At 48.1% G+C, this 138,257-nt stretch overlaps 9 protein-coding genes and 2 long non-coding RNA genes across 15 annotated transcripts in view; 7 read left to right on the forward strand and 4 right to left on the reverse strand.

Moving 5' to 3' along the window:
- Positions 1 to 3,119: 3,119 nt before the first annotated feature.
- MATN4 (matrilin 4) lies at positions 3,120 to 15,822 on the reverse strand. 2 transcript variants are annotated; one of them, XM_039864430.1, is made up of 10 exons: positions 15,473 to 15,822; positions 13,102 to 13,215; positions 11,603 to 12,172; positions 10,768 to 10,890; positions 8,657 to 8,779; positions 8,442 to 8,564; positions 6,502 to 6,915; positions 6,250 to 6,402; positions 3,506 to 3,613; positions 3,120 to 3,424 (listed from the first exon to the last, which is right to left on the reverse strand). In XM_039864430.1, exons 2-10 carry the CDS (start codon positions 13,178 to 13,180, stop codon positions 3,366 to 3,368), a joined length of 1,752 nt encoding a protein of 583 aa, XP_039720364.1. In that variant the 5' UTR covers positions 13,181 to 13,215; positions 15,473 to 15,822; the 3' UTR covers positions 3,120 to 3,365. The 2 variants fall into 2 exon arrangements, with proteins under 2 accessions (XP_039720364.1, XP_039720365.1); XM_039864431.1 differs by lacking the exon at positions 10,768 to 10,890.
- RBPJL (recombination signal binding protein for immunoglobulin kappa J region like) lies at positions 14,202 to 23,081 on the forward strand. The gene is made up of 12 exons (XM_039864433.1): positions 14,202 to 14,223; positions 15,441 to 15,549; positions 16,780 to 16,905; positions 18,044 to 18,114; positions 18,298 to 18,401; positions 18,668 to 18,842; positions 20,666 to 20,803; positions 21,216 to 21,325; positions 21,580 to 21,732; positions 22,480 to 22,635; positions 22,743 to 22,859; positions 22,959 to 23,081. The coding sequence occupies exons 1-12, from the start codon at positions 14,202 to 14,204 to the stop codon at positions 23,079 to 23,081; spliced, it is 1,404 nt and encodes a 467-aa protein (XP_039720367.1).
- A 5,823-nt stretch (positions 23,082 to 28,904) lies between these two features.
- On the reverse strand, positions 28,905 to 47,935 carry SDC4 (syndecan 4). Its single transcript, XM_039864432.1, has 5 exons — positions 47,779 to 47,935; positions 35,974 to 36,112; positions 34,834 to 34,880; positions 33,808 to 34,009; positions 28,905 to 30,959 (listed from the first exon to the last, which is right to left on the reverse strand). The coding sequence occupies exons 1-5, from the start codon at positions 47,845 to 47,847 to the stop codon at positions 30,808 to 30,810; spliced, it is 609 nt and encodes a 202-aa protein (XP_039720366.1). The 5' UTR covers positions 47,848 to 47,935; the 3' UTR covers positions 28,905 to 30,807.
- A 10,504-nt stretch (positions 47,936 to 58,439) lies between these two features.
- SYS1 (SYS1 golgi trafficking protein) lies at positions 58,440 to 64,487 on the forward strand. The gene is made up of 4 exons (XM_039864440.1): positions 58,440 to 58,618; positions 58,832 to 59,070; positions 60,538 to 60,605; positions 61,800 to 64,487. Exons 2-4 carry the CDS (start codon positions 58,909 to 58,911, stop codon positions 62,038 to 62,040), a joined length of 471 nt encoding a protein of 156 aa, XP_039720374.1. The 5' UTR covers positions 58,440 to 58,618; positions 58,832 to 58,908; the 3' UTR covers positions 62,041 to 64,487.
- Positions 64,488 to 68,621: 4,134 nt separating this feature from the next.
- On the reverse strand, positions 68,622 to 85,502 carry TP53TG5 (TP53 target 5). Its single transcript, XM_039863722.1, has 6 exons — positions 85,422 to 85,502; positions 84,751 to 85,164; positions 83,234 to 83,314; positions 71,184 to 71,258; positions 70,868 to 70,998; positions 68,622 to 69,263 (listed from the first exon to the last, which is right to left on the reverse strand). The coding sequence occupies exons 1-6, from the start codon at positions 85,500 to 85,502 to the stop codon at positions 68,753 to 68,755; spliced, it is 1,293 nt and encodes a 430-aa protein (XP_039719656.1). The 3' UTR covers positions 68,622 to 68,752.
- On the forward strand, positions 84,584 to 89,162 carry DBNDD2 (dysbindin domain containing 2). 2 transcript variants are annotated; one of them, XM_039864439.1, is made up of 4 exons: positions 84,584 to 84,721; positions 87,067 to 87,213; positions 87,404 to 87,541; positions 88,500 to 89,162. In XM_039864439.1, exons 2-4 carry the CDS (start codon positions 87,075 to 87,077, stop codon positions 88,703 to 88,705), a joined length of 483 nt encoding a protein of 160 aa, XP_039720373.1. In that variant the 5' UTR covers positions 84,584 to 84,721; positions 87,067 to 87,074; the 3' UTR covers positions 88,706 to 89,162. The 2 variants fall into 2 exon arrangements, with proteins under 2 accessions (XP_039720373.1, XP_039720372.1); XM_039864438.1 differs by lacking the exon at positions 84,584 to 84,721 and adding an exon at positions 85,153 to 85,369 and having other exon boundaries at positions 88,500 to 89,161.
- A 5,751-nt stretch (positions 89,163 to 94,913) lies between these two features.
- PIGT (phosphatidylinositol glycan anchor biosynthesis class T) lies at positions 94,914 to 103,699 on the forward strand. Of its 3 annotated transcripts, none has more exons than XM_039864434.1 (12): positions 94,914 to 95,140; positions 95,658 to 95,835; positions 97,577 to 97,704; positions 98,025 to 98,125; positions 98,245 to 98,331; positions 98,849 to 98,936; positions 99,045 to 99,142; positions 99,234 to 99,399; positions 100,052 to 100,252; positions 102,004 to 102,169; positions 102,285 to 102,368; positions 103,024 to 103,699. In XM_039864434.1, the coding sequence occupies exons 1-12, from the start codon at positions 94,954 to 94,956 to the stop codon at positions 103,274 to 103,276; spliced, it is 1,737 nt and encodes a 578-aa protein (XP_039720368.1). In that variant the 5' UTR covers positions 94,914 to 94,953; the 3' UTR covers positions 103,277 to 103,699. The 3 variants fall into 3 exon arrangements, with proteins under 3 accessions (XP_039720368.1, XP_039720369.1, XP_039720370.1); XM_039864435.1 differs by lacking the exon at positions 94,914 to 95,140 and adding an exon at positions 97,194 to 97,367 and having other exon boundaries at positions 97,517 to 97,704; positions 103,024 to 103,698; XM_039864436.1 differs by lacking the exon at positions 94,914 to 95,140 and adding an exon at positions 97,194 to 97,367 and having other exon boundaries at positions 103,024 to 103,698.
- A 4,421-nt stretch (positions 103,700 to 108,120) lies between these two features.
- LOC120603720 (amyloid-beta A4 protein-like) lies at positions 108,121 to 121,000 on the forward strand. The gene is made up of 4 exons (XM_039864437.1): positions 108,121 to 109,883; positions 116,645 to 116,788; positions 119,595 to 120,074; positions 120,159 to 121,000. Exons 1-3 carry the CDS (start codon positions 109,808 to 109,810, stop codon positions 120,047 to 120,049), a joined length of 675 nt encoding a protein of 224 aa, XP_039720371.1. The 5' UTR covers positions 108,121 to 109,807; the 3' UTR covers positions 120,050 to 120,074; positions 120,159 to 121,000.
- Positions 121,001 to 130,440: 9,440 nt separating this feature from the next.
- Positions 130,441 to 131,884, reverse strand: LOC120603725 (uncharacterized). The gene is made up of 2 exons (XR_005653103.1): positions 131,225 to 131,884; positions 130,441 to 130,736 (listed from the first exon to the last, which is right to left on the reverse strand). It is a non-coding gene; the product is annotated as an uncharacterized LOC120603725 (long non-coding RNA).
- Positions 131,885 to 133,354: 1,470 nt separating this feature from the next.
- WFDC2 (WAP four-disulfide core domain 2) overlaps positions 133,355 to 138,257 on the forward strand; it is a 6,047-nt gene continuing 1,144 nt past the window's right edge. The window contains exons 1-3 of the mRNA XM_039864441.1: positions 133,355 to 133,488; positions 134,051 to 134,194; positions 136,915 to 137,067. Coding sequence (XP_039720375.1) covers positions 133,404 to 133,488; positions 134,051 to 134,194; positions 136,915 to 137,066 — 381 coding nt within the window. The 5' untranslated portion in view covers positions 133,355 to 133,403 and the 3' untranslated portion in view covers position 137,067. The remainder of the gene's footprint in view (positions 133,489 to 134,050; positions 134,195 to 136,914; positions 137,068 to 138,257) is intronic.
- LOC120603726 (uncharacterized) lies at positions 134,204 to 135,172 on the forward strand. Its single transcript, XR_005653104.1, has 2 exons — positions 134,204 to 134,477; positions 134,676 to 135,172. It is a non-coding gene; the product is annotated as an uncharacterized LOC120603726 (long non-coding RNA).

Consider the following 138,257-nt stretch of genomic DNA (forward strand, 5'->3'; position numbering starts at 1 on the left):
CTTGGAGACGGCCGCTGTACCAGCTGGAGAAACTGAGAAGGGCTGTCAGCTAGAACAGAAGGATAGAAAGGCCAAAAATCATGGAGAAACAAAAACCCAGAGAACAGAGAGAGAGCTGAAATGCAGAAAGGGAGTCAGGGTGCCGTGAGGTTGCAGGCCCTTCCTGCCCTTCATTTAACTATCCGGAGTCTAGCACACCTTACCAAGTAGAAGAAACAGCTCCGTGAGTGACATCTCTGCCAACCACTGTGGAAAATACTGGCCTTTCAAATATTCATATCTCTAGGGAACCAGGAGTGCTGAGAGCCCTGCATTTCTTCCAGGAGATCTGGGGTCAAGAGTCCTCCAAAATGTAAGTGCTCTCTGCCCTATCTTATCTGTAACATCCTTGCTTGTCTGGACTCCGGGAATCCCAGGCCCAGGGTCTGTCAGGCTCACTGCCTTCTCACCGCCTAAGCTTTCTTGGTGATGTCACTCTTCGCTTACTGTTACTTGGATTCTTTCTGTTCTTGGGTTAATGGATGTTTGTTTTTCTGAACTGATGAGTCGTTTGTCTTCTATCCTTTGAAGTAGGAGGAGGTATAAACTAAGAAGCGAGGGCTAGCTACCCTTATGTGGGACATTCTTTCCTATCCAAAAGGGAAAAGGGGGTAAGAGGAAAGGGAAATGAGACAGAGGGGAGTGGGAGATGGCCAAGGGAACCAGCACCTGTCAACATGACACACAGCTGGTAAGCAGCAGGGCTGGTCTGCAAATCCAGGAGTCTGTGCTCAATACCTTAGGAACAGAAGTAGCTTCCAGCTTGGGGTGGTGGGGTCTGCCAGAGTGGGTGTAAAGGGGAGGAGGGCCTTATAGGGAATATCAGGCCTGGCTCATCCTTCCAAGTGCCAAAGGCCAAGTGCCTGAAAGGGCTGGGACTCAACCCCAAACCAGAGCTTCAGGCGCCATCTAGTGGCCAGTGGGGAGATTGCAGGAGAAAAGAGCAAATGAGAACAGAAACCCCAGAAAAGGCAGTCCTGCCTAGAGCCAGGGAAGAAAGAGGGAGGGTGCCTCACCTTTGCCCTCAGTGCCCCTACATCAGTTGAGAACCCTGGTCCAATCAGACCACCCAGGGTTCTGCCTGATCCAGCTGGAGTTCTCTCATTGTGTGATCTTGAGCAGGCAACTCTTCCCTTCAGGCCTGGTTCTCCAAATGAAAAACAAGGGGTTGGGCAAATGAGGCCATAAACCAGGCACTGTGCTTAGCACTTTAGCTCAGCTGATCCTCAAGTCCAGGTAAAATCTCAATCGTCCCGTCCCCCCATACTCCTGACCACACATGTTCATGCTTCATTCTCTTGAGAAATCCCCCATGGCCACCAGCAGCCATAGGTTAAGGCTTGGCTGGGAGGTCAACTCCTCCCAAATCCTCCCTCCTTACCTACCCTTAGCTCCATCCCCTCACCTGAAGGGCTTTCTTTCTGCTTACCTTTACAGTCAGGTGCACTCACTGCCTCTAGCCCTGAGCTCCCCTAGCTCAGGGGCTTTTCTCAATCACGTTTCTCCATGTTCATCATCTTCACCACGTCTAGCGAGGTGCCAGGCATAGAAGAGCTTAAGGGTGCCTGCTCTGTAGTCCATCTGCCTAGCTTCAAGCCCTGCGTGGTAGGCAGAATAATGGCCCCCCAAAGACATCTACCTCTGAATCTCCGCAACCCCTGATTACACTACCTTACATGGCAAAGGGATTTGGCAGATGTGATAAAGAGTCTGAGATGGGGAGATTATCGTGGATTATCTGGGTCAGCCCGATATAATCACAAGGGTCCTTGTAAGATGGAGACAGGAGGGACAGAGTCAGAGAAGATGTGACGCCAGAAGCAGAGGTCCAGGTGTTGAGAATACATGAACTAAGAAATTTAGGTAGCCTTTAGAAGCTGGAAAAGGCAGGAAACAGAAGCCTCCAGAAAGAATGCAGCCCTGCCAGCCCATTTTAGACTTCTGACTTCCAGGACTATAAAGTAACAAATTTGTGTTTTTTAAGCCACTGAATTTGTAGTAATTTGTTACAACTGCCATAGGAAACAAATACACTGTGTGTGGTTCAGCTCCTCATTAGTATGTGATTTTTCAGAAACATACTTAACCTCTCTATGCCTGTTTCCTCCTCTGTAAAATGGAGATTTTTAAGACAAAAAATTCCTATCTCACCAAGTAGTTGTGAGGATAAAATGAAAATACTTTCAAATCACTTAGTGGAATGCCCAAGACTAAATATGTTAGCTATTATTTTAAGAATAGGTAATAGTTACCATTAATCGAGGGCCTAAGATATACCAGGCACGATGTCAGATGCCTTAGAATAATTCCTTCGATTCTCACCATCATTCTTGGGTGTAACTATTTCAATCCCCATTTTACAAACATGGAAACAAACTCAGAGTAAGTTGCCCACAGTCATTCTAGGACTGGAAGCATTTTAATTTTTGTATTTGCTTACATGCATTTGGGGCATGGTACCGTGCCATAGCGGTTTTTTTTGTTTTCAGTTTTGTTTTGGGGAGCCTGGGTAGAGAGTGGGACACAGGCTGGGCAGGCAGAGGCCTGCTCTGTGCCAGAGGTCCTGGCTGATACCTTTTATTCGTACCTAGTGCAGGAGGGAAATAAAATCCAGGCGACACTCACCTGTCCGCTCCCACTCTGTCCATTTAGGGGTTCAATTACTGGCTCAAGCTTCCTCGCCAACACCCCCGCCCAGTTCTAGCAGTTTGGGGGGCACCTCGAGATAGGCATAGCCGGAGAGCAAAGCATTCGATCTGCTGGGGGATGGAAGGGCACAGACTTGCGTAGACCCTAGGGTTCCCGTGGAGCCCCCACCCTTCCTGCAGCCTGCAGAAGGAGCCGTCTGTTCTCGCTGAATAAACAAGAAGAGGGAAGCAGTGCCCGGTCCCCTGCCCCCCAGCCCGACCCCCACACAATGAGCCTTTCTCCAAGGAGACGCCTCCCGGGCGCCGCAGCGCGCTCCGTCTGGCCTCCCCTCCTCCTGGCCGCACAGCTAGACCCACAAACCGAGCCCGTGGAAACCAGAATTTTTTTTTTTTTTTTAAGAAAAAGAAAGCAAAGGAAGAATCCAACAAAGATCTGAGCGCAGCACGCAGCGAAGGCGTGCGGACCGATCACACGCCCTTCTGTCCCCTGCAGTCCGGCTTGTGGTCCGTCCTGGCGAAGCCAGCTCGAGTGCAGCGCTGGGAGCCCGCCAGCGCCTGGTCCCCGACAGCCCCAGCGGGAGGGGCCCAAGCTCAGCCCGCCCCCGGCGCCCCGACGGCGCACCAGAGGGCACAGTCCGCGGGGCTGCGTCCCTGCCTGGGTCCCGGCCACCGTGCTCTTCACTTATGGGTGCCCAGCCGATTCTCCAAATCCTCCAGGCGCGCAGTCAGCTGGGCGAGTTACCGGTTAAGAAAGCCATTGGGGGTCGCGGGGGTCCCTTCCCCTCCCTCCAGCCCGCGCCCCCAGCCCCAAAGGATATGGTTCTGAGTCAGACTCTCGAGCGCCCCCAGCGTGCGGCCCTGGAACTCCACAAGGCTTTCACATTCGCAGGGGCTCCGAAGCTCTGTGCCTGCGCTGATGCCCTCCTCTGCCAGCCGGGCACAGAGAATCAAGGAAATGAGAATCTGTAGGAGGACCAGCCAGCCCTGGCCGAGGCCCTGTGATATACCTCCACCCTCCCTGCATGTGGTCGAGTGTATGAGCTTTAGGTGCAGACGGACCTGGGATGAGTACCAGCTATTTAGCTGTGAGATCCTGAAACCTCACTCAACCTTTCTAAGCCTTAGTTTCCCCATCTGTAAAAATGCATACAATGAGAAAACTTATTCATTGAGTGGTGCTGAGGATTCGATGATGCGTGTGTACACATCTTAGTATTTCTCAAACCTTGATACTCATTGGAATCACCAAGAGATCTTGTTAAAATATAGATTCTTATTCACAATGGGGAAGGACCCGAAACAGTACATCGCTAATAAGCTCCCAAGTGCTGCCGATGCTGCTATTCCGTGGACCACACTTTGAGCAGCATGGAGAGTTCACAGCATTTCTCTCCAAATGAGACTTTATGCAGTGATGAAAATGTGTATCTCTCCTGTCTGGTGTGGTAGCCACAAGCCTCATGTGGCTATTTGACATTTGAAACGTGGCTAGTGCATTTGAAGAAATAAAAAAATCTTATCTTCGTTAATTTTAATTAATTTAAATTAAATGAGCACATGTAGCTACTGGCTACCTTATTGAAGAGCAGTGCCCGAGAGTGTATTTCAGCTAGACCAGTGATTCTCAAAGTATGGTTCCTGGACCAGAAGCATCAGTCAGCATCATCTGGAAACTTACTAAAATGTACTTTATCAGACACCCATGCCACACCCCGTGAATCAGAGACTCTGGGATTGGGGCTCAGCAATTTGTGTTTCAACCAGCCCTCCAGACGAGTCTGATGCACACTAATGTTTGAGAACCACTGATCCAAGTCTATCTCCCTATGTAGTTCTACATCTGTGAAATCAAAATAAGTGCCTCACAATTAAATTTAGCGCCTGTTTTTTTCTTAGCAGTATAGAAAATAATGGTGAATCTTTCACATCAGGTAGTAGCTTAGATTCACGGACATTCTGTAAACATGTGTCGTTTTTAATATGACAGCACAATGCCTGGCACTTGACCTTCAATAAAAAATTGCTGTTATGATTTAAAAGTTATTTCTTTGTCTTGTATGTACTCTTAGCCCTTAGCAAACAGTTGTATGTCATGTCATTCATTAGTGGTATTGATAACAGTTCTGCAAAGACTCCTAACTTTGCAGATGAGGTGACCAAGGTCCACAGAGGGAGTGGGATCTACCCAAGGAGAAGAGCCTCAACAACAGAGCCCAGATTTCTCTTAGAATTCTAAAGCTGGAGGCAACCTTTGGAAGCCAGAACCCTCCCCTGTTAAAAAAAAGTGGGAAGTTAAGGTAGAGTAGAGGTTAAGCGACTTGTCCAAAGTCACACTGCAGGGAGATAAGAGTCAAAACAGGAAGAGCCCTGAAGAAGCAATTAATCCAGCGCCTCCGCAATACCCTAGCTAATTATTAGAATTAGCCCGGAGAGAGGTATGTGTGTGTGTGTACACATATGTATATGCATATACATACGCACATGTATATACGTAGACACCATATGTACATATATGTGTTGCTTGTTTGTTTGTTTAAGTATAGATTCTCCACTTGCTTATTATTAAGTACAGATTTCCCAGGCCCGGCCCAGCCCTACTGAACCTAGCTCTGGAGGTAGAGCCTCGTAATCTGAAAGGAGAGTCGCATCTTAGTCCTGGGTTAGAGTCTAAAGGTTCTATAGTATAAGTTACCCCTAAGAAATTCCTCATACACAAGGTTCAACAGCTCACTTCTCCATGGATAGCATTGGTCCTCTTTTCTCATCTGAGAAAATATGAAGTAGATGGATTGAATTTATGGGCCACATTATTTAAAAACAAAAAACAAAAAACCTAGCTTCATGTACTTGAAACACGCTCAGTCCTGCCACTTTGCCAGGTCTATAAAGTTGAATTCCAACAAGTTAATGGAATATATGATGTGACTCCACTTAGAAAATGCTGAGTTCAGCATTCTTTTGAAAAAGTTTCCCCAAATTATTCCGAACACCCACTATTCCGGGGGACGAGTTGCTTAGTCTAGTGCTTCTTAAACTTTAATGTACATACGAATCCCCTGAAGGTCTCATTAAAGTGCAAAATCTGGGACGTGGTTCCATAGTGTAGCGGTTAGCACATCTGCTTTACACGCAGAAGTTCCTGGGTTCGCGTCCCAGTGGAGCCCTGGTCCATGGTCTACTGCCATGCCACCCTGAACAATCCCGATGTCTGATCTCGGAAGCTACGCAGGATTGGGCCTGGTTAGTATTTGGATGGGAGCCCACCTAGGAAGACCAGGTGCTGTAGGCGTAAATAATAATAATAAATAATAAAAAAATAATAAAGTGCAAAATCCGATTCATGAGGTCTGGGGACAGCTGGACGTACTGCAGCTCTAACAAACCACCAGGCGAGAGCTCAGCCGCTGGTCCGGCGGCCCATACTTCGAGCAACAAATCTCTGTCTAGTGAGTCCATTCCCTCCTGCGTATAACATCTACAAAGGGCGCGGGAGAATACGAAGTTGAGATATCAGAGGATGAGCAGTGAGAGAAAGGTAGGGTCCTGAGACAGATGTGCTCACCTGGGCAGATGCTGCCTTTGAGGTTTTCCAGCAGGTGCGTCATGGTGCTGAAGTCGGGGGAGTAGGACACGTGCAGCTCCGCGGGCTCCGAGGCGATCTCTCTCAGCTCCTCCTCCACCGCCTTGCCCACGCCCACAGCGTACATGACGATGCCTATGGGGCCAAGGGACAGAGGGGGCGCCCTATACCTCAGGAAAGCCACCTCCCTGCGTCCAACCCAACCGCAGGTCAGTGCTCCTGTACCAAGCCCACCTTCCTCCTTGGCTCGTGTAGCCCACACTGAGATGTCATCCTGGGAGCGGCCGTCGGTGAAGACCAAGCCCACGCGAGGCACGTTGAGGACACGGGGCCGCGCGCCCTGCGCCTCGGAGAAGCTGTGCTCCACCATGTGGCGCAGCGCCAGCCCCGTCATTGTACCGCGCTCCATGTACTCCACCTCCAGGACCGCCTGCTTCACCTCCGCTGCAGTGCCATAGCGTCCCAGAGGGAACTCGGTGCGCACGCGGCTGGAGAACTGCACCAGCCCCACGCGCGTGCCTTCGGGGGACACGTCCAGGAAATCCACGATCTGGTTCACGAAGCGCTTCACCAGCTCGAAGTTCTGCGGGCGCACACTCTTGGAGCCATCGACGAGCAGAACCAAGTCCACGTGGCCTTCCCGGCACCCTACACAGCAAAGAGGAATCGGATGGACGGACCAGAACCTTGGCTGGCACCAGCCAACTACCTATCTGGTCATTCATTCACAAACATTATACAACAGACACTGTGTGTGAAGTCCTTCCTGTGCCAGGGCACTGCGCTAATGGAATGATGTATTATTATTATTATCACTATCAGCAGCATCATTATAAATGTTGCCATTTATTGAGTCCTTAGCACAAGCCAGGCAATCAGCTAAAATCATCTTTTTAATGTTGATAATAATATTAACAACAACCACAATAACCACCATTTATTGATGAATCTATTATGTACCAGACACAATTCTAAACTCTTTACCAGTATTAATACAAAATAAAAACATTATTATTTGATAGCTTATAATGTGCCAGGCACTGGGCTAGGTACTTTATATATATATATTGGCAATCTTCCCAATAATCTTGAGGATTATCCCCATTTTTTATAATATGAGGTTCTGAAAGATAAAGTGATTTGCTCTAGATTCCATAGCGGGTAGTGGCTGAGCCAAGATTTGAAACTAGGTCTGTCTGACCCCCAAACCCATGCTCCTAATCACTCTGCAATGTTATCTCCCCTGTTCTGAGCCAGAGACTTTGCTAGGCCCTGAAGGGGCTTCAACAATAAATGAAGCATAATCCTGATCCAAAAGGAAATCAGGATAGAGCAGAGCAGTCAGGTATGCCATATGCTACAGTCAAGGAAAGTGCCAGAATAGATGGGCATGCAGGGAACCCAAGGTAAGAACAATTCATCCTTCCTGGAAGGCTGCATGGAGGTGGTGACATTTGACTTGGTCTTCAAGGATCAGTAATTCTCCAAGGCAGGTGGGGACATTCTAGATGGTGGAAGCAGCGTGTGCAGTGGCATGGAAGCTGGGCGCTCTCACCACATTCGGGAATGGGCAGGCCCGTATGGCTAAAATGTTCAAGTGTGGCAGGAGACAGGCTAATGGGGTTGGCTGAAGCTCGACTGTGATGAGCTAAGACAGTAGTTTCAAAATTTTGACCACAATCCACAGCGAAAAAAATAATAACAATGATAGTACATCATGATGTACTTTATATACTCACATATATTTAAAATTGAGTTTCATGAAACAATACTTACTCTTTCTACATGCAGTAAACTCTGTTTTTTCTCTCTCTCTCCTTTTTGATACTGGATGTAACCCCCTAATTTGATTTCATTATCCACTGACGTGGTTGTACCCACCATTTGCAAAACTCAGGGGTAAGGCATTTGATCTTTATTCTGCAGGCACTGGTGAGCCACAGAAGGCATTCGAGCAAATGAGGGCTGTGATTGAATGTGCATTTTAAAATAATTAATCTTGACAGCAGAGCAGAGGATCGAGGGGAAAGAGATGGCGGCAGGACATACTGCACCCTTCAACCCCACCACTGCCACCCACGCCCACACATTCACACCACACCCTTGGGCCACAGCAAGGGCAAAGTCAAGGAGGCTCAGAATGTGGGCAGAAACCCCTCTCACCCATAACTCACGGTTGCAGCTCTTGCCATCTGCCTGGAGTTGCCGCCCCTCAGGGCACAGGCAGCGGTAGGTAAGACCTTCACTCACACACTGAAACTCGCATCCATGGTCTACACCATTGCAGAGGTCCCGGGCTTAAAGGAGAGACAGGTCAAGATGAGTTAGGGTGGATTCCACCAGCTAAGACCCCTCACCCCTCTGCACAATGCAGGAGACAACTCCTCACCCTGACAGCTCCTCCCATCAGGCAGCAAGTCATGGCCGTCTTTGCAGCGGCACCGTGGCCCACCAAGGGTGCTAACACACTCATGCTGGCAGCTGTGGTTCCCAAAGCTGCAGTGGTCAATGGCTGGTGGGAAGGAAGAGGCAGCAAGATGTCATTTCTGATTGGTCCCATCAGAGACCTCAGTCCAGGGTGCTAGTGTGGGCGCTTGCTCACTCCTGAAACTCTTCTGGTCCTGCTGGAGTACAAAGCCGGCTCAGCAGTGGCAGAAAAAGGAGCCTGGGGAGCTGACACATTGGTGCTCACAGCCATGGGTACCTTCAGTGCACAGATCGATAGCTGAGGAAGAGGCGAGGTCAGCATGTGCCCTGGGGCTGCGCTTCTCAGCCCCGACAGTGTGGCTTTTAAAAAATACCTATTTTTGAACCCCAACTCTCGAAGATCCTGACTTAATTAGTCTGGAGTGGTACCCAGGCATCTGTAAATTCCTATATGCATAGGTCTCCACCCTGCAGGGCCAGATGGCTCCCCCAACTCAAGCCCAGATGCATCCTAGCATGCTCCTTACTAAACTAGGCATAAGACTAAGAATCCATAGTTTGAGAAGACAGGGCCCCTGCCCTGAAGATCTTCACAGACTTACGGGGAGGAACAGACTCTTCCACTTGACCTGTCTGAGTCTCCATTTCCCCATCTGCAGAACGGGGATATAATGGAAGAAAGTAATTGCTATTTACAACTTCCTTCTGAGGAGGGGTGAACTGTTACCCTGTTGAGTATCTTGATTTAAATGTGTAAAGATGGCCTAGAGCTGCACTGGGAAATAAGGACTGGAGAGAGGTGAATTGTCCTGCATAAAATAGTAAGAATTTAGGGTTCTTAGAAAAGAGATGGGAGTGGAGAGAGGAAAAACAACAATAGAGATGATGTAAAGATGAATAACTGTGTGGGTTGAGCCTGCCAGTGAAAAATTCCCTATCGTAGGGTGACCGAGGGCTTTCAGGGTCAAAGGTGTCAATATTTAATGATAATAAATGGATGTTTCCTGTTCTGTGTGTATGTTTGACTTTACTTAGATATAGTTCACACCTCTGTCCATGCCCATCTTTAGCAAAATGGACACATGCACTGACATATACACGCACATGTCTTGGTGTGCACAAGTGTAAATCAAGGAAGAGGCTAATTTACATGCATGGAACAAGAGCAGCATGTGTAGGATTGAGAAATTGAGAGAAGACCTATAAATTCAACGAATTCAGCAGAAGCTCAGAGTGAAAGGGGACCACAGAATTAAGCACTTGGGGAATTCCCAGAGATCTTGGGGAGGGATTGGAATGTTCGTGGGTCATCACGTGTGGCTTTAAGCCAGCCTTTTCTCAGTTCTAGAATCAAAAGACCCCAGCTGACATGGTTTAGGGGATCACATGACCTGATTTTCCAGGTTGTTGTGAAGTTGAGAGATAATGTATGCAACACTCCCAGCACAATGTCCAGTACTAACTTGGCACTCGGCAAATGGTAGCTGCTCTCATGATCAAAAAAATCAACGCACATATATACAAAAAAGAAAATCCCAATTGTATAAGCAAGGCATTGTGTGCCATAGCTTTTCAGAAGGCAAAAATGAAGAACCAGGCCATGAACGATTTGCAGGTACAGAGAGGAGAGGCGAGAGCTCAGGCGAGCAGCCCACCTTGAGCTGAGATGCTGAAGCAAGAATGACAGCATATACAGGGCAGGGGTGGTGCTGTATAGAGACCCTGACTGAAGACCCCAACAGTGTCTAAGTAACAGAAACTGTAAAGATGTGCCTGTGAGATGACACGAATAAGTTTGGGGTGTGTATTGGAGCCACGTAGGAGATCAACCTGAAAGAAGAAAGAGAAGGATGCAGAAAGCACACTGAACTGTGGAGTCAAGATTTCCAGCTCTGGTCCCACCAAGAACTGGTGTGACCCCAGGCGTACCTTCCCTTTCTTACACCTGAAAAGTGAGGGAGCTGGATGTTTATTTCCTAAGGCCCTTCCAGACCCATTAGGCTGATGCTGGGGCAATGGGGAGACACAGAAGGCTCAGGAGCAGTGGGATTGCAGGGCGGGGAGAGCTCTCACCCAAACAGCTCTTGTTATCTGGTGCTAGCTGGTAGCCAGGATTGCAGGCACAGTGGAATGTGCCTGGGGAGCTGACACATTGGTGCTGGCAGCCGTGTCGCCCCTGAGCACACAGGTCCTTTCCTGAGGACACACAAGAATAGAATCAGCGGGGGACAGAAGAGCAGAACCCTCCAACATGAGAGCTGGATAGGGTCACAGGCAGGCATCATGCTCAAATATGGCCCCTCATTTGAGAGGGGCCGTTCCAGGTGGGAAGACTTAGGGAAAGAACAGGGCTTGAACAACCCCTGTAAATAGGCTCAAAAGAGGGGAACACCAAGCTAGATGTGCCAGTGGGATAAGGCAGAACTACGCAGGGGTAAGGTAGAGGAGGTGGACAGATGCTAAATCGAGGTGGGCGGAGTGACTCAAGGTGTGACTAGAACAGATCCTGCAGCCCTATGGGAGGAGCTAAAATCAGAGTGGGCGGAGTCATGTCCATGTGGGCGGGACATAACTCTGGAGTGGGTGGTTGCGCTCAGCGTTGAGGGGCGGTGCTTCTTGCGTTCAGAGGCGGTGTTGGAATTTGACTTTAAGACTGTAAACCACAACAGCTCAACTTGGTGGGTGGGCACGCCAAATGTTGCTGCAGGTGGGCGAAGCCTAAGCAAAAATGAGCAGAGCGAGCATCCGACACAACCTGCGGTAAGCCTGAGCCATTCGGGTACCTGGTGGGCGTGGCTAAAGTTGGAATGGGCGGGCGCACCGGGATGAGGTGGGATTTACTGAGGTGGGACCTGGAATCTAAGCGATTGGAGACTTCGAGCCTCGCTCCAGCGTTCTCCTAACTCACCACACAGCCGGCCCTGGAACTGCAGGCCAAACTCCTGGATGAGGTCAAAGGACTCAACCAGGAAGACATGTTCGTCCAGCGGTGGAGACGCCATGGCACGCAGGGAGCCCACGTCTGCGCGCTGCACCCCTACCGCATAGATCTCGATGCCGCGGGCGCGCGCCTGCGCCGCCACCTCTGCTACGCGATCCTGGGGTCGCCCGTCTGTCACGATGACTGCGACCCGAGGCACTCGCGCCTCCGGGGGGCGCGCGCCCTCAGCCACGCTGAAGGCCACGTTCATGGCATACTGAATCGCCAGCCCGGTCATGGTGCCCTGCGCCAGGGGCACCAGGGCGCGGATGGCACGCTCCATATCGTCGCGGCGCAAGAAGGCCCCTAGCCGGAAGACGCTCTGCACTTGACTGGAATACTGGATCACGCCCACCCGCGTGGCGTTAGGGCCCAAGTCCAGGCCGCGGAGGAGGCCCACCAGGAACTGCCGCATTGTCTCAAACTCGAAGGGGCGCACGCTGCGCGAGCTGTCGATCACAAACACCAAATCCAGGGGCCCAGTACGGCATCTGGGACCTGCGAGATCAGGAAGGAAATTTCCTAGGTCAGCAAAGCCTCATCTCCGAAGAGACCCCCAAGGAAACCTAAGGCAGAATGGTACTAACCCCGCATAACAGCGCCCATACAGAATTAGCCTAGCAAATACAAGTTAGATACACTCACCCAGCATTTGCTGAGGGTCTGGGCTAGAAGAGTTCACCAGTTCTCTATCCTACAGTTCTGAGGGCTATTCTGAGGAGGTATTATCCATTCGGGAGTGGGCGAGGGGCTGCCACAAACTCAAATGCCTATAGGGGCCAGGCAGGCAACATAAATGAATGAACTGGTGGGGTAGGACAGTGGACACCCAGAGAGCCCAGACCTCTCCCAAAATGGGCAGGCCCAGCCAAATGTTGCCATGCAGCCATGCAGATCTCATGTTAGCAGATCCTTGGATTTTTCAAGAGGCATTTCAAATCAGAGTTTTTATGTGAAATCTCCTGATTTTTCACTTAACTTAAAATAATTAACACCAAATAGATAGTCTACACGAGTCCAATTTTGTTACCTCTAAGCCAGGGGTCCCCAATCCCCTGGGCCATGGACAGGTACCAGTCCGTGACCTGTTAAGGACAGGGCCACAGAGCAGGAGGTGATCAATGGGTGAGTGAGCAAAGCTTCATCTGTATTTGCAGCCGCTCTCCAGTGCTAGCACCACCACCTCAGCTCTACCTCACATCATCAGGCATTAGATTCTCATAGGAGCACCGATTGTCCCTGGTGCCAAAAAGGTTGGGGACCGCTGCTCTAAGCCACTCTAAGCCACTGAGGCCCAGAAGAACGAAGTAGTGAACTCAAACTCAGGACCTGTGGATCCAAAGTTCTTGCTTTTCTCTCCCCAGCAGGCTTAGCTGGCTGCAGATGGTTCCCCTCCCCTTGCTGGTGAGGGCTAAGCCCTGGCTCACCTGCAAACTGGAGCTGGGTTTCCCAGGGCTGGAGAAGGAACAGCAACATGGGCAGTGATGAGCAAGGAAGGACCCTCATGGTGCTTGGGGAACAGAGGATGGAGGTGTCAGAGCCTGGAGGGAGGAAGGGAAACAGCAAAGCAATAATATTTGCAGAAGTCTCATTTGGGGTGAGGGGCACTTGGAGAGGGAGGAGGGTCATGGGTTTATTTTACCAATCTCTCTACTTTTATGTACGTTTGGAATTTTTCATAATAATTAAATTTCATTACGGTGGGCTTGTTGGGAAACACAAGGAATTCTGCTCCATAAAATTGCAGAATAGTAAATAAATAGTGGATAAAAGTATACAAATGCCAGGCAGAGTGTTAAACGCTTCACATGCATTGTGGCATCTAATCCTCTCGACAATTCTATGAGACTAAGGCTGTTATTGTTCCCATTGTACAGATAAGGAACTGCCTCAGAAAAGTTAAGCGCGGGTACCCAAGGTCGCGCGACGAGAAAGTGGCTGCGCCAAGATACAGTCCTATGCCTAGGGCAGAATGGTACTAACCCCGCATACCAGCCGAAGTATTCCACGCCCTCTTCTCTCAGAAGGAGAACCGCTGCAGGCGGAAGCCATTCTCCATCTGGGGAAGGGGACTACACTCCGCGTATGAGGAGCCTCTGTATCGTTGTCCTTACAACACACCCAAGCGCGCGCGCGTATTGAGACACGCACCGCCCAACCGCAGGCGGCTGGGGAGGGCCGTGCGCCCTTTCGGTGAGTCGGGAGGATAGGGGGCGAACAGTGAGATGGCCAAAATGCACTTGAACTTGCGACTTGACGCCTCCACTTCCCGCCAGCTGTCAGGACAAGCCGCCAGGGGGCACCTTCTCGGGTCTGGGAGCGTTGGCTAGGTGGCCGTGGGAAGCCAACATCTGCCCAGCAGGTGCCCCTACCCAGAGCAAACAGAGGACCTGGAGCCCCGGGGCCTTGAAGATAAGGCCGGGCAGGATATATCTGGCGCGAGGAGGGCCCAGGAGCAGGAGTGCACAGGGTTCTGGGGACAGAGGCACTGGACGCGCCCAGAGGGCAGGGGCCTCGGAGCGCGGCTATGGACCTTGTGGGGGCAGCAGGTGAGCGCTCACCCTCCTGAGGCCCTGATGACACCCCTCGAGAATCAAGAAAGACTCCCATTGTACAGATGGGAAAAGTGAGGCTCAAGAAGGCGGCTCGCTGAGCTACAAAAGAACCTGCGAGTCCTGACTCCCCTTCTCCCTCCGAGCTGCCTGGCAACCGGGCGCATAGGAACCACTGAGCCTCTTGTCCTTCCATTCACTCCCTCTGCTCCCTGCCTTCCCACCCCCACCCCTCCGCTCCATGCTAAAGCTGCCTTAGCCATTTCTCTGTTGCTGTCTCATGGCAGAGGGGGCCAGCCGCCCCTAACCCAACCGCAGCCCCTCCCCTCCCCCCAATTCCGTGAATGAGCCTATTCTGAGTAAGGTCGGGTGCCTGCCGCTCACTCTAGGCGGCCTTCCGGTCCCGGATCCTCTCCGCCTTCGCCTTTCGGGCCTGGTAGAGGAACAAAAATCCCTCTGGCAGAGTCCATCGTGGGAGGGTGACTAAGCCAGATGTGCCAGCTGCTGGAGGTGGGAGGGTGCAGAATGCTTTCTCTAGCTTGGGCCATAGCCGAGGCCAGGACCCTTCGGGAGTATGTGGGTAAAGACACAGGGGGCCTTTGCCATCTCCCACCCTTTCCCACCTGCAGAAGCCTCTGGGCCCCCAAATCTTGATTAAGGTCCATCTTATCCCGCTCTTTGCCTGAGCCAACATCTCCTCTGGCACCTCAGCTCTACCCCAGAAACTCTAGAAAATGAAAATAGCAGCTGCCTCAAAGTCCATCACCTTTCCAACCCCTTCATTCTACAGAGGAAGAAACCAGGTCCAGAGAGGGTAGTGTCTCACTCAAGGACACACAGCAACGTGGTGACAAGTTAGATGCTAGAACCCAGAGCTCCTCTGAGGGGCTAACTAACCCCTGCGTTTAAATGAAAGATCTGTAAATGCCCATAGGGTGGCGAAAGTGGTTCGGAAGGGGGGAAATTCTGTGAATAATTCCTCAAGGCTTGGCTGAAGAGTCAATACCTTGAGGACGTTCCTGGGGCTTCTTGGAGGGAGGCAATTAGGGAAAATATTCCCTCCCCATTTGAGTGGCTTTGCTGCTGGGGGCTCAATTTGGAAAGGACACCACAGAAGTAGAGAAGGGCACTGCAGGTCAGAAGCGGCCCCCCTAGGCGGTGCAGCGCGGTTAAGTACCGGCGCCTGGTCTGGCTGGCCGTCTGCTCCCCCACAGACCCCTCAGCGCCCCCAGGCCCTTTGACTCACCTGAGCCTGCTGGACAACTCAGAGGCGCGGCCGCTGAGCGGAGCCGACGGGCGGAGCCTCCCGGGCAGTTGGAGCAGGTAACGGCGCGGGCAGCGTGCCCGAAGTGGGGACTGCCAGGCAGCTGGAGCGAGCGGAGGCGGCGGCCGCATTTAACCCAGCCCGGCGGGTGGGGAGGGGGAGCTCCGGCTGCGACCCCTCCCACTGGCAGGGCGATCCCCCTTCCTCTGTGTCCCGGGGCGGGGCCAGAGCGGCGCCCCCTGCTCCCGCTACCCTGGGGAGCCGCAGAGGCGGGCTGCGGGGCCGGAATTTGGTAGAGCGGGTGGCTGGGCGGCTACCCTCTCCGCAGCCGGAATGCGTTGGAGGCCTCCGAGCCACTTTCCCGAGGAGAGCCCCAAGGGGCGGAGCGGACCTGGCTGGGCCCCGGCTGCCGGGCCCCGCTGCCCAGGGCGCAGCCCGCCTCTTGCGCTCCGATGCCCCCTCCAGGAGTGAGGAGAGACCCTGGACACTGGTCCTGCCAAGAGGGTGGAGGATTCAGGACGGACAGGGTTCATGGCTCTCCCCGTCCCCACCTGGTGGTCCCTTAAATCTCTGTCATCGCGGACTCCTTTACATGTTCCCCGCAGTTGCTTAAGTCTTAGGCCCATTTGCCTTCATCCACCAAAACCTCAAGGCTGAGAAGCCACCAGGCCCCAAGGCTCTGACTGGCCCACTCCCCAGAGCCGATGGAGGCCTTGTGATCAAGAGGAGCAAAGCTGAGGCGGTAACAGGCCCCTTCTCTTGGGAGAAAGTGAAGAAGGAATATTGCTTTGATCCCAGAAAAATTCAAATGTTTTCCCCAAGATCCTTGGGATGCGGTTCGGGGGCCCTTCCATGTTTGCAGGTAACTACAGGCAGGCAAGAGAGCACGCTGGTCCGGGGTTCTAGCAAAGGCTCTTCGCCCTTGACATCAAGACTTCACTGGGGTGGGTCCCCTTAGGGTTCAGGGAAGCCAGCGCCGTCACATACTCTGCCTCTTTTACAAGGCCAGCACAAGTGCAGTCTTTGTGCCACTGAGGCCTCTCCCCAATCTTCCAGGCTGCCATGGGCATGGAGCCAGCCTTGCGGAGTGGTGCTTGGGTGGTCCCGATGGGCTTGGTGCAGGCCTCATTGAGCACGGCGCAGCCCAAATATTTAGCCCACGACTTGCACGCCTCCTTTCCCTTGCCTGACACTTCCCCGCCTTGACTGGGAGTGGGCAGCACTAGAACTTCATTTCATTCAACCTGCGCGTTCTGGGACCCTGAAGCTCCCGGCTCCGTGCATCCCAGGTCATCCCCTGAGCGCGCCACAGTCCTAAGGGAAGACGTACGCCGGTGCCTGCAGCAGCAGTGCGGGCAGACCGTGCGGATCCTTCACGCCAAGGTGGCCCAGAAATCATACGGAAATGAGAAGCGGTAGGTGCCTCAGTAGCCCCTCCCAGGCCCTCGAGGCCTTCAGCCTTATGTCCCTCCCCCCTCACCGCCATTTAGTGTCTTTTGGAACCTGGGGAGGGCTGGGGGCTCAGCTATTGGCCGATCAGGGGCCTTTTCCTTCCGTCACTACTAGTCCCCACTTTGATCTTAGCAGAACCTTCCCGGGAATCTACAGTCCCCGTTCATTTACTCACTCACCTATTCATTCATACTTTCCTTCAACCAGTACTAACTGAGTACTTATCATGTGCCGGGCTCTCTGGGCATCTCTGGGCACTAGGCATACAGCTGAATAACACAGACACAGTCCCTGTTCTCATGTCATCTCCACTCTAGTGTGAAAAGAGACAGACAATAAAGTCCTCACATATCAGTGAACGAGATACTTCCAGATTGTGATGAGAGTGGTGCAATGTGACAGAAACCGAAGGAGAGGGTACTTTAGCTAGAAAGGTCAAAGTGACATCTGAACTGAGACCTGAGTGTGAAAATGGAGCGAGGCAGGAGGAAATCTGGGGAAAGGGTCTCCCAATTAGGAGGAACAGAAAATGCACAGGTGTTGAGGCTGTACCAACTCCGCCTGCGTGAGGTAGGAAAGAAGTTAGAGTGGCTGGAATTAGAGAAGGGAAAGGGGTTCTAGGAAATAAAGTCTGAGAGGTAGGCAGGGGCCAGATCATGCGAGGACTTTGACTTTAAACCATTGGAGAATTTTAAGAGGATGAGTAACATGATTGACTCATGCCTTTAAAAATAAAAAAAGGCAATCTGGCTGCTGGGTGGGGAAACAAGTTGAAGGTGGAGGAGTGGAAGCAGGAGTTGGAAAGCTGATGCGGTGTTTCTGATAGAGTGAAGGCAGGTGGGACGAAGGTGGAAGGTGTAAGAAGCCAGGGGGTTTTGGATATGTTTTGAAGGTATATGGATAGGACTTACTGATGGGTTGAATGACGGAGTAATAAAATAAGTTTCAGATGTTAATGGAATTCACAGTCATGGAGAAACCTGGGGAAGGTGGTGAGAGGCGGGAATCAAGGATTTTTTCCGGTTTCTGCTACCTTTGAGTTGCCTGCAAGACAGCCGAGTGGAGATGATACACGAGTCCAGCACTTATATGTCTCCACAGGTTCTTCTGCCCCCCGCCCTGTGTCTACCTCACAGGTCCCGGCTGGAGGGTGAAGCCAGTGCAGGGCCAAGGTGAGGGAGGACTCCAGGGCTGTGGTCGCCTCCTTTGGTAGGGATACGATGCAGTAGGACCTGGGAGCGGGGCGGTCGCAGGCTCGGTCTCGCCGCGCCCTCTGGCGGCGAAAACAAGGCTTGCCTGGCACCGGAGTCCGCCCCGAAGTCCTTCCAGCGCGCCCTCGCGTCCCTTTCCATCAGGGGAGACGGGGTCCACGGTCTGCGGTTACATGGGACTGGACGGCGCATCTGGCAGCGCCGCCGAGACGCAGAAGTTAAACTTCGAGGAGCAGCCGGACTCCAGGGTGAGAGTGCATGGGAGGAAGTCCTATTCCTGCTCCCATCCTTGCCTCTCCTCTCGGGAGGAGGGCTTATTTACTCCCGTGCAGAAGCCAAGAGATAGGTATGGAGGCTGGGAGACCGAGATTCTGCATGGAGGGTGCGATCGAGAGCTCGGATCGTGCCGCTCACGTCACGTCCGATGGGGCGAACCTCACATAACGAGGGGAGGTCGGTTCATCCCGTGGAGGAGGGCTGAGACGAGCCGGCCTTATCCCCGCGAACTCCGTAGGAATTCGGTTGCGCCAAGACCCTATACATCTCAGATGCAGACAAAAGGAAGCATTTCCGGCTGGTGCTGCGCCTAGTGCTACGAGGAGGCCGGGAGCTGGGCACCTTCCACAGCCGCCTTATCAAGGTCATCTCGAAGCCCTCTCAGAAGAAGCAGTCGCTGAAAAACACCGACCGTGAGCAGAGCAGGGCCTGAGTTCAGGGCAGGGTGGGGAGGTGTAGTCGAGTTTGGAACCCCTGGGTTTGGAAGGGAGATAGGCCTGGATTATAGGAGTGGGGTCGGAGTGGGTGAGGTGGAGCCTGAGCTGAAAGGGGCGGGGTCTGGATGAGCGGGTGCGCAGTAGGTCTAGGAATGAAAAGTTAAAGAAGCAAGGGCGGAGGAAAGGAGACAGAAAGCAGACTTGGGAGCCCCTCAAACGGCCGGCAGGTGCTGAACTAAAGACAGGTTCAAAGTGACAATTAAAAGGCAGAGGAAATTCAGGGCCTGCTCTGTGCCTGGCTCTGGGCTGCGTGCTGGATCGCTCTGAAGCAAGCGCAAGTGTCCGCTCTGGAGGAACGCACGGTCTAGGGGAGGGGGACACGCACAGCAGATCAAAGAGACAGTTTGAGATAAGTGTCCCGGGTGCCAAGTGACAAATCCCAGGGCTGGGGGCTTTGAGAATATGAGAGAGAAAACAATGCCTGAATAACAATGACACCACCACGACTTCTCACGCTGGGAGGTTTGAGGTAGGGTTCGGAGAAGGGAGAGGTGGCTTTCCAGGCGCACACTTACATGCGTCACACTATTTGATGCTCACTGTGTCCCTGTGAGGCAGGTACTATCATTGTTCCTATGTCATAGATGAGAAAAATGAGGTTTGGAACATTCATCCATTCATTTGAGAAATATTTGGGCCTATCATATTCCAGGTGACTTGCCTAAGATTGCCCAACTAGGAAATGGCCCAGCCAGGATTTGGACTGGCGTCACTGTAACCCTGGAGCCCAGCTCCTATCCCTACACCATACTTAGTTTCTGTCTGTTAAAAATCTGAGAATGTCTCAGATCCGGGCAGTGCTGTGGCTGGCCCTTGGTATCGGGAAGGGACCAGGGAGGAGTAAGTGGTATAGTGTGGTGGGTGCCATGCGGATTTTGGAGCCAGGCAGCCTGGCTTTGAATCTGGCTCTGCCCTTCGCTAGTCATGTGATTTTCAGCAAGTTGACCTTTTAAATAGAGATATTATTTACTTCAGAGGGTTGTTGAGAGACTCAAATGAACTAATACTTATAAAGCATTTAAAACAGTACCTGACACATGAGAAAGGTTAGTCATTATTCAATGGAACTTGGGCTAAGTATAACTTGAACACAGTATGCCTAGCACTGTGAGGGGAGAGAGGGAGATGACCCAGAGCTCTCTCCCCAGGGGGTCAAAGTCCAATCAGAAAACAAAACTGTGGCTCTGTGTATGTGATAGGCTGGAAGAGATCAGTGTCATGCCCTAGAGACATTGTACTGCTGTTTCACACCATATGGCCTCTGCTTATGCAGCCTCCTGTGCAACTCCTACCTACTTCATGCTCCCCAGCTGAGTGTATAACCTCCTCCAGGAAGCCCTCCTTAGTCCAGCCCACACCACATCATCCTGAACTTTTATTTTTATGTTCCTATCTCTGCTCTAAGACTGTAATTTCCTCCAGAGCAAAACTGGGTCTAATTCACCCTTTGGTGCCCAGTACCCAGCATGGTGCCTGCCACAAAGTAGTCACTTAGTGAATACTTGATAAAATTCTGTTTATTGAACTACAGGATGCCCAGGCAGTCAAAGGGAACAGGCAAACATGCAGGAGTAGGACCAGGGCAGGTTTGAGATAAATAACTGTGAAATATGAATAGCAAGTGTATCTGGGCCAGTGGCCAATGAGCCAGACTGGCACAGGGGACAGCGCTTCAGATATCTCTGGCAAATCCCAGGGACCAAGATGGGCCAGGGCACTGATTCCACCTCCCCTCACAGTGTGCATATCCTCGGGCTCCAAGGTCTCCCTCTTCAACCGCCTGCGCTCCCAGACGGTCTCCACGCGCTACCTCTCTGTGGAGGACGGGGCCTTCGTGGCCAGCGCACGCCAGTGGGCTGCCTTCACTCTCCACCTGGGTAATTGAGGCAGCGGATCAGGGCTGGGCACTTCACATGCATTAGCTTATTTAATCTTCACTGCAACTGCTTAAGGAAGGTAGATTCTGCCCTTGGAACTGAGGCTTTGAAACACAAAAAGACTTGCCAAAGTTCCTAGTGCGTGGGTGGGTGACTGATCCAAGCTCTTCTGACTCACATCCAGCCCATTTCCTCACCTCAGCCCCCACACCAGGGGACAGACATTTTCAAGGATGACCCCTCCAGGATAAGAACTTTCAGGCTTAACTGCCTCCCTATGTGCCAACGCCACCCACAAGATTCATGTGTGATGTGGGGTGGAGCCAGAGGCAAGAAAGGCAGGGTTTGGGGCAGAAACTTGGGGCCTCCTGAAACTCTCCTTTCTTCTTTCCTCCCTTCCTTTCATCCCCAGCTGATGACCACTGTTCTCAGGGAGACTTCCCACCTCGAGAGGGCTACATCCGCTATGGCTCCCTGGTGCAGCTCGTCTGCACCGTCACGGGCATCACACTACCTCCTATGGTATGAGAAGGGAGCCCTACCCCCCTCCCAGATCCATGCAGAAGGTATGACCCACATGGGCAGGGCTGGAGGGTGAGGGCGCAAAGCATGACGACACCTATTCAATTCTCAGCCAAGACATTCAGTGCTTTGTGGGGCTGGATGGAGGTAAAGGGCTGGCATGGCTATTGGAGTAGCAAAAAGCTGACTGGGAAGGTGGCCTCTGAGCAGCCAGGCGCCTTGCTGCCCCACTTCCTGCCACCCTTCTGTTGTAGATCATCCGCAAAGTAACCAAACAGTGTGCTCTCCTCGACGTAGACGAGCCCATCTCCCAACTGCACAAGTGTGCCTTTCAGTTTCCAGGTGGTCCTTCCGGAGGCGGTGGCACCTACTTATGTCTCGCCACAGAGAAGGTGGTGCAGTTCCAGGTGAGAAGCAGGGCATATCAACACCAAGCATCCTAGAAAGTCAGAACCCAGAGAACCATAGTCTCTGTAAGACCATCATCATCATAATGGCTGCTCCTTACTGAGCCATACTGCCTCCCATGGAATGGTAGAATCATAGATAATTAGGACAGAATCAGAGAATGGAGGGAAAATAGCAATAATATTATTGAGCAATACTCCTTCCCAAAGAATATTAGAGTCATAGAATATTAGGATGTGAAATGGTAGAATGTAAATACCTAATGAGTAATAGTACTGAGTATTATTGAGCAAAGACTATTAAAATCATAAAATGTTGAGACAGAACTGTAGAATGTGAGAGATTATTATTATTATTATTATTATTATTATTATTATTATTAAGCAATACTACTCCCCAAAGAAAATTATCATAGAATGTTGACAGAGAATCTCAAAATATGTAGAAAGTAACATTATTGAGCAATAGTCTTCCCAAAGAATTTTAAAATTGTAGAATGTTAAGGCATAGAATTGCACAGTGTCAACAAACAGAATTCTAGAATCCTAAGAAATAGAAACCAGCTCGTCCCGCGAACTTATTTAACTCCGAGGGAACTGAAGGGTCTTGTCCAAGCTGACAGGGCAGGTAAACCGCAGAGCCGGGGACTGGAACCCTGGAGGCGTAAGCCCAGGCACCATGCGGGGTCCCCCACGCTGGTGGCCACCCTCAGAAGCTTCTGCCCGTCCCCTCCGGTCTCCTCTCAGGCCTCCCCCTGCCCTAAGGAGGCGAACAGGGCGCTGCTCAACGACAGCTCTTGCTGGACCATTATCGGGACGGAGTCGGTGGAATTCTCCTTCAGCACCAGCCTGGCGTGTACCCGGGAGCCGGTCACTCCGGTGCCCCTCATCCGCACCCTCGAGGTGAATCCGGGCGCTGGGGGGCGCTGGCGGGCTGGGCTGGCGAAGGAGGGCGGCAGGGCCTTGGCCACTCCTTTCCCCCCACACGACCTGGTCTCACCCTCCGCCAGCTGAGTGGCGGGGGCGACGTGGCCACGCTGGAGCTTCACGGAGAGAACTTCCACGCGGAGCTTAAGGTGTGGTTCGGGGACGTGGAGGCCGAAACCATGTACAGGTACGGGGGTGGGGCCTCCTTTAGGCCCCGGGGCAGTGGACGAGGGGCGCGCCTGTCATTAGCTCTAAGTGATGTCACTGCAGCCCTCACCCCCGTACCCCACCCCTAGGAGCCCGCGGTCCCTGGTGTGCGTGGTGCCCGACGTGGCCACCTTCAGCAGCGACTGGCGCTGGCTGCGCACACCCATCACGGTGGCGGTGAGCCTGGTGCGCGCCGACGGCCTCTTCTACCCTAGCGCGTTCTCCTTCACCTACACCCCGGAATACAGCGCGCGTCCGGGCCCCTCGGGCGTCCTGGAGCCCGCCACCGACCCCGACGCCGACGCCGACACGCTCCTCGAAAGCATCCACCACGAGTTCACGCGCACCAACTTCCACCTCTTCATCCAGACTTAGGCGCGCCCAGGCCTGTCCCCATGCTGGTTTTCTGGGGTCCTAGGCTCTGTCCTCTGCATCCTTTGCTGCGGAAGAGAAGGCCAACGTTTTAGCAGCAGAAGGCTCTCGCCATAGAAACTCGGCCCTGCTGTTCTTACATAGGTCACTCGCTCCTCCTTTGACATCTAGGAAGACACCACCTGAGTGGTGCTTTCTTTGCGTCCAGGCACGAGGGTGGCTCTCCCTGCCTTTGTCTCTGTTCAATCTCTAAATCAATCTCTGTCTCTCTCCCTCAGGAACTTTGTAGATCTCTAGTTGTGTGTCCCTATTCCTCCATCTTTGTCTCTTTTTCTGTGTGTGTCTCACATACGGTTTCACACTCTGAGGAGCCAAACCAGGCAGCTGTTTTCTCTTCTTTCCTCTTGAAAAGAAAACACATAGTTTCACACACCCAGACATGGCCTGCAAGCCCAGGATCTGCAGATCCTGACCGGAGTACTGAGTCTTAACCTCAAGCACAAGTCTGGCCTGGAGCACCGAGTTCCGCCTGGAGCACCGAGTTCCGCCTGGAGCACCGAGTTCCGCCTGGAGCACCACGTCTCTCCTAGAGCACTAGGTCTCACCTGAAGCATGGGGCTCACTAGAACACCAAGTCCTACCTGGAGCACCAGGTCCTGCGTGGAGCACTGGGTTCCACCTTGAAACACAAAGACCTGCCCCTCTTGGTACTCCCTATGGCTGGAGCCAGGCATAGTACCATGGCCTATGTTTGCTCTCTGGCTCACAGCTTTGGTGGCTGGGCAGGTGCCTGGGTCAGTGGGTAAGTCCTGCCATCTTAACTGTCCACTCAGGTACTTTATTTGCATATCCAGTAGGATGCAGTTCTGAGGATCAGGGATCCCTCTGCTGTGCTAGCAGCACCCCAATCTAAGGCAGAGTCTGATCTGTATGACCCACCTGCCCAAGAGGGAGGGGCCCAGTACTTCCCCACCTTCACTCACAGAGAGAGGAGGGAACCACAGTTTGATGGAACAGAGAGCCTACCCTTTTGATCTTTTATAGAGAAGGAATGGGGTTCAGAAGCAGCTGGCATCTCTGACCCCTGTCCCTGACCCCTGCCTCTACCCTGGGCTCTTGTGATAAGTTACCTTACTAGCTATCCCCTTACCCCAAGCAAAGATGCACCCCGGGCCGAGAAGCAAACACAGGACACAGAACGAAACTTTCCCGAGACAACTCCAGACAGAACTCTTGGGATCAACTGAGCAATAACCCAGTTGAGAGAGGACCTTCTCTGCATGGGGCCTGGGGACCAAGTCACAGGCCACCCCTACCCAGCCTTTCCACCTTCTGCCTGGTCTGGGTTCTACAGAGAAGCAGAAGAACCAAGCAGGATCCTAGCTCAGGCCGCTGGAACCAGGGACAGAGATATCACGGGTGACAGCTACCTGTCCCAGCCACTGGTGGTGCCAAATGGGGAGAACTGGTCTGAAATGTGGGTTCAGGGCTCTCACTCCTCACCCCCCAGGCCCTTCCTTCAACTCTAAGAAGTTCATTTCATGCAAAACTCCTCCCCCAGAACATGGAAAGCCCCGTGAGAAAAAAAGATGCTGAAGTTTCCCAAGGGGTTTGCCCTCCAGACTCCCTAAAGTCTCCATCAGCAGTCTGACCCCACCATGATGGGGAAGAAGCAGCTTGTTCAAAGCCTCTCATGGTCTCTGAGAGTGAATCCTGGTGGAGGAATGCAGGGCACAAGTTGCATGGGATATGTCCTCCATGTGAGCAAACGCCTCAGGAGAGCTCAAGGTCATTGCCTGTGATGATGTTGAAGCAGGAAACCACCCATAAGAAGATTAAGTGGAGTTTCACAGTGCATTACCCAGGAAGTTGGGGCTCAAGGGCCCTTCCTGCCCTGCCCTCAAGGACTTCCTTTGCCACTCCACAAGGCAGGAGTGTTGGAAGCCAAGAACCTAGGTTGACCTGAAAACCCAGGTTCAGCCGTGTAGCTCTGTCCTCTGCACTTTTGCCCGCCTTGGATCAAAGGACTTTATGTACGTATCAAATGTGACCTCTAGACAGTGAACTTCAGGTGGAAAAGAGCTCACTGCTGCGTGCCCTGGAGGGTGCAAAACACTGCCTCGAACTTTGAGTTGAGGCTCAATAAATACCAAATTGCCTTGGCAGACACTTGGAAATTGCAAGTGCAAAGTGAAACCAGCAGATGGCACAGTTTCCTTCCCAAGAATCGAGTTTTGTTTATCTTGAAACTGTTAGCGTCCAGAAAAGACAAGTTTAACTTTCAAGCTCTCGGGATCGGAATCTCCCAGGGTTGAGAATCATCGCCTTCGTCCATATTTCCTCCTCATTTTACAGATAGGGAAACTGAGACTCTGAGAGAGAAGACCCACGAAGCTCTGAGAGCAAGTCGATTGCAGAGCCTGATTTGAATCCTATACTCAGGATACTAAGTGTGTGGCTCTGAGGTTCTTTTAATTCTCTACCTAGTAGCCTTTAATACTCTTTAATTTGCTTTTAGGTGTAGGTAGAGTGTGTGTGTTACAGGGGTGGGGAGTGGGGGATAGGGCACATTGTAAAATCTAACAAAATCTCTGTTCCAAAGTCTCCCAGTTTACCAGTTCTCATGCTGCTTGACGTTCCAGTACGAGCAATCTAATCTTCTGGTTTAAGCATGGGCCTCTGAGTTTATCTCCCTCTCTATCTGTCTCTGTGTCTGTCTCTGTCTCTGTCTCTCTCTCTCTCTCCCTCTCTGTCTCTCCCCCGCCCCCTGTTTCTTTTAAATTGGGTTTTCTCAAAGAGAAACTCATAACCACAGTGTGGGTAAAATTCTCAGACACCTTCCTCCCTTGGGAGGATAAGGGCTGCTCAGGGCCTAGACTGTGAAGATGGTGAGAGAAAGAGGAAGTGGCTTTGAGAGGAGCAGAACCAATAACACATTATCTAATAAGTTTTGCAAGGGTCAGTCCTGACCATACTCACCAATAAAGTCCCCCCAGTCAGGTTTGGTTTCGTTCCAGACCTCAAGGGACAAAGGCAGGCGGAGCAGCTGTGGTGAAGTGGTAAACACCTGTTGTAGCTGGCTGCTGGCCACTTGGAAGGGAGTGGAGGTGGGAGTGGGGATGGGAGAGGGAGGCAAAGCCTCCTGACCAAGTTCTTTATGAACTCACTTTGGTGTTGAAGCATTGAAGTGTGGCCCACTCTGCCAAACTCATTCCCAAGTTACTATCTGATTCAGTATATCCTCCCCCCCCGCCCCCGCCAGCTGGGGTCTATAAGTGCACCATTAGCACCCCACCCTGGGGAGAAGTGTCCTGGGCGTGGCTGGTTTTGTCCTAGCATATACATATACTTCTGCTCATACTAATTCCTCATATGTATTTTCAGAGGAGTCACCTTAAAATGAAGAAATGTAGATCTCATGGTGACTTTTCAGACAACAGCCATCTCAGAGTCAAAGCAGTATACCCTAATAGGTGAGATTGACAAGTTCAAAATCACTTAACCTCTCCGTGCCTCAGTTTCCTCTTCTATAAATGGGGATAATTGTATTTGTTTCATAGGATGTCATGAGGAATAAAATAATTAATATATGTAAAGCACTTTCAACACGGCCTGGCCCGTGGTAACCACTTTATATGGGCTAACTGCTGTCATTGCTACTCCAGAAGCACTTTTAGAGATAATCTAAATACTCCAGTCTCTCTCCACGTAACAGATGGGGAAATCGATGGTCCAGGGGGATGGTAATGACCTTCCTATGTTAGTTTTCTCTGTTGTGTAACAAGTTACCACAAATGTAGTGGGTTAAATCAACATGCGTTTATTGTCCCACAGTCTCCTGTGCTGGGTCAGGCGTCCCAGCACACTTTAGCTGGGTCCTCTGCTCAGGGTCTCCCAAGACTGTAATCAAGCCAGGGCTTCAGTCTCTTTGAGGCACAGGGTCCTCTTCCAAGCTCACAGGGTGGTGAGTAAAATTCATTTCTTTGTAGCTGTAAAACTCAAGGTCAACAAGAGAGCATCATTCCTATCGGGACAGTACCAGACCCTCTTCCAAGGGCTTCCAACTGATTCAGTCTGGCCCACCCCGGATAATCTCCCTTTTCGCTAACTCAAAAATCGATTCATTTGGGACCTTAAGTACATCTGCAAAATACCTTCACCTTTGCTATCTGATGGAACCTAATTGTAGACACCAGGGGGCAGAAATCTTGGGGGCCATCTTAGAATTCTGCCTATCTCCAAAACTCTGAACAGGGGTTCATTTATCTGGAGAGCTAGCTCTGGGTAGAACTTGGAGTAAAATCATTTCTGAGAATTGAGCAGGGATGCAAAGTGGATTTTGGACAACACTGGGCCATTTTTGTTTATGATCCTGCCAATCTTCTGAGGCAGCAGAACTGCCCACTGCACAGGACAATTCCTTCACGGGGTGTGGGAGAACCAAATAGATGTTCCCTTGCCAATAATTTGCTATGCAGTCTTGCGCCCTGCCCTTCTGTAGTCCCCTCTTGCAGGGCTGATCTGTGGGACCAATAGGATATTGCAGAAATGACAGCGTGTGACTTCCACTGTCTCCATTGGATCACTCTATGGGAAAAGCCAGATGCTATCCTGAGGACACTCAAACAGCCCCATGGGGTCTACATAGTGCGGAACTGAGGTCTCCTGCCAACAGCCAGCACCAGCTTGCCAGACGTGCAAGTGAGCCCCCCAGTGAAGGGGGCTTTGGGTGACATAAACCCTCTGATTGGCAGTTTGGTTACGAGCAGACTCTAGAACTCGCCTGCCTGGGTTCAAATCCTGCCTCTGTCCTTGGTAGCTGTATCAATTTGGGCAAGTTATTTAACGTCTTAGCTGCAGTTTCCCCATCTGTAAAATAGGGATGCTAACAGCACCCACTCTGCGATTATCGTAACAATTAAACGGGTCCATGTGTAAAACAGAATGGGTTCCTGGCACACGCGTGTGACATGGGGGTTTGCTTCCACTACCAGTTCCTCTTCTCATCTTCTCCCCAACCCCAAGGAAGCACTAAGCCAACATGGCACCAAGGAAAGACCACGAAAATCCAGAGCCCTGGGATTAAGGTTTTAATTTGCACAGACAAGCTAAGGGCAGAGGGTCCCTTGATCTAAAGGATCTTACCCACTTTGCAGGGTTACAAAGATTGACACGTTTAGAGTCTGCCAACTACAGTGCCTGCTGAGGCCAAACAGGTGACATGAGAGAAGCTAGTGGAAGGAGACTGGCGAGGCCGAGGACCACGTCCAGATGGGCTCCAGCTGTCAGCAACTGCCAACTGCTGCCCTGCACCCTGAGAGTGGTCAAACCTTATTTTCCCCAAGACAAGCGGGGAATCTGGATTTTTATGGGAGATGATCTCATTTTTATAGGTGGTGACTAATCCAAGGACTTTTGTGTTTGTTTTGTAAACACATATGACTGGCCTAGGTAGGTGAGACACAACTCACAGGCCACACGTGCCTGCTCTAACTTTCTTCCCCTCCAGGTCCTTTCCTGGCTCCTTATATTTCTGTCCCTGAGTGTCTGGCACCCCAAAGGGCATTCAGTCAGGGCAGTTATCCCAGGCTCCATCGATATCAAGGGAGGGACAAGAGCCCAGAAAAGGTGACTTCTTATGAACTTAAAAATCACAGAGGCAGGTGATCTAGAAAGTACCAAGTTTTATTACCTTTTTATCAAAAATCAGTAACAGACAACAATGTGAGTGCTCACTCCCAACACAGCCAGAGGAAAGGACACGGGGGTGGGGTTTGGTAGAGAAAAGGACCCAGCCAGCTGGGAATCCTGGGGTATGGGGGTGAAGGGTGTGGGAAGCAAGACTGATTCCCCTGAACCCCAGACAGTGGGGTCAGAAGATGCAGCCTGCACAGGGCTAAGCCACCAGGCCTCTCCTCTCTGGAGACGGAAGGTCAGATAACAGGCTCTAGAGCTTGGGCCTCATCATCTCTCCCCAACCCCACCCCACTTCGCCCAGGGTGACAAAGGTCATCCCAGCAAAGCTGGGGCTGTGACTCGCTAAGCCAGTTTAGTTCTCTAGCAGTGTTGTCCGATAGATGGAAATGGTCTCTCCCTGCCTGCTCGCTACAGCAGCCACTAGCCACACGTGGCAACTGAGCACTTGAAATGTGGTTAGTGTAACTGAGAAGTGGATTTGTAATTTTATATCGTTTTAATTGATTTAAATAGCCACATGTGGCCAGTGGTTACCGTATTGGCTAGTGCAGCGCTTCAATTTTCTCTTAAATTTGGAGAAATGAAGGAATACCAGCTGGACTCAAAGCAGAAGCTAGAAAGAAGGTAGAACTGGTCTTACTCCGAACTATTGTAGCCTAATGAGAAGAAGGCACCAGGAATGGGGCAAGAGAAAGAGGCAAAAACCCCACTCAGCCACATAAAAATTCACTCACTCAACCAACCAGCCAAGTTTAAATTGGAAATATCACACTTATCTCCTGAAAAAATATATTTATCTATTTTTCTAGAACCTTGAAAGAATAATAATATATTACAAGAAAGGAGACACAAATATCCCACCATCCCTTACATTGCATTTTGGGATCTGCTAGAAAACTATGTCTCGGCAAAAGCTGCTGCTTAGAGGAAACAGCTTCAGAAAGGGTTGAAGTCACAAAGAGGAGTGTAAAATATACTTTTAAAAATGGGGAGGGGATTTAAAGAAAAGGAAAGAGAGACCCTGTCTGAAGCTATAAATAGTAAAATAAAAAAAAATAATAATAAAAATCATATCTCTGGTTCTTTTCTCACTTTTGAGAAACAGAAACAAAAAACAGCTCATAAAATACAAACTTAGCAGGTTCTGTGGAAACGTGCAAGAGAGTGGAGGACGCCTCAGCACCTGTGTGCTCTGGCCCAGGCAGAGCCTCTGCACAAAGGAATGAACTGTCAAAAAAGACACCCCGCTCTTCTACGAATCCATTTCGGCGTTAACTTTCAGCTTCTCTCCCCGCCTCCTTGCTTCCCCTCCCTCCCCACATAAAAAAGGTTGATCTCCAAAAAAAGTCACTTGAAAGAGCCTAGAATGGCCCAAGATATATACCCACAGAGACTGCTGTAGTGTGGACAGGAGCGCCCCTTGACAGACACATCTTAAGGTGTGGGTGGTTCTAGTTCCTTCTCCCAGTTCCTGGCAGAGGGACCAGCTGTGAAGGGGAGCAGGAGGGAGCGGGGCGCTGGGGACGGATCCCCAGCAGGATTCATAGGACAGCTTCAGAGGGGCTCTGAATGAGGCATGGTCAGTATAGGCTCTAAGCTGGGCCTAGATTCTAAACTGGAAAATGAAGAAATGATCCAATCCTAGACTCTGCCTTCGGAAAGGCCAAGTGTAGCCTCATTTTTCTGCTGGAACGATCAAGAAGCGGCAGGCAGGAACACTAGAAGATGACGTCTCTCCTGACACTTAAGTCGTAGTCAGAGTTGGAGATGCCGACAGTATTAGGTTGCCCTCCCCCTACCTTACTGTTCACCCTCCAAAATCCTTCGGCTTCCCACCCCCCTCACGTCCAAGCCAGTGCCCCTGAGGAAGCTTCAGGCATAGAACTCGTTGGTGGGGGCTTTTTTGTAGATGGGTTTCTTGCCCAGGTCGTAGCTGCCTTCGTCCTTCTTCTTCATGCGGTACACCAGCAGCAGGACCAAAAAAACAGCAAAGAGGATGCCCACGACGCCGCCCACAATCAGAGCTGAAGGGAAGAGAGGGGACAGTGAGGTGAGAGCTGCTCCTCGGGACCTTGGGTGCCCTCCCTCAGCCACCTGGTCAATTCTCTTACGGCCTCACCACTGCTGCCGCCTGTGCCCAGCATGCTGATGGCTTATTTGATCCTCAAGACCTCACTCTTGAGAAGGGGGCCATCACCAGAAGTCACTAAAGACCACAGGGCCAGAGCGGCAAAGCCACCATTCTAACCCACATCTGCCTGAGTCCAAAGCCAGGCTCTTCCCCAGGAGCAGGCCAACTCCCCAGCAGCAGCCTGGCCCTAACTGAGCCGGAAGCCAGAAATATCCCATGGTCCTCTAGCTGTCCCTGTGTGCACACGAACCCACGCCAGCCTACACGTCTACAGACAGGTATACAGATCTATCTGCACACAAGTATACCCTGCCATACACAGGTGTAACACACTATCATGTCATACTACTATGTTATAGACTATTACAGGTGGTGGTTTATGACCCTACATATGTAGCTCAGTGGTTAAGGCCTAGCACTCACTCCCATCTCTCCCGCTTAACTGGCTGGGTGACCCTAGGCAAGTTCCTTCATCTAACTCATTGCAAAATGGAAATAATGAGTACCTTTTTCATACGTTTGTCCTAAGGATCAAATACATTAATCCACTTAACGTGCTTAGAAGTGCACGGCATATGCTCAATACTCATTAATTGTACACATCTGTGGTTTCTATCCGTGCCCCCAGCACCCTGAATCAGGCCGGCATGACAGCAAGTACTTAAAAAATGACACTCACGGTTTGACTCAGAGAGAAGCACAGCCCAAGGGCACCTGGCCAGTGTCGGGCAGATGTGGGCTTCTAACCCCGATGAGTGTATGTTCTCTGCACTACGCCAGGCGGCCTGAATGGCTCATTCCTGTTTGTTGTGGGGGCAGGGATGTCTCACAGAATCCTTTCTGTGGCAGATTGAGTCCCCTAATTCGGCCTTACTCAGCCTAAGAAGATTAATTTCCCTACACAGAATCGGGGCACAAGAGCCAAGTAAGGTTCTTTCTTGGCTAAAACTCTATGAAAAAGCTGTAACAAAGGCCCCCAGGTGATGCCAGGAAAAGCACAGGGGATATCAGGTATCAACCCCATTCTCGTCACCAATCACCTTTCCCTCTGATGACCCCAGCTCCTCTGGTAGGTCTGTGCCGGGACTGCCCACAAGGTCATGGTTCAAGTACAGTCTCAGAAATGGCTGTGGTCCTAAATTCAAATGCCAGGTTTACCATTTCCTGATTTTGTGACTTCGGGTAAGTTATTTGGCTTCTCGGGGCCTCAATTTCCTTATCTGTAAAAGTATCAATAACCATACCTGTCTGATAGAATTGTTGTGGGGACTCAAATGAGGGGAGCAATGTGAATCATAAGACAAATAGAAAGGACTAGATAAACCAAATTCTCAGGTGCTGCGTAAAAGGTGGGAATGGAGGGTCCCACCTCAGCTAGCTCAGTTAACCTCCATGAAGGTGTTAGACTTGTGTAATTCTAAACTAGAAGATTCAAATATTAATTTTTAATAATTAACTCCCCAAGTACCAAACCCAGGTGGTGAAAATGCTTGAAAATAAGAGAGAAAGACTTAAGGCGAGTGAATGACTCAGTTCTGTCTCTTGATACCTGACCCAAAGCAAGTGGTTTGCTTTCTCTGGACCATAGTGTCCCCATGTATAACAGTTGTTTTGACTAGATCAGTGGTTTTTTAAAACCACTTTTAAGGTTTTAAGGGGGAAAAATTGTCTTTAAAAATAGAACACTTAGTCAAGCAAAACCTTAATATAAATCCCACATCTGCCAGTTGGAAGTGAAACTGTGGTTGAAGATGGGGGAGGCTTTACCTCTAAAATACTTCTAAATAGTTTGAAACTTATAGAATTAAATGGTCTCTAACGGCCCCTCAGTTTCAACAGCACCCAACGCCACCTCATCATTCAGGAAGTAGTGCAGGAAAAGTAAAAACAATGTTGGCTTGTGGGGAGGGGGTATGAGGAGGCCAGGGTAAGGGCTGAGCTGGACCCAAAGTCACCTGGGGTTATACTCCCAGGGAGCCTCACCTGCAAGATGCAGACAAGATCTTTTATCTGTCCTGATGGAGGCAGGACACACAGGGCTCCTTCTCTGTACCTGGAGCCTCCTGGGAGCTACTGGCCCGGCTGGTTACTAGGAGACAGGAGTTACCCAGTTTGGGCCCAGGGCGCCCACTCACTAGGCTGGTCCATCCTTATATCTTTGAGGTTAACACATCAAACTAACAAATCAGAACAGCCTTTTACAGTTTGCCAAGTTATTTCAGATTCTATTTTTCAGGGAGTCGTTATACCAACCCAAGGAGGTATTACTATACCCGTTTACAGAGGTGGAAACTGAGGCTCATTTCTGCTGAGGTTCAAAAGCTTCTCAGCCAAAGTCAGAAGGCTGTTAAGCAGGGGGAAGGGGAAGCCAACCCAATACAAAGGAACTTCTGGGCTTTCAAGGGAGATTTTCAAAGAATGTTAACTTTTAATAATTAACTCCCCAGGTACCAAACCCACGTAGTAAAAATGCTTTGAAAGTAAAGAGGAGGACTTAAAGTGAGTGAATGACTCAGCTTGTCTATTCTTTAGAAGCCTTTGATGTACAGTTCTTCCTTTCTCTCCACCAGGCTGCACACAGTCAGAGCCCCACCCCCCAGGTGTAGTCCTTCAAGGCTGGGACACTCTGAGTGTGGCTGTAAGGAAGGGGCCCCAAGGAGCCGCATGGGCTAAGGTGTCCTTGCCTGTAGCACTGAACACTTCCCCTCTTCGGGGTACCCTGTGAGGAGCAGGGACCTTACCTGCCAGGACCTCTGTTCTCTCAAAGATGTTGCCGGCCTGGGCAGTGCTGGACATGGACACTCTGTTGGACACATCCTCGTTCCCTTCGAGGGATGGCGGAAGCCTCTTGGGGATGACCTCATTCTCCTCTAGTTCCTTGGGTTCGGTGGGGACCCGGCTCCCAGGTTCCGCCCTCTCAGGGATGTGGTTATGCAGGGGCACCTGAATGAGGGAGGACGAGAGGGGACAAAGACTCAGCATGGTTTGGGGAGCAACCCAGGGCAGGGGACAGGGACATTCAGCCAGGCAGGGAATCTGGTTCTGCCATCTTCAGAGGGGGATGGGTGAAGGTGGTCCTGGGGCAAAAATCAGCAACCTCAACAATTACACGGTCAAACCCTTCCCTGCAACCTTTCCAGCAGATCTGTCCCCAAATGAGTACAAATTATGTGACCAAGGGGGACAGGGGAGCAGGTGACCCCACTCACTGCTGCTTGGCGGCTATTCTTAGAGTAACCACTCTGGAGGGAAGTTTGGTAAAGCTGCAGAAGCTGCTTGCCATTTAAGGCAGCAATGTGCCTCTGAGACTCTGTCGGAAGGAGCTAATCAGAGATTTGTATATAAGATTTGTATGTAAGATGCTTGCCATGCCGCTATAATTTCAGAATTTTCCATTAATCAGGGAAATCAGGTGATCTATAATTATGCAGCTTAAAAAATAGGAAAAACACTTAATTATGTGGAGAAATATGACCATTTTAAGTGAAAGATGGCATACATATAACCGTGTATATAATTGATATTTATGTTGGAAAATACCTATAAAAGGACAGAAAAGGGGCTGGAAACATATCTAAGTGTTGACAGTGATTTATCCTTGCAGTGGGGATAGTGTACCAATGACCACGGTGGTGCCTGCCCAGGAAGAGGCCAGGGCCACAATTAAAAGCCTTCTTGCAGAGGAAGGTGAGACCCTCATTTATTCTGCCCCCTCTCAACAGGTGTTACAGAGGGGCAGGGGAGAGGCAAAGCATGGAGCTACTTACCAAGGGTTGGATTACTTTGGGGAAAACCTCGGGGTCCTCTGAGTCATCTGTAAATTCAAAAAGGATGTATGAGTGTGAGGTCAGTTTCCCCTTGTAGCCACAGCTGGCGGGAGTCCTAACTTATCAGCAGCTTCCAAATGCTCAACGTCCAGCAAGTCATCCCTACCCCAGGCTCAGTCACCTCATCTGTAAAACAGGGCTCCTAACCCCTGGCCCCCAGGCTCTTTCCCAGGAATGGGAAGCTGGCAGCTGGGCAGGTGCTTTGTCAGCTCCAAACCCTTGCTTAGTAAAGGGTGGATTCAGCAACCGACAGCACTACCGGTGAGCTGGTTAGAACTGCAGAATGCCGGGTCCCACTGAACCGGAATCTGCATTTTAACAAGATCTCCAGAGGACTCATTTACGAAAGCGGGATTCTAGATTGCAATATTAAATATTAAATATTAGAAATTACAATATCAAAACGTTTACTGAGTGCTTGGGTGTGCACAGAGCTTCAACTTGGTCCAATCGCGACACTGATTTACTGTCCTGTTTCCATTTTACAGACTCGGAAACCAAGTCTCTGAGGCCAGAGGTTAGCGGTGTGAACTCAGGACTATGTGACTCCAAAGCTCGAACTTTGAATTATTTCACCACTCTACATGTAGGAGGGATGTTTCCTAGTAGCTCTGTCTGGCCCAGAAGCCGGGGCCAGAAAGTCGCAGAAAACCAGGTAAAGCACCAGCCCCAGGTCCAGCCCCAAGAGGCCTGGGCACCTTCACCCATCCCCCTCTGAAGCACGGGCTTGTTCTTGGTTGGGCACCCACATCTCTGCCGCTGCAGGCCCCCATGTCTTTTTCCTTCTCAAAGGAAAAAAAACCCTCTATCGGTTCTCCTCCCCACCCCACCCTACCCTCACTATGCCTTTAGCAAGGTGCTCAGAAAACCTCGTTACAACTAGCCCAGGAACGGTCTCAGGGATGGAAAGGGCTGATCCATTACTTTTGTTTCCTCTTATCTGAGGGGGATGGGGCACGCTAGAAAAATCTCCACAAAAATCCAAGGCACGGTCACCCTCCTAGGAGAGGCCACAATTTCCTCCAGCCCCACGCCCCAGGCCTGTCCATCATACGCCCCCCACCATCACACCCTCCGTACCCAGATCTCCAGAGCCAGACAGCTCAAAGTCATCGGGTTCCTGATCGGGCCCCGTGACATCCTCGTCGTCTGGTAGGGCTCCGGAAAAGTATCGGCCTTCTAAGAGGTTTTGAGGGTCGATGACCTCGGTCTCTCGGATCTAGGGTGAAAAGAGCAGCCGCATCAACCAATAGCCCCCTTAATGGTCTGCAACAGCCCCTGAGCCCCGAAAGGCAGTGAAATGGTATTCGAGAAGGTAAACTAGGGTGCTAGATAGAGACCAGGCCAGAGCTTGGAGTCCCGGACCCTTCCTGGCCCCTAATTTGCTGTGTGACCTTAGGCAAATCTCTTTTCCATTCTGGGATAATAAAAATAATAAAGGCAGTAAAAATCAGAACATAAATATAGTACTAGGTACCATTTACTAAGCACTTGCTATGTGCCAGGCCCTGTTCTCAGTAATTCTAAAGGCACGTCATCACCCCGACTTTATAAGTGAGGAAAGTGGGCATTAAAGATATGAAATCGTTTTCTTTTGATGGCACGAATAGCAGATGGAGGAGTGAGAATTCCATGTAGGGCTGCCTGACTTCAGAGCCAGCGTCCCCACCCACATAGGCCGGCCAGAGGATACGCCGTGCCAGGGTTCTGGGATGCCGTTGCTGCTGATTCACTCACAGCAGAGAGGGCTGCTGGTTCTGGTCTTGTCCCCAATGGGACACCTTTCCCAGCTGAGTCAGGCAAAGCTGGGACAGGCAGGGCTGGCTCACCCACACCAAAGGACAGCCTCAGGTCAGGGCGCTGCCCAGCCTGGTGACTCAGAGTGCACGCATAAGCACACTCTTGCATTCAGCTTTTTAAACATCTCCCACAGATCTAGTCTGCCCCAACACCATGCAGGACACAGAGAGGCACAGTTCCTGCTGGTCACAGCAGAATCTTAGGTCCACCCCACTGAGAAGCTTTCAAAAGGAAAATACCAAAGGTCCAGGGAAGCAAAGAACCTCCCCAAGGTCCTATAGTACCTCAGCTACTCTGCCCTGTGCCCTAGAACTCAGGAGGGTAGGAAGCATTTGGAATGTCTACCATCCTTTCTCTTAGCTCCTGGGCTGGGGTTCTGTCTGCCTCCTGAATAGCAGCCCTGGGCCAAGCTCATTATTTCACTAATTAATTCAAAATTTTAAGTGTCTACTATTGTCAGAAGTCAGGGTTTCAATTAAGTTCAATACACATCCCTCCCCAACACACTCTCAGAGCCTCTAACTGCAGGAGGTCGGGGCTCTGCTCAGGACTACAGAACACCACTACCTGGAGAGGTCTTGTGTCATAGGATTTGAGCCCCAAATAGGACAGTGACTTGCCCAAGTTCACACAGTGAATTAGCTACATAAGTCACAGAGGAAAGAGGCCAGATCTCTGTTTCTGACTGCCCTAGGCTGTCTTTTACCCAGATGAAATAGCCAGTGACACAGAGGGGAGCCCGAGATGGAATATCCGTTCCTAAGACAAGGTCACCATCTCAGGAGAGGCCCAGGCGCCTCCTGTACTGCCTCCACTGGCTGCTGGGGAGAGGCGGGTGGAACCTGACTATCAAGCCCTCTTCAACCCCCACGAGGGCATAGGCTGCATTCCCGGAAGGCAGCAGGGTCAGGAGGGGAGGAAGGCAGTGGGCAGACACCTCCCGGCACAGGCACACACATTCACCGCAGGGGAGGAGACTCTATGCCGACAGCCTGGCACACATGGGGGTGGGAGCCAGAAGGGGTTAAGCCCCGGGTAGGGATGACTTCATGACTCCGGAATCGGGAGCTGTTGAGCTGCTGGCGCTGGAATACCAGCCCCCGCACACAGTCCCGTGCCTGTGGCTTTGGTTTGGCAGCTCAAGAATAAGGTTCCTCCATGGTTGCAAAAGCTGCTTATACCTAGGGCAGGGTCCCTGTGCTCCTACCTGTTCTCCTGATGAAAATTTCTCTGGGGCCCGGAACCTGACAGCAGGACTGCCGTGGCTTACCTAGCTAAACTAAGCACTTAGCATGAAGTAGGTCCTCATAGTAGGTCTTTTTTTTGCAGAAGTGGAAAGAGGAGGTGGAGGCTCAGAAAGGTCAAATCACTTGCCCAAGTTCACACGGGCAGAAACATGGCCGCACTGGACCAGAACCCAAGCTTGGGTCACCTGAATCTTTAACCACATACATATAATATACACATGCACATAGAGTGCCCTGCCTAGCCAGGTAGAAGGAGCCCTGTTCAGTGGAGGTCAAATCAGCCCAAAAAGGAAAGACACCAGACTGGCTGTGGCGAGTCAGAGTTCAAAGTCCTCAAGATAGGGGCTGGGGTCAGATGCATGGGACTGTTTCAGGCTAAGACCCTCCATCCTCCTTCTTGCCCCAGGAGCCATGGAATGTTGCTTCTTCGTTTGCTTTTCTTTCAGTGTGTGAAAGTGCTAAGGGGTGTTTCAAAACAACCCATGGAATCAGCACACTGATTGGTCGATGGTAACTACCTCCGTTTACACTGGTGAAATAAAGACTAAGAGGAGGCGGGTATGAAGCCAGCAGCAAAACTGTGGCTGAACTAGATTTGTTCACAAGCAGCGCCCTTTGTGGTCACCTGGTCATCCTTAACCCTTCACATTTATACCAGGTTCCTGGAGAGGATAGGCAGCAAAGGTCACACCAGGGATTAGCAGCATGGCCAAGATCAGACCTCGTGAGATGCGTATTTGGGACGTAAAAGGATGGGGGTCCCTAAAGGCCGCATTAGATGAGACTTGGTGCCCTCGTACAGCAAGTCAGGGGAACTGGGAGAAGCTCTGGGAGGTGGGCTGATGGAAGATGCAGGAAATTAAATTCTTCAGCTCCAGAAGCTCCCTCTCTGCCTCGCTCTGGCCTGACCCCTGAGGACAGGTGAATTCCCAAATAAGCAGGAGCCCTTTAAGACAGGACCACAGTGCAGGAGGTTGTGGGTCTTCATTCCTGAGTGTGTCTGTGTGTGAGGGGGGGCGGTGGTGGTTGCCAACAGCCCCCTCTTCCCTCACACTCTTCAGCAAGACCCATTCAGTCTGGGGTGGCTTTGAAGAACCAGGCCACCCAGCAGCCAGGCTCATCCCTGACCAGAGAGGGACCCCACCCTGCTCCTGGCTAAGCATGTGGTCTGTTCTCCTCAGCTCACCCCACCCCTGCCCAGGGAACGTGTATGCACATGCGTGTGCATGCACAGGCACCCTCTCTGTGCCCTCGGGTCTCCCTGTGTCTTTGTCCTTCTCGCAGATGCACAACAGAAACCACCAGGTGAATAAGGCAGAGGTTCCGGGTCCCACAGACACCGCTGGCGCCATGAAGGTGGGCACCTGGAGTTGGTGCCTGCAGGCTTAGAGATGCTATCCGTGGAATAGGGGTAGGTGCTCTTTTGCTCTAAAGGGACTAACACGTGCCAACAGAAGATATCTGAAGCCAGAGTCCAGCAGTCTCATTTTATAACCCAGCAAACAGATTAAAAGATGAGGGGCTTTGCCAAGGTCACCCAAGCAGCTGGCAGCAGAGCTGGACTTAGAACCTAGGTCTTGTGGCTCTCAGGCTGGAGTTGTCCTCCCTCCCCCTCAAAGGTTTTGGCTGCCCCAAAGGGTCTCAGCAAATCCGCAGGCAGCAGCTGTCACTCTACCCAGTCCTTAGGCTATAGGCATGAAGCTAGGAAAAGGTCACCAACCCTATCCCAAAGTCCTACAGCTTTAGTCACCCAGGACAAGCATGGGAGCTGGGGCGGCTAGCACAAGAACCCGCTATGTGCCGGGCACCAAGCTGGGTTCTCTACTTGAGCTCATTTTACGGGCACAACAGCTTCATAAGGTGCTCTACCCATTTCGCAGGAAAGTTCAGTTGAGTCACTCATCCAGTCACACAGCTAGAAATTGACAGAGCTGTGATTCAATTCGAGGTCTTTCTCGGGACCATGACCTTAGCCACAACGATATGTCTCACTGCCACCCACGCTTCACCTCTCCACCCCAACCCCACAGCCCACACTGCCAGGCCAGGGCTCCAGGGCACCCCTTCCCTTGGAGAAGTCAACAAAGGTGAAAGCGATATGGCTTAAACAAAAGAATAGAAACTTGGCTGGGGCGCCAGGGAGAAGAAGTTCAGGGTCAGGGCCTGGTTAACTATGAACTGCAAGGAAAAGAGGGAAGAGAGCCTGCCCCCACCTGGCTCTTCCCCAGGGGAGGTAGGGTCGGGGACTCTCTTTTCTTAGGAGGACGACTGGACAAGCCAGATTTGGGGAGGAGGTGGGATGGGAAGCGCCCTGGGCTCCGTGACTAAACCCATCAGAGTGATCCAACCTGGCAGATCTCCAGAGCGGGCCATTGAAACAGTCACTGTTCCCCCTCACCCGCCTCTGAAGGGTCAGCTATCCCCCAGAATGAGCAAAATCTGGGGCCCACGATCAGAACTGTGCACCTTGGCAGCAAGGAAGGGTCCACTAGAGCGGTTACTTTAAAAGGCAGATCCACAAGCAAACCACCTCCGGACTCTATGAGCCTGGGGGCTTAGTTCCCATCTTGAATCTGTTTCTTCTTTTTGTAACCAGAGCTAGTGGCACCTTGCAGGAAGAGGAGGACTAAGTGAAAAATGCATCAGGTGTGTGCAAGGGACTCAGCATGTGGCCTGGTACACAGCAGGTGCTCAATGAGTAGCAGCTATTATTAAGCCCTACCTGCCTTCCTTCTGAAGGGATTAGTGCTCCAAGGGTCAGAGGGACCTGGGAAAAGACATAGAAGCAGTTCCACTGCTAGAAAGAAGGTGGTCGGTGGGTGGGGAGGTGCTTGGCAAACCTGGAAGGGACGTACCCTATAATGGGTTATCATTTTGCTTCTGAGACCAGATGCTTTTCAACAACCAATCAGGTCCCTTCAGACTCTGCAAGAGAAAAAGACCCTGAGATGGGCAGAGGGCCCCCCTAAAGCCACACAGCTTGGAGCACCTGTGCTGAGCACATAGCAGCCGAGGAAAGAACAGTAGGTGTACTTTTCCAAAAGGATCAAACAGCAATGACCAGAGATGCCTGAAATTCTACCTGGGACCTGTATTCCCAGAGTATTTCCTGCTCTGCTTTGGGGACGAAAAAAATAGGTGGAAGGTAAAAAGAAACCACATTCCAATCCATGACCTGGTGATCTGGTGCCCAAAGGGTTAAGCCAGGTCTGGGGTTGAGGAAGGGGGTTGAGTGTTGGCTCTGCCCACTCTGAGGTCAGGTTACTCTGAACACAATCACTCAGTAGAGAAGCCAGGCCTGGCACTGCCAGCAGCCAGCTTTTCACCAACCCTCCCCCGCCCCAGAGCAGCCCATTCCCACAGCAAGGCCTCCAGGATCCTGGGGTGCCAGCTAGGAATGGGGGCAGAGGGTGGGAGCATCTGGAGCCTCTGTAAGTCTCCCCTGCCAAAAGCCGATGTCGCACCCCTGTCACTAACTCCCCGGGCGATCTTGATAGATTCCCTCTCTGGGCCTTGATTTCCCCTCCTGTGAAAGACAGTTCTCAAAAAGACAAGCCTCCCTCTGTCTCAGGCTTGGTAACCAAGCTGGGCACTGCTCCGATTACCGGTGGAGACAGTGGGGAGGGGCCAGCTCCCTCAGGGCCAGGAGACAGAGGTGCATTGAAGCTGGGGTTTGTAATCTAGGCAGCGGATTCGTGGTCCTGGCTGGATCCAAGGGCGGGACGTAAACAAGCCTCCCCATTCTGCTGATAGCCTTGTCTCCACTGATTAGATCAGCTCTGGGTGCTGGCTTCCTGCCCCTTCAAAGCCTCCCCTGCCCTGTGTGGGGAATCCACCGCTCCGGAAGTCCGTCTGTCCCACACACATCTCTCAGCCCGGCTTCCCCCAGGACAAGGAGTGTCCTTACTCCTAGGGACCTGCCCAGCCAGGGGTCACCCCTGGCCCCATGCCCTGAGGTTCCAGTGGTACAGCTAGTCCCTGCAGGCCTGGCTATGACCGGGAGGCTCCACCAAGTCACTGTTTCCACACACACCAGCCTCTCCCCGCCTCCCCTTTCCATTACCCCAGGTGTCACCTGACTAGCAGCCTCTTCTACTGTGCCAGGGAAAACTAGGGCAGCTGAGCTCCCGGGCTTGAAGGACAGGGAAGGGGGACATGAAGAATAAAGGGGGGTGGGGGGGCTGAGTAAGGAGGGCCTGGCCAAGGGTGGGGTGGGGAGGTAACAGGGAGGGAGCGCAGAGATGGGTAGAAAGTAGGGGGGACTTCAGAAGGCCAAAGCTGGAAAGAACTGTTCAGAGCAAAGTGATCTTTTGGGAACTCCTGGAGCCCTCTAAAAAGGATAAAAAATTTTGAACCCCGAGAACTGTAACCATCGGTTTACATTTTCAATGTGTGTATAGACGCCACCTCCCCAAAGCCAACCTCTGGCCAGGTTAAGAACCCTTGTGTAGCCGCTAATAATAAACTAAACTTAAGCCAGCACTTTACAAGTTTGCTAAACATCGATTATGACCCTTGAGTGACACAGGTGTTTTATAGAGGACTCTGGGGCTCCCATCAGCAAAGTGACTTATTAACTGCATGTCGCTGGGTGAGTGGCAGAGCTGCGATGGCAACTTAGGTTTTCCTGGCTGTGAAATGTACCACTTTATTGTCACCCAGCCTCCTGCAGACAGGGCCAGGGGACTTAGAGACGTAGGACCACACCAAGGTTGCCAGTGAGTTAACAACAAACCAAACCCAGAAGTCAGGTTTCTTGTACATCTAAGGGTTAAATCAGGCCCCAACTGTTGACAAATGCCTTCTCCTCCTCCCTCTCTAGGCACCAGGCAAGGAAAACATAGGAAAACTGGCTTTCCAGAACACTGTCCCTTTTCTGTCCATTGCCAACCCCCCTCAAAGCCCAGAGGGCTGTTCGCAACTCACTCAGCTTCCCTAGGGCCATAAACACCGCCCCTCCGCCTGGGTGGGATGTGTGTGACCCTGAGTCTTGTTGTGCCCTTTGCAGACCTCCTGCCCCCTCTCCCAACAAGGCTGCAAACTGCTCGGCAAGGGGTTCCTACAGGTCCCGGCAGGAGGGGTGCGGCTGCCTGGAACTGGTTCTTGATTAAATATAAACCCATCTGATAATTAGCAAACAGCCCTCTTCTAAGACAAACAAATAGCAGATTTGGGCTCTATCAGCCCCACCCTAGACTCCTCCCTCCCCACCTCGCAGCTGTGGGTTAGAACTGGGGGAGGGGAGAAGGGGAGAAAGCGTTCCAGGGGCATTGGGAGTGGGTTCCTCAAAGGTACCAGGTAGCATCCAAATGGCCTGGGCAAAGATGGGCACTGTTGCTAAGACTGCCTCCTCCCTACTAGGCACAAAACTGGGAGCTTTACTTGAAGTCTTACTTCAACTCCAGACCTTACAGCCCAGGAAGCTGAGAGATTGTGTGGCTCTTTGGAGGCCAAGTAGCGGGTAAGAGGTAAACTTCACACCTCTGGAGCAAGGTCTGTATAACTCCACACCAGTGTTTCAATGCCTCTAGCCAGTCCCAGGAAGCAAGTAGCGGGTGTCTGAAAGACCAGAGACCGCGGAGGTCACATCCAATGTGGACTACGCCTGCTTCGCTCTACGAACTCAGACCAGTTGCATTGCAGCCTTAGTTTTGCTTTAAGGAAAAAAAAAAAAAGCAAAAAGCATTACCTGCTCAGCAGAGGCCAAAAGGCCAATTTTGAGGACTGGCTGAACTCTACCCTTTCAAAGTCCACGCCCAGGCAAGGCACTGTGAAGGTCTGGACCTGGCGCTAGTATTTCTTGTATGTCCCCTCAAGGCCCTGGACCCCGAGATGCTAACCTTCTTTAACGGTCTCTCAAAGAACAAGGTAGAAAACTCAGGAGCCCATTCCAACACTCCCACTCAGAGCCATTCCATAGCCAAGAGGTAGAAAGGAAATGGGTGACTCAGGCAGGCCAGCTAGCTCTCTCTTCCAGTGACTCACAGAGCCCTGTCCAGCCCCTTCTCCCGATTTTAAATGGTCATTTGTAGATCACACTCAGCAGTCCAGGAGGCTGAGGACAGTTAGGAGTCAATTCCTCCCAGGAGGGAGCTGGGGCTGGGGTGGGGAGCCCTGCCTGGCTCTCCTTGCTCCTCATCCAGGCTGCTCAGAATTCCATCCAAGTCCTTGGAAAAGCCTGGACGGCAGGAGCGGAACGTCCCCCTAACCCTAGCTTCTCTCGTTCAGGCTCTTGACCAAGAAGGCCAAGAAGCTCTCCGGCTCCTATCAGGGGGCTACTGGAACAGGAAGGACCCTGGAAGGACTCATTCTAGAGTTGGGGACACTGAGATCCAGAGATAAGCCTATTGCTCAAGGTCACCTAGCAATTCAGAAGTAAACCCCAAGGTATTTACCTCTAACCCAGCCAATTTCCTGATCTGGAATGTTCTCTGAGGGTACTCAAAACAGACACCTTGTGTTATCAGACAGACCTTCTTCTGACCTTGGCAAGCCACTACATTCCTTTGAGCATCAGTTTCCCCGTAAAAATGGAGATAATATCTGCCTCACGGCATCACCAAGAGGCATTCATATCAGTAATAAATTACCTCCATGCACCTTTTAAAATGAAGTTACATGCCTGAATGTTATTTATTCATTCATACAAATGTTTCCTGACTACTAACTACCAGACAGGAATTTTTCTAAAAACTAGCAGAGCAGAGTTCCTGCCTTGGGTGTTTGTGGGTGGGTGGAACAACTCAGAATTTGGTGGGATCTATTCATTCCCTCATCAACCATAACTTTCTTCAAGGGAGAGAATGCCTTAGATGTCTTTATGATTTCCACAGCCTTTTTCAAAGCATAGGTACTTAATTATTAATAGAATACCTGAGCTGGAAAGAGCTCTTGAGGCCACTCAGTTCAAATCCCATTTTACAGATGGAGGATGTCAACCCAGAGAAAGAAAGAAACCCAACTTCATGGAGTCCCCAAACCGTGACCCAAATATTCTCCTGGGTGCTTGATAGCTCTCGGGGCTTCTAAGAATTTCAAAGAGCTCTCACTGATCACTCAAGGGTCCTAGACCCTTGGGTTTCCGCCCCAACCCTACTTCTATGCAATCAAAGAGAGAACTCTCAGAGACCAAAACATCTCTAAGCTAAAGTACAATGGTAGGTGGGGGATGCTTCCCCAGAACTGGCTGGGCCTGGTGCCACATAGGTGGGCTGTGTCCTGGGCAGCAACACCTCTGGGCGGGGAGCGGGGGTTCTCAGCTCCCAAAACAAGGCTGCCTGTAATTGGCCAGGGAGGGAGTGGCAGGAAAGCAGTTCAGGGAATACTCCCAGCTGGACAGGAAGAACTGGTTTAGGATGGCAAGCCCCGCCAAATGAAGAAGAGGCTGGGTGCTCAGCCTAGATTCTCTTCCCGAAACTTGTAGCACCTAGGGAGTGAGGGGCACCCCCCAAGAGGAGGGCGGGCCTTCGGCTTAAACTTAAAATTTGGGGAGGGACCCCAACAGCATTATTGGAGGGAGACTGGACAGAGATTCTGATGGCCTGGATGCTCTCAGCTACCCCAAGTGGAACCTATTTTACCTCTCATTCCTTCATCTGTAAAACAAGCATAATACAATCCCCACAGGCTTTTCGTGGAGTGTTTTCCAAAGACCCGACCTGGCATAAGGAAGCACGCAATAACTCCTAACTGCTATTAGCAAAAACCTTCTCCTTGGGCCTCATTTTCTCCATCACCTCCATGGTCTAATCCAACTATGATAAGGTCTGATTTTTCCGGCCACAACCCTGGGAGGAAAGGGGGTGGTAGGCTCAAAAGGGGAAGCCCTGTGACCCAATTAGAGGTGGAAGGTTTGTGACATTGGCCAAGAATGGGAGTGCTGAGGTCAGGATTAGAGAGAAGGACATCCCTCTCAGGAAGCAGCTGCTCAGGCCTGACTTCTCCCCCAGCTGATCGGTCACCATACGCAGGACTGACAGCCCTCCTCCAAACCACATCCTTCTGATTGCTCTTGGGACACAGCTGTCTGTTCCTCACTCTGAAGCACTGAGCTGAGAATGGCACATGATTGCCCATGCAGTCACCTCAAAACCTGTGGGGTCTTTCCCCTTCCTCCCACACTGCTGAGGCAAACAGGAACCAACATGACATGCCTTTGGATGACCCCCACAACTGCTGGACTGCAATCCATCCTTCAGGGCCTAGTTTAGAGCACTGCCCCAGGGAGCAGCAGCAGGCTTCAGTTGAGTCTTTGGCTCAGCCACTAACCTCTTGTCAAGGTTGCCCTGAGTTTAGGGAAGTCATCACCTCACTCTGAGTCTGTTTCTTGCCATCTTAGCATTCCTTGAGGCCGGCCAACCCCAAATCTTTAGATTCTAAACTAATCTCAAGTTACTCGAAGATGAGACACAAATGCAGCCACCCACAGGCGCATCAGACGACAAGATGAGAGCAGAACTCGGAAGTCTGGCTGCCTAAATTTGATTCTGACTCAGCCCCTCATTAGCTGTGTAACCTTGGGCAAGTTATTTAGCCTCTCTAGCCTCAGGACCAGTTTAAGAACAGTAAAAAGGGCTTAAGTTAGTGGGTAGAGCCATCAGAACAGCCGTGAGAAACCTATTAGAACATTGCCAGGCACAACATAAGCCCTGTGTTATTTCCCATCACTGCGTGCCTGCATCATGCTGGAGGCGTTATTGCTCAGGGGTCGACTTTCCCTTAAGTAAGCCTAGAGAAATAGGAGCCCCATACAGGAACTGACAACAGGGACTCACTTCCCCCAAAATAGTCCTCACAAAATAAGGGGCTTAAGGGCAGGAAGGCGGCACAAAGCCAAAGCTCCTGGGGCAGGGGGCACAGATCGCCTCTCCCAGCAATTCCTGCACCCCCAACTTCCCAGAGGACACTGCCTCCCTTTTCCCCAGCTGGCTGCTGGGACGAATGGAGCATCTGGGCTTTGTAAACTACGACAGGGACCAGTGGGCTGTGAGTAGGAAAGCCTTCTCACGGCGCACTGAGGCCTTCCCTCCCCAGCCTCCTTCACTTCATTCCAGGTGGGTGCTTCGATTTCCCGTTCTGCATTGAGCAGAAATAAGTACCCTTTTTGCATAGCGCAGGGGCTCAACTCCCGGTGAAATGCTGAACCAGAGCCACCTCTCCCGTTCCCCCTGGAAATAGTAGTCTCAACTTCGTAGGAACCCTAAAGAAGCACTGGTCACCTACCGTCCCACTCGTCCAATACCCTTTGTGCAGACAGAGAAATTGAGACTCAGCAGGGGCAAGGCCTTGCCCTAAGTCACAAGCCAGTGGCAGTGCTGCGGCCAGAGGTGAGGTCAGGGCTCAGTTCTCCAGTCCGCGGGTGTGTGAAACAAGGCCCCGCACACTCCTAGACTCCTCCCCGTTTCGAGTACTTGCAGCCCCTCTCACACCTAGGCATCTCGGATGCTAAAGCTGCCTGCTCTGGGCGCCCAGGGGGCGAGAAGGGGAGTTCGAGGCTCCGAGCCTGTCCCAGGATCACCAGGGAAGGGGCGAGAGCGTGTGTGCTGGGGGGAAAGGTGACACCGGCTTAGTCACGTCCCAGCCTAGAGCCCGCGGCGGGGCTGAGGCCAGGGGAAGGCGGGAAGAGCAACAAATTGCGGGCGCACAGAGTGTGGAGGAGCCACCCCCAGGGCCTCCCCGTGACCTCGGAGCCAAGTTTCCAACAAAGTTTCCCCGGCCTCGACGTCTCCTTGTGGGGCAGCGTAGCGCCCTGATCACCCACCCTCTTCCAGGCTCCCAGGAACAAAGGAGGCGCCGGTCCGCCTCCCCACCACCCCCGCAGAAATCTGCAAGCACCTACCGACTCTGCGGCGGCAGCCGGGGCGCCCACGAGGAGCAGCAGCAGCGCGAGCAGGCGGGCTGGGGCCATAGCAGCGCAGTCCAGGGAAGGCGCGCAGGCGAGTGGCCGCCGCGGGCGCGCGGCCCTCCTTATAGGCGGTGGCCAGCCCCGCTCCGCCCCGCCCCTGCCTCCCGCCTCCCCCCCGGAATTCCCCGGGAAAGCTGGGCCCCCGGGGCGCTGCGCCTGCCCGCGGAGCTGGAAACCCCAAGGGACCCGCCTCCGCTCCGCACCTACCCTAGGTCACCGTCCTCCAGGAGCCCCAACCCGATTTATTTGACTCCCTGCTAAGCAGGTCCCCAAAGATCTCTGCGCCTAACCCCGTTTTATAGTTGGAGAAACTGAGGTCCACGGGCTGAAAGGCCTTGAACAGGGTGGTCTAAACAGACCAGCGCCCTCAAACCGGGTACACTCTCCTCCGAGGGTACCGAAAGCTTTCCAAATGGGACACGAACACGGTAGTTTGAAGAGGCCAGCGAACTTTTTCTGTAAAGAGCTAAATATTTTAGTCTTTGCGGGCCATACGGTCACTTGTCACAATTAACCTCTAGGGTTGTAGTTCAAAGAAAGCAATAAATACTTAAAATAATGAGTGTGGCTGTGTTCTAATAAAATACTATTTGTGGACACTGAAATTTGAATTTTATAAAAACTTCACATGTCGCTAAATATCATTCTTCTTTTTATTTTTTTAAAAACCATTTAGAATTGTAAAAACCATTTTAGCAGTGTTCTGAACAGAGCCAAGCCATGGGCACACTCTTTGGTCTTAGGGTGGCTGATCTCTATTTTAAGGGATTTTTTTCCAGATTTTGAGCATCCTAAAAAGTTTAATCTCTTGGAGAACTGGTCTGCAAGTTTATCTCCATTCTCAGATCTGCTTCCACATTTGTAAAAGAAAATCTCGTGTCCACCTTATCCCTGTATCCTCCTAACAGTGCATGGAAAGTGGGGGATGGTAAATCCTCTGGGGCCCCAAGTACAAGTACTGTTGGAATTATTGGGGAGGGGACCATCCTATGATAAAGTACCAAAGATGCCTAGCCTTATCTCTTCTTCGTTTTATATGGTTTAAAGACATAAAAATATAGTATATGATATAAAGACATATATATATATGTGTGTGTGTGTGTGTGTGTGTGTGTGTGTGTGTGTGTGTCTTTCTAAGGCTGAAGCATGGCTTCAGAGTCAGAATATTTTGGCCTCTGTGGGTATATTATAAATTCATATACTTTATAAGTTGGCAGTGACTTCCTCTCTTCCATCCCATCCCTTAATTACTATCAGGATGAAAATCTTTTGGGATTTTCAAGAGAGCCTTGACAGTAAAGCAAAATTCAAATGCTGACCATGTTCTTCCCCACAGATTTAAAGGTAAGCAATTTTTTTTCAGCTATTCTCAAAACCCTTCCCCAGAATTTGGAAATAAACTGAGAAAAATGAATGAATTTCATGTCAGAATAAGAAATCCTTTTGCAAGTCAGATGGTTTTTGCAATCTTTGCTGCTCACAGAATTGAAGGAAGGCCTGATCTACTTGTCGGCTGATAGACCATTAAAAATAATTTTGGGTGATAGATCACTATGCGATTTCACCTTGCTATAACAAAACTCCTTTCGTTCCTACCAGCTTCTTTAAGAAAGGAGGGTTTCTCAGCACTTAGAGTAGGTGGTGTGCTGATGAATGTTTAACGAGGAGGGGAGGGAGTCGGGAGGTGCTAATGCATACCATTTGCCAATTTCTGTGATGTAAGTACTCGCCTGTAGCTGAATTCAAGCTGCCAACGTGATGTCACTGAACGTGGAGTTGGCTAGAGAGGAGCAGTATTTCTACCATAGAGATACAATAGGTGCAAATAATATCAAGAGTATAGACAACAGTAAAATGTAGGAAAATAATTAGGAAATTTTGAGTTTTGAGTACTTAAGTCCTTTGGTTTTTATATAGTTTATTTAATTGTAAGTTTCTAGAATTTTACTTTTAGTAATAGTTATAGTTAAAATTCCTAAAACTTGAACCAGTACAACCTGGCTTTGGCACATCACTGCTGTACAGCTTTAAAAAATAAAAAATAGCGATAAAATTATGGCTAAAACCTATCTCATTCCTGCACAAGCAATATTCATCCAGGAGTATTGAAATTACCCAGTATCACTTTTTCTGTTTAGTAATTATTTATCCAGGTTTGTAGGACTGATTTCACAAGCGTATATATATATGTCAAATTGTAAATTTTAAATATGTATAGTTTATGTCAGTTGTATCTCAAAGTGTTAAACATTTTTCGTAGGACTTTAAAAAATTGTAATGTATTTACGTTGTTTTGATCAATTGCATTCTCATGATAATTGTAATAATAGAAAATTTAATACTTAGTCTTATGGTCATAGAACATAAAATAATGATCTAATTTGCATATATGTAGGCAGAGAGATAGGATAGAGTTATCGATAAGCCATTGAAGCATACAAAATACATTATGATAAAAGTTTGTTGTGGGACATGGAGTGGAAATTTGAGTTTGAGTAGAAAAAAGAATGACATAAAAATTCTGACTGTTAGAGAAGGGCCTCTGTTCATGAATTTTTTAAATGGATGATTGTATGTATCAAATTACTAGGGTATTTAATTAACTGGATACATTTAAAAGAATGATGTAACCATTTATTTTTAAGTGTATTACAACGTGTCAGAAATTACAACCTTTGTAGCTATATAAACTTTGGATGAAAAAGGTTAGCTGTCAACTAAAAAGTGCCAGGAAGTACACAGTTTTTCAATAATCACTTAAAGAATCAACTAGCAAAAAAAGACTGAACACTGATAGTTGAGACAGTGTGAGCTCTTCTAGAAAACTATCCCAACCCCCTGAAATTAAGAAATTTAACTTCCCCTTCTCCAAGGTCTGAGAATCTCTCTGAAGGTGTGCGATACGTGGATTTGTAGGGTTTTAACCTGTGCCCCTTGGATTGGGGACAGAGGGTACATGGCTGGTCACTACTTTAGTAGGGTATTGTGTCTCTATGTACATTTTTCTGAAGCAAGAAACTTCAGATTCTCTCTTAGATCCACAAAGAAGTCCTTACCTCCCTCCAAAGGGTTTTAAAAACAATTCGACCAGATCCTAAGGCCTTTTAAAAAGTTCTAATGGGTTCTTCTTTGATTCTCAAAAAACAATATGCAGTAGTCAAAGGTTTGTAGAACTGAACAGAAACCCTCAATTCCCTGCCTGAGATCAAAGTAAACAAACAAACTAACAAACAAAACCCACACAAGTTTAGTCAAGAAGTTCTTAACTAAAATCCTGGTTCTAGCACTTGCCAGTTGGAGGAAAGTTTGAGAGTCACTTTGCTCCTTAGTAAAATAGGGAGGGATAAAAGACCTACCTCTTCGGGTGATTAGGAGGATGGAATAAGGTGAAGTGCTAGGTGCGTAGTACATGCTCCCCCCCAATGTTGTTTCCCCCACCCCTTCCTTATTTTCTATCCCTGAGATGGAATGAGTCTGGAGGATAGCCTCCCTCCAGCTTCCTTTCAAGCAGAGAAATGATTCAGAGTCAACAGGCGCTCACCTTGCACACAGCTCAGAGAGGAGCTGAGACTGAGCCTAGACAGGGGTGAAGCTGCTCCGCCCCTTCTCCCCAGGCCTCCTAGTCCAGAGTTAACCCAGGCTGGGTACACAGCTGGAGTATCCAGAGACACCAAGCTCAGGAAGCTACAACCAATCCTGTCAAATGCCTCTCCCTCCTAGAAGCCTTCTCAAATCCCTCACCTCTCCAGATAGCTCTCATCTGTCCCTCCCCTGAGACCTCTAGTCCCTCTCTCCCTGTCCCTCCCCTTGGGCAGACATCTTGTTCTCCCGAATGTTAGAGTTAGAGGTTCAGAGCACAGGCTTCCGGGTCAGAAAGATCTGGGCTGTCTCCTGGCTGTGCGACCAGGGGCAGGACCTTTTACCGCTCTGTGCCTCGGTTTCCTCATTTGTAACTTGGGAGTCATTTTAGTTATATCATGAGTGTGGACAGTATGGCGCTTAGCACATGTAATGTAAATGTTATGTAATGTAAATGTAATGCTAATGTAAATGTTATCTGGTTTTTATCATCACAGAGGTCTCCCTCTGAGTCTCAAGTTATCCCCCCTCCTCAACAGCTCCTCACACAAAACAAATAACAGGTAATCATGTCGCTATTTTCAGAACAGCTGAGAGCTGGGGCGTGGGGCTCTCTCTCCCAGAATGGCACCAACCCTCTCCAGTTTTCTTTGCCATGCAAATCTCTCTCCAGTTCCTGATAATGACAGCCTGGATCTTCCAGAGGCCGTGGAAAGTCCAGCCACTGCCTTGCATAACCGCAGAAACTGGGAACATTGGGTTCAGAAGGACCCTCCCAAACCTCTCAATCTAGCAGATAGGAAAACTCATTGTAAGATAGGCAAACCAAGGCCCACGCAGTGAGTCAGCCACCACTGGAGGTATTTTAAAGAATTCTAAAAACAACACTCTCCCCCTCCAATCACTCTTTCTCCTCGCTTTTCTTTATTTTTGTCATAACGCTTTTCTTACCTGATAACACATATTTATTGTTTTACTTGTGTATCATCCATTTCCCTACCAGACATAAGCTCCATGAAAGCGGGGACCTTGTCTTGTTCACGGAGGTGTCCTTAGTGCTTTGCTCAACATCTGTATAGATAACTGGATGAATGCCATTTGGATGTTTGTCCTGAGGCAAACAGAAATGCATTCATTTGGTCATTTATCCAATAAGCTTTTGATGAACGTCTATGTAAGAGGCCTTTTGAAAAATCCTGGTGAGTGAGATGCCATCCTTTCTCTTAAGCAGCTTCCTGACTAGTGAACACTAAAGGACCTACTATATGCCAAGCTCTGGGCTGCCAACTTTATGTGTATCTTCTCTGTGTTACCGTGGCTCTCGTAATGGCAAGAAACCATGTCTCCTTCAGGACTCCTTAAGAAAAAAGGGCTTGGGGGTTTTAGAAGGCTATGGTAAGGCTAAAGACTGAACTGGAAAGGAAGACACCAAGAACCAAGATGACCCCAGGGTCTGGCAGACTTCTCTCCAAACCTGCGTGGTCTTTATTTGAGGGCATCTCTTCTTCCTGGATGTGGCACACACTCTTTGACTGACTTACCGGCTCTCTCTTCCAGTCTGAATTGGGGGACAGCCAGTGGCCAGTGGCCTTCACTGTCTCCTAGAGAGCTTTCAGATCAGACCATTTCTTGGATTATTAGTTGGCCTAAAGGTGAATATCATCCAGCTTCTAACATACCCTGAGCGGAGGGTATGTTTAGTCAGATGGGAGCGTTGAACATCATCCTCACTCTGACCCTGTGAAGTCAATAGTATTATTTCTATTTTACAGATGAGAAAATAGGCTCCGAGAGGAGAAGTGACAACAAAGCTATAACAATGCTGTTCCAGCTAACCCGCAAACCCATGATTGAGAAATCTGCTGTTCCTGCCATTGAGATTTGGGGGCCATCTGTTATGCAGTAATAGCTGACTAATACAAAATCCAAATCTGGTTTCTTTGATTCACCACTGAGTTTATGGCTCTGATTCCTGTTCTCCCCACAAAATTTTTTTTTTTTGAAATGTTCTGTTCCCAAAGGAGCAGAGAGGAAGATAAGGAGAAAGAGGTCAAGGTGGAGCTAGCGCAACTAACTTCCAGGTGCCATAGAACTCAGAATCTGCTCTCTGCAGACAGCAAACGCTGTCGGTGAAACAGAAAGGTAACAGGACAGGGAAGAAAACAACCTTGGTTGAAGCCTGGCTGGTCATTTGATTTATGACATAGGCAATTTATGTCCCATGTCTCGGGGCTCTGTTTTCTCCTCCAATAAAGGAGGATCATCATGTTATGGCACAAGGCCTGTTACAAACGCTCTGTCTCCTTTGCCAGGCCTGTCCTTGCCCTGGCTAACTTCACTCATCGTTCAGATTTACTACTTTCACGCTAATTCCTCAGCGAGACCTTCCCCTGAGGTCAAATTGTGTTCCTGCCCAAATTCTTTTACATCATTTCCCATAGCCCTGACTACCATTTATATTTATACAATGATTTGTTTTCTTGCTCTATTGTATATCTCCCTTGGTAGATCGGACGCCGCTTGAGGGGAGGAACTATGTCCATTTTGTATACCCAGAGGCTAGCACAGTGCCCTCTACCGAATAAGTACTCAAAAAATATTTGTTGGATGAGCGAATGAATGAAGCTGCCCTCCTCTTCGCATCCCACCTGCCCACTCTGCTTACCTGCTGGAGATGTTGTAAGACAATAATGAGTGTAAGAGGCAAACTCTTGGGAGAGGGTTGATGGCTGGTCTCCACTCCTCCCTCTATCCACTCAGTTCCTGCTGCACTGGCCTCCTTGCTCCCCCTCAGATATGCCAATCTCATTCTGCCTCAGGACTTTGCACTTGAGTTCTCTCTATCTGGAATGTTCTTCCCAGATATTCAGTTGGCTCCATCCTTCATTCCAATCAGATCTCTGCTGAACAATGCCACTTCTTCAGGGAGGTCTTTGCTGACTGCCGTTTCTGAAGTGATTTCTCTCCCTACCGCTATTTCCCTTCATAGCATTCTCTCTACTTGATGCTAAATTTTACATTGTTGGTTGACTTGTTTATTGTCTGTCTCCTCCATATAAACTCTACGAAGTCAGAGTTTTCCTTTTTATTCACTTTATTTGTGTATATCCGTATCATCCAGACTGGTTCCTGATACATAGTAACTGCTCAGTGAATTTTATCAAATGATTGAATGAATGAATGAATGATTATGAAAAAGGTGAAGAAAACAGATTTTTTTCCCTTAAAATAAAGCCCTGAATCCTCCAAGGAATAATTTCTAGGGAGGGGCATGACCAGCCATACCCCAGCTATGTCCTGAGTGAGTCACTTCCTTCTCCGAGCCTCAGTTTCTTCATTTGTTAAGTGGGAATATTGTATCTTCAATTCACAGGTTTGTTTTAGAAATTAAATGAGAATGTAAGCGAGATAATAAAAGTGTTTGGCACACAGTAGGTGCTCAGCAAACATTCCTCTCCAAACATGGAGGCACACACAGCTCTTAAAACAGTCTGGGTAACAAAGGGTTCTCAGTCTGGAGGAGAAAACAGGCAGGCGATGAGCTCTCTTCTGTCTCCAGTTTCCTTTCTAACAGAGGAACTTGCTGGCCAGGGCCCAGGATGGTCACCAATGCAGAGGACAGGCAGCCAAATGCTAGCCTCCCACATGGAGTGTCCAAAAAGCATGAGTACAGAGTTTCATTACCTGTCCCTGAGACACGTGTCTCCCTTGAAGTGTTTCCACTGAACATTCCTCAACACAGGGATCATGTGAGCAGGGAGGTAGGGCAGCCTAGAGAAGAAAGAAGGGAGAATGGGAGAGAGTTGGAGAACTTTGGGGGTGGGGTTAGGAAGAGAGAGTACCACATTTACTGAGCTCCTCCTATGTGCCTGGCACTGGGCCCCCTCTTTATGATATCAACCTATCTTTGCTATAAATCTGAGAGATCAGGTATTGCCACTCCCACATTTCAAGAGAAAAAAATAACAATAATTAATATTGCTAATGTTTATATCAGTCAGTGGATTAAACTCGCATTTGATCTTCAGGACAGCCCATGACTGGACATTATTCTGATCCCCATTTTACAGAGGAGAAAACTGAGACTCAGAGTGATGAAGTGACTCTCCCAAGGTCACCCAGAAAGACAGTAGAGACAAGATCTGAATTCAAGCAGGGACCCAAAGCCCATAGGCCTGTATGAGGACATTTCCCAAGGGATTTATGGGGGTAGATCTGGAAAGTGATGCCAGCAACAGTTGTCCTTACTTGCCCATAGTGGGGGCCCAGTGTGGGAGTGATGTAAGTGACCAAGCAATGAAAAGCACTCCTTTCTTCTGCACCCGGGGGACAGTTTGTCCCAGCTTGTGGCTGTTTGTCATTCTGTTTCATTCATAAGTTTGGAACCACACACTTGGCAGTGGGAGAGAGGTCCTTAGAGATCAGCTCTTCTAGTCCAATCCCCTCGCATTACAGATGGAAAAAAAAAACCCCGAGGCCCAAAAACCCTGGTAAGGTCACAGAGAAATTTTGTCAGAAGGAGGAGTTGGTTTGAAGTAAATTACAGATCATCTTGTTCTGTAATTGTCAAATATGGCTGTGCCTCTGAATCACTTGGGGAGCTCTTTAAATATACAGATTTATGCTTCTAGAGATTCAGCCTTCAGTTTGCAACAAGACCTGGGAACCTGACTGTATAATATGTTCCCCTGGTGATACAGATGGCACAGGGCCATGGACTGCATTTGGAGGTTGAGTCCTTAACCCCTCTTTCAGTTAATAGTTTGGAATACTAAGAACCAGCATGGAACTTGCCCAAGATCACATGACAAGTCAGTGCGGCCCTAGCTCATGCTTTGTGGTTTGAACCTGAAGCTCATTCTTCATCTCCAGGCTGCCTGTGGTCAAATTGTCAAAATGGACCAAGGAGGGCTGGCCAAGGGAGTTACTGTGGTTTTCCTCAGCCCTTGGTTTCCTCGTTGCACCCTAATTAAGACATGGGATGGTGCCCATTTCTGGGGCTTGGAAAGGTGAGAATTTAATAGCCGAAATCCTACAGGAAAAAGGAAACTGCAATAGGCTGTCCTGCTGGCCCGTTGGGGGTTTCCCAGAGGCAAATTCCAAGCTCTAGGAAGACGTCAGACATCAGTACCAGCTATGCAGCCGGCCCCAATGCCTCAGGCTATCGGCTCTTTCCATTTCAGGGGAATGGATAGGGAATGCCTTCCCTCTGTGGGAGGAGGTGGGGTGGAGAAGGTCCAGCTGTGACGTCAGGGGCCTGCCTCAGGAAGAGCCACACATTCCACTACCTGGAAGGAAGACAAAGCTGCTTTCCAGAACTAAGTCAAACCTCTCAAGCACTTTTCCTGAGCCTCTCCTCCTATCACTCTTTAATCCCTCGCCGCATAGCTACTTAAGTGGTGGGATTTGCTCGCTGCTTCTTTTCCACCTCCCAGTACTCCACCACTGGTTTCACCGTCTCCTCCCTTCCTCTCCTTCCTTCCTTCACTCTGTCTCTGTCTCTGTCTCTGTCTCTGTGTCTGTCTCTCTTCTGGAATGGTATTTTGGGGTTTGGAGTCAAAGGTCCTGGGTTTGAATCCTAGCTCAGCTTCCTATGAGCACTCTAACTTAGGTAGTAGAGTTCTCCTACCCCAAGACTCAGTTTCCACTTTTCAAAAGGAGGATTATATCTTCTTGGATTGTGAGAATGAAACAAGATCACCTAGGTACTTAATAAATAGATGTTTTCTCAGAAACACAAGATCATATGAGTGATACGAAACCAGAGGGTTCTGAATATATATTTGTTGAACCGAATTGAGGCACCTCAAAGAATGGTTGAGCTGGAAAACACATCAGAAATCTTTGGGCCTTAACGACTTTCAAACTGGAATCCAAATGAATGTTTACAGTATTTCCAAATGATAAGGGAAATCACATACTTTTGATAAAGTCTTGTTTCTTTACTTTTGTCTGGAATTGTATCAACCCAAGGTGATAATATGGTTATCATATGCTGTTCAGAAGTTCTGATTGGCAGTTACATGGATCTTGGATAAGTTTTTTTTTTTTTAATGGGAAAACAATTAGTGGAGGGTAGATTAAATGTCGAAAACATTAATCTTATTTGATTCCTCATTTCATAAACAGGGAAGCTGAGGTTTAAAGAAGGAAGTGGCTTGCTAGTCACACAGCTAGTAGAGCTGGATTTGAAACCCAGGTTCTTTTCTTGGAACCAGTTACTTCCTTTCTTTCCATTCTGGAAAGGGGGAACCTAGAATCAATGAAATTGAGGGGGTTTGGTCTGACGAGGCAAGAATAAAGTGACTCATCGGGTTGCTGTTGCCCTTTCTCTGTTCTTGACTCATTCAGCAAATATTTACTGACTGTCCATGCTATTTGAAAACAGTGTGAAAGAAAACAGTCATGGAGGTAGGCAGAGTCAGGATCAGCTGTTCCCTCCCCCCCCATTATAAATATATATGGATACATGATAAAACACTCATTGCTCGGCCTTCTAATTAAATTGTCTGGGGACAGGGACTGTCTCATTAGCATCCGGTAGGTACAAAATCAATGCCGTAGTGTTGGCAACACCTTAATTCTAATCCTGACTGCCACTAACTCTATGTCTTTGAGACAGAAAGTATGTTGCTTTCCTTCTCTGACCCTTAATCATCTGAAAAACGCCAACAGTGGCAAGTTTCGAGTTATCCCAGACTTTACGAGAGAGAAAACATTGGAAATCTAGGCTGAAGATAGAGTCAACATTTATCGCCTCGTTTATTCCCAAACATCTTTGCCTCGCCCTTGACTCTGCCCCTCTCTTCTCCCCTAGATGAACTTCTTTTTCTTCAAAACTCCCCTCTAGAGGGCACGCAAACTCTACCGTTCTTGTGCCTCACTTCCGACCGTCGTCATTCTTCATTTTGCGCATGTGCACACTTCGCTACCCGGCGGCCGGTACCCTCGGTTAGGTGGTTTAGCCGAAGCTTGCACCCACTGCGCCTGCGCAACCTCGGCCCCGCCCCTCCGCCGCCGTCTCCGGAAACGCTTCTTTCCTACGCAGCCGCTGCTGCAGCCGCCGTCTCTGGAGCTTTGCCTCTCTAGGCCGGTAGGGCCTCTCCTCCATGGTCCTGTCTGTCAGGACTGTTTCGGGGTCCTGTCGATGAGGCTGGGCCGCGCTCGGACTCTTTGAACCGCAAGTCGGTCACGGGTGAGTGGACCCCAAAGGAGCTTGAGTAGGGCGGGGCCCAAGCAGCTGGAACGGGCAAGATTTCCCCTCACTCTGCGAATGGGTCTGTCCGTCCCGCCCTCTCCCCAACTCCTGTAATGGGCTCTCCCCTTCGGTCCCAGTCCCTCCTCCCAGACTGGGCGGCGTTGCCATGGTTCCGGTCCAGCGGCTGAGGCCCGGCGTGTGTCCTCGCAGGTGCCGGGGCGGGCTGCAGCCCATGGCGCGGCGGCGCTGATCCAGGCCCGGGCAGTGGCCGGGTCCCGCGGGCCGGCATGGCGGGCCAGTTCCGTAGCTACGTGTGGGACCCATTGCTGATCCTGTCGCAGATCGTCCTCATGCAGACCGTCTATTACGGCTCTCTGGGCCTGTGGCTGGCGCTGGTGGACGGGCTGGTGCGCAGCAGCCCCTCGCTGGACCAGATGTTCGAGGCGGAGGTAAGGTCCCCGGTCCGGCGCGGGTGAGATCTCGGCCTCATCGGGTGGACTTTGTGGTCCGACACTACGGGGCTCTAGACCTGGCTGGGTTATTACCTTCCTGAGCTTCTGCTGCCCCATCTGTAAAATGGACTGACTGGTAGCAGAGGCAGATTTAGTACAAAGGAAAGGGACTGGGTGTTATAACAAACAAGCCTGTGTTCCAGACAACCTGATACCTCTTCTGCCACTCTGAGAAAGTGACATCACTTCTCTGAGCCTCAAGATTCTCAGGTACTAAATTGGGGAGGAGGATGGATAAAAAAGTATTCAAGGAGGAATAATGGAGACTTCCTGGATTTGAGAGTCAGACCTCCCTTTAAGTTCCACTTGCTAGCTGTGTGACCTGGGGCAGATAATGTCACCTTTCTGAACCTCTGTTTGTCTTTATGCAAAATCATGAGGCCAAAAGCAGAGATATCATGGACTGTAGTACAAGGAGCCTGTGCTTTTGATTCAGAAGGGCTAGGTATCCAGTCTAGGTTCAAACGTACTAGCTGTGGAACTTTGGGTAAGTTGCTTCATCTTTCTGAGCCTGTTTCCTCTTCTAGAAATGGGACAGAATAATCCTCAGCAAAATGTTATGAGCCCCAGAGGGGCCTGGGAATATGAAAGTACTTTATAAAGTGTTGTGGAGGCCTGAGAGGCATTTGCATCTGAAAGGCAGCTGTGGTGTATGGTAATGAGCACTGTTCTGGGATGGAATCTTTGCTCCAGCTGCTTATTCTCTGTGCAGCCCTTGGGCAAGTTATTATTTAAAAATAGGTAACCGCAGTAACAACAACAATAACAGTAGCTTTGTGAGACTGTAATGAGGTAATTAGATTAGGAATATCAAAGGCCTTTGTAAACTGATAATCAGTATCTAGTAGTATCAAGTCAAAAGTGGTAGAGATTGCACACCAGCAGGTGCCCAGTAGTCCCCTCTTAGGAGCCTCTGTCCTCCCGGGAAGAGCATGTGGGAATTCTGGGCTTTGTTGAAGAGCCAGCTCATGCATTCAACCTGAAGTCTAGACCAGGGGCAGGCAAACCTTTTCTTAAAGGGTGAGATAGTAAAGATTTTCTATCAAAAATAGGTGCTTGGCTCGTGGAGTCAGTTTGTCGAACCTTGTTTTAGACCTTGCTCTTGCTGTTTATTTACTGTCTCACTTTGGCTAAGTTACTTAACTTCTGTGAGGTTTTATTCTTTCTTTGTAAGATGAGGATAACAACCCTTTCCCAGCTGCTGTGAAGGGATCAGACAAGATACCGTAATGGATGATTGTAAAAGCACCTTGTTGGAAATGGGCTACTGTACTGATGAAGGGGCACATTGTCTTCTGTGCTCTGGGAGGAATGCTTGTTCCTTAAGAGGCCTGCTGGAGTCCTGGGTTCTGGACTCTGCCAAGTCACTCCTCTAGCATGTTTCCGTTTGTGATTCCTCCTCAGATCCTGGGCTTTTCCACCCCTCCAGGCCGGCTCTCCATGATGTCCTTCATCCTCAACGCCCTCACCTGGTGAGTACCACCAGTTTTGTTATTCAGCTTCTGGGATCTAAGCACTGGAACTAACGTCCTAAATTTGGACATGAGATAGGCTGGCACTTGTTCCGGGGGAATGGTGGACTGAAGTGGGTAGCAGAGGCTGATTCTGGGACCTGGCTCCATCACAGGGCTTCTTCCATTGCTGTTTGGACTTAGCAGGAAAGCTCTTATGTCACTCTGTGCATGCTGCCTGTGGGACAGCTTCTGTCTCAGATCATTTCTCTGATGTGGAATGAGGTGAGGAAAGGATTAGACCGGGTATCAGGAGAACTGGGTTCTATCTTTGGTCCCTATGCCATTGGCGAAGTTCCCTCTCTCCTCTTTGGGCCTCGGGCTCATAATCTGTACACTGTGGGATTTGACTGGGTAAAGTCTGGACTGAGGTCACTCATGACCATTTTCTGCTTTTGAGAGGCAGGTGAGCATAGTGATTAAGATCTCAGGCTCTGGAGGCAGTCTCACTTGGCTTTGAATCTCAGCTTTACCACTAGTCCAGGGACTATGGACAAATTAATCTGTCTAAGCCCCAGTTTTCTCGTCAGTAAAATGAGGGTAATAATATTCCCCATCTCTTGGTTGTAAGGATTAAATTAGTTAATTCATGAGAGTACTTAGAGCACCGCTTTGCACATTACTACTTTTGACCTTACACTGGAGGTTCAAAACTGGTCGGCTGACTTTGACCTAAATTTGGCTCCTAGCTATGTTCTGTTTGGCTTACAGAGTTGTCAGCTCATGCATGGTGTTTGACACATTTTTTCACTTAATCGAAAGTCAGAATATTTTATATAAAAAAATCCAGATTTTTAGCTTCTCTTGAAAACTGGGAAAATTGATTCTCGGACAAACTTCTAGCATGATGATATGCTCAGCTGCAAGTGGCTCTTATCCCCACTTTAGATGGAACATGTGCTTCAGGGTGCCATAATCCCCTTCAATCCCCAGGATTCCCCTGACAGCTGCCATTTGTCATCAAGCTCATCCTTTTGTCTGTCTATCCAGCCTGACTCAGCCGGGTTGCTCTAGGCATCTAATTATGTAACCCTTTCTTCATTTTTATCTCGCTTGCTTCTGACCCCTATGCTGTCATCCTAATTGTCCCCACTCCCCAAATAACCTAAGGCCAGGACAACCCAGTGACAACTCACTGCTGTCCTCTCCCCACAGTGCCCTGGGCCTGCTGTACTTCATCCGGCGAGGGAAGCAGTGTCTGGATTTCACTGTCACTGTCCATTTCTTTCACCTCCTGGGCTGCTGGTTCTACAGCTCCCGTTTCCCCTCGGCGCTGACCTGGTGGCTGGTCCAAGCTGTGTGCATTGCACTCATGGCTGTCATCGGGGAGTACCTGTGCATGCGGACGGAGCTCAAGGAGATCCCCCTCAACTCAGCCCCTAAATCCAATGTCTAGAATTGGGTCCTTTGGACACTCTGCTGGGCAATTGCCCTCCCCCCCAACACCTTGGGCTGCTCAGACCCTCCAGATGAGGTCCAGCCCAGGTATGAGAGGAACCCTGGAAATGTGAAGTCTCTGTTGGTGTGGGTGAGATAGTGAGGCCCTGTCAAGAAGGCGAGTAGCAGTCAGGATTACAGCTGCAAGAATGGCCTCTGTCTGCCAAAGCCTTAGTATCTGGGAGGTCAGCAAGGGGACCTCTGTCAGGGTAATAACGGAATTGGAACCATGTTACTCTTGAGCCACCATACCTGTCACCAGCCCGTTATTTTAAAAGAGAAAAAAAATCAAGGATATCTGATTGGAGCAAACCACTCTTCTGGGTCATCTGTCTTACCTCCCCGGGACAGCTGTTACCTTTGCCATGTTGCTGAACCACAGCCGTTCTCTTTGGAGAAACACTTGGTGTCTGGATCCATAGCCACAGAAAAAGATGTAGGTGCAAAATTAGGCTGCTATCAGGGAGAGGACGGCATCAAGCACAAGGAAAACGCACAACTTGTGTCCTGTTACATTCATGTGTGCGTGTACACATGAACCCATGATTGATTAACTTCCGGTTTTCTGTGCTGGGTCCCTACCCTGCTGCCAGCCTACAACATAGCAGGCCTTAGGACCCAGAGAAGAATCCTGGCATTGCTCCCAGTCTGACTCTGCTAATAGAGTCACTGCTTGTTCTCTAGGAAAGACCAAGCACCCCAGTTCCCACTGGACCTCCGATCGAGTGATAGTTCTTTTTCCTGACTTATTTGGAAGTGGGAAAGGTATGATTGGTGCCCAGAGATAGGAAGCCCAACCTTTCAGCTTGACCTGCATTGATAGTGCTAAGGGAGATAGGAATTTGCTGCTAAGATTTTTCTTGTGGGTAGAGTGTCCTCTGTGAGGGGCTTGTAGCTGTCTTATGTACATAAATACAGTATTTTCCACGGTTCTGCCTGTACTTACTTTGTAATACCATGGTGAGAGTCTGAGAAATCAGCACAGCCAAGCAAGGGAGCTATATGTGAAGAATTATTAGGTCACCTCCTTTTCTAGACCCCAGATTATTCTTCCGTTTGGTTAAAATACTAAGTGCAGGGAACGCCTATGTCCCACCCCCTTCACCTGCAGCGTCCTCCACTCTACCTAGGTGAACCACCATGACTGTCAAGATTCCTTTCCCACCTGCTGGTGATTTCTGAACATGTCCAGTGCAAAGTCTAGACCCACTTCTGCATTGAAACCACTGGTGTTCCTCTTTGGGTCTTCTGGAGTCTGCCCAAGAGAGCTGTCAGTTTTCACCTTTTAGTGTTAGGGCTACACAGATGAGTTTTTTTGTCTCCCCAGGAAGCCTTTCTGGACTCCAGGCTTTCAGCTTTCCAGGGTAGGGAGGAAGGTTTAAGAGTGAACGTGCCTGGGCGGAGGCTGGGAAAGTGCTAGGGTGAGGCACCTCAGGAACTCAGCGTGCTCTGACTAAGATGGAAGGAAGCAGCCTGGTAATGGGACTCTAATCCCGGCTGCAGGGTCCAGGAGGCAGACCAGCTGAGATGACTTCCCCTAGGTCAGGGTTTCCCCCCCAGACACCACATTCCAAAGGCATGTGACTAACTTTATTTTGAGAAAGGCATCAGAACACTCATGTGGCTGCCGTCTCCCTTGGTCATCTGTGGTGGTCGCTGCAGCTGTGTTGGCACACCACTTTGGGAGTTTCCTTCAAAAGCTCGTGCTGTTCTGCATATTTCCTGTGGTGACATCTTTGCCCCTTGGGTATTCATTTGATTTTTGGAAACTACCAAAAGTCAGAGGAGCCAATTAAAAAATAACAACATAGTGACTAAGTTGGACAATAGTTGGGGGTCAAAAATGTGACCTTAATGAGATTTTTTTGATGTGTAAATTAACAATAAAACCAATATCTAGAGGCTAGTTTCAGAGAGAACCGGGCAATGGCAGTGACATGTCATTTTAGTAATAAATAACATCTAGTTCTTAATAGATGTTCAGCAATGGGCTAAGTGGCTTACATCTCGCTCACTTAATCTTCACAACAACCTTCTGAAGTAGAAAATACCTGTATCTTCCAGGTGAGGGACTGTAAGGAATTTGCTCAAGGTTCCATGTTAGGAGCTGGCAGAGCCAGGATTTGGGCTCCAGTAATGACATTAATAAACTCATTCTGAAGACATTAATACTTAAGGATGTATTAGTTCTTATTGGTTAAATAGTCAATCACTTTATACTTTCACATCCTACTGTACTGTTTTAAATATTAAGAATGTATAGTGCTTTATAAACATTACTAGCTTTCTAAGAAAAACTGATGTATATAGTACATTAAATATGGTGACAGATTTCCAAGTGAATTGAGGAATGTGGGAAATGTTTTTATTTCCAGAGAATAAAGGAAAGTTCCCTCCCCCCACCCACCACTGAGTTGGTGTATCTCTTGACTATCAGTGGGTCTGAAGTCTGGACCTCCCTTCATCCCACGTGCTACCTGAACTCCAGCAGTCTGGGGAGTCCATAGGTGGTGCTCAGAATAGTTTATAACCCGGAAGGAGGATGGGAAAGGAGAAAAAGATATGTAGTTTCGAGGTTGCATTTAACCCCTAGTTCTAGGCATCCCTGTCAGATCAGAGCCAAATGGAGCCAGAATGGCAGCCAGTAGACACCAGGGGGTGTGAAGCTCCAGGTCCCCATGAGTAATAGGGGTGCAGAGAACAAATAGGCATCCCTGGAAGTGGAATTTCTTAGACCTTAGACTCTTCAGTGACTCCTAGATCAGGGTAGCTTCCTTCTGGCAGTCCCAGAAGGCAGTCAGTGTGCAGGCCAGGAACACCTACCTGCCAGTATTTGTAGCCCAAGGACCACAGAGCCTCAGGGGCTGAGGGAGGAGGAGTGGATTCAAGGCACAAGAGAGGCTTGTGGAGAGAGAATTAAAAACCACTGTCATACTTGAGGATTTTTAAGGAAAGTAGCAAAGGGTGGTGTAACTGCATTGAGATGAGGGGGTAAAGGGAGCTAAGATTTTCAGTCCCTCACCTGACACTACCCGGGCATGTCAGAATTCTGGAGGTCTAATGATAGAAGGCTTTAGAGAGCCGCAGTGCAGTGCAGAGTTAAGTCCTGGAGCCCTGTTACTAGGCCAAACATTTTACTAGCTGTAAGACCTTGGATAAGCTACTTAACCTCCTACCTCGGTTTCCTCATTTATCAGCTAAGGAGAACAATAGTGCTTGGTGAGGATTCAATGAGACGTCATGTTTAAAGCACTTTGTGCTAGGCCTGGCACATAGGAAGTGAACCATAAATCGAAGCAATTCCAGTTATTGGGCCACCACTACCCTTATTTTACAGAGGAGCCCTGTTAGATTGAGGGACAGGCTTGCCCGTGACCTAGGTACAGCTAGCAAGTATTGAGCTCCTATGTGCCATGCACTGCGGAGTGATTCATATACTCAATACAGTGAGATAGCCGCCATTATTTTCCCCATTTTGAAGACAAATTGGGCCTAAGGAATAAATAACTTTCCCTGACATCACACAGCTGATAAGCTAGGCCTGTCTGCCTCCACAGCCTCACCTCATCTTTTCATGTTCCAATCATGTTTGAGTGGTACATGATCCAGACAGGGAGAGAAAGTGTCTCAGGAATCCAGACCCCATTTTAGCAAAAGGTTATGAATGTGAACACAGGATTGTTTTTTTAACAAGCATCTAGTTCCCCTTAGTGGGCAATTAGATAGCTGCTCATAAGCGAGATACAGGGCCAGTACCTGCCTTGGGGCTTTATTATGGTGCATGGCCAGGGTGGAGTCATGGGGAAAAGGCCAAACATTTTAATATCCTACAAACTGGCTTCACCTACATCAAGCCTGATTTGCTCAAAGCCCCCTAGAATGGATATTAGTATCTCTATTTAATAAACAGATGAAATTGACTCAGAGGTCTTGTGACTTACTAAAATCACTCAAATACTTTAAAGTTCCCCTCCCCCCACCAACTGTTAGGGAGCCATTTCTGGGGTGGTCTCTGATCTCTGACATCTGTTGCAGCCTCCTCCTGCCCAAATCAGGATATGAGCCTGGAAGAGGAGCCTCAGATTGAAATGGTTAATAAAAGGAGGGTATAGTAGGGGAGACCCCAGTTGTGGGATTGTAGGAGGCAGGTTGCCTGAGGACCAAGTGCCAGTGCAGGTGAGGATAAGCCTGGAAGGAGTGCACTCGGGGAGTCACTCACGTGGAGCCTGCATTTTGCTCCCCACTCTGTGCCCTGGCCACGTTGGATCCCAGCCTGGGCACACAGGCTCCCTCCTGTCTACTCTACTCCATGACATTCTGGGTGGGCTGCGGGAGCTCAGCCCAGACTCCCTGTAGGGCAAAGCAGAAACTGCCAATCTTTCTGGCCCTCATTTGGGGTTCCTTGGGCAGGCTCCCATGAAGAATAGTGCGGGGGTGGGGGTCTCCCAACAGTATTGTTTTGGTTGGGAGCGCGCTACTCTGCCCGCCTGCTGATAGCCTGCTGATAGCGCGCTTGCAGGACAGAAGTTCTCGTGACAGTGGAATAATGGAATGGAAAGTGCCTGGGAGGAAAGATCAATAGCGGTTATTTTCGAAGGTTGATGGGATTGATGACGTTCAGCGAGGGAACCGAAATGGAGACTCAGGAACTGGGCTGGGGTGTAAACTGAGCGGAAGACAGCTCTAAGTGGAGGTTACCCCGGTTGCACGAAAGTGGCGGGGGTGAGAGATTCCCGGGAAGTAGGGCAGCGGCGCTGCAAGAAGGCGGTGGAGGCAGCGGTGGCGGCAGGAAGGGAGGGAGCGCGCCACGGAGGTGCTGAGCAGTCCCGCTCCAGGGACCCCGCCCTGGCTGTCCGCACCGCCCCAAGGGAAATGCGTTCCATTTTCTGCTGGTGAGGGCCGCCGGATGCTCAGGCACGGTGCTGAGCACCAGTGGGGAGGAGGGGTGCGAGCGGGAGAGTTCATGGGGAGGCCCTCCAACCCTCCCTCTCCCCCAATCTGGGGAATTCCATCGCTGGCACCCGGGGGTGGGGCGGGGTGGGGGCTCGGCACCCCTGAATGGCTGCTTTCCCCAGGGCACCCGCTCTGCTCAGTCTTGCCTCTGGGGGAATGCAGAGGATTATAGTCTTTGTCTGGAGAAAGCCCAGGTTTTCCTCCCCGCAACTGCATGTTCAGGGCCCTATGGTTTCTACAGAGGATGACCCCGACTGGGAGGGTGAACCAAGGCTTGGAGTTGGATGATGGACGCGCCATGTCACACGGGAGCGGTAGGGGCACAGTACCAGCTTTCCGCCTGACTCGGTGCTTTACGTGACTCAGGCGGGGCCCAGCAGTACCCATTTATTGACACCCGAGGCTGTGATAACCAGGGTGCAATGCACGTGCCTGACCGGCTGGAAGCTCCGTTGGACCTTTCTCCTTTCTTGGGAAAAGGAAATGGGAGCAGCCAGGAGACCTAGATTAGCGATCTTGCTTCACCGCTCCCAGCTGTGTGAGCCTGGGCAAGTACCTCCCATCTCGCACCGCGGTTTCCTCCTCTCGGCTTGCGAGGCTATTGTGAGGCACCTGGCACCCAGGACACACCCGAAAAATGTTCCCTTTCTATGACTTCATAGAGTACCCCACTCAGGAGGCTAGTTTGTGGAGGTGGGGAGGGGAGCAGCTTGCTGGCTTCTTTGTTCTGGGTTCTAGACTGACCTGAGGGGCTGAGGAATGGGGTGGCAGAAGCCTGAGGATGTAATGCACCCTCTCTCCCTGCCTCTGCTGAGGGCCTCCGTCCTCCAGCCTTTCCAGCCCCAGACAGACAGGCAGAGGCAGCAATAGCATTTTTCAGTGCTATATGGGAGATTTTACTTCTTTTCTTCCGAATTTTCCCATCCAACCTCCCCTTTTAGATGATAGCACGATCTCGGCCCTCTGCTGACACTCCGGCTCCCATCACACCACCTGCGAGCAGAGACCTCGGTGTTAGGAGCTAAGGATGCCCCCAGGGGGCGCTGCCGTCCAGGGAGAGGGCTTAGGGATCGCACTGCGTTGTCTGGCAGGTTGGAGATGAGAGTTTTGTGAAGGGGAAGCCTCCCTTTTGGCTGGACCCCCCAAGCCCATCACCCGCTTCCTTTCTTGGGACCTGAATTCTCTCATGGAGTGGCTGGATATATATATATGCAGCCAAGGAACTTTTGTCAAGGAACTTTTTCAGAGTAAATCTTATTTGAAGTACGAATAAATAAAACAAACGGAAGAGTTGATTTGGTTTGAGAGGGATGGGATGTGGCAGAGCCCTACTTGACCACTCCCCCACATTTAGAAATTCCTAAACTCGCTTACTCAGATTTCTATGAGATTCTGAGCCATAGCAGTTGTAGCCCTTCCTGAGGCCTCCAGGCAATGAGATGACCCACCTCTGAACCCACAGCCAGAGAGTGTACCGCTCCTTCCCCAGAGCCCCCAGTTGGATCCTGAGGGACTCCAGCCTCGCCACTACTCTGCCGTGTGGCCTTGGTCAATGGTTTTCCCCTCTCTGAGCTTCCCTTTCTAAGCGTAGAGATGGGGCCTCCCAGCACTGCCAGCCACAGCCCCCAAGACTCTGGATCCGGAGCCCACTAACTCTGAGGCCCAGCTCTGGGTCTGGCTTGGGGCCCGTGACTTACCCTGGCTTGGCAGTGGTGTTGTCACACCTTGTATGGATGGCACATAGGCAGCTCAAGTGATGCAGAGCAGAAGCGGGTGCAGCAGCGCTTGATCCAGCGCAGGGTGGATGATCGGCACATCACTCGGGGCCCTGGGAGGTGGATTCGTGTGGGCAGCCCCTCATACCAGACCCACCGGTCAGCTACTTCCAGCTGCTCCATGTCCTCCATGGGAGTTCTCTGCTGGTGGGTCTTCAAGAAGACAACCTGGGGGTCCCCAGTGGGTATTTGCCTCCCCCGGGCTCCAGGGCAAGTGGTCAGGCCATGATCCTTTGATGTCTGTGGGACTTCAGACTCCATCTGTTCTTCTCTTTCTGGCACTGCTGCACGTGACTGCTGGGCCTTGTTCCTCACCCCCAACCACACCTTAGACTTCAATTCCTTAGGCTTCCCTATAGACCTTAACTTCTTAGAATCCAGTTTCTTCTTGGAGCACCTAGCCTTCCGGGGCTCTTTAGTATTCTGGTCCACTTTATCGCCCACAGCCTTGTTCCTGGCAAGGAGAAGAATAGCAGTCAGCAGAGCAGGATTGAGGCCTGGTTCTTTAGCTGGCCCTGAGACAGTTGCTGTGGAGCCAGCTCGGGGGAGCCTGTTAAGAAAGCTAGAGAAGACCTTAAAAGCAACTTCTCTACCACCCAGAGGCCTTGCGCCTGGGGGCAGGGGATGTGAGAGGTTGGGAAGGCGAAAAACAATGACTAGTAGGTAGGACACCTAGGAAGATAGGTGGCCTCTGTGGGCCACTAAGTCAGAGTTCCGCCTCTCTGGATTTCAGTTGATTAGATGAACTAGTCTAGTTTTTTTTTTTTCAAATCATGTTCAGGAACCTGAGGGTTCTGAGGAGTCCCCCCTCCCACAATACCACAGTTGGGGTTTGGGGACAAATATTAGAAGAGAGGTTTTGCTGCTTTAAGAAAGTTAGGAGACTATGAGACTAGATCCTGACCTTCTTGCCTGCATTTAGGACGCCAACTCAGAGAGAAGAGCCCAGGGAGTTGGAGTTATCCAGAGGTATTAAATGCCAGAAGGGACTTTCCCAAAAGGCATCTGTAATGGATTGGGTCCCCTGCAAAGTGACAGCACCGTCCTAGCTGAGTGTGTGAAGAGGGGCGAGGCCTTGGGCTCTAGGTAATGACAATACTGATGATAATAATGGCCACTGTTGATTGAATACCTACTATGTGTCAGGCCCAGGACGCTCACAACAGTCCTGCCCAGTGGGAGGCAGGCTTCTGAGACAGACAAGTTAGGGTTCAAATTCAGTTTTGCCTCTTACCATCTGTATGATTTGGGGCAGGAAATTTAACTCTTGGAGCAGGGGTCCCCAACCCTCGGGCCACAGACCAGTACCAGTCCGTGGCCTGTAAAGAACTAGGCCATACAGCAGGAGGTGAGTGGCAAGTGAGCGAGTGACGCTTCATCTATATTTATAGCCACTCCCTAGTGCTAGCATCATCGCCTCAGCTCCACCTCAGATCATCAGGCATTAAATTCTTATAGGAGCACTGGTCCCTGGTGCTAAAAAAGGTTGGGGACTGCTGTCTTAGAGCCTTAGTTTCCTCATCTGTAACACTGGAATAATTCTGTCTACCTAATAGAAGTGTTATGAAGAATAAGCTAAATGGGAAAATGCTTATAAAATTCTTAGATAATACCTGGCACTTAGCAGGTGCCTAATAGATGTGAGCTTTCTTAATATTCTGATGTAACTGATAAGGAAACTGAGCCTCGCCAAGATGTCTAGTCTGCAGGTGAATCTCGGGGTTGTGTTGATTTGAGAGGGGAGGAGGCGGGCACCCCTTCTGCTCAGGGCCCTTGGTGGGGATTGGCCCCATAATTGGACTATTATGACCACGGTTATGATCATGGCTCTGATATCAGGCAGGAATGGCTTTAAATCCTAGCTCTGCCACTTACCAGGTCAGATAACTGGGACAAGTTACCTCATCTCCTGAGCCTCAGCTCAGAAAAATAGGACTCAAATACCTTTTTCACAGAGCCTTTGTGAAAATTTGGATTTCTAAATTTCCTTGGCACAGTGCCTGTTCCTAGTAAAGATAGTTGAGTCCATGGTGGGGGCCTTGGGTGGGCTGAGCTCACCCAGAGGAGATGAGGAGGACCTTCGGAACTCTGAGCCTTGAATTCCAACATCTCTTGGCCAGGTTATACAGTTCTTGGTTCCGGGGGTTTGAGTTCTTGAGTAGCCTCAAGAGCGACAAGTTTTTTAATACCTGCCAGTCAAGAAACCAGAAAAACAGAAGCTTCAGCTTTTCTGGGATAGCCTCTCACTCCCCACCCCGACTTTAGCTCAGCTCAGCCTGGTGACTCCTTCTGGGTCACTCAGCCTGACAACCAGGAGCATTACTGTGTGGGTGCTCAGGCTCTCCTCAGCTGGGACCAAAATGGGGCACCTCACCATTTTAAGGCGGTTCCGCTGAATTGCTTTGCTGACAGGCTGCCGTATCTTGTCCTGTGTTTCCTCATCTTGTACCTGAGAGACAGAGAGAGAGGGAGCGCTAGCAGGAGGAATCCCCCGAATGCCTCCATATGCCTCTCCATTTGACTCAGCATCGCTTGACCAACCCTAGACTGGGAACTTTGTCACCTTGGTTTGGGGACAGAAATGGGGAGACCATGACCTCCCTTTGCCCTTCACTTCTCCCTTGCCCTCCACCTGCCCTGGGAATAGTTAGACGCTTTGTAAGACCCCCTCTAGGTCCAGCCCTCAGTCCAACCTTGAAGACCACTCTATGCTTGGGCCTCTTCTTTACCGATGGACTCATGCTGGGTCTGTGAGGCCTCAAAGACAGACAGAGCAAGACCAGTACCAGGTGCTGCCTACGTCCTGTGTCCTGCCCCTCTCAGTTCAGCCAGCACTCAGGCTGGGATCAGGGTGCTTGTGCTGTAGCTCCCAGGGAGGGAAGCTGTGACATCACTGAAATGTATGACAGCAGCAGGGCTGGGTCTCCAAGGAGTATGTGTGTGGCAGGGCAGAGGATGGAGGGTGAGGAAGAAACTCCCATCTGTGGAGAAACCTAGTAGGTGCCAGGCAGAGGCATATATTGTCACTACTTCCCTGCGAGGTAGGAGGATCCTCCCATCTTTTTAAATGAAGAGGCCAAGATTCAAAGAGTTTAAATAATTTACTCAAGGCCACACAGCTGGATAATGGTCAAGCTGGAAACCTAAGGTCTGATAGTCAACTCATGAAATCAGGGGTTCCCAACTGTGCCCGTCTATTTATTCATGTCACATATGTTAACCGTGCACCTGCTACATGCCAGGTGTTGTTGTAAGTGCTGGAATTAAAGGCAATTCTCACCCTCAAACAACTTACATTCTAGTGGATGTAAACAAAACAGCAGTGTACTTGTAAATGTTTAACAGTTGGCTCTCTGAAACAAAGAGAGTGTGTGTGTGTGTGTGTGTGTGTGTGTGTGTGAGTTTGTTTAACAGTTGGCTCTCTGAAACAAAGAGAGTGTGTGTGTGTGTGTGTGTGTGTGTGTGTGTGAGTTTCTGATAGAAATCGGAAATAATGAAATTCTGCAATACTCTTTATTGTAAATCCCACAAAGCCAGTTGGTTTTTACAATATACTTTTCTTGAATTGTGCCTAACTTTGTATCCATAGCCAACCTATGGTTGCAATGTGAATGTTGGTATTTTACACTAACGAGTCAGAATAAAGTGAAAACGTGCAAGAACAAAGATATTGGAATTCTACGTAGTCATCAATGACATGATCAACGTATTTGCTGTATTAGATCAGTTTTTCAAATACTGGAAGTATATTTTATAAAAAAATGTTTTGGGGAGATGAGAGTTGCTATTTACATGTAACAGCTATAGACAGGACACACGTTTACCTTTAATCTGCATTGTTAACATCTCCATTACTCTCTTAAGGCTAGACCAGGGGTCGAGAAATTTCTTCTGTAGACGGCGAGATATAAATATGTTAGGCTTTGTAGGCCATAGAGTTGCAACCAGTCACCTTTGCTGCTGTAGTGTGAAAGCAGTCATGGATAGTATGTAAATGAGTGGGCATGGCTGTATTATAATAAAAATTTATTTACAGAAATAGTTGATGGGCTGGATTTGGCCCTTAGCCAATCCTTGGTCAAGATAACAATAAATCAAACCTGATTTATCATGTTTACCTATTTCTGTGGTGTAAACACTCCTACCACGGCTGACTTCAAGTTACCAATGTGATGTCACTGAATACAGAGTTGAACAGAAATGCAGAGTAGCATACCATTATATATTACATGTTTCTATTATATTTCTACAGATCTGAAGGCTCTCAAGCACATAGGTAATAGTAAAGGTAGAAAAATAGAAGATGATGAGTTTGAGCCTTTTAACCTTTGTTTTTAATATCATTAATTTAATTAAGCTTGTATGATTTAATTTTTAATGGCAGCTATGCTTAACAGCCAGCCAGCAGAGTTCCTGAAAATGCAGTAGGCTTCAGTGAACCATTATAGGTCAGTTCCAGCATACCATTGTTATGTCAGATGGAAATAAGTGTATGGAGAAAATTAAACAGGGCAGAGGGGGTAGGAGAGCAAAGGTAGAAGATTCATTGTATTAAAAAAGGTGGAGTGGGAAAGACTCACCAACAAGATGGAATCTGAGCAGAGACCTGAAGGAGGTGAGGGGAGAGAGCGGTGGTGACAGGAGATGAGGGCAGAGAGGGCGCTGTGGTGAAGGAAGGGCTGGGACAGACCGTGGGAGATGTTGACAACTGCTCTGAATCCTCTGCCGAGCTGGCTGCATCGGAATAACTTGAAGAGTTTGTGAAAAATGGCTTCTCTGGCACCAACCCATAGAGTTGGCCAGTCTGGTACCCAGCCACGTGTGGGGACCACTCCACACCATACCGTGTCTACTGTGCATAGAGAGTGCTTAGCTCTGCCTTTTAGCGATGGTGGACCAAGCCTGCACTAGTAGGACAGCTTCTTACATGTAAATGTTTCTTATTATTAGGGTGAAGAAGGGATGTGTGTGGCTAAAATGCTGTGGCACAGGGAAGAAACTGAGGACGTGACTTGGAAGGGAAGACATGGAGGGCACCCTCCCCTTTCTCCCGTCTACCCCAGTATTCCTTGGTCCCTCTGCCTGCCCAGGCATCCCTCTCTTTGCCAGCACAATTTCAGCTCTCACAACTGGGCTCTATTAGATTCTGGTGGGTTGCATCAGAATCATCTACACCTGCCACTCAGCCCCTGGGCACCCGGGGCTGGGGACCTACCATGTGCAAGGCACCAACGACAGCAACATAAGAGGCAGAGCTTGCCTCGGGAAGCTCAAAGGTCTGGGGGACAGTAACTCTAGAATATGGGCTCCTTAAGGGTGGAGAGTTTTGTCTGTTCCGTTCATCGATAAACCCCAAGATCCTAGAATAGCGCCTGGCAGATAATGGGTACCTAATAAGTATTTTTTTTGCAAAAGTGGAATAAGTAGTATTATCTATGATAAAGGTAGTTTCTTGGGCTGTTGGAACACAAGAGGACCAGCTTGAGGAGGTCAGGGAAGTCCTCTTAGAGATGGCACTGAGGAATGGCAAAGGAGTGTGAGGTGGGCAGGGCATTCTCAAAAGAAGAAATTCTAAAAAATAGAGGTGTGAAGGGGAATTATGAACAGTTATAAGTTGCCAGAGTAGAAAGTAGGGGCCTAGGAATACCAGGTGCTGTAGGCATTACCAAAAAAAAAAAGAAAGAAAGAAAGAAAGAAAGAAAGTCGGGGCCAAGAGTGGCAGAGGCTGAAACTGGAGAAGTGAGCGAGATAACAGACCACTCAGGACTCGACCACCAGGCTGCTTGTCCAGAGGGTCCAGAGGGCCCCAGAAGGGCTCCTGCAGCTGAGGCAAGGCGGCTGGATTCAACGCTGGGAGCCTGGCCCGGGTGCCTCGCCATTCTGTTCTAGTCTGTCCTTGTCACCCCTCACTCTCCTCTCTCCAGAAGCTGCGCCTGCTTAGGTGGTTCATCCCCTAGGAGACAGAGTTCCCCACGACCCGACCTGGTACCCCAGCAATGGCTCCCGGAGCAGTTTTTCCATATTCCATCATGTTCGGTCCTTCTATGTACATGAGGAAAACCACTAGTAAGGAGAGGGACGTATCCAGTGACGCATAGCTGGTAAGCTTGCGGGCCAACTCCAAGGCTCTTAAGTGGAAAACTGCCACTCTTTTTTTTCTTAGTTGTGGTAACGTACACACAACATAAACTTTACCATCTTAACCATTTTTAAGTGTGCAGTTCAATAGTGTTAAGTACATTCACAATGTTGTGCAGCCGTCACCACCATCTGTCTCCAGAATTCTTTTCATCCTACGAAACTGAAACTCAATATCCATTAAATAACAGCTCCTGGGTTTTCCCTCCCCTAGCCCCTGGCAACCACCCTACTACGTTCTGTCCCTATAAATTTGACTGCTCTAGGTACCTTATATAAATGAAATCATACAATATTTGTCTTTTTGTGACTTGCTTATTTCACTTAGCATAATGTCCTCAAGTTTCATCCATGTTATAGTATGTGCCAGAATTTTTTTTTTAGAATTCCTTTACTTTTTAAGGCTGAATAATATTCTATATATATATTCTATATATATATATATTTCTCTACTTCCTCACCAACACTTATTTTTTGATGGCAGCCATCCTAATGGGTATGAGGTTCCACTCTTTTTATTTCCTCTCATATTTGTACTTTAGTATCTCTAAATTCGGGTTTACTGGGGTATATTTTACATACATTAAAATTCACCTTTTTTTAGTGTATGTTCCATGAGTTTTTATTTATATATATATATATATATACACACCATATTTTGTTTATCCATTCATCTATTGATGGACACTTGGGTTGCTTCCATGATTTGGCTATTGTGAATAATGCCGCAATGAGCCTGGGTATACAAATATCTCTTCAAGACCCTGCTTTAAATTCTTTGGGGTATATACTCACAAGTAGAATTGTTAGATCATATGATAATTCTATTTTTAATTTTGGGGGGAACCGCAAAAATGTTTTCTATAGTGGCTACACCGTTTTACATTCTTACTAACAGTGCACGAGGTTTTCAATTTCTCTACTTCCTCACCAACACTTATTTTTTGATGGCAGCCATCCTAATGGGTATGAGGTTCCACTCTTTTTATTTCCTCTCATATTTGTACTTTAGTATCTCTAAATTCGGGTTTACTGGGGTATATTTTACATACATTAAAATTCACCTTTTTTTAGTATATGTTCCATGAGTTTTTATTTTATTTTATTTTATTTTAAATTTTAAAAAGTTAGACATTTATACAATCCATGAAGTGATCTCCCGATTACTCTAGCGCCCATCTGGTGTTTTGTGGGTTTTGACAAGGGCATACTATTGTATAACCACCACAATCGATACATAGAATGGTTTCATAATCGTCCTACATTCCCTTGTGCACAATCTCTTTCTAGTTAACCCTCCTCCCATCCCTGGCCCTGGCAATAACTGATGTGTTTTCAGTCCCCATAGCTTTGCCTTTTCTAGAACCTCATATAAATGGGATCCTACAGTATGTAGCCTTTTGAATTCTTTCACTTAACACAATGCATTTGAGATTTGTACATGTTGGGTGTATCAGTAGTTCGTTTCTTTTTGTTGCTGAGTAGTATTTCATTATATAAATACATATTGTTTATTATCTAATACAATATTATCTCCATTCTTCTATTGAGCCTATCTAGTGAGTTTCTTTTTTTTTTTAATTTTGTTTCTGTATTAGTTTTCTAGGGCTGCTGTAAAAAATTACAAGCTTGATGACTTTAAACTACAGAAATTTATTTTTGCACAGTATTGGAGGCTGAAAGTCCCAAAATTAAGGCGTTGGTTCCTTCTGGAAGCTCTGAGGGAAAATCTGTCTAATGCCTCTCTCCTAGCTTCTGGTGATGCTGGCAATGCTTGGCTTGTAGACCTGTCATTCTGATATATATCTCCACCTTCTCATGGTGTCCTCCTCTGTGTATTTCTATGTTTTCACATAGTCTTCTTATAAGAATACCAGTTATTGGATTTAGTGCCCACCATAATTCAGATGACCTCACCTTAACGAATTACATCTGCAAAGACACCATTTCCAAAAGTCACTATCTGTGGTTTTGGTAGACACAAATTTTCGGAGGACACTACTCAACCTAGTATAGTTACTTTTTTTTCAGTTCTATGATTTTTATTTGGTTTTTCTTTATATCTTATATTTTTCCCTGACATTTTTAATTTTTCATTTATTTCAAGAATGTAATTGCTTGTTGAAGCATTTTTTAATGACTGTTTTAAAATTCTTACCAATAATTCCAACATCATGTGATCTGTTGGCATCTGTTGATTATCTTGTCCAAGTTGAGATTTTCCTTATTCTTGGTATGGTGAGTTATTATAACCTGGACGTTTCAGAAATTATGAGACTCTGTTTTCATAGGCCTCTGCCGACCTGGGCCAGTGATATGGGGGCACCAACTTTACCATTAGATGGGGCTTTCCTCCTGGCCCCCACCGACACTGCCCCACAGAGGAAGGGGAGGGTTGCCTCATTACTGCTAGGCAGAGGTGGATATCTGGGCTCCATCCTTTACACTGGGGGAAGGGAGTGGCACCTCATTATTATTGGATGGTGATGGCAGCTTAGGCTCCCCACATAGCCTCCACTGACAGCACAGAAATTATGGGAAGGGGTACCAGTTCCCGCTGGGCAATGAGGAAGCCCTTGCTCCCCACTCTGCCTCCTAACACCACCTGGAGGTGACAGGGAGAGGTGCCTTGTTACCATAAGACAAAGATTAAAATCTAGGCTTTCCAGAACCCAGCCCTTTGACAAGAGGGAACAGGCTTTTTTCATGGGGTGATTTTTGTCTGCCTGTTTGGCATTTCTAGGTTGCAGGCTTCTCCAGACCTTAGCAATAAGAAAACCTAGGGACTCACTGCTGTATCATTTGAGTACTGGGGTTCCTGGTTGGGCTGCCTTCTTATTGTTTGTTTTATATATAATGTCCAGCATTTTAAGCTGTACTTGGTGAGCGGGTAAGAGAAGAATGCATCTACTCCATCTTGTTCAGAACTAGAAATTCTCTTTTTATTCTATACTCCCTTTATCCCCGTAAGTCCAAGCTGGAGATGCATCTGGATATATAATCCTTTTAAGAACTTGTGGGTCACTCTGAATCTTATTCAGAGATAGATGCATCTGGATACGTAATCCTTTTAAGAACTTGTGGGTCACTCTGAATCTTATTCAGAGATACTCTATTAGACAAAAACCATGTCCACAATTTCTTTGAGATAAGCCCTTCTCTCCATTAGGCTTCTGCTGAAATGGCCAAGGGACAATACCCTTAAGCTTTCTAGAACCTGTACGGTTTGATTCACAGATCTGTGAGGCACACCTATGATTTCTTTAGAGGTCTTTTATCTGAATGAATAGATTTGCATTAAATCTTTCTGAGATGTAAATAAAAGGTTTTATAGTCACATTCTCAGTTTCATTTTTGGACCATGTTTTTTTGGCAATGCCCTGAATTTGAGCTTTTTTAGGAAACCATTTCTTAATTTTACCATTGTTTGCCATTTGCAGAGGTTGAGAATTTTCTGCCATGAAGTCCTGGCTCTTTCATACTTAACAGTCCTTCCTTTTAGCTTCTCAACCTCAGCACTGTTGACATTTTGGGCAGGATAATTTTTTGATGTGGGGGGAGGTGATGGAGAGAGGGGTTGGTCTTGTGCACTGTAGGATATTTAAGTAATATCCTTGGCCTCGACTAAGAAGCCAGTAGCAACCTCTCCAGTTTTGACAATCAAAAATGTCTTCAGACATTGCTAAACATCCCCCAGGAGGCAACATTGCTATCATTTGAGAACTGCTGCTTAAGTTTCTCTCTCTCCTCTTGCATTTTCTTATAAGCAGCAAGGAGAGACCAATTTAACACCTTACTCAGTAACAGCCTTAGCTAGATCACGCAGCTCAGTAGGCACATTCTCTGCTTTCCACTTTACTGCAAGCAACAGGGTTGCTAAACTTTGTGCCACAACATAACATGAATTCCTCTTCCCCAAGTTTCCAGTAGTATTTTCGACACTTTCCCGTATGCCCTGACTGCAACTTTTTCAAAGGCCTGAGGCTTCTAATAACAGCTTTTTCAAGGCTTTCACTACACTCTTCTCAAAGTCTATTGCCCCTTGCTAATGCCACTCCATATTTTAGAGTGCTGTGACAGCAGCACTCTACCCCAGTACTAAAGTCTCTATATGTTATCTATTGCTGCATAGCAAATTATACCAAAATCTTACAGTTTAAAACAAGAGGTATTCATTATCGCAGAAGCTTTTGAGCATCAGAAGCCCAGGAACGCTCTAGCTGAGTGGTTCTGTCTCAGTCTCTCAGGAGGTTACAGTCAAGCTGCTAGCCAGGGCTGCATCATCTCACGGCTCTCCTAGGGCTGGTGAACCTGTTTCCGTGCTCACTCATGAGGTTGCTGGCAGGCCTCTGTTCTTCCCTTGATGCTGGCTAGAGTCTTCAGTTCCTTGCCACGTGGGCCTCTCGTTGCGGCTGTTGACGATGTAGTAGACTGACTGCTCCCCGCAGAGTGACTGATCCAAGCAATAGAACACACACCCAAGATGGAAGCTGTGGTCCTTTCTTCTTAAAATTTCAATTTTGGAATTGATGCACCATCATTTCTGCCATGTATTATGGGTCACATAGAGTACCTGTGATATAGTGTAGGAGAGGACCACATAAAGGTCTGAATAAACAGAAGGCAAGGAATATTGGGAGCCCTTTTGGTGGCTGGCTGCTGCATTTCAACTATATTCAAGATATTTTTCTAATTTCCTTTTGGACTTCATCTTTGACTCATGGTTATTTTGAAGTGGTGTGCTTTATTTCCAAATTTTGGGCTGTTTTCCAGGTATCATTCTTTTATATTTTAGTTTTTATAGTCATAAAACATATTTTGTATGATCTAAATTCTTTTAAATTTGTTGAGGTTTGTTTTAAGGCCCAGACGGTGGTGTATCTCAGTAAATGTTTTATGTGGAGTTGAAAAGAATGTTTATTTTGCTTTTGTTGGGTAAAGTGTTATGAAAATGTCAATCAAAACAAGTTAATTGATAGTGTTCAAGTTTCCTATATCCTTGCCTTTTTTTTCTGTCTAGTACTTGTTTTACTGATTACTGAGAGAGAAGCGTTGAATTCCCTAACTGTATTATAGATTTTTCTCTTTGTTATTTTAGGGCTATTGGTTTTTACTTCATGTATTTTTGTAGCTCTATTATTAGATATATATACATTTATGATTGTTATGTCTTCTTAGTGAATTAAACCTTATATCATTATGTAATATCCCTCTTCATCTTTGGTAATAGTCTTTCTTTCGAAGTCTACTTTTTCTGATATTAATACAGCCATTCCAATTCGTTTTGATTAGTGTTTGTATGGTATATCTTATTCAATTCATTTAATCTTAACTCATATATTTCTTTATAGATAAATTTGGTTTCTTCTAGACAGCATATTATTGGCTCTTGCTTTCCCCTTCCCCATATACTAATCTGTATTTTAATTGGTTGTTAATACAGTTAGATTAAAATCTTCCATCTTACTATTTGTTTTCTATTTTTTTCCTCTTTTTCTTCCTTACTTTGGATTAATTGATTATATTTTGTCAGGGAAAAGCCTTAACCTCATGATACCAAAAGTAGACAATGAGACTTACTGTATCCAATCAAGATTATTACTCGTAGCACATCAGACAGTATGAACATCAACATAATTTTGTGTTGATTCCCTTAGCCCTAAATCCAACAAGTGATACATTGGTCCCAGATGCACAGTGGGTTTGCATTGTGGCTGAAAAACCCAGGCTCAGCAATTTTATAGCAAGCAGTAAGCAAGTCTGCCTTTGTTCGAGAAAAATCTGATCTCATCTCTCAAAATTACCAGCTGTATTCACAATGCTGAGCAAGGACCCAGGTGAAAGAGAAGTCTCGGAACCTTGTAATCTTGACATACTCAACAAATCATGCTGGACACAAAGAAGCCCAGGGGAATGCCTCCCAATATTTTTATGATTCCATTTTATCTCCATATTGGCTTGTTATTTATACTTCTTTTAAAAATTTAGTAGTTACCCTTGCATTTACAATATATATCTTTAATCAATCACAGTATATCTGAATAATATTATATTACTTCATATATAGCATAAGGACCCTTTAACAGTATATTTCCAATTCCTTATTCCATTATTTTTACTATTGTCATTGTCATACATTAAAAACAGGAAAATGTCTTATATTTACCTTTATTCCATCCACTTCCAAAGATCTTCATTTCCGAAGAGCCAGGTTTCTTTTTGGTATCATATTCTTTCTGCCTTTAGAACTTCGTTTACCATTTCTTTTTTATATTTTTTATTTTTTAATTACAATTGACATTCAATATTATTTTATATTAGTTTTAGGTGTACAGCATAGTAGTTAGACATTTATAATTTATGAAGTGATCACCCAATTAGTACTTACCTTTACCATTTCTTGTAGTGCTGATCTGCTCTTAATTAATTTTGTGTTTTTGTTTTTGAACAAAGTGTTTATATCTATTCTTGTTTGAAAGATATTTTTGCTGGGTATAGAATTCTGGCTTGACAATTTTTTTCTTTCAGCATTTTAAAGATATCATTATATTGTCTTCCGATCATATAACTTCTGATCATATACCGTCTCTGATGAGAAGTCTGCTGTAATTCTGATCTTTGTTCCTCTGTATGTAGTATGTCTTTTTTCTCTAGATTCATAATTTTTTCTTTGTCTTTGGCTTTCAACAGTTTGAATATGATAGATCATATTTTGTGTGTGTGTGTGTGTGTGTGTGTGTGTGTGTGTTGATAGTCAATCTTTCGAAATGTTTTTGGTTGTGTTTCTTTCATATTTTTGGAAAATTATTGGCCATTATTTTTACAAATTGCATGTGTGTGCATGTGTATTTCTATCTGTATCTCTTCTCCTTCCAAGATTCAAATTACACACATGCTAGTTCTTGGATGTTCTGGGGTTTTTTTGGTTTTATTTCACCCTTTTTTCTCTTTCTATTTCAGTTTGGATAGTGTCGACCTATTTTCGGTTCCTTGCTGCTTTTCAGTTTACTGCTGTTCCTGTGAAAGGCATTTCACCTTCGTCTACACATTTTTAAAAAAATTTTAAATTTCTGGCATCATCATCCCTCTCTTTTTTATCTCTCTCCCTGCTAAAAAATTCCCTTCTGTTGTCCATATTTTCCATTTTTCCAACAGAGTCTTTCACATATTGTTAGTGGTTTTTTAAATTCTGTGTCAGATTAACTCCAGAGAGTTATCTGGGTCTTGAGTCTAGTTCTGTTGATTACTTTGTCTTTTGACAATAGGGGTTTTGTTTTTTGTTTTTGTAAAATTGATTTTTGTGTATGTGTTATGATTTTTGATTGATTTCTGGACATGTGTAGAGGCCAGTATTACGTAAGCCTAGAAATTGTCGTATCTCTTCCTAGGCCATTATTGTGGAGGATTGACGCCATCTTGTCGGGAGTCGAATGAAGTTTGGGTTTTGTTGTTTCTAAGATTACTTTTAGTGTTGGTGACTCCCACAGGTGCTCTATTCTCACTCTAAACACACTGGGCTTTTAGCAATTCAATAAAAACCGTAGCTGAACACTTCTCACTTGCTTGCATGGAGACTCTGTCGTCTTCCTACTTCACAAGTGTGCCAGTGCCTGCATCCCATTTGTTCTGGGATGCTCCTGTCTTTCTTTGGAATTCAGGTTTATTGGTTGTTCTGGAACCCCAGTTTTCCTGTGGATTCGACAAGTAATAATTTTATAGATTATTTAACAATTTTAAAAATTATTAGTATGGTAATGATGCTTTTCCCAGCTTTCTGTGTCTTTGATGGAAGCCAGAAGTCTAAGCCATCTACTTTTTCACTGCTCTTTTTGACTGCTTTTGCCATCCATTCCTGGGTCTGCTGCCTGGGTCTTTCTCTTGGCTGACACCCTTCCAGCATAGCCCCTTGAATTATTTCTAGCTTGGATGCTTTTCCTCTTTCCACCCTTTCATCTGGCAAATATCTGGCAAAGAAAAGGGACCTAGAGGTTCCTGATCTGTCACCATCTTGGAGACAACTCAGAATAATCCATGGGGTCCTGTTCCCAGAGATAAGCCTGAAAATGGGAGGAGGTAACTTTGAGAGCTAAGCTCTCATCTACTGTACTCCTGGCTTGGCCTCATTCCTCTGTGCTAGGAAATGGGACCAAGTATCTGCTCTATCTATTAATGAAGAATAGGAATCAAACTGACCAAACAGTAGTTGGAAGATAAAAACTGAAACAGGATAAAAGGGGAATAGGCTGGGAGTAGTGATTACAAACATAGTCTCTGGAGGCAGCCTACCTGGGTTCGAATTCCAACTGCATCACTCACTGTGTGGCCTTGGACAGGTCCCTTTATCTCTCTGCATCTTAATTTCTGTATCTGTAAGATGGCAATAATAGTACTTACCTTACAGAATTGTTAAGAGGATTAAAAGAGTTAATATATGCAAAGCACTTATCAGAGTGGCAGGTATATAATAAGCTCTGTAGAGGTATTACCTATTAGGGAGTAGTTCCTATAATTGCAGAAATTCATGGAAGAAAGCAGTTTCTCCATTTCTCAGAACCTATTCCGATCAAAACAACTAATGTTTATTGAGCTTCCCCAAAGTGTCCAGTCCTGTACTAAGCATTTTACATGAATTATACCATAAGAGGTAAGGATTATTTCTAATAGGAAAGGAAATCTGGGATCAGCAGAATCGTTTACACAGCTGGCTAGACGCAGAGCTAGGTTTACAACCCAAGAGGGTCTGACTACTATGCCTGTGCTCTCAACCACTGCACTTGTTGCTTCCCACAAACTAGTTTCCTTGCTTGTAAAATAATGGGAAAGCTGCTTGCTGTATTTCTCTCACAGAGTTGTTTTGAGATCCCAACAACCAATGGAGGAGGCAGCGCTTTAAGTATTTGTACAGAGTGCTGGTCCCCTGACAGGGAAACCTGAATGTGTTATGACTTTTCTCGCCACCGTCCCTATGCACATGCCCCTCTCCCCTTTCTCTGCTTGTGAACTCATCATTTTCTCAAGACTCAGCTCAGATGTCAGGCCTAGATTTTATTCTAACAATGGAGGAATTTAAGCAGGGAGTGGCACATCAGACTTGCATTCTGAAATGACGGCTGACTGCTGGGTGGGAAATGGAGTGTAGCAGGGCCAGAGTGAGTACTGGGAAACCAGATAGGAGGCTGCTGAAGGAGCCAAGGGAGAGGTGGTGGTGCGGATGGAGAATGGTGGATGGGAAGGATGTTTAATGGGGGCAGCGAAGGACAGGGAGGTGCCAAGGATGAGCCCTAGTTCTTGGTTTGCTCGAGGATGTTCGTTGGATGAATGACTGAGCTACTCCACGGCCGAAGCATCTTCAACAGACACCTCTTCCCCACCCCCGTTCCTCCTGCCCCTCTCCGGCAGCTTCTGGAGCTACGAACACAGGAGGATAGGTCAAAGGGAGAAGGAAGAGAATGGGCACAGTCTCTCGGACCGGGAGATACTAGATCGGACACTTCTGGCACTGGTCTGAGCCAGGAGGCTCTGCGATGGGACAAGCGTCTCCCCTGTCCACCTGCAGTTTGCGCCTCTCCCCTCCACCTACGCCAGCCCGGGCATGCAGCGCCCCTCTTAGCACCCTGCAGGAGTTGGCTTCTCGCCGGCTTCTAGGGGTGCGGCGCAGCGGCCCACCCCTCCAGCCCTGACCCGCCCCGTCCTGGCGCCCACCCCGCCCAGTGCTCTGGAAATGCTGGGTGGCGGCTCAGTCCAGTCCGGGAGCCAGGAACCAGGGGCTGCCGGGTGAGTCCCAGGGTCAAGGGGTCCTGCACCTGCAGTGCACTTGCCCTGACGGGCGGCACGGGGTCGTGCCCTACTCCTCCCGCGGGTCCCCGGCCTCTCTTCCCCGAGTGCGCCCCCTCGAGATGTGCACTTATCAGCTTGAGAATGTGGCCGAGGGTGTCGGGGTGCGGGTGCGTGCTCGCTGCGTCGGGGCTGTCCCAGAGACCCGGAGCAGCAAGTGTGCGTGGGCGGGGAGTCCGCGCGTATCCCCGCGGCGGGTCTGCGCAGGCTAGCGGGGCGCGGCTAGTGGAGCGGAGCGTGCGGAACCGAGCGCACCGGCAGCGGCGGGCGGAGCGTGGAGGAGGCCGGCTGGGCTCTGCGTGGAAGGATGCAGGCCCGCAAGTTTTCGGCCGCCCTGGAAGTACGAGCGGTCGCGCCCGAAGGGGCTCCCCGCGGCCGCCGGGCTAGAGGCGAGCGCGTGTGCCCGCCGCCGCCCCTCCCCCACTTCCGCCTCCCGCCTCTTCCTCGTTCCCGGCTCCAAGGGCCCGTGCGTCCCGGGGGACACCCGGCGGCGCAGCCCCACCCCGGCCGGCGCGGCTCGCTCCCACGCCCCCGCCGCTGTCTCGCCAGAGCGGACAGACTGAGTCAGCGGGGAAGCCGGCGGGGCAGGTAGGGGCTACCGCGGCCGCGGCGGGCGCAGGTGCGGCGGGAGGGCTGCTACGGGGGCCACTCGAGTGCGGGCGGAACGGCCTCGGGGGGCGGTCCTCTGTCGCCTCCCCTTTCTTCCCCGTGGACGCGGCATGTCCCTTTTTAGGGAATTCTTTCGCTCTCGCTGACTCCAGTGCGGGTGGGGCAGAGATAGGGCGCTCTCCATTTCACTGGTCCCCGGCCCTGCCCCTGGCAGCCTCCTGTCCCCAGATCTCTTCACCCCTCTCCCCAGCACCTTTCGTCGCCGCGTAAACAACTCCCTCTCTCCAACACTTCGCTTCGCGGCCCCCGGGGAGCAGCTCCTTCAATCTCGTGAGATTGATGGGGTGGGGGGAGGGGAAAAGAGAGGGGGTGTCCTGGAGCCCCTAGTCCCTGTCACTCCCCTACCCTCTCTCTCGCCCTCCCCCACCCGCTGCTGGAGCAGACGGCCCCCGGGGCCCGGGTATTTTTAGCGTTGTGACCTGGGCCGCTGCTCTAAGAGCCTTTCCCAGGAATCGGCGTCAGCGCCTCCCCCCTCCGCCGCCAGCCCTTGGCCACAAGGTCTCCCCACACTTCCTTGGCCCTTCCTGGCCCATTTGGGTTTGGGTCCCTCGCGGCCCGCTCCAGCGCCTGTGGCGCTGGCCAGGGTCTCGAATACGCTGAGTCCAGATGAGGGAGGGGAAGGCTTTCTGAGGACGATCTGGTCCTCGGGTTAGATCTTGCCTCTGGTGATGGACTCAGCCGAATGTCTGGAAGGAGATTGAGCGAATGCGAGTGAGTGCACAGGGCCTGGGCTGGCCCAGAGCTCCGCTGTTCTGGAAAGCTCTCAGCACTGGGGGTGGTCTGAATTGGACCGTGGACCTGCCCTTCCTATGACTTTTCACTAACTGGTAGGGAGATAAGACAGTGAAGTATGCCGGAGGAGAGGAGCTGAAATAAAGACCTTGGGAGTGTAGAGATGATGGTCCTCTAAATAGCGTGGGTATCAGAGCTTTACAGTTTACAGAGCACCTCCACATGCAGTGTCTTGTGTTTGAGGCAGGTAGGACGATTTTCAGATGGGGCAACTGAGGCTAGAAAGATGATTTCCTTAAGGACCGAGCTAAGTGTGGAAATCAGGCCTGCGACTTCAGAACAGGGTTTGGAGGGGGTGGGGGTGATGGTGATGGAGGAGTGTAGAGAGAGGAGGGGAGGGGCTGCTTTAGCTTTTGTTTGCATTGTGAAGATTGGGCGGGAACCAGAGTTGCAGCACTAGTAGAAGAGTCCTCCTGCCCTGGGGTCTGTGTCCTTTCCTCCTCCCTTCTGAGCAGAGGCCCATCCATGAAATGGAAAAAGTGCCTCCCCCATCTGGGTTGGACCAGGCCCTCCAACCCCTCTCAGAGGGCATGACTCCAGACTTGAGGCTTGGCATTGGCTGTGTCTGTCCCCTGAATACAGAGGAGCCTCTCTAGCCGTGCCTGGAACTGGCATCCCCTTTGTAGAGCTGGGGTCAGCTCCGCCTCTGTGTGACACTTGAAGTTGTGGTAATGGACTTTGTTTCAGGGAAGGGGTAGGAAGAAGCCAAGGCCAGAAGTGTCAGGGCTGGAACCAGAGGCCCCACTGCTGGGATGCTGGCTGCCCGAGCCCAGGCCCCCACTGCATTCCCTCTCAGCCTCACAGCGTGTTCTTCCACCCTCCAGGAGCTGATATGGACCCAAATCCTCGGGCAGCGCTGGAGCGCCAGCAGCTCCGCCTGCGGGAGCGGCAGAAATTCTTCGAGGACATTTTACAGCCAGAGACAGAGTTTGTCTTCCCCCTGTCCCACCTGCATCTCGAGTCGCAGAGACGTAAGTTCTAAGAACTGAGAAGTAGGGCTGGGTTAGAGAGGAAGTCTTGTAGGTCCTGAGTCGTGGGGGCCCCCTCCTCTCTTGTTTTCTTGGTCCCCTGAACGTCTATCTCTGGACCTGACACATATCTCTGAGCATCCTGTTGGCTCCAGCGTGGGTCCTCCTGACTTGCCCCCTTCTTGATCTGCAGCCCCCATAGGTAGTATTTCATCCATGGAAGTGAATGTGGACACACTGGAGCAAGTGGAACTTATTGACCTTGGGGATCAGGACGGAGCAGACGTGTTCTTGCCTTGTGAGGATCCTCCACCAACCCCCCAGACGTCTGGTATGCCCTTCTGCTAGGACTTGGGCACCAGTTAGCCAGGGCCGGATGTCGGGGCTCTGAAGGGAGGCTGCAAGGCTGGACTAGGGAAGTGTACATGTCAGGGTTTGAAGGGGGCGGTTCCACCAATGAAACAGCTGTCTGTTCTGATTTTAGAGAAGTTGACCCTGAGGAGAACTAGGTTACAGATCCCCAATCCAAAAATCTAGGAATGCCCAACCCCCTCAGACTTTGTTAATTTTACATTCGTGAAATTAATGTAATTAAAATAATATAAACATGTAATTTTTACATTAAATAACTTAAACCATTTCAGTCATCTTAATAATAGTATTTATTGAATACTTTATATTTCTAATACTGTTAGAATACAAATATTATCTCAATCCTTGCAATGTCCTGTTAAGGCAGGTGGTATTATCTCCATTTTCTAAAGAAGAAAATTAGACTCGGAGAAATTGTCACAAAGCTAGAAAGTAGAAAAGCTTGGTTCAAACCATGGCTCTCTGACTCCAAAGCCCATATGCTTCACTCTAAGAGAGATTCTTTTATTTGAGACTGCTGCTATTAATTCATAGCCTACTATTTGCCAGACATTTTATAAGCACGCTTAGATTTCATCCTCGAAACCCTTCTGGAATGTGGGTATCCCTTTTTTTTTTACAAAGGAGAAGCAGAGTCCTTGAGAGGGAAAGTGACTTGCCCAAAGCTACTCAGTAGCAAGTAAGTGACTTAGGTAGAACTTGGAACTCTTGAATTGATTGGCATGACTCTAGAGCCCAGACATGATCCCAAAAGTAGAAGGAGCTGGGAGTCAGGAGACCTGGCTCTTTGCTGAACTGGCTAAGTGACTTTGGACAGGTTCCTGGCCCTAACCGGGCTTCAGTCTCTCCTGGCCAGATCACATCTGAGTCCGCTGAAGCCTTGTTTGTGAGCCTGATCAGCTTTTCTCTCTGGGCAGGGCTGGACGACCATCCAGAGGAGCTGGGCCTGCCCATGCACACGCCAGGCAGGACCACATCCCGTGCTTCCTCTTCATCTTCTGACTCCTCCACAAACCTGCACAGCCCAAATCCCAGCGACGGTGGAGCAGACACGCCCTTGGCACAGTCTGATGATGAGGAGGAAGGGGGTGATGGAGGAGCAGAGTCTGGAGCCTGCAGCTAGCAGTGGGCCTCCACCTATGGACTGACTGCACGGGCTATTCTCCACACAGGACCCTAAGCCCCACCAGAGCCCTTCGGAGAAGACCCAACTCTACTTGGAGTAGGCACCAGAGGGAGGAAAGGATGGTGGGGTGTGTACCTCCCTGGGAATTAACCCTCTCCTGCTTTCCTGCTAACCTCTTCCTGCTGCAACCCTGCCACCAGTTTTTGGCTTACTACTGAGGTAGAGCTTACAAGCAAGGAGATGGAGATGAGGTAGGACAAGATGCCACTGCTTTTCTTAGCGCTCCTCCCTCCCCCAAGCTATCCTTCAGTCTCCTAACAGAATCTCCTCCACCAGTGTCTCTAAATGGACATGAACTCCTTAGTACTCAAGTGAGGTGGTACTCCAGCCATCCTGCTTCCTTACACCTTTTGGAACAGGGCACGGTATAAATAATAAACAAATAATAACATACCAACCATTCTACTTCTTTTTTTCACATTGCAAAGATATCCAACCCAGTATATTTCTTTAGCTCTCTAACCAATACCACATTCCCCTCACTCATTTACTCCATTTATTCACAAAATATTTATTAAACACCTGTGCTGGACATTTGGGATACAGTTTTGAATAAGACAGGCTTTATCCCTACTCCATAGAGTTTACTGTTTCTGGAGAAGATGAAGTAACAGCACAATTCACAGTGTAATAAGTAGCATGACAAGGAACCACTGTGGTATCAGAACATAGGGGCATCTTAACCTAGCTTGTGTGATCACAGGAGCTAATTTTTAAGCTGAGATCCAAGAGATGAGTAGGAATTAGCTAGGCAGGGCTATAATCCAGGCAGAAAGAGCAGCTCGGACTTTAAATGGGAAACAGTGGCCTTGAGGAACTGAAAAACTTTCAGCTTGGATGAATTGTTGAATTTGAGGTGGAGATGAAGAGAGAGGTAAGAATGGCAAAGGTCACGTTATAAAATGCTTAGAAGACTGTATTGAGTTTCAATCTGACTGTTAGTAAAATATCACTGACGAGATATACATTTGTGCCCTCATATAAAAGAGGTCTAAAATACAGGGTTCTGTGGCCACTGCAGAGTTGGTAGGTACGAGGGTCCTGTTGGCCTCTTTTTGCTCAGCCATCTCAGGCACATGGCTTGCATTCCCCATTTATATTTCATGTCTCAAATGGCTGTTGAAGCCCCCACCGGCATGTCCTTGAAACTGGCAGAAAGTAGGAGGAGAAATTGAGGATGAGCAAAGCACACACCTAGCTGTCTGTTCCCATGTCAAGAAGCATATATGGAAGTTCTAACCAGCACCATCCGCTTTCATCCCATTGGCCGGAACTTGCTAACATGAGAAATGTTTCATTTACGGACATTTCGTAGATGGGGCCAGCCTTATCCAGGAGAAAGGAAATTCTGGTTTGGAAAGACAATAATCCTCTCAAGTCACTGAATTACCAATACATCTGATTTCTGTACTACCTTTCAAACTTCTCAGAGACACACTGGCCACTGGGAAGGCTGGGACAGCCCACGCTACCATCTTTCTAAGGTCAGGGTTATGTTACTAAAGAAAAAGAGGATGGGTTAGGGTTAGGGTTAGGGTCTTTGGAAAGGTAACTAGCAGCTTACATGTTAGAGGCTATGTTGATGAATTTGAACTTTATTGAGAGTAATGAAAGATTATGGGAGGTTGAATTTGCCTGTTAAAAAGATAATTCTGGCTGCAGTGTAGAGAATGTACTGGAGGAGGACAGAGTCAAGACAGACATATAATACAGTCTATGCAAGAGAGAACAGTGGCCCAGAAGATTGTGGTGATGATTAGTTTCACTGGGTTGAGGCAGTATATAAACAAATGACATCCATTCAGTGAGACACTGAGCATGGCTTTGTGAATGTAGTAGTGGCAAAAAAAGACACAGTCCTGCTCTTATGGGGTTTAGAGTCTAGTGGGAGCCCAAATGGAAACTGCCACTATGATTAGTGCTAGGAGAGAGTTAATAGCCTATATAGAGAAGTCACAAGATGTTTCCCTTGAGGGGGTGGCATTTGAGCTGATATCTGAAGGATGAGTAGGAGTAAGCTACCAGAATGGCTGGTAGGCCTCCTACAAGGAGTACTGATCGGAGGGGACCAAAGTGGATGTCTGGAGACCAGGAGATCATAGCCATCTAGATAAGCGGTAATGGACTAGGGTGGAGGTAGTGGGGATGTAGAGTGGAAGGATGAAGAGATATTTAGGAAGCAAATTCCAAAAGATTCGATAGGTGGGTGTGAGAAAGGAAGGGGTCAAGGATGCCACCATTGTTTGTGCCTATGCAACAGGATGATTTGGAGGGTGCTTTACCCAGATGGGAAGTTTAGGAGAGAACCAGGTTTGGGAAGGTCATAAATTTGGTTTTAGACATGATGAGTTTGAGATGTCCAAGAGGACATGTTGAGTAGGCACTAGGACCCATGAATGTGGGATTTATATGATAGGATTGGGTTAAAAAACAAATATGTGAGTTATCAATGAATGGGTGGTAAGTGAAGCCATGGATGTGAATGAACTTGCCCAGGGAGAGAGTGGAATGAAAGGGTTATAGGACTCAGCCTTAAAGAACATGAATTCATTTCTCACATTAGAAAAAAAACAAATAATTCCACCTCCCTTCAAACATCAAAAACCACCCATGGAATCAACAACTTTCAGCCTAAATCTCAAAGCTTTTTGTGCCACCCAGGCTGAGTGACAAGGTGGCAGTCTTCCCATAGTCCCATCCTGCTTTCCCCTCTGCAGGAGGCCATTGTAAGTGACAGTTTTTAAGTGCTTTTCCTAGCGCTAGGGAGAAACTTGTGGGAGTTTTGTGCTCTTTTTGTCTAAAAGCCTCCGTGTGCCAGTTGAGATCATCTACTGAGCTAGGCCAGGGCCCAGTATCATGTTAAATTTTGCAGTTTTTCTAGATTGTTTATGGCTTTGTTGCACACATAGTCTCTGTTGTCTTGTTACTTCTCCCTTCTTTTGAAGCAAGGCTCAACTTCGTATCTGACTGTGGTCGAGCCTTCTCCTGGGCTCCAGCCCATGAACTCTGCAGCTCTGCTTTGCAGGGGTTCACAGCTCCCGGGATCACCCCACTTCCCCCCAAGATGAGTGATGGGAAGCTAGGCTAGCGTGATTGCTATCAACATGTCAACAAACCTGTTAGTACCCCAGGCACATGATACTAGGATCTGTGGGGTTTGGGGCAGGGAGCCTGCATGAGAGGAGGGATCTATAGCCCTCTGGAGAGGTAGAATTGTTTGTGAGCCTATGGGGAGCCTTCAGTTCAGCTATTATGAGTCCCAGCCCTGCCTGGAAAAGTCTAGGGTCAGCTTAGATCCCAGGACCACTTCCTGGTTGGACAATGACCTCTTCTTCTGCCAAACCACAGGGGCTTGGCTGGCCTTCAGTGCCAGCATCCGCAGCTGTCTGTCTTTTGAGGCAACACTGTGCCCCTGGAGATGGGAGGATGATTTAGAGCCAACTCTGAGGCAAGCAGCCCAGTTTTCAGTCTCTAAGCCACAGTGTGGCCGCTTCTGTCTGTTGCACAGACTTGTCATAGACTCTGGAGAAGAAGGAAGATGATGAACTCATCCTGTAGAATCCTGTGTTGTGGAGGAAATAGGAGGGACCACAACTCGGGGGAAGATTCTCTAGAAGGTTCCCACTGTAGCAGTCCCCAGGAGTGCACAGAACTTGATACTTTGAGTAGCATGGCAGTGTGGGGGCACATGGAACTGTGCTATGATATTGTCCTGTGCGTTTGTTCATTCCAACATTATTGAGCACCTACTATATGCTAGCCTCCTTGCTTAGGCAACAAAATACTAAGGTGACCAAGAACTCTTCCAGGAGCAGACATGGTCAAGGATAATGGAAATATAATGTGGGCTATAGCAGAAATGCACAGAGGACTGTAGCACACTGGAGAGGAAGAAGGTAAGTCTCTGGAGGTAGCTGGGTCTTCAATGATGAGGACAGACAATTTTAAAAAGAAAGCATAGAAATACAAAATAATCATAATTATGATGGTGGCAGTTCCCCCCCTACCCCCCGTTTTTTTTTTTTAAATTTTGAGATTGATAGTGTGTCCTCTAGTCCTGGCTTCATCACTCACTGTGATCTTAGGCAATTATCTCAGTTTCTTTACCTCAGTTTTCTCATCTGTAAAATGGAGATATTAGTATCTACCACAAAGAATTGTTTGAGTAAATGTTATTAAGCATTTAATACAATCCAGATCCCACATGTACATTACTTATAATCCTTACAACCCTAAAAGTAGGTTTATCCATTTTATAGAGGAGGAAAATTTATCTATATTAGAAGAGGAAAAGTGACACTCAGGTTGCTCATGCTCATATGGATTAAAGGCTGGTATGAGGATTTTGAACCAATATTTCTCTGACTTCTAAACTCATGGCCTGCCTTCTATTCCATGTCTACTGGGACAGGAATACTGGGTGTAGGTAGAGTGAAGTTATAATGAGATAAAGTCACCTTTGTTGACACTTCCTCTCTGGTCGATTGGGGTATATCTTGTCAGACCTGTGTGACACCAAATTTGGCTCTTCATAGAAGTATAGTTGTGAGTTTTACCAAGAGATTGTGTGCAAAATTCATCATAAATGTGTTCTCCATAGAGCAGCTGGAAAAACTAAGGCAGGAATTAAACATTTGAACTCTTACACCTCAATAATAAAAAGGCAAACCAGCCAATAAAAAAGAGGGGAGGATGCAAAAACTTCACGAAGTATATGACTGGCCAATAAGCACATGAGAAGATGCTCAACATCATTAGGTACCAGAGAAATGCAAATTAAAGTCATAACGAGCTACCACTACTTACATACCCACATGGCTAAAATGAAAAAGTCAAAAAAATTAAAAACAAATGTTGACCAAGAACTCTCATACATTGTTAGTACAAGTATAAAATGACACATTTTGGAGAAAGGTCTGGCAGTTTCTTATAAAATTAAACATACACCTAACTTGCTCTTTGACTACTACTAAATATTTACCCAAGGTAAATATGATAAAAATAATAAACACACGTCTGCAAATGTTTATCATAAAAATGATAAACGTTTGCCAATTAAATTGTAGAGTGGCCTAGGTCATAATAACTAAAAACTTGAAAGAGCTCAGGTGTCCATCAAAGAGATAGTTTAACTATGGTATATTCATAAAATGAAATACAGCAATAAAAAGAAACTGCAAGAACAGGGATGATTTTCAAAAACATTCTTTTCATGAAAGAAGCCTTACACAATAAAGTATAAATACTATATGATGATTTCATTCATATGAAACTCTAGGACAGATTATTTTGAGGAAAGAAATCAGAAGTGGTTGCCTCTGGAAGGTTGCGGGGCAGGGATTGACTGGCAAGGGGCATTAGCCAACTTTTTGGGGTTTTAGGAATATTCTAGATTTTCATTGTAGTTTCCTTTAGCCAGGCGTCTGCATTTGTCAGACTCAGTGAATGCACTTCAGAGTTGTGCGTTTCATCATATGTAAATTTTACACCAAAAGAAAAACGTAAACAAATATTGAACTCTAATGATAACATATGCTGAAATATTTAGCGAGAAGTGTACCTATGTCTGTAAGTTACTTTGAAATGCATTAAAACATAAGATGAATTGAGGGATTTATACACTGAAATGTATAGTAAAATGTTAATGGCGAAATCTAGATGATAGGGAAACATGTTCATTCTTTCAACTTTGCTGTACGTTTGAAATTTTTCATAAGAAAAGAGCCAGTTATTTAGGGGTTTGCAGCAAAGCTCCGCCACCAGAGGAGCTGGCTAAGCTTAGGATCGAACAAATGGAGACACTAGAAGCCGAGGGAGGCAGGAGCCAAGCAGTGTCGCCTCGCCAAAGTAAGTCTCTTTTTCAGTCTTTTTCTTCAACTATCACAAAGGCACAACAGCAGTGGCGGCACTCGGTATAATAAATCACTTTCTCGTGGGTGAAAATACCTGAAAGTTGGGGGAATCCTCAATCCATCTCCCAGCTACGCCTCACGCCCACCGCCCTTGACGCCCTCCCAGAGCCCACTTACATCCACTAGCCTAGAAAGGCCTAGCCAGGCCGTTGCTCTGGTAACCGCACCCCGGTTTCCGGGACAGTACCGGAAGTCACTTCTCGTACGCTCTCTCTATTGGAGGCCGGCTTCCCGTTAGGCGGGCGCCGCTGCGAGGCGGAAGCAGCCGCAGGTATGGCGGCGGCTCTGCCGCTCGCTGTGCTCGTGCTGCTGCTCCTAGGGCCCGGCGGCTGGATCCACGCACAGACCCCACGCGACAGCCTGCGAGAGGAGCTCGTCATCACCCCGCTGCCTTCTGGAGACGTAGCCGCCACATTCCAGTTCCGTACACTCTGGGATTCGGAGCTGCAGCAGGGAGAAGGTGAGAGGACTATACTGATGGGACAAAGATATCTGTGGCACCTGCTGGGAGTGGGTTGGAGGCACGCCTTGGGTGGGGTTCTGGGCCGTGGGCGTGAAGCCGGACAAAGTGAGACCTTGGGGCAAGGCTAGGATAGTTACTGAAGAACCCCGTTGTACCGTTGGCGGAACTAAGGCCTGGAGATGGGCAGTGGCTTCTGACTCCTAGTCCAGTGCACTTTCCGCATCTTCAGGCTGCCATTCAGTTAGAGCTCCCTGCGACCATGTTGATGATGATGCTGTTGGCGGTTATCATTTATACTGGGTGCTACGCCCAGTGCTAAGTTCTGTGAAAGATTACTAGGAAGAAATTAGAGGTGTAGAGATAAAGGCACTTGTTCATGATCACATCGCTGGTAAATGGCAGGCTGGTCTGGAATTCAGATCTCTCTGACGCCAGAGCCTGAGTCTACTTTTTCTTTGTAGTGGCTGAGAACCTTTCCTCCAGGATCATCACTCACCTGCTTCCTCTTCTCCAGTGTCTCATTATAGGCTCTTCCCAAAGGCCCTGGGGCAATTGATCTCCAAGTATTCTCTCCGGGAGCTGCACCTGTCACTCACGCAAGGCTTTTGGAGGACTAGATACTGGGGACCACCCTTCCTGCAGGCCCCATCAGGTGCAGAGCTCTGGGTCTGGTTCCAAGACACCGTCACTGAGTGAGTGCCCACCCTGAGGCCTGATGCAGGCCGTGGAGGGAATGTGGCAGGGGAAGGTGTTGTCATCCTGCCACTGCCTTTGGGGGCAGCAGTTCCAGCAAGCAGCAATTCCGTGGGGGTAAAGCCGCATTGGAAGTAAGAAATGATATTATCTCTGAGTGACATTCTTTATTTTGCTGAATATACTTCTTTCTCTTACTACTTCCAAACCTGAAGTATGCATATCTCTACAGAGGCAGATAAATAATTGAAGCTTATTTGGATGTAAGGGAGTAGAAAACTGGCAAATTGGATAACCTTTTAAAAGACATTCACTCAATAGTAATCATAATCATAATAAATACTATGAAGGCCAAACAAAACATCAGTGGGCTAGAATTGGCCTACAAGATGCCAGATCTCTGTATTAGAGGAATTGCTTTCGTTTGGGAGGGGGTGGATCTAGGTACTGCTGGACAACAGTTTCCTCCTAATTCCACTATGAGAAATCAATAGCACAAGTATGATAAAAAAAAAAATGTTGAGGGCATAATAAGGAGTGGTGGGGGACTGTGGCAGGTAAGAGAGCTTGAGAGGACAGCTTCCAGTCATTCCCTGTGGATTGTTGCCATGTGAGAATAGAGGTCCACTGTTGTCAGATACTTTCATTTTTTTAAGAGATACGAGAAATCTGTGAAAATTGGTAAATTTAAATATCAAGAAATTTAAAAATGTAAGACATGCTATGTGGGTCAGTGTCGTGCACACCAAATGACACCTGGTTTGGGTTTGGGTAGAGCTTTTAGGCTTCCAATGTGCAATCTTTATTTGAGGCTTGTGGCATGGAGCAATCGAAAAGCTCTGAACAGAGGATTATTGAAAAACTCCAGGGCAGCACTAAGGTGAAGTCAAATAAGGAGCAAGCAGTGACCCACAAACTTGCCAAGCCTTTCTCTCTTGCCTGAAAGCTGACTCCCTTGCCTTTTTTCCCATCTGCTCTGCTGTCACTGTCCTTCCTCAGCTTGTAAGAGCCTATAATATGGAGCTGTTCTACTTTTATGCTTTCTATGATTAATAGAGAGAGCAAATCTGTTTTGATATTTCTCTAAGAAAAAATGCCTAATTTAATTTGATGTTTTTTGGGGGGTCCTAGAATGGTTGTTTTCCCTTGTTCGTCGAGCCTTCATAGATGTAAGACTCCCCAGCCTGAAGGTAGAACCAGAACTTACCTTCCTGCCCAGGATAATCACAGGGAAGTATGTCGTTTGGCCCAGCTGAGCACACCTCAGCGTGGATCAGTAAGCTGAGGTCAGTGTAGAGCACTTTACATGGTTTCGTGAAACATACGTAGGTGATCCAGACTTGCTCCCTGTCCTCAGGTTGCTCACAGCCAGGTTGAAGAGAAATGATCTACCAGCTAGCCATTTCCCACAAGAGACCTAGTGAGAGGCTCGGATGGTCAGACCCACAGCAGCACAGGTGGAGGCTGTGGTTGAGAAGGGCAGGAAAGACTTCCTGGAGGAGGGAGCCTCTGTGAAGGTGGGCAGGGAGGAGTAAGTAGGGCATTCCCAGGCGGGAGGAATCACCGGAGGGGCTGCAGGGATGCCCAGAGGAGAGCGAGGAGGAAGGGGCTGAGCAGCAGCAGCAATGCTGTTCCAGCTCCATCGACTAGCCAGCCTAATGGTATGGCGGCCTACTGCAGGCTTCAAGAAGGGAGCAGAGGCAGCCCTGGGACAGTGAGGGGGTTTGTGTCTCCATCCAGTGTGGACAAGTCTTGGAAGGAGCTCAGTAACGTCCTCTCAGGAATCTTCTGTGCCTCTCTCAACTTCATCGACTCCACCAACACGGTCACTCCCACTGCCTCCTTCAAACCTTTGGGGCTGGCCAATGGTGAGAAGCCCCTGTGGCCCTCCCCTTCTTCCTGTTACCTCTTGCCCAAACCTTTGCCTCCTTTCCCCTCGGCTTCTTCCATCTTCAGCTGGGCCAGATCATAAATTTTCTGGGTGTGCAGACTGCAGAAGCAGGCTTCTGGAGACTGTGCTGTCTCTGCATTGCCTTCTTCTGAGGGGAGGAGAGGGTCCTGCCCCCAGCTGGGACTAGCGGCAGTGCAAGAGATGTACGAGGAGCAGGAGGAGTCACTCCCATCTCTAGAGTGTGGATCCTGAAGATCGAGGTCCCAGGACCTACCCAGACAGACTTCTCTCCCTCAGGCACCGATCACTATTTCCTGCGCTATGCTGTGCTGCCGCGGGAGGTGGTTTGTACTGAGAACCTCACTCCGTGGAAGAAGCTCTTGCCCTGTAGTTCCAAGGTGAGGCCAGAGCGGTCTGAATGTGGATGGGGGCCCCAGAGAATGGGTGGAGTTGGCAGTATGCCCAGGTGCCCCACTGTGCAGGGCACTTACCTTTCATCTCTTCCCGCCTCCTCCAGGCAGGCCTCTCTGTGCTGCTGAAAGCTGATCGCTTGTTCCACACTAGCTACCACTCCCAGGCAGTGCATATCCGTCCTGTGTGCAGAGTAAGTCATGGGGAATGGGGGTGAATGCCATCTAGAGGTTCTGAGAGAAAGTGCAAGTAAAGCAGTGTCTGTCAAGGGCTGAGCCAGTAGTAAGTGGTAGATGTCATGATGATTTCTTGGGTCGTTGGCCACATACCAGGGAAACTGAGTGGGTGCCTGGCAGGCTTTCAGTAAATCTGTCATGGCGCACAGTGGTCGGAATAGCTGTGCTGATGCTAGCTCAGTCACTTGCTAGCTGGCATGACCTTGAACAAATCATTTTATTTCCCTGATCCTGGTTTTCTTACCTGTCAAATGACAATAATAGTAGTAGTAGTTCCTATAGTTGTTGGCAATGGTTCATCTAACCGATGCACATCAAGCTGCTGGCACAATAGTGCTCGGTAGTGCGTGGTAGCAAATCAATGGATGTGAAGAGGCATAGTAGACAAAGGACTGAATCCAGGTAGGAGTCCCTGAGGCTCTGTTATTGGGGGACTGGCCCATCCTCATTGCTGCTGTCTGGCCCTTGTGGTAGAATGCACGCTGTACCAGCATCTCCTGGGAACTAAGGCAGACCCTTTCTGTTGTATTCGATGCCTTCGTCACTGGGCAGGGGAAGAAAGGTAAGCTACCATGGCAGCTCATCCCTACCCCTTAATGCCAGCCTCACCCTGTTTATGCGAACCAGGCCTGGTCCCAGCTCCTGCCCACACCTGCTCTCTGCTTCTCAGATTGGTCCCTCTTCCGGATGTTCTCTCGAACCCTCACAGAGCCCTGCCCCCTGGCTTCAGAGAGCCGAGTCTATGTTGACGTCACCAGCTATAACCAGGTACCAAGGTCTCCAGCCGCATACATCGCCCCCGTCCCCAAGGCCAGCCTGCCTCTCTGCTATCTTCTCAGCCCTGCCCTTGTGTCTCCAGGACAATGAGACATTGGAGGTGAACCCGCCCCCCCTCAGCACATACCAGGATGTCATCCTGGGCACCCGGAAGACCTATGCTGTCTACGACTTGTTCAATACGGCTGTAATCAACAACTCCCGCAACCTCAACCTCCAGCTCAAGTGGAAGAGACCCTTGGAGCATGGTGGGTGAGGGTGGGCCACAGCAGGCTATGGAGATGTCATCTCTTGGGGGCGACTCACAGTCCTTTCTTGTCACCATGAGTTAGTTAACAGACTTGTGTTTAGACCCAGATCTCTGGAGTCAGCCATCCTGCTTCTAACTCCACCTTGTCAAAGCTCCATGACCTTGGACAGGTTCCTAATCTTACTGCCTCATCTGGAAAACAAGGACAGTAATACCTAGTAGATTGGACAAGATAATTAATGTAAAACATGGAGTTCGTCCATGCATCCATTTAATCCACAAATATTTTTCGAAGATGGAAGGTGCCCTGCATTTGGGAAACAATGTCTGCTAGTTGAGGCAGGTGTCAAACAGGTCATTGCGATTGTTCAGTGTTAGCAAGGAAGACTGCAGCAGATCATGAGGACACAGAGCTGGAAGGGGCACAGAGCTCAGCACATATAAGCACTTAGGGAATAATAATGATTCTGTTATCGCCGTGGGCTGGGGAGGGCCAGGCTGATTCCAGAATGCAGGTATCCCACTTCTGCTGGCAAAGCCTCCCATGTTCCCTCCCCAGCTTCGAGACTGTGGATGTGGCTAGGGAGTGGTGGCAGGGGGAGTGGCCCTTTCCTCTAGGAGGTGTTAACTGCTGACCTTGCTCTACACAGAGGCCCTGCCAGTGCCCTTCCTGCACGCCCAGCGATACGTGAGTGGCTACGGGCTGCAGAGCGGGGAGCTGAACACTCTGCTGTACAACACCCACCCGTACCGGGCCTTCCCTGTGCTGCTGCTGGACACCGTGCCCTGGTACCTGCGGCTATATGTGCATACCCTCACCATCACCTCCAAGGGCAAGGAGAACAAACCAAGTGAGAGCCGAGTCCCGAGCTAGGCCCCCTGCCCCTACCCACCCCGGCTCAGTCTCCCTCCACGTCCCCCAGGCCTCATTGCTCTGGGGAATTCCTTGGAAGAACCACCCAGGCGGGAAGAGTTAGAAATCGTTTGAAGACTGGAAAGGGTAGCCTCACCAATGCCAGATCTGGAAGTAATTTGTAAGCAAAAATAATTAAAACACATAGTACTGGTTATTCTTAACTGTACCTTAGGAGGGCAGTAGTTTTCTTATCTTTCTCACTTTCTTTTTCCTGGTGCCTCAGGCACAGTCTTTTGTGATGATTCACGTAGAAAGGGCTAGCAAGAAGAACAGAATATTAGGAGCAAAGAAGATAACACCTTGCTTCTTTGGGAGGGGCTTTTTAAATTTTATTTTTATTATTTTTCTAAAGAGGAGTTACTATTTCCTGAGTGCTTTCTGTTACGTGCCAGGCATGGCTCTAAAGCACCTGTTTTTTCTCTGGAGTGGAGGGAGCCTGATTCCACAGAAAGACTTCTGGGAGGCGGTTATATGTAGCATAGATTTAAAGTCTTTAAGCCCCTCTTTCCCCCCATATTTTCAAGCCTGTGGTTAATAGTTTTATTTATTTTCATCACCACTGTTTGTACTGCTTTCAGAATCTCTATTTTGAATATCCAACCTATGTATTTTGTAGGTTTTTGTTTTATTTTTTTTTTACCTTTTGCTCTGGAAAATCTCACACACACTCCCAAATGGAAGTGTAATCAGTTCTCACGTACCCATCTCCAGCTTCCTGTCATTTCTGTTTCATCTCTCCCCTTATTTTATTTTTTTGGTTTGGTTATTTTTTTTTCTGGATTATCTTAAAACAAGTCCTAGACATTATAGCAATTCACCTTTAAATACTTCAGTATATATCTCTAACAGATAAAAAGGACTTTAAAAAAATATGGCCTATCATTACCACTCCTATTTTCTCCAATAGTCTTCCAAATAGGTTTTTGGAACTGCTTTGTTTGAATTGGGATCTAAACAAAGTCCTCATATTGCATTTATTTTATATGCTCTCAAGTTTCTCTCTTTTTGATTAATAGACTTTATTTTTTAGAGAGGTTTTAGATTTATGGAAAAAATGAGCAGAAAGTACAGTAGTTCTCATATATACCCTGTCGCCCCACCTACAGCTTCCCGTTATTAATGTCTTGTATCCATGTGGTGCTCTTAGGTCTCTTTTAATCTTTAACCATTCTCATTCTTTTTTGTAAAAATATATTTGTGGGACAGACTAGACATTTGTTGTATAGAATGTTCTGCTTTCTGAATTTGTCCTTGTTTCAGCGTTTAGCATGTTCCTCCATCCCTTGTTTTTCTCGAGTCTTGGTAGTTAGTATTAGAGACATGGTTAGGTTCAGGTCCCACATCTTTTGGCAGGAAAACGTCCCAGGTGGTTCTGTGAACTTCCTGTTGCATCACATGAGGCACCTGACGTCTGCCGCCCAGTTTTTATGATGCGAAGGTTGATTAGTTGTGTCCCAGGCTCTGGATAGTCTCTCTTGAACACATCCTGGGATGGCCGCCCTGGAAACATCTCCTTTTTCGGAGACCTTGCTCCCTTCCTTGAGCCTGCCTGGCTTCTGTGACTCAGAGCACACCTTCTGGGCACATGGATCCAGGCCCCAAGGCTTCGATAGGTGGAGCAGGATGTGCAGGTAGTCTGACCTTAGAAAAAAGGTATGGGTTACCCTTGACCCTGTGTGTCTCCAGGTTACATCCACTACCAGCCTGCCCAGGACCGGCTGCAGCCCCACCTCCTAGAGATGCTGATTCAGCTGCCGGCCAACTCGGTCACCAAGGTCTCCATCCAGTTTGAGCGGGCACTGCTCAAGTGGACTGAGTACACCCCAGACCCCAACCATGGCTTCTATGTCAGGTGGGCTCTGCCCCACATGCCGCCCCGCCCTCTGGTCTACCTTCTCTGCCACTAACCCTGGGTGGGGAGCACATGAGGAACACGGCTCACGGAATACCCGCCTGCTTCTCTGCAGCCCGTCCGTCCTCAGTGCCCTCGTGCCCAGCGTGGTGGCAGCCAAGCCCGTGGACTGGGAGGAGATCCCCCTCTTCAACAGCCTGTAAGTGTGCTTCGGGGTGGACATTGGCACAGATGGTCTGGTCCCTGCAGGGTAGGTCAGAGCCAGGTGTTGCCTCTCCCAAGGCAACATGAGATTTGACTCAGTCCTAATGAAAGTCCTAGTGATTCTAAAGTGCTTCTAGAAGAATAAATAGGTGAGTAGAACAGTATTTATAGCCTGCAAATACTCTTCGATTCTCTCAACAAATATTTGGTTGAGTGCTTATCGAACGCCGGGTGCTTCAGAGAGCGCGACAGTGAACAAAACCGCCTCGCCCCCACCCCACTCGTGCTGATAGTCTGGAGCGGGCTTTGTGCTCCGGAGAGTGGTGGGGGCCAAGGCACCGCTGGGAGTCATCGCGCGTGTTATCCAGGCGGGCTTCTCTGAGGGGTTGGCCTTTAGGCTGAGACCAGGAAGGCTGAGGAGGAGGCAGCCAGGCGAGGCAGGGCCTCTATCCTCTCCCGGAACTAGGCAGCTCTCCGTCAGGTCCACGTAGTGAGCTTTCATCTGAGATCTCTTCTGTTGAAAAGGTTTGGAGGCTAAGAAAAGTTTGAAAAGCCTTCCCGCTGAGCGCTGGCCCAGCACAGCCCCAAAGGGGACGGGGTAAGACAGGCAGGGGCAGCGGCCCTGCATCACCTTTCTTCCTGACCCCCAGGTTCCCAGTCTCGGACAGTTCTAGCTACTTCGTGCGGCTCTACACGGAGCCGCTGCTGGTGAACCTGCCAACGCCAGACTTCAGCATGCCCTACAACGTCATCTGCCTCACGTGCACGGTGGTGGCCGTGTGCTATGGCTCCTTCTACAATCTTCTTACCCGAACCTTCCACATCGAGGAGCCCAAAACGGGTGGCCTGGCCAGGAAGCTGGCTAACCTCATCCGGCGTGCCCGTGGTGTCCCCCCACTCTGAGACTTGACCTTGTCACAGCTGGGGCTACTGTTTCTTTCTGGGAAGGGGTGGTGGTGACCCCAAGGGCCATTTCTGCCACTTGCTGTCCCCAGACTTGGCTCTTAAACCAAACTGTCCCTGGGCTAGGCCAGGACATGGAGCTGTACTGTGCCGTACAGTAGCCACAAGCCAAATATGGCATTTGAATTTAAATAAATTTAAATTAAAAATTCATTTCCTCAGCTGTGCTAGCTGCATTGCCAGTGCTCAGTAACCGAAAGTGGTTAATGGCTACTGTATTGGACATGCGGACAGACATTTCCATCATTGTAGAAAATTCTGTTGGACGGCACTACCCTAGGTAGTGGGTGTGCTACAGATTCGTTTCACTGTGTGGTAGATGGAATTTACTGGTTGTGGAATAAAAAGTCACTGCTTCCTTGCTTCTTTGCCTTTTGTCTCCTTGAGGCCTGGGAAGAGCTGGGTAGGGACCAGGCTTGTTTGCTGGGTACCTGAACAGGAACTCCTGCACCCCACAAAAAACTAAAGTCCCCTATCTTCGCCCACCCCTCTTCCTCCCCCTCTGGCCTCATCTGACTGTAATTCCCAGAACTCCCTGGGCTTGGCGGGGCATGTTTATGTCTGCGCATCCATGACCACAAAAATGAATCATCCTCTGCCTTTTCCTAGGAGCACTGAGAACTGGTCCCCCATCACCGAGGTAGAGCTGGAGAGGTAGGAGAGCTGCGTGTGGCATTTTTCTGACTGGATTGTGTACCATGGTCATGTGGGGCTCTTGTGAAAATAGTACGGATCCCTCGGGTCCAGACCCCATGGATTCCGTTGGTCTGGGTGAGGCCCAGGCTTCAAATATTTATCAGGCTCTTCACGAGCTTGTGTTGTAGGTAGTGCATAGACCACTCACAGGCTTTGAAGCCAGGCCCATTAGATCGAAGCCTGCCTCTACCCACCTACCTTCCGGTTATGGAACCCTGGATTCCTGTAAAATAAGTCCTTAGGTGGATGCCTGTCCCTACCCCCATCTTCTGTGTCTTCCTCTGACACAGTTGGCATCAACCGTATAAGCTACTTTTGGTCTGTCCCTCTCCCCCAATTCTTCCATCATAGTGGTTTGGCTTAGAACGCCGTGTTCCACCAACCACACCCCCCACACCCCTCCAGCTGCCTGGTGCACTCTTACTTACAAAACCATTATGAGATGTTCTTCCTCCAGGAAGTCTTCCCTGATACACCAGGCTGCTGTAGGCTCCCCTTTCCTCTGCTCCTACAACTTATTACCTATCGCTATCACACTGGTTGTCATTGTCCTTTAACTTCTATTAGACTAAGGGCTTCCTGAAAGCACAGGACAGGGCCTGTCTTCCAGTCCGGACCTGACGCAGCTCAGGACATGTAGGTGCCCAGTCAGCAAATGGTAAATGTGCAAATGGGTGCGGGCTCTTCTGGCTCGGGATCCGGGGTCCAGGAGCAAAGATGGGTGGAGTGAGGGGCGCCTATAAATCCCGCAAGTGTGAGTGCAGCGGTACTGGTGATACTTGTAGAGCTAATGGATGGGGCTGTTAGGTTGCTTCTGAGGGGTTTCCAAGAGCCCTCAGAACATACAAGTGATGTGTGTATGTCCATGTGTATGTAAGAAGGGAGGTGGTGAGCTGGTGAAGACCATGGGCAAAAGCAACTAATCAAATGCTTTGACTTGAGTTTCTTTCCAAAGAAGTAAATAAGCAGGGTGTAAATGAGATAAGAATGCAGGTGGGTGGATATCTGAAGCTAAGTGATCTTGGCAGCTTGCATGGAGCAGCATGTCTGCCAAGTCAGAGCACGGAGTTGTGGCCTGGCTGTCTTTCATACACCCCGCCAAGTCAGTACCTAGAAACGACCTCCACTGCCATGTCATAAGTAATCTGTGCGGTGACAACACCCCATACCTTTAGTCTAGGCCTCGCTGAATTCCAGATTCATTTACCCAACTGCTGCCTGCTTGCCACCTACACTCGGATGTCAAAAAGCATTTCAAATCTAGTATCTCCAATACTGAGCTGCTGATTTCTCCACCCTCACCCAAACATGTTCACCCATAGTCGGCTCATCTCTGTTAATGACAACTGTCATCTTTCCAGTTGCCCAGGCCGAAAACCTCGAAGTCCTCTTCGATTCTTCTCTCTCATACCCCGTGTGTACCCCATCAACAAATCTGTTTGCTTTGCCTTCAGAATCCATCTGGGATCCAACTCCTTTTCACCATCTCCACTATCAAGTTATCAGTGAGGACTTCCTGGCCACTGATTTTAAATCTAAGTCGCTACCCTAGCTACAGGCTCACTCCTTTCCTTTCAATTTCCTTTCCAGCTCTCACTGCCATCTAACGTACTGTGTCTTACCTTGTTTATTAATTAAGCTCTATAAGGGCCAAGATTGTTGTCTTTTGTAGCTGCAGTATCTGGAATTACATTTCAATAATTGTTGAATGAGTGTATGGATATCATGCAGTAATTTTGCTGCTAAGCAAGCCAGGTCACCCAAATGCCTGGGTTCTGAGCCTTGCAGTACTTACTCAGGCCTGGGTATTTATATCTGTGCTCATTTGGGGGTTCTCCAAGTGTACTGGCCATGGCCTTCTCCAAGAGCACTGGCACAAAGCAGCGGCATTAGGGAAAAAGGGCCAGAGGTGCCAAAGGCCGGGTCAGGAAGGCCCGCAGGGCATCATGGCCCCTTCCCACCCCCAATGACCAGGATCTGGGCAGAGGGCCTGGCCTCAGCCTTCTCAGTGCCCCGCAGTGGGACAGGGATGGTTGTTAATGCACTGAGAACTGGGTTGGTTGGCAGGACCCTGCCCTGAGCAAGGAGTGCTGGGAGTATAGAGGAACGCCAAGTCCATCAGCCTTGCATTTCCCAGCTTCCCTGCCTCTGTGCTTTCCTTTATTGCCTCCCTGCTTTCGTCCCTGAGCTACATCTTCCAGGAAGCCTTTTCTGACCATTCCCAATCCTACAGTGATCATCGCTTCGTCTGAGCTCACATAGTCATTCCTTTATTTGTTCATTTATTTATTCATTCACCTACCCTCTGACCCATATTGACATCACTCCTACATATTATCTATCCCTCCATCCACTCATCCAACAAATACTTATCTAGTATCTGTCCTGTGCTGAGCACTGTTCTAAGCGCTAGGGACACAGCAGTGAACAAGAAAGGTAATCTCGATCCTCCTGGTACTTAGAGTGTAGCAGCAGAGACATAATAAAAGCTTAGATACATTAATAAGCGTATAGTGTATTCCAGGAAGTGCTATATTCCTTGAAGCAAAGTAAAGCAGGGAGAACATGAGAAGGATGATCAAGACCTCTGAGGAGGTGGTGAATGAGCAGTGAAGAAGAAAATTACATGAAACCCAAAGGAAGAGCATACCGGTCAGAGGGAACAGCAAGTGCAAAGCCTGCAGCAGGAGCATGCTAGTGTGTTTGCAAAACAAGAAAATCTGTGTAGCTGGAGCTAAGGGGGCTTGGGGTGAGACTGGAAAAGGTGGCAGGGGCCAGGTGGAAGAGGGTCCTATAGTCGAGGACTCTGGGTTTTATTCTACATGAGATGGAAAGCTCAGGAGTAACAAGCTCTGATTTATACTTATTTGTTAATTTACTTTTTTTTTTTTGCCTTCTGTTGCACAGAATTGGGTTAACAATTCTTCACGATGCTTTCATCATTGGTCCATGCGTGGCCCATTTTCATATGTATGCATGTATTTCGAAGCAATGAGCTCCCAAGAACCTACTATCCCACAAGAAAAGTAGCACCTTGATAGTAACTCATTTGATGTTTACAAGATCACCCTGATTGCTGTGTGGAGTCTATAGGAGGAAAGAATGGACACTGGGAGGTCAATAAGGAGGTGACAGAGTTATCAAGAAATGGGGCTTGGGGTGGTAGCAGTAGAGGTGGTGAGAATTGATGGAGTTTGGGATAAATGTCGAAGGTAGACTCCCCAGGACTGACTTTTGGATTGAGTATGGGGTGGATTCTATGAATGCATGCATTCAAGGATTAATCCACTAACTATCCACTCAGTACTTGCTGCTACATGCTTAAAATATGTTGTCTTTTGCAAAATATACACCTGACATGGTCCTTGCCCTGCTCACAGCCGAGAGGCAGAGATAGATAAACCTAAAGGACATTGGAATAAGCACTGTGATCCGGTGAATCCAGGGAAGTGTTGATTCATTTTTCTGGGAGAAAAGAAAAGGATAGTTATGTATGACCTGGCACATAGCAGGTGCTTAGTTCTTGTCTCATCTCTTGAATTGATGTGATTAAACACTTTAGTGTATGTTGTTTTTATTTTAAAATAAATACTTTTAATAGTCATATTTTAAAAACTGTATAAGCTTCAGAGACTAGAAACTATTTTGCATACCAGTCAAAAGCTAGCCTCACTTAATCTTCCAAAGCTCAAATCTCTGAGTAACAGTTAAGCACAGGAAAGGTAATAGTAATGTAAAGGTAATGGGGAAAACAGGGAAAACTTGACCTTTCTTTCTCTCTCTATATTCATTCCTACCTTGAGCCCAGGGCAAGTTGGGCTGCTCAGCACATTCTTCCTGACGTGATTTCACATGATCTAGATTAGCTCCTGGCCAACTAGAGATGTCAGGACATCTGAGGGGTCTGGGCGTGGTAAGCACACAAGAAAGACACCAATGACACCACCAAGGATGGGTCTCAACTGGGAATCTCAGATTTTGGCTCTGAGTCTTGCCATTTCATCTCGGGCAGCAGTTTTCCTGTCGACAAGGGGAAGTGGTTGGACTAGATGGAGGACAAGAAGAGAGGGTTATGGGGGGAGGGAGGGAGGGAGGAGGGCGTGGTGGTCAGGGCAGACCCCATCTGGCATTCAAAACATTACGTATATTGAATATTATTCAACCCTAAAAAGAAAAGAAATTCTGACACATGCTACAACATGGATAAACCTTGAAGACATTATACTAAATGAAATAAGCCAGACTAAAAGGACAAATCCTGCATGATTCCACTTATAAGAGGTAGCTGGATTCCACTTATAAGACATACCTAGAGGAGTCCGAACTCATGGAGACAGGAAGTAGAATAGGGGTTGCCAGGAGCCGGGGGCAAGGGAGGAATGTGGAGTTAGTTCGAATGGGTAGAAAGTTTCAGTTTGTGAAGATGAAAAGTTCTGGAGATGGATGGTGGTGAAGGTAGCACAACAGTGTGAGTCTACCCAATGCGACTGATTCGAAATACCATTCTAAATTGTGCACTTAGATGCGGTTAAAAGAGTAAATGTTATGTTGTATATATTTTGCCACATGCAAAAAAGTAAAACCTTTGTTTTTTCAGGATTCTTCTAGGTAGGGAGGGGAGTCACGCCCCGGCTGACCAAGATACTCTGAATTTCCACCCCTCCCTACACTCCTCTAGAACATAGTTCTTACTGGGCAGGAAGCCCCTCCCAACTGGACATGGAGCCTCAGGAAGGAAGGAGCAGCAGGCATGTGCTGGAGACAGATATATGAGGTCCCCAACTTCTTATTCAGTCTGGCTTTCGTGAGAACCTCCTGATGATCAAGGACCTTGTGTCCTGGGTCCTCATCTTTATTCTGGGGGCACAGGATGATGATGGCCCAAAAGAGGTAGGAGTGGAGAGTGACCCAGGATTGATCACCCGTGAGAGCTGAAGAGGCTGTGAGCAACTATTTTTTTTTCAGGTTTCATATATTTATTCAGGTGATTCAACTATAGAATGAAGTATTTTTTAGCATTGTGAAATACATTGTTTTGAAATCTTTTTTCACTGCAATTCTGTTTATTACAGTTTTTAGAATCTTGAAGAGATTTTCTTATCTGAGGTATTTCATACATTCGGGTATTTTGCATGATGTCTGATGTGATCAGTAATGAAGGTTATAATGAAGCAGTAGCTATGATCATAACCCTCTCGTAATCTAAAAACAACAGAGATTTTCTTTTCTGTACAGGCAGCGATGGAATTATCAGGTAGTAACTGTCCATCTGAAAGAAACTGGTTATCTTTTCCTTGATCAATTAGTATGTCCAATTGAGAACCTGGATAGGACTTCACAAGATGGTTGGCATCGTAAGCCTTCCATTTATTTAGATCTGCTCCCAAATACCCATTAAAGGCCTTTTTGCCCCAAGGACAGAGCACTGGATTGCAAATTGGAGTAAATGCTGAAACAGATTTGTAGTTTCCAGAATTTTTTAAAGCACAAATCAGAGCTCCATGGCCTCCCATGGAATGGCCAAAAATAGACATCCTTTGTGGGTCCACTGGAAAATTGGTGTTTATCAGTTGGAGAAGCTCCTCTGCTATGTGAGAGTACATTCTGTAGTTAGTCTTCCAAGGGTCTTCAGTGGCATCCACATAAAACCCAGCACCAGTGCCAAAGCCCCAGCTCTCATCTTCACCTTTAATATTGCAGCCACGAAGGCTGGTATCTGGAGCAGTGACGACAAGGCCGTGTTCTGAGGCAGCCTGATGATAACCAGATTTTGATATGAAATTCTGTTCTGTGCAAGTTAAACCAGACAGCCGATATAGCGCAGGGCATTTTCCAGCTTCTGCCTTTGATGGTAAGTAGACAGCAAATTTCATTTTGCAGTTCAGTTCAACACTGCCATGTTAAAAAAACCCTGCAGTCCCCCAAAGCACTCGTTGCCGGAAATCTGTTTCAATGCCATTCTTTTCCTGCTCAATGCTACTTGCTTTTTTGTCTGCACCAAAGGGTAGAAGATCTTCCAGCGGCGGCGATGGCGGCGATGGGGACAGAAGCAGTAGGAACTGAAAGTGTGAGCAACTTTTCGAGGACAGGCTCAGGGTCCTTGGAGGAAGTTTCAGGCCACATCAAGTCACTACTGACCCATTCCCAGAGGATTTCAGAACAGGGCCCCAGTGTAGAAATGATGGCAGAGCCAGCTTTCAGTCAAGGCCTAGGAATATGCAGCCATTGTCTTTAGCTGCTCTTTACCTTGGTCTTTGTGAAGGAGACAGTCACCTCCCTCCTGGCTGGCCTGTTGGTGGCCTAGAGCTAGAGCCATCAAGCTGGACTCCTTACCCAACCCTTTCAACATCTACCATCCTGGGGCCTCCTCTTATCTATCACCTCCCACCATGATCACAGACAATCATGTTCATCATCTTCGTCCACGTGATCTGTCCACATGCTTGTCTTCATTACTAGTTTCACCTTTGCCACGCTAGCAGTACTACAAGGCATTACTACAAGAACCAGTATTACTTATACCCTCACTCCTCATACCACTGTCGACCACAGCCTTTTTATCTACACCTCTGGAACTCTCATCAGTACCATCACTGCCACCTCTGGGTGACATGTCCCTTCTTCCCGTTATCCCTGTCATCACATACTCCCATCTTATCATCATCTGCATCACTACCACCATCCCCACCAACACTCTCCCTTCACACGTCCATCATCCTGTCACCTCCATTACGCTTCCTTTTTCTATAAGAGGGCTCACCAGGTGGTTTGCAGAGCCCCAGACAGATCTCTGCGGTCTCAAAATCATTGGCATTGCCCTGACAACTGGCAGAGGTAAAGTGCTCACACTCATTGGACTTGGAGTTGTAGAAGTATCTGCAGAAACAGTCTTTGCAGGAGCCCCTCCCTGGGGGAGCTGCCCAGGGCAGGGAGAGTTTGGGACAACTGGGGAGCCTCTTGCTGGAGATTGGCCGCAGGGGTACGGAAGGACAGGACTGTATCTTATATGTCCTTGTGAACTGATAAGTACTTTTTTCCAAGCACCTCTTCTACCCCGAGCACCATGCTAGGTCTTTGTCATGCTTTGCATTATTTAACCAACCTTACGGAGAAGCTATTACCGACTGCACAAATGAAGAAACCGAGCTCAGAGAGGTATGGTAATTTTCCAAAAATCATAAAACCTATAAGTTCAGGCCTGAGATTTAAACTCAGATCCAGTTTCAAATCCCAAGCTCTGCACACTGCAGCCTCTCATAACTTGGCATCAAGAGGCATGTTATAGCCTTGTTTAGAATTGCAAAAAATTATAATTTGGAAAAATGGAAATGTTTACCAACAGATTGATAGGCTACTATGGAGTCATTAAAAAGCATGTTGTTGATCTATATATGTCAACATAGGGAGCAGTGCATATATCTTGGTGAATAAATCACAATACGAGATCTAGTATGGTCCTATTGATGTAAAATATGCATATAAACCTATAGAATGATGAACATTGTTCACCAATCCACTCAGAGCAGTTATCTCTGGGTGGTGGAATTTCAAGTGATTTTTATTTTCTAAAAATTCGCATTAGTATCATCTGCATGACGGTATCATATTTTATAACTAGGAAACAGGTATAGTAAGCAGTCTTTAATATTTATGGATAATCAGCAAATAAAGTAACTGACCTTTTACTGAATCACTTGCTATTTTAACTTCTTTCACATTTGGCTCTGATTATCACACAAAGATGATAACTGGAATTATGACTGATAACATTATACCAGGACATATCAAATTTTTAAGAATTTTCTGCAATTCCGGAACACTTATATTAATAACATATACCAATACAATTATAACCTAAGAAGGTTTAGCATTACTTATTATTTGGCAATGCTTCCTAGGTAATTTAACGTATCAAATAAGCCTAATTAGTTTAACATTTCTCTTTTTATAAGGAGAGAAAAGCGGTCTTTTGTGATGTTCCAGGAACCCTCTGGAAAATTCCAAAGTTAGTTGGAGGTCAGAATTCACTTAAAATTTGATTTGGGAGAATTTTGTTAATGATATCATGAATTGTTTAATACTGCCAGAAATATTTACTGTTTTTCCCAACCGATGAGAAATTTGAAATGATTTAATAACTTCTTGCTAGAAATTTGACCAAATTGCAAGGGGATACTCAGAGCCTGATAGACATTTTCTTTTCTTTTCTTTTTTTGGTAGGTCTTCTCTCCTTAGTTAAAATAATACTATGTACCCAGAGAGAAAGAACCAAATTAGGGATGATGTAGTTGGATGAGCAGATCAATTTATATTGTCATTTAAGTTACAACCTAATTCTTTGGGGAGAATTGAGAGCAACTGTCCTTATCTCACAAATCTTTGTGAAACCAGACATGCAGCTCTAGAAGCAGTCCAAAGTCCACTTATCTTTACCATCTTCAATTCATAAGACTGAAGAAAAAAGAAAAGAAAGGAATTTTTAAAAAATACAAACAAGTATAGAAATACCGTTGCTGAAAATCTAGCCCATAACTTCCATGAGATTAAGTGTCTTCTCTACAAATACTAATAAGAAAAAGCCTTAACCATCGGAGTGGATAAACTTAACTTATTCAAACTGTTCTTTTATAACTAGTGAATTTTACGTTATCATGTCTGTAATTTCATGGTAGTAATTTTAAAATGAAGGCTAGAAGGTCTCTGTTTGCATCTGACTGTTCATGTGTGTTGTGTAGTATTTTCTATGTCTAGATAGTATTGCTCATTTGTCAAAGACCAATTGGCTTAAACAAGCAGTTATATTTTAAAAATTCTCAATAATATAGTAGAAACTAACCCAAGTGCCTTTCAGGTTCATATGATCTGAAGGAATATTTGGTATTAAAGCTAATTAAATGTGTTTGTTTAATTAAAATAGGCAAGTGTTTAAAGTTATCACCACTAAATATAATTCTTTTATTTTGCCTAGGTTTACTGAAATAAGCTCATGTTATTTCTCTTGCAAGAAAAATATTTTTTAGCAAGAAAAATAACAATATAATTTAATTTTCATAAGTGCTCTAAATATAATTGTTAGAGCAAGTATTTTAAATAGATGTCAGTAGAATAAGAAGTTTTGAGGAAAAACTGTTAACAATAATGGTGTATTGTGGTATATGTACTTAAAAATAGTTTCCCAAATCCTTTGCTAACTTGAAACCTTAGAATTTTTTGCAAAGTTAAATTAAGGTATGGAAATTATTGAATACCAGATCATTTCCAAATAAGACAAAATAATAAAACATTAATTACTAAACATAGGTTTATCAACTTTTGGCTTCTTACTACAGAGAAACAAAAAGATAAATGCAGGTTTGTTGGTAAACATGTGCCACATTGAAAGACTGTACTATGAAAAAGCATATGTTTCTAGAAATTATGAAATGTATTTATAAATTTATCAATCTACAGAATACTGGTGTAAGAGGTAGTTCACAATTTCTTCTTAGTTTTTACTAAAAATTAAAGTTTCTAAGGATTAATAATTCTAATTAATATGGAAGAAAATGTGTTTTTGGTAATAGAAGGACTAAGGTATAGAGATGTATTTTTGAGGGTAAGAAAAGAAGGTAATTCAGTCCTAACATAAAGTTGTTTTTTTTCTGGATGGGTAAGAGAACAAGAGACAAACTAAAATAGATACAAAAAGTTGTAGAAAGTTTATGAAAAAGGAATCTGAGAAAGGAGTTTTATGTCTGATCAAGCTGATAAGATTGAATTTTTTATGAGGGTTTTAAAAATTAAGCTTTAATATCAGTGATGTACATTATAACACTAACAACTTCTTTTCATCTGCTGAAAGGACAAAGTTTTCTTGGACTGTCCATTTGTTGTACTAATAAGAGATAGTAAAAAAAAAATTTTTTTTTCAAGTAATCTGTCAAGAAAGCAAAGATTCTGTGTTTATGTGTTGTGTGTGTGTGTCATCTTAATTGGGTCTTTGATTACTTAAGAAAACAATGTTCACAATAATAAGTGCTAACCTTCTGTATTTGTCTTTGATATCTTTTATTGTTACTTTGGTCAAATAGATAGTTGAGTATTGTTTCATAATAACCCTTGATCCTATTTAGTCAGGATCCAAACATTTAGCCTTCTTTATCTTATGTCTGCATACGTATATGATAGAAGTGTCCCAGAAACTGTGAAAATATTGTAAGTCTGATATCTCTTAGCATAAAATATATGTCATCAGAATGGATGCTCACTAAAAGGACTGAACCTGAGTATCAGGGAAATAAATGCCTTAGCTGACTTTTATGCAAAAGCAGCCATAACAAAGTCTATAAAGACCGTGGCACATGTGGATGAAGTCCATTCTGCTTCTGTAAAAATGACCCCTCAGTGTCAAATTTTGCTATCCAGCTGCCCGTGTATCATGGAAGCAATCTGTTCCTAAATCAGAGATTCTGCAATGGGTAAAAAAACAGCTATAAATTCAGTTTATCAACCCAACATCTATAAGGTGAAACTTCTCAGGAAGTTTCAGAGGTGGGACTAGAAGGTTCAGAACAGGCCTCTCCAAAATGTGCTGCTTTGGCATGTGGATTATTTTGAGCTGATAGCAATCGAGACACTGCAGGCTCAAGAGAACCTATTCTCTCTCCATGAAAGAATTTGAGGCCTTTCCAAATGAGATAATAAGAGTTATCATCAGATATAACTATTCATGACCTATGTAGGGCCGGGCAAACATCTAATTACTGAATATCTGACCGTCATATCTGTCTGCAAATGACCTGTTCCCTTCTGAAACCCCAAGGCATTTTACGTCATTCCTTGGTTCGGGAGGCCATATATACCTTATACTTTTCTATCTCTGAACCTCTCAAGTATGTGGGGCTCTGACTCTCTCATGTATGCAGAGTTCTCATATGTAATTAAATCTGGTTATTTTCTCTTGTTAATCTGTCTCCTGTAGATTTAATTATTAGATCAGCCAAAAATCCCTAGAAGTGTGGAGGAAAATTTATTTCTTCACCATATGTGTCATAATGATTATCACGGGAGCCCTGAATTGCTGAGCATTTTATTACCAATGGACACGGAGCTGAGCATTGTCTATTAGTCACAAATACCCTCACAACAAGAGCACTAAGAAATAAGGGTTGATGTTATAAACAAACCTGTTTTATAGATGAGGGTACCAAGGCTCAAACACACTAAGAAATTTGCCAAACCCAGGTCTTCCTGACAGTGAAACATGTAGTCTTAGCCATGGTGGTACCCTGCCCTCCCAATTGAGTTTGTCTCCAGTACATCAGATGAACTCAAAAAGAGTCTGGAGGCTTTGCTGGGTAAATTACACAGATTTATTCAAGGGTATTAATGGTTGGGAAGCCAAAAATACAACTAGAGAATACCCCGAGGGTTCTAAAGAAGAAAGAAAAGCTAAGAATTCTTACAGTTAAAAGGACATTCTTGAGAAGAATCAGTCCTGCATGATCAGCCTCTAGGTTGGTCTGAGATGGTCATCCTCTAGTGGATGGTGGGCTGGATAATGAAAATGGATGTCAAGCCACTTGGATAATGGATGTGATGTGGTCTGGATATGTGAACATTCTTTCCTTAGTCCTTCAGGGGTAATCAGAAGCTTATCAGTAGATTTGATATATATCCAGGCATGGCCGTAGAACTGGAAAGTTCAAACACTTAAGTTTCCAGGCTACTTAAAACAAGAATAGAATCATTTCCTCATGCCTCATCCTACTCGATGTTAGTAATTTAGCATCTCGACTATAGTGACTCCATTTTATTTCTTCACACTGTTCTTTAAGTATAAGATAAAAATTAGGGTGTTTCCTCTCCCAAGGGTACTTGAAACCTTGTTAGTGGTTCCTGGCAATTCAATCACATCCAGACCCGTGGGTCTCCGTAGTAGCTGGGTGAGTGACATTGTAATGCTGAGTCTCACCAAGCTGTACATGCCGTGTAGTGTGATGCAAGCGATGGAAATCTGCTCAATTGCTTAATCCTCTGAGGGAGGCAGGGGTTGGGGGGACTTGTTCATTTTTTTCAGAAGTCAGTGACTTGTACTGGTCACATGGTAGATTATGTGACCATTCCAAAGAAACAAGGTAAAAGTGGAGGTTCAGGCAGATGGACAAAGAATTTGAGGATTCTCTGGGACTCACCTCTTCGTGATCTTGTTTCCTCTGCCACTTTCTCAAGGTGTGTGAGAAAAACAGATTTTCTCTTTGCTTGCTCTCCCTTTTCCCCACTCCTGCCCCCCAATGAGGTTTCCTCCAGTTTTGGTACTCAAAGAGTGGTTCCGTGGCCCATTTCATAGGACAGGAAAGGGGCTGGGGAGGTACCTGGAACAGTAAGCCTGTTAGAGATGCAAGCCAGCCCCTCCCCCACCCCAGAGACCTGCTAAATCAGAATCTGCATTTCAACAAGATCCCCAGGTGATTGCAGGCATGTTCAAGTTTGAGAAGCACTATTACTGAGAACTTTGGCCCCAGCAGGAAGAAACAGAGCCTGGGGAGGTGGGGTTGTTGCGGTTTGAACAGGACCGACCCCAGCTCCTCCCCTTTCTCATTCCCCACCCGCTCATCTGTTCCCACCCCTCAGCTGGGACGTTAAAAGCTCTGTCAACCTCCACATTTCCTCAGGAGCTCTCCCTCCAGCCTAGGAAGATGGACGCCCTCTGCCTCTCTGCAGCCCCTCTTGTTCTCTTGAGCATCCTGGTGGCTGGTGCCCAAGGAAGCGACACCAGTAAGTCCCAGTTCATCTCTCCTTTGTGTACTGGGGCAGAAGATGAGTTTGTGGAAGGGGCTGGGGGAGCAGGGGTACATGAGGGTGCATGGAGCCAATCCTCTCTCTTCTAGATTTCTCCTGGGAAATTGGGGAGTTTTAACTCTGGGAACATTTCATGACTCTAAAAACTAATTCATTGTGTTATCAGCTTTAAAAATATCCTGCCTAACATTCATCAGACAACTCTAGCAGATCATGACCCTGTCTCTGAGGCTCTCTATTCCTGGTCCCTACCTGCTTCCTGAACCTCGCTGGAGTGTAATAAAAAGATAAATACTTAATCTGTCTAGGTTTCTGGTCCAGGTCTCATACAGATCTTGGAATGGTAACGAGATGACTCAGGCCGGGGGTCCTAGGCAGCTTCAGGAGGGGCCTGAGATAACCTGCCTGGTGGTTAGGTTCCAACTTCCAACTCCCCCCACCTCCTCCAGGGAGTGGAAGGGTACAGAGATTGAGTCCAATCAGCAATGGGCAATGAGCCAATCAATTATCCTGACTGACGAGGTTCCCAAACATCACAGGTTTGGTGGAGAGCTTCCAGGCTGATGAACACACTGAGGTGCCATGAGGGTGGCACACCCAGAGAGAGAGAGTGGAGGCTTCGAGCCTGCCCACCCCCCCACACCCCACCTTGCCCTGCGCATCTCCTCCATTTGGACATTCCTGGGTTTTATCCTTTATTATCAACTGGTAACAGTAAGTGAAGTGCTCCCCCGAGTGCCGTGAGTTGTCCTTGTGAATTATTGAACCTGGGGGTTGGGGTCATGGAACCCCAGATTGGTCAGAAGTATGAGTCACCCCCATGGACTTGTGACTGGCATTGATTGGAAGTGGGCAGTCTTGTGGACTGAGCCCTTAACGTGTGGGGTCAGTGCCAACTCCAGGGATGAGTGTCACAGGTGAGCTCAGGTGAACTGACTGTAGGGCACCCAGTTGGTGTTGGAGAATTGGATGGTGTTGGTAGACACACAACATGTTTGATGTCATGAAGAAGAACCCCAGACTCGTTCATCTCTGTGTTTTGTTGGCTGGGGTGGGGCTAGGGGACAGGGGAGTAATGAGTCCGGGGCAGTGCCCCTAGAAACCCTTACCAGTTATCTGGGGTTTAAGAATTCCCAGCAGAAGTCAGATGGTTTTGTAAGGGAGGGAATTGTGATTTCTTACGAACAAGCAAGCAACTTCCGAAGTGGTGCAAAGCTCGTCTCGTACCTGAGAGCTGCTCCTCTGGGCGCTGGATGCTTACGTGATATTTTTATATTTGATGGTTTATTCAAAGGGCTAAAAAGTCTGTGGCTGAACAAAATATATTGGACAATTCAGAGACTTAAATTCTTAAATATTGATCAAGACATTTTATATTTTGATAGCTTACGCCAATCAGAAATCCACATTGGTACCTGTGCTTCTGATGCACTGACTGTGGCTCAGAAGTTCCCACCACCCCTTCCTGGGGTTTGATTAATATGCTAGAGAGGCTAAGAGAAATATTTTATTTACTAGATTCCAGGTTTATTATAAAAGGACTTAAGTTGGGAACAGCCACATGGAAGAGATGCGGAGGGCAGGGCATGGGGAAAGGGCACGGAGCTTTCACACCCACCCCAGGCACCCCTCCCCACGCGCCTCCTTGTGCAGCTCTCCGAACCTGAACCTCGTCCTTTTGCGTTTTTATGGAGGCGGCATCACATCGGCATGGTTGTTTAAATCACTGGCCATGGACAATTGAACCAATCTCCAGCCCCTCCCCTCTCCCACGAGCGTGGGGCCTTGCTCAATCAGGAAGTCACATGAAGGCACTTGGAGGGTATGGGGCTGAAATTTCCAACTTTCTAATCATACTGGTTAATTCCCTTGGCAACCAACTTTTTTCCTTAGGTTATCTAGAGGCTTTCCAAAAGTGACCTCGATATGCCACTTTTATTGCTCTAACCACTAAGAAATTCTGAGGATATTAGCAGCTCTGTGCCAGGAATGGGACCTGGACCAAATACATATTATAAGCAACAATATCACACCCTCTCTGTATTACATTATTTCTGTCCACCCAGGGTAACCGAAGTTAACACACTGGTATGTTTTCTTCCATGCCTTTCTCCATTATAACATGGTACTTTCAAAACTTTTCTTGGGGGTGGCTCCATAGCGTAGTGGTTAGCGTGTCTGCTTTATATGCAGAAGGTCCTGGGTTTGCAACCCGGGTGGAGCCACGAACCAGGCCCTGGGTGCACATGGCGAGCATGTGGGAGGAGACGCCCCACCTTCAGAGATCTAGTTCTTAAGGGGAAATGGCAACATCCATAGGTCGGGAGCAGGAGCAGGAATTAGAGAGGGGGAAAAACAAACAAACAAACTTTTCTTTAAGAGTGTAAATTTTGAAACATACTGGAAAATACAGGGATTAGCATAACACACCCGATGTACCCAGTATCCGGCTTCAACAATTATTGACATGTAGAGGATAGTATTTGTGTACATTTCCATTTGTATTTTCTGAAGTTTTTCTAAGCTAATCTCATCATTATGCCAATGAATCCATAAATGCTTATTAAAGATCTATAATGATTTACATTATCACTATGTCATTGTCACACCTAACAAAATTCATAATGCCCCAGAAAGCAAGCCATCAAAAGAAGATTTCGCATCTCCCACCTCCTGATCGTTGGCTCTGGAGACACACGGGTCGTTTCAGTTGTCACTGGACCACATCCTTATGGGCTGACCTTCTGCAGAACTGACCCGGAGCCCTCTCGCACCCCTGCAGGCCGTCCCGTGTTCTGCCTGGAGCCTCCCTACCAGGGGCCCGGTGAGGCCACGATTCCCAGATTCTTCTTCAATACCAGCTCGGGACTCTGCGAGGACTTCATGTTTGGCGGTGGCAGAGCGAAGCTGAACAACTTCCTGACCAAGGAAGAGTGCATCAGGGTCTGCAGTGGGCACAGGCCAGCTCTCCAGGCCCAGTACAAGCTCGAGCTCGAGGCCCAGCCTGAACCCGAGGATGAGACCAAGGACATACTGGAGGACAAGATTGAGGACAGAGACACAGATGAGAACTCCAAGGACGATGACGAGGTCGAAGATGAACCCGAGATCGAGATTGAGTACGCGATAAATGATGAAAGTATGGACGAGGACTTCGAGGACAATGGTGAGGATGAGGACAACGACCCGTATGAAGATGAGCTCCAGATTAAGATTGAGTACGAGGTGGAGTCCTAGGACAAAGACAAGCCTTGGGCCTATGGTAAGGGGGGTTAATAGGGCAGGGAGGGGAAGGGCAGGGATGGAGTTAGAGGTCAGGGGGCCCACACCCCTCACATCTGCACAGAGACTCTTCCTCGATGCCTTCAGAGGAGGAGGTGGCGGCAGCACCCCGTGAAATCACATCCTCCACGGCCAGCTTATCAAAAGGTCACTGCTAGGGCCCCTTGACACAATCGGGGCCTTCTGCCCTGTTCTCCTTATCAGGTGGGGACACTGGGGCAGCCACCGTGCAGAGTGGGTCTGCAGTGCTCCTGAGCCGCCTCCACTCAGGCGTGGCAAACCCACTCCTTCGTGGGTCATCTGGGTCCTGGGGGTGACGTGGTTCCTCTTTTGGGGGATGGGCTAGGATCTGTCAGCATGGACTGCCTCGGATCACTTCTGGTTGCAGGGAGCCTGGAAACCGAGCCATCCCGAGATGCTGCAGGAGCTCCCACGCAGCGCCGGACCATGCAGCCTTCCGAACCGGTCCAGCCAACTCTGCTCCCTTCTCAGCCCTGCCGTCCTCACAGTCCACTCGCTGTCCAGGAGACGAAGCACCGTGAGAGCAACAACCGTGCACCTTTGTCTTTCTCATCGCTCTCTCCCGAGCTCTCAGTTCCTGGCGCAGAGAAAACACCCCACAGCACGTCTCTCCTTCACTGAACCGACTAAAGGGCCAGGGGTTGCAGCCAGGGCTCCAACCCTTACCCCATTCTCACCGTTTCCTCGCCCCACCCCCACCCTACCATCTGTAGGATCTTCGGGGGTGGCCATGGGGGAACTTCTGTCTTCCGGTTCTGAAAGTCACAGGAGTTTTCACTACGGAAGCCCCTCCCCCACAGCCATGTAGCACTTTTCCCTGCCTGAGGCCTCACGCTCTCTCTGGCTTTAGATTTAAATAAACTCATTTCTGTTGTTTGCAACTAAGAACCTGTGTCCTGTCCATCAGTCCATAAAAATGGTGGCACTTCACGTCATTCTGCGAAGCAGTGGATACCTGCCCCTTTTCCGCCTTCAGACCGGGACCTACCTACCAGGTATAGGAAGCAAACTCATTAGGGTGTCATCGACCTCTATATGTGCACCCCACCTCCCAGCTACATAAAAACCTGGGTGACACTTCAACACTAAAGCCTTTGTTCTTGACGTTTTGAGCTGGGTCAAATGTTTAGGCAGGTTGTCCTGGACCCTCTGAAGGAGAAAGGAAGAGTGTGAGGCTCAATACTGTCCATTTGTCCAAGGAACTGCCTTCCTTGAGGTTGTTTGTGGGGGGAAGGGGTCTCGCTACTTCAGTTACAATAGCAACAACCCCTTCAGTGAGCACTTTCTGTGGACCAGGCTCCGTTCCTAGCATTTTACATGCCTCACTTCCTGAGTCGCCCTAAGAATCCTGCGAAGGAGGTGATGGAGGCACGGAGATGTCGCACGGCCGGCACGTTAGCTACCTGGAGCTGTCATAATAGTGCTACCATTTGAGTGGCTTAAAAAACACATATCGATTCTCTCAGTTCTGGAGGTGAGAAGTCCCACATCGAGGAGACAGCAGAGCCAAGCTCCCTCTGAAGGTGCTGGAGAAGGGTCTGTTCCAGGCCCCTCTCCTAGGTCCTGGGAAGTCCTTGGCTTGTGGCAGCATAAGTCCAATCTTCACATGGCATTCCCCCATCCGTGTCCTAATTTCCCCTTTTTGTAAAGACTCTGGTCATATTGGGTTAGGGCCCACCCTCATGACCTCAGCTTAACTTGATCGCCTCTCCAAAGACTCTACTGCCAAATAAGGTCCCAGTTTGAGATAGGGGGTTAAGACTTCAAAATCTCTTTTGTGGGAGGACACAAGTCCACCTGTAAGAGCATATAAATGGTAGAACTCGGGCTGAGCTGACTGTCCCAAAGCTATTGTCCTTTGAAGGGAGGAAGAGGCCAGAGTCTCCAGCCTGGACTGCCAGGCTGTGAGAAATGGATGGAATTAGAATCTTTTTCATCTCCACATCCTCGTCATGCCCAAAAAGCTTGTGCTTCCCACCCCTCTTCTTTCTACCTGATAGAAGCCAACTCACCCTTCAAAACTCAGCTCAAACACTGCCTCTTCTGGGAAGCTGGCCTCGACGTCTTCCGGTGAGAGTCAGAGTCTCCACCTCCCTCCCACAGCACGTATGTCACTGAAGATCTGCGCCTCTGCCTTCCACACTGGGTGGGGAACTCTTTGAGGGTAAAGAGCAGAGGGCAGTAGCTTGTTAGGTAAGCTGGGGGTGGGCAAGAAAGGGAAGGAAAGGCGGCCTGCAGACACTGAGTCATCAAGCCTGTCATGGCTGTTTGTGACTGGTGCTATACCCACAGAGGACTTGGGGAGGTCGGGTAGAGCACTTCCTTACTGTCATCTGCCCAAGAAGTAAGGGGGTGTTTACACACCAACTCCCTGTCATTCAGGGGTTGAGGACTCTGGCTTGCTCTGTGCGTAGGCTGTCTTTGTGTGGTTCCCAAGGAAGCCCTTGAGCAAAGAGATGCAGGTACAGAAGTGCCCCCTAGTCCGTGGGGGGATATGTTCGAGGACCCCCAGTGAATGCGTCTCAGTCTCTCTCTCAAAATACCTTATTGTGCTGTACTCCCCCTTTTTGTGATGATGTGAGATGATACAATGCCTATGTGATTGAGATGAAGTGAGCTACTCAGAACAGTGTGCAATTTAAAACTTATGAATTATTTCTGGAATTTTCCATTTACTATTTGGGGATATTAACTGAAACCGTGGAAAGCAAAACCATGCATAAGAGGGGGTACTACTATACTGGCAGCTGGAAGTCAGCCAGCAACACTTGGATGGGTAGCTCCCACGGGCCAGGGTAGGGCATATAACTTATGCCACTATATTTATGTGGCTTTGAACAAGTTATTTAATCTCTCTGTGCCTGTCTTCCCCCTACATGGGGTTGTTGTGAGGATCAATGAATTTATACATTGAGCCCTTAGACCAGAGACCCTGGCATGTAATTCATGCAACTTAAACATTTGCTAGGATTATTATTGACTAAATTATACTGTCCCCTACTGGACAATGAGTGACTCGGACATCACTTAGAAAAACATTGATGTTGGAAGGTATGTGGGAGAGAAAATGATCCAAACTCCTTATTTCACGGATGTGGAACTTGGGGCCTAAGTATCTTCCCCACACTCAAGCAACTAATACATGTGATCATTTTAATAAACTAAGCCTAGGCAACATCAGTCATTCATTAATTCTCTCATGTATTAAAACTTGTTTCATGCTAGGCACCAGGGAAAGACCAAAACAGTACCCTCCAAATTTATTTGATCATTCGTAGCCATGTCAGTAAAATGATTTGGAGTGTGCGGCTCCCATTTCTATAATTATTTATAATTATATACGCACTGCTGTACTGTAATGTATATTATAAGTGTTTGATAGTGTAAAGTTTAATAAAGGGGAACTTAGAAACAAATAAGTAGAAGTTTCTCAATATTTTCTTTCCATGCCCCAGTGCAACCCACTTAGGAGACTACCAGACCAGGACCGACTTTACCCGCAAAGAGTTCCCCACCCAGTGTGGAAGGCAGAGGCTCAGAACTTCAATGACATACGTGCTGTGGGAGGGAGGTGGAGACTCTGACTCTCACCGGAAGACGTCAAGGCCAGCTTCCCAGAAGAGGCAGTGTAAGAGCTGAGTTTTGAAGGGTGAGTTGGATTCTATCAGGTAGAAAGAATAGGGGTGGGAAGGACGAGCTTTTGGGCATGATGAAGATGTGGAGATGAAAAAAGATTCTAATGCCGTTCATTTCCCATATCACCACAAGGATGCTAGACTCTGTGCAGGCCTCCAAGTAGGGAATGACGAGGAGACCCCAACTCGTTCCTCGAAGTCCACCCAACCCCAAATCTAGCTGAACTGAGAAGTCCCCCTGGGGCAGAGTAGAGGAAGGGGAGTTACCCAGGAGGGATGGGGGACCACCTCACAAGAGCCCTCAGCCTGCTGCATTCTGCTGGCCTCGGCTCATGAGGGGAACGAGCCTTTATCATCTCTAAGAAACAGATCCATCAGAGGTGAGCGACATAACTGTGGATGTTGGGATGGGGCAGGGATTTGGCGTTGGAAGAAAAATCGCGGAAGGCTTCTGAATAATTAAATCCTACAATTTCATAGGAGGCAGCCAGTCAACCAGCTTCAGCTTTTATATCTCCTCCTAATGGGAGCTTACTATCTCCTGGGGAGCTGGTGCCAGCTTGGCAGCACTCATCTTTAGACTATTATTTTTTCATTAGCCAATCCCGATAAGTGTCCCTATCTCCCCCCTCACCTGCCTTTCCACATTGGTCCTGACCTGACTCCAAAGAAACCCACTAACCAAGTCTGTTCTTTTTGTCCTAAGACAGTTCCACAAAGATTGGGAGATGGCAATCAGGAAAATGCCCTCTGCCCCAAAGTCTCTTAGGTTCTTTTGCAACATTGCTAAGTCCTGTCCACCAGCTTTCATATTCTCAGGATTCAAAGTTGGAGGAATTCCCCTTGTCGCTCTCTACAATTTATGCAGAAGCTGCTAGGATGCCCCTTTGACTGGGAGAGAGGTTAGTGTAAGAAGCTGCTAGGATGCCCCTTGACTGGGAGAGAGGTTAGTGTAAGAAGCTGCTAGGATGCTCCTTGATTGGAGAGAGGTTAGTGTAAGAATAGGAGAATGGTAGGGTAAGAGCTCCCAAGTCATTCTCCTGACTTGTCTCCCCCAGTTGGCCAAGAGCCATGGCAAACAAAGAATGCAGAAATATGAACGAATGAAAGAGGATGGTTGAGAGGAGCGAGGAGGGGTGGGGGAAGCTACGTGGTGGACAGGGGCCCAAGTCTCAAGGAGATATATCCCAGGATGCACCGCTCTTCAAGTTGATTATTAGACCTTCCCAACTGCAAGGCATCGTGGGAATGACTTGTTCAGAATCTAGTGGGTCCCCGGTCAAAAGGAGGTCCCCAGATCTCCTCAGTGGAACCCCTTTGACAATGTTTTCATGCCCCTGCCTCTGGGAAGATGTAAACTTTGGAGAGCGGAGTCTGTCTCACTACACATGAGGAATTGGAGGCACAGAGTGCTCAAAGAGCAGGGATGGTGAGAAAATGAGAACATCTAGAGACCTGGGCTGGCACTCACTACCTTGGAGTCTTGGGTAAATTGCTCAGTTCTCTGAGTTTTACTTTCCTTATTTATAAAAGAAGGATAATGATTATACCCGTTGATGTCTCCAGCCACAACCATTAGAAATACTTCTGTTTCCAGTTTAAGGACTTGAGTTTGTTACTCACTGCAGCAAGGGAGAATGCACACGTTGGGGACCCAGAGGATGCTAGAAAGGACTTACGGGATTGGAAAGTGTGTTAGATGATTTGGGGGAGCATTTAAGGAAGCTGATTTTGCTCTGGATGGGATGCTGTCTGGAATTGGGCAGTTCTATGATTGGATATCTGAATTTTAACTATAAGAAGGGAAACTAGATAGAGGTTAAAACTGTAGTTAGCAAAGAAGCAGCAGCCACTCATATTAGCCAGGATATGGGGGTGTTGGTCATTTCTGCGGCACGTATAATCTCGTTTTTTGTGTTCAAAGATGAGTACATAGTATCATGTTTTTGTCTTGATCTTTCATGGGCACAGAATGGCTTTGTCTGATTTGGATGTTCTGTGAAATTGTTTATGTTCCTCCGGAGAACATCAAAGGCTAACGGTGTCAGGTCAGCTCCCAGAAGTCAGGGGCTGCTTTTCTCCATCTCATATCAATCTTGGAGAATGATGGTAAGAGCATTACAATGATATATTTGTAAAATGCTTTGTACAAGTGTCTGGGAGAGTAACACCTCAACAAATGGCAGCTCCGATAACTGCAATAAGAATGCTATTAATAAAAAATAATAAATATGTTGCTTAATTATTATTAATAATTATTCATTAATAACAGTGCAATGTGAAAGAACTTGGTATGAATTAGAAGAGTTTGGCTTCAGTAGCTCTTGATGTTGCTATGTGACCTTGGGCAAGTCACTTCACCTCTCTGAACCAGTTTCCTTCTTTGTAAAATAGGGTGGTGGTATCTGCCTTAAGGAATTAACAGGTTTGGGCATTTTTGAGGACTACGTTCATTATGGTGCTGAAATGCTTTGAACACCATACACCAAAGCAACTTATCGAAAGCACATAGATTTTAGTTTCCTTAGCTCCTGACTGCTTTTCAACATGCTGTCTACTGCTTCAACGAAAGGAACAAATAACTTTTTTTTTTTGTAGTGTCACCTCCCAGAAATCCACCCCCAGAAAGTCCCTCCCAGTGTCCAAGGAGTGCCACAGTCCCCCAAATGGGCCACAGTCTTCCTCAGGGGTAACCTAAAGCCCTCTGGCTTCAGTGATTGGCCTCACCCAGGTATAATTCTGTGTCCGCCCCACGTTGCCCTTTGTTTGACCCTCTGGTTTCTCAAGAGTCTGCACAGGGAGACACTGCCAGTTTTCTCTGGGATCAGACACCCTTGTTCAGCCCTTAGGAACCACTCTTTACAGAAGCACTGTCTGCCCTCTGGTGGCAGCAGGAGGAAGTGCCACTTTCACCTGAACACACACCCTTGTGTTGCGGATGATAAAACCTCATTTTTGCTCATCATAGGCAGCAAACTACATACGATTTACGGACCTAACATTTGTAGAAGACTTTCTTTAAATTATTTTGGCATCACAACTATAAAAATGGCTCGAACCATTTAACCATTTATGAAGTGCAACTACATGATCTACATTTTATCTGGGATGTGACGAAAGTACGTACCCTAGCTGCCAATTTCCACCACTTCTGAAAAGATCTAGATGTGTGAGAAAGGACTGTTCCCCTTACAAAGGTAACTGTGCCACGAGCTTTAAACTTGTTTTTAATACTCAGCCCCAGACGATTGTATGGATCGATCTTACGTAGTCTCAGTTCAAATGTTACATCTTCAGAGGACACTTCCCTGGTCCCCTCACCCCCTGATTTACAATCACATGACTGTGCTTTATTTTTTTAATCACTTTTATCTATATCTGTAACGACATTTTCCATTCATTAATTTATTTGATTATTTTCTTCACTAGAGAGTATGCTCTGTGAGAGCAGATACCTTATTCATCAATAGATCACTACTCTTCTGGTGATCTATTGCATATAATGAACCTCCCCAAAACTAGTGGCTTAAAACAATTTATTATTAACTCTGTGGTCCTGTAGGTTGACTTGGATCAGCTGGTGGTCCTTCCTTGGGTTCTGTACGAAGTTGGAGTCAGGTGGTGGCTGAGGCTGCCCTTGTCTGTTGGTGTGAGTGGGCCAGATGTCCATGATGGCTCCGTCACAAAACTAGCATTTGGTGCTGATCGTTGGCTGGGATCTTAGTTGGGGTTGTCCACTGGAGCACCCATATGTGGTCACATGTGGAGAATATATGGAATGATGAAAGGGGGCCAACGTGATAATATTTGGACCAGGCAAGAATCGTAGAAATGGTGAGAAGTGGATTCTGGATGTATTTATATATTTGAGGCCAGAATCAACAGAGTTTGCTGATAGAATTCTGTGGGTTATAAAGAAAGAGAAGAGTTATGGATGACTGTAAGGCTTTCAGCCTGAGCACCTAGGAAAATCGAGTTGCCATTTACATTTGGTTTTGAGATGTTATGTTTGAGATGTAGGTTAGGCATCCAGGTGAGGATATACAATGGTATGGAGTTAGAAGGGATATAGCGGATGCATGTGATCATTCATGCCTGAGGTACCAAGAGCCTGGGCTGCAGAGGAAGCAATAGTAGATGTGAAGGATGTTCAGAAGGAAGATTAGACTTAGTGACTTTGGACAGGGAAAAAGAGGACTTGTCAACAGTGATGCTCCAATTGTGAATCTCTTGCCCTAAATGACAAGGCAGGAGCCTTAGCTGGTCCTACTGATGGAGGTGTTGAGTTTGAGAAGATGAGACACCCAAGTGGAATGTTAAAAGCCCAACAACAGGATGAAAAAGACCAAAATGAAGAATAGAAAAAAGATTGAGTGTCATAGACTCAGAGGAGAGGTTGGAGGGTGGAAATCAACATGTACTGAGCGCCTACTGAGCGCCTACTGTGTGCCAGGCACATTGCTAGTGCTTTACATTCGTGATCACAGATAGCCCTTCAAAGACGCCCACAGGAAGGGCAGAATCCTCCCATTTTACATGTAGGAAACTGAGGCTTAGAGAAAGTATGGAGATCGCTGGGCATCTCAGAGGGCATAAGTAGCAGAATGAGTGCTCTGTCCTGATGTGGTGATAAAAATCACTGAATTGGTGAAAATCGCTGAGTAGCTCTGAGAGAGGTAATCTCTGAGAGTGGTATATAATATAATAATACACCCATTACCACTTACTGAGCACATACTATGTGCCAAGCATTGCTCATACATCTTCATCTTGAAACCTCTCAATCACCTTGGGAGGTTTTACTCTTATTTTAAAGTCAAAAAAGTTGAAGCTCAGACATTTAATCTCTTCTCCAAGGTCACAAAACCAATAACGGCAGGAGTTAGGATTCAAACTCAAGACTCTTTGACTCCAAAGGTTGTCCTCTACAAGAAATTTGAAAGCTGTGCCCTCACGAGCCTTAAGGATTTACGAGAGGCCTCAGATGCTTCAAAAAATAGAAGCTCTGCTTTTCATGGTGTTTTGCACTGAGACTTCGAAGGAAAAAATTTTTGATATAAAGAATTTGATTTGCATTTATGTCATTGCCTTAACTATGAGTTAGAAGAGGATGTGGGCAGAGAAGAGGCCGCTATATTTGGAAATGGGTGGAGGAAGAATCATTTTCCCAAAGCAAAATCAGAAATTAGACAAACTGATGCTAGGTAACAAAATAGCCAATATTCTCAGAGAGAGAGTTTTCAGTTGTGTGAAGGAAGTTTGTGCGGGTCCAACGGTCGAAGAGGACAAGGCCCCATTGTATGACTCCCTGTTTGTTCCTGGAGATTCTGAACTCTTCAAGGTTAACTTGTTTATAGTCATCTTAGAATGGGTGTGTCTGCAACTGACTAACATCACCTCCCATTGTAAACCATTCCTTCTTTCCTATTTCCTCTCTTTTCTTCCCTGATAAATATTATTTTATGCTCATGAAGTCATGTCCAAAACTTTCGATGCATCATCTACAGTAACCTCAGATATGTGTGTGTGTGTGTGTGTGACATTGAAATCACTGGCAAGTGTCTTCTTTCTGGCTGTTTTCTGTGTCGGTTTTCTGGCTATGTTTTTTCCAATAAGTCATTTTGCAAAGCTGAATTTTAGTTTCGTCATCTCTAATATGAGAATAATAATACTTAATTCATAAAGTTGTTAAGTAAATACTAGCTACCTTTTACTGAACACTTCCTATGCAACCACCCCAGAGGTCACAATTTTAAACACCCTCCAGGCCAGGCAAGTAATGTGAATGAAAGTATTTGGAGCTGGGGCCAGGGCATGTTAGACAATAAAGAACGCTGGGGATTATGGGAAACTGGAAAGAACGTTCCCCTCATAAAATGAGAGCAGCTCTAGTTAATGGTTTTCAAAGTGTGGTCATTTTACCACCAGTCAGCATCACCTCTGTCGATGTAAGAAACGTCCAAACCTGTGGAGCATTTTAATGCATTTATTTGAGCCAAACCGACAATAATTTCCAGGAAGCAAAATCTCAACGAATTAAGAAAATGCTCCAGAGAATGGCAGTTTCGTAGCTAATTTTATCCATTAGAATCAAAGGAGGAGGCAGAGGGAGGGTTACAGGAAATTCATTGGTGGTAGATAAAGGGGGCAGGAGAAAGCGAAGCAGGGGGGAAATCTCTGGGATTGGATAAAAAGTAAAATGGAGGAACACATACTTCTTTTACACTGATGGGTACAGGACAGTTAATTAACCTTTACAGCACACAGAGATGGTATGCAGGGGGACAAGGTAACCACGAGAGGTTCTGTGGTTTCGAGCTCTGGCGAATTGGGTTGTGCCCTGAAGGATCTGGAAAAAAAGGGGAAGACATTCCAAGGATATGTTATCTTAGATGCAAAAAGATAAGGACAGTCTCACTTAAGGTAAAGATTAACCTTTGTCAAGAAAGCTAAAGGCCCAGGATGTGACTACCCACCATGACTTGCTTTTAGTTAGGAATTTTTATATTCAGACCATCTTATGTGGTTAATTTTGGTCTCTGAGTTTGTAGGGCCCACCATGCTGGCCTTCCTTGAGCTTGTCGGGTTTAGTATGTGGCCTCTTTTGCATCTGCGCCTGGAAACCTGTTAGAATGCAAATTCTCAGTTCCCACCTGTTGAATAAACTCAAAAAGATTCTGGAGGCTGCGCTGGAAATAAATGATAAAGATTTATTCAAGGGGCTTAGGGTTTGCGAACTGGAAATATAACTAGGTAAAACCTCAGGAGTGTTCTGGAGAAGAAAGGAAAGTGAAGAGTTCTTGTAGTAAAAAGTACATTCTTGAGAATAATCAGTCCTGCATTCTTAGACTGATCCAGCATGGTTTATCAGTCAGCTGTCAGGTGGTCTGGATGATGGATGCCAGGTGGTCTGGATACAGGAATTCTTCAGGGGTTAATCAGAGGGTTATCTGGAGTTTGATATATGTCCCGGCATTGATGCAGGACTGGAAAGTTCAAAAGTTTAAGTGCCAGGGCTAGTTTAAACAAAGACACAATTGTTGCCTTGTACCTCAATCTACTTGATTTCAGTAACTTAGCAGCTTGACTATAGCGACTCCATTTTATTTCTTCACTCTACTCCTCACATACCAGACCTACTGCATCAAAACTCTGGGGTCGAGATGTCGAAATCTGTGTTTTAACATGCCCCCTGAGTGATTCCAACACTCTTTGCTCTAACTTGAGACCCACTGCTGCTACATAAGACTGCAGGGCTGTGTTGCCAGATCTTTTTTCAAGAGAAGCTAGAAATTAAATTTTATGTAAAATCTCCCACCTTTAAATTTTGGTAACAAATGCAAAATTTAAAAAAATGTACCCTGTGGGCTGACAATGGATATATTTTAGCCAGATATGTAACCTCTGGTTTATGCTCCACCACCCCCCCCCGCCATTAATTCTTAAAACAATCCTGCAAAAGTTATGATGATACCTCTTTTATGGAAGGAGATGTAGGTCCAAAAAGTGAAGTATTGCTCTAAGTCACATAGCCAGGAAGTAGTCAGCCCTGGATTTGGACCTGAACTGTACTCACTTCTAAAGCCTTCATCCTTTTTAACTGTTACGTAGAAGAGAAAACATGTGAATGTCCCTAGAACAAAGCCAAGCATTATAAAAGCAGAGTATTTTTTTTCATGCCAAGGGACATTGACTGATGAAACTTTCTTCTCCATCCTCTGCCCCACCCCATCCCTTCAGCCTCAGACTAATCCCCATTCCTGTAAAAGACAGCCAGTAAGCAGGGGAGCCCTTGAGGGTTGGGAAGAAATGAGGCTGGATAGTTTCTTCACCTGAGGAGCTGGGTAAGTCCCAGAAGAAAGCTGTGGGCAGCAGTTGAATGTCCAGTAGTCAGCCCAGTCTATAGGCTAAAACCGGTTGCTCACCAAAACGTCCTCTGCGTGCCCTAGACTGAGTTTCAGGAGCCTGCCCAGTTGTGGTGCCCCCACCTGGCTCCTGCTTCATTGCTGTTGACTTCTCTGAGCTCAGAGCAAATAGTCCTGGCTCCTCCCAACATCGGCATGTCTCCGGTTCCAGGCTGGGCATGGGAAGCTGGGAGAGGCATTCTCAGCTTCTTTTACAGGCTCCATCTGTGGGGACAGAGGCTGGAGGTGAGCTCTATTTACCTGCCATTCTAAAGTTAGAGAGGGTCACTGCCCCAGACCCTCTCTAACTTTCAGCAACAAAGACCTCTGGGGCTTATAGAACCTTGGCTTGTTTGTTTGAAATGTTTGAAAGTATTTCCTGTCTAACTCCTGGGGTAACTCTGTTTTGGCATTGGCCAGCCTGGATTCTAATGCTTGACATATATATTTATTGGTCTCTTTAGTAATAGTATTTCACCATTTATCCATTATGTATCAAGGCTGGGATTCCTACACCAATCATGCTGACTTAGCCCTCAAAGAGTACACAGCTAGTGGTTAGGATTCAGCGCTCTCACCGCCACGGCCCGGGTTCGTTTCCCGGTCAGGAGAAAAAAGGTATCTTAAAAAAAAAAAAAAGTACACAGCTAGCCTACGGCAAAGACTTTACATCTGTGTTCTTGTTGAATTCTGATATGATCATCAACTTTGTAGATAATAAAATGACAGCGCAGAATAGGGAAGTGATTTATTCAAGTTCCCTCAGCTGAAAAGTGGTGGACATGGAGGTCAAACCCAGACCCTGTCACCCCAAGGCCAGTGCTGGAGGGCCCCTTTGATTACTTTCTCTAAACCAAGCGTCTTGCCCTATATGTGTCACATAGTAGGCATCTAGAGAATACTTATGATGGAATGGAAAAAACAAGGGCTTGGAAGATACATGGATTCAAAACCTGGTCTCTACAGCTTTGCTGGGGCGGGGTCTAAATCTCTGAAATCCAGTTCATCCATCACATACAGCTAATGACAATAGTTACTCTCTGTCCAGAGGTTTGCTGGGAAGATCCATGAGGCACTGAGCACAGATAGAGGCCGGGTGTGGAAAAGAGAAAGAGAGAAACACACCAAAAACAGCTGGAGACCGTTAACAGGTGTTTCACCTTCATGGGCCTCAGTTTCTTGTGTCAAATGGGTTCATTTATTCATAACAACTGCTTTTTCTCTACTCGCTACTACTATACCTCCATCATTAATCCCCGAAGAGGGATCTGCGCTGATCTAGCTGGCCACATTCAACCACTTAATCTCCAGGCTCTACTGCCTCCTCGTGGGCCTTGCCTTTTCCCCCTAGTCCCCCGTCCGTCCCTGGGCATTATGGGGAGACCCCAGAGTCTTGGAATGGGAATCCAGAAGTCCTAGGCCTGATCCTCTCCTACCGCGGTCCTGCCCTCAGGCACCAGGAGGAAGGAGGGAAGGGAGGAGTGGACCAGGGTCCGGCCGCAGCTGGTCGAGCTGCGCTGGCCTGGAAGCTGATTAGGTTCCTGGTTCCCACCAGGGCCAAGAGTGACACCTGATCTCAGAGGATTGTGAAATGGCAGGAGGTGGCAGCCAGCCCATGATGCCCGCAGACCCGTCTACCTTGCCGGCTCGGCCCCGCCCCTACCCCACGCCCCCCTCTCGCGCGGTTAAATCCCCCCATCCCGGCCCGGGCGGCTGTCATCTGCACGCCGCCGGGCCGGGCGCAGCACCATGCCTACCTGCCGCCCGGGTCCGCTCGTCGCCGCCCTCCTCGTTGGCCTGCTGCTGCTCGGCTTCGGCTTCGCCCGGGTCACAAGTGAGTGGGGCAGGGAGAGGCCCAGAGGGCCGGGCCGGGACGCAGCGCGGCAGAGGCGTAGCCTCTCGGCCGGCTGGAGCCACGGGGATTCCTGGGGCGGAAGTGAAGAGACCCATGAAAACTAAACTTTGGGGACCCCTGGCTCCTAAAGATGTGACTCTTGAAGCTTAGGGTGTGGGGTGCAAAATGCTGGAGACCGGGAGGCCACTGAAGACTGAAATTTGGGGGAGAGGCTTTGTGCCGAAGGTGGAGACTCAGTAGCCTCCGGGGTGACCCTCTGTTTAGACAGCGGTAGCTCCTAGACCGTCAGCTGTGCCCGGGGTCCCCTAAGGATAGCGGGCTCTGAGGCCAAGAGTTAGGTAACTCTTGTACTCCCAGGTGTTGGGGACCCCTGGCCTGGAAGTGGGGTCCGCTGAAGTCTCTAAGGAGGGCGGGGTTTGTCTAGGGCCGGAGACCGAGAATTCCTTGAAGCTTGAGATCCAAGGTCCTGGGAGCAGGAGGCGGGCATCCTCTGGGGCCGGGGCTTCGGTCCCCACTGTCTGTCCTCTGCCTCTCCTCCCAGAAACAGTGGAAGAGAAAGCAGGCGTGTGCCCCAAGCTAAAGGAGGACCTGAACTGTACGCAGGAGTGCAATTCGGATGGAAAATGCGCGGACAACCTCAAGTGCTGCCGGGCCGGCTGCGCCAGCGTCTGCCATATGCCCAATGGTAACCCCAGGGCGACCGGCCCCGGGGCGGGGCGGGGCACGGGGAGGGAGCGGGAGAGCCTGGGTTCCAGGAAGCGGGACGATTCGCAGACCCAGGGACCCCTGGCGAAGTCTAGGCGGATGGAACCGGATCGGCCCGAACTCTCCCTCGCATGGGCCTGGGGACACAAAGGAGTCTCTGAGCCGCAGCGCGCAGTCAGAGAGTCCTCCACACCGAGCTGTGTTCGATTCTCTGGTGCATGACCGGCTTCCGGGCACGCACAGCAGGATCGTTGTTTCGGGAGGTCAGGGGACCGGGTTTCATAGTTTGCTCCCTCAGCAGGTGGAGCCGCGGGGGAAGCCTAGAGGTGGCGAGTGGGTGGGGTCCCTAGGCCTGGGGTGCTCATCCCTCTCGAAGTCCCTCCCCTGGGGCCTGCCCAACCCCTAGAGGGAAGGACTCAGGGTGCCTGGCCTGACAAGACTCCCCGGACTCTTCTGTCCAGACGGAAAGAGACCTTACAGATTTAGGAGAAAGAAAGGTTCCTGCCCACGGTGGCGCCGCCAGCCCGTGGCTCGGAAGGGGTCCCAGCCAGGGAGTGCGACTTTTGCCTAGTGGTTTGAAGAAAGTTAAGACTCCTTCCTGAGTAGCTCTCCCCCTTCCTGATCTTTAAAGCAATCTCTTGCCTCTAGGGATTGAGTGAGAGAGAAAACACGTGAGAATGTTCGGGTGCTCCATAAATAGCGCTTGCTAGCTCTCGTCTCTCCGCTAGGTTAGGGGACTCCCATCAGAGTAGGAAGTGGCATTAGAAAGCATGGAATCCAAGCTCCTCGTTTTTCACAGGGAAAAACTGAGGACTAGAAGCAGAGCTATGACTTCGGGGTACCAAGCTACTGTGATTATTGATCCTTATCCAGAATACAGCCAGTGTGATTTTCCTTCCTTGTTATTTCTCCAAAGATGCCGGCAGGGGCCGGGAAGGTTTGTAATTAGAGACCTCAGACACTGATGAACAGGGAGATGGGAGGTGGGGGGAGGACTTGCCCATCCGGCAGCTTCTGGATCTGGAGGCCTCTAATCTGGACCAGAGAGAGGAGGAGCAGAAGGAGAGGTGGAGATTGGGAGAGAAAGCAAGAGGCAGGCAGACAGCTGAGAGAGGGGGAGAGGCAAAAGAAATCTCTGCTGTTAGGTGGAGTCTTTGCTGTTCCCTTGTCTCAGATGGACAGACTGAAGCAGAAAGCAAGCCAGGGCTGGGTGGCCTCCTGAACTAGCATCCTAATTCTGCTATCTGCTAGTCGTGTGATCCTGAGCAAGTCTCTACCTCTCTGAGCATCTGCTTTCTTATCTCTCACTCAAACTTTATAAGAATGACATGAGGGCTAAATAAAATAATATATATGAAATGTCTTTACAGCAGAGAGTAGATCCTCTATACACAGTGGCTTGCTATGTCAGTAAAGATGCCCTTTGTCCAAGAGCAGGCTAGTAGAAAGAGCCCCTGCCTTTTTCGAAAGAATGGATTTCCTTGTGCTAGGAAGTCAGCCACCCCTGTCCTCTGCTGCTAATCACCCAGTTCTGTGCCTGTGTTTGACACTTGGCTGGGCTTGCCCTTGGGACTTCTGGGAAGTGAGCCAAGCTCCCTTCTCCTTGACCCAGGAAGTGGAGTGTGGTGTGTGCATGCATGTGTGTGTGTGTGTCTGTGTGTGTGTGTGTGTGAACAGAGGTTGGAAGGCTTGGACTCAGGTTTTGGTTTTATTTTTGACCAGCACTGTGGAGTTGGGTGGTGCCTTTGCATCCCTGTGTCTCATTTCCCTCATCTATGATAGCAATGGTTAGAAATGTCCCCTACGGAAGAGAGATTTGATGTGAGGGTTGAAGGAGGTAATAGATTTTCACAAAGAGCATTGTAAGCGGCACATCTCTGCAGCGTTAGCTGTTAGTGTGCGTGTGTGTGTGTGTGTGTGTTGGTGGAAGAATGCTTGTCTGTGCATGGATGAGTGTGTATGGGGGGCCATGGTGCTGCGTGGTGGTAATTGGGAGTGAGTAGGTGGGAGTGAGTGACGAGATCATGGGTGTGTAACCCCTCACATGTGCATCGCGCTTTACAGCTTACAAAGCAGCAGAATCCATGGCTCACAGACTCTGAAGCCAGATTCCTGGACTTCACATCTTGCCTCCACCCTGTATGACCTTAGGCAAATTACTTCACCTCTTGGTACCTCAGTTTCCTTATCTGCAACATGAGAAAATATTAACAATACCTCTCTCCCTCTTTAAAGATGATTGAGAAGATTAGATGAGTTAATACACATCGAGTGCTTAGAATAACACCTGACATGTAGAAGGGGCTAAGTAAATGTTAACTGTTCTAATTACTCATTACTATTATTATTACAAAGTAGTGTCGTTTCCCAGGGAGACATAATATAGGTATATGGCCTCCATCGCTTTCACGGTGTGAGCAGCACTGATCTCACGTGACACCTAAAGACACTGGGACTCTGAGAGTTTTCTGTCCCTAGGAAAAGGCAGTGCTGGGACGCAAACCTAGGCCCTGTGATTCTAAAACCAAGGATGGAGTGAGCACGATGGGGAGGGCAAGGGGCTTGCGGGTGATTTTCCTAGGTCCCCTGAGATCTCCTGGGAAACCGGGGCGAGGAGCGGTGAGAAGTCAGGCTGAGGATAAGTGTTCTTCTGCCTGCATCTCCCTCCGCCCATTTCCCCCTGCTCCTCTTTCTTCCCAGAAAAGCCGGGCTCCTGCCCCAAGGTGGACCTTCCCTTGACCCCGCTTGGCCTCTGCCGGGACCAATGCCAAGTGGACAGCCAGTGTTCTGGCCAGATGAAATGCTGCCGCAATGGTTGTGGGAAAGTGTCCTGTGTCACACCTGTCTTCTGAGGTAAGTGGGAGGGAGGAAGGAAGCGCATTGATGCCCAGATGTGATGACCCCTGCAGGAGGCTGAAAAGGAGGACCTGGGTGAACATACTTCTGTTCACTTATACTGTCCATATGTTTATGTACCTTCATCCACTCAACAGATATTTCTTGAACATCTATCACGTGCCATGCTGTGCTCTAGGCTTTGGGGATGCTCCATGAGTGAACAGATCAGACAGAAATATTTCTCTCTGATGGAGCTGATATGCTAGTGGACAATAAACAAGATAAATCAACAGATAGGTTCATAGAATGTTAGAGATAAGTGCCATGGAGAAAAAAAATTAAGAGGGCTAAGGATTACTGGGGTGGGGTGGGTTGGGCAGGGAGCAGTGTTGCCATCTTTACAAGGGGCACAGTCGGGGGGAGCCCTACCTAGAAAGCAGCATTTGAACAAAGACTTGAGGGCGCTAACCTGCGGGGTCAGGGAGGGAGCTGTGAGGACATCTGGGGAGGCAGCAGATGGAGAAGCAGGAGCATCCTGGTGCGTTTCGGGGAACGCAGAGGCCGGAGCAAGGAGGAGAGGGTTACAGAAATGAGAAGCAAGCGAGCAGCTGTTAGGGGCTTCATAGGCCGTTGTAAGGACTTTGGTCTTGACCCGGAGTCAGACATGCTCTGACTCAGGTTTGAGAAGGCTTGCTTTGGCTGCCGGGTGGAGAATGGACAGTAGGGGCCGTGACAGAAGCAGGGAGACCAGCGAGGAGGCTCCTGAGAAAGGCCAGGTGGGAGATGATGGACCTGGGAAGATGAGTGGCTGAGTCTGGGACATACGTGAAGGTAGATGGGACAATATTTGCTGATGAATTGGGCCGTGAGGGAAAGAGAGATTTACTCCTTTGTTTCCTTAACATACACTTAAATAATTCAGCAGCTGGAGGAGCAGCCGTGTCCTGGGAGCGGGGACAGTGGTTGGAGGGCCTCTGGGGACATAGGAAGCTCTTCACATGGCTTGTGGGAGGCAGAAGCGTTCATCTTTACTTTTGCCAAGAAGCTCTGCTTTGCAGGATGAACATGGTAGAGGTCGGTTAACTTCAGTTCACTTCCTCACATGTGTGTTTGAAGTGTGCCGAGCGCTTACGCTGTGGCCGGCTGGGGCTCTACTCGGCCACCGCTGGTAGCTCCAACACTGCCAAGAAAGGATTGTGGAGCCT

Source organism: Pteropus medius, unplaced genomic scaffold (genome assembly GCF_902729225.1).
Source record: "Pteropus medius unplaced genomic scaffold, Ma_sr-lr_union100, whole genome shotgun sequence".
Classification (NCBI taxonomy): Eukaryota; Metazoa; Chordata; class Mammalia; order Chiroptera; family Pteropodidae; genus Pteropus; species Pteropus medius.

Bases quoted from the DNA above. Each gene is read 5' to 3' on its own strand.
- LOC120603720 (XM_039864437.1), top strand. From the start codon at position 109,808: ATGAAATTCTGTTCTGTGCAAGTTAAACCAGACAGCCGATATAGCGCA. The intron at 109,884-116,644 runs GTAAGTAGACAG...CCCACCCCTCAG, and splicing joins TCCAGCTTCTGCCTTTGATG to CTGGGACGTTAAAAGCTCTG. The intron at 116,789-119,594 runs GTAAGTCCCAGT...GCACCCCTGCAG, and splicing joins TGCCCAAGGAAGCGACACCA to GCCGTCCCGTGTTCTGCCTG.
- RBPJL (XM_039864433.1), top strand. From the start codon at position 14,202: ATGGACCTTGTGGGGGCAGCAG. The intron at 18,843-20,665 runs GTGAGCAGAGCA...CTCCCCTCACAG, and splicing joins GTCGCTGAAAAACACCGACC to TGTGCATATCCTCGGGCTCC. The intron at 22,636-22,742 runs GTGAATCCGGGC...ACCCTCCGCCAG, and splicing joins CCCTCATCCGCACCCTCGAG to CTGAGTGGCGGGGGCGACGT.
- SYS1 (XM_039864440.1), top strand. From the start codon at position 58,909: ATGGCGGGCCAGTTCCGTAGCTACGTGTGGGACCCATTGCTGATCCTG. The intron at 59,071-60,537 runs GTAAGGTCCCCG...ATTCCTCCTCAG, and splicing joins ACCAGATGTTCGAGGCGGAG to ATCCTGGGCTTTTCCACCCC. The intron at 60,606-61,799 runs GTGAGTACCACC...CTCTCCCCACAG, and splicing joins ATCCTCAACGCCCTCACCTG to TGCCCTGGGCCTGCTGTACT.
- DBNDD2 (XM_039864439.1), top strand. From the start codon at position 87,075: ATGGACCCAAATCCTCGGGCAGCGCTGGAGCGCCAGCAGCTCCGCCTG. The intron at 87,214-87,403 runs GTAAGTTCTAAG...CTTGATCTGCAG, and splicing joins GCATCTCGAGTCGCAGAGAC to CCCCCATAGGTAGTATTTCA. The intron at 87,542-88,499 runs GTATGCCCTTCT...CTCTCTGGGCAG, and splicing joins ACCAACCCCCCAGACGTCTG to GGCTGGACGACCATCCAGAG.
- TP53TG5 (XM_039863722.1), bottom strand. From the start codon at position 85,502: ATGCCGCGTCCACGGGGAAGAAAGGGGAGGCGACAGAGGACCGCCCCC. The intron at 85,165-85,421 runs GTAGCAGCCCTC...GCTCGCCTCTAG, and splicing joins CCCGCACTCGAGTGGCCCCC to CCCGGCGGCCGCGGGGAGCC. The intron at 71,259-83,233 runs GTAGGCTGCCTC...TCTGTCTCTCAG, and splicing joins CAGTTGGAATTCGAACCCAG to GTACAAGATGAGGAAACACA.
- PIGT (XM_039864434.1), top strand. From the start codon at position 94,954: ATGGCGGCGGCTCTGCCGCTCGCTGTGCTCGTGCTGCTGCTCCTAGGG. The intron at 97,705-98,024 runs GTGAGAAGCCCC...TCTCTCCCTCAG, and splicing joins ACCTTTGGGGCTGGCCAATG to GCACCGATCACTATTTCCTG. The intron at 102,170-102,284 runs GTGGGCTCTGCC...GCTTCTCTGCAG, and splicing joins AACCATGGCTTCTATGTCAG to CCCGTCCGTCCTCAGTGCCC.
- MATN4 (XM_039864430.1), bottom strand. From the start codon at position 13,180: ATGAGGGTCCTTCCTTGCTCATCACTGCCCATGTTGCTGTTCCTTCTC. The intron at 8,780-10,767 runs GTGAGAGCTCTC...CCTTCCCACCAG, and splicing joins AGATAACAAGAGCTGTTTGG to CCATTGACCACTGCAGCTTT. The intron at 6,403-6,501 runs GTGGGCTTGGTA...TTGGCCCCATAG, and splicing joins TACACGAGCCAAGGAGGAAG to GCATCGTCATGTACGCTGTG.
- SDC4 (XM_039864432.1), bottom strand. From the start codon at position 47,847: ATGGCCCCAGCCCGCCTGCTCGCGCTGCTGCTGCTCCTCGTGGGCGCC. The intron at 34,881-35,973 runs GTACGGAGGGTG...TTGAATTTACAG, and splicing joins GTCTGGCTCTGGAGATCTGG to ATGACTCAGAGGACCCCGAG. The intron at 30,960-33,807 runs GTAAGGTCCCTG...TCTTCCCTTCAG, and splicing joins GAGAACAGAGGTCCTGGCAG to CTCTGATTGTGGGCGGCGTC.